We start from the raw sequence: 138,748 nt of genomic DNA, 5'->3' as shown, positions 1-138,748 counted from the left end.
AATTTCAATAGCCTGAAACTGCAGCAGGAACTATTATTTCTCCCTGTAGATTTCCATTTACTGACAAACCAAACACTGAATTGTAGTAAGGAGGTTCTTTTTTGGTGAATAGAAACTGTTACTTGACAGTCTCATTGACTTGAGGTGTTTATAGGCAAAGCCCAGAAAAGTTTCTGCTATATTAAAATAGCAGTAATGATAAAACCCCGCATCCTTGTGATACCTATGGTGCATACTGATATAGCCTGAATTCCCGATAAGCATAGACTAAAAGGAGTTCTGAAATCATAATGAAAACCCCAGGTTACTGGGGTAAGTGTGGTGCTTGGGCCATCTGCATGTGTCTCCTTCAGGCCTTGATCCTTCAATGGGATCTGTGCTTTTCATGGCACACAGAGCCTTCCACTGAACTCCTAGGAACATGACAAAACCAGGGTTTACCTGGATCACTAAATCTCATCTCCTGTAGATGCATCAGCTGTGAAATGAGCATTTATTTCAGAAGGGCTCAAAGAAGAAAGAACATCCTCCAAGCCCTACAGAGGGTGCCTTCAGCACTCAATAACAAATGAATGGCCTGTCATAATATATATGCTCCCAGGTCTCAATTAACTTCCCCCAGGCAGTGGCCAACAGGAAAAACCTTAGAAGACCTGAAACAAAGGCCAACGATAGAAGATCAAGTGGAAACAAAGGAATTCTGGAAGACTCAGAGCTACCACACCTCCAAAACACATGCACTCAGGTAACTGTTTGGCACTGTGCTGGAAATACCTGACCCTATACAGCTCTGCACACGGACTTGCTCCTCTATTCTTGCTTTAACAGGAGTTTCAGGCCTGTCTTTATAATTGTTTTGTAGTTAAATGTCCTGTGTTTGGTTGGGATAGAGTTAATTTTCTTCTTAGTAGCTAGTGCAGTGCTGTGTTTTGGATCTGGTCTGAAAGCAATGTTGATAGCACACTGATGTTTTTAGTTGTTGCTGGGTAGTATTTATACCAACTCAAGGACTTTTTAGTTTCTTAGGCCCAGACAGCAAGAAGGCTGGAGGGGCACAAGAAATTGGGAGGGGATATGTGGGAGAGGAGGATGGGGAATGTCTGATCATTACTGACAGGAGATAAGAGAGATCTATGAGAGGAGGATAGAGAATGTCTGAAGAGAGATGTACGAGAGGAAGATGGAGAATGTCTGATCTGACAGAAAATAAGAGAACTGGGTCTTATGAAGGAAAGTAAGAGAGATAAATGTGGTTATGTAGCCAAAAGGTGTTTGCATGCTTGAATGATGTATAGCTATGTAACTGCATGAATGGTATCTGCCCTGAGCCTGGTGGTACATACAGCTGGAATTTGTATCTGGGCTCAGAGATATAAATATGGCCTTCTCTGCACAATAAAGTGTCTCTGATTGCACCACAACCGGAGTCCGTGCCTTCATAGCCACAGGGATATAGCTCCAGACCTGACCTGAACGAGCCAAAGATGGGACATCGTGCTCGGTATATACACTGCGGGGGTGGGGGTGGTGTCCGTCAGGGCCTGCTGATCATTGCCGTGGGACCAGCTGGGCACTGGTCAGCAGGTGGTGAGGAACTGAATTGTGCATCCCTTGTTTTCTTTTTTCCCCTTCTGTTTGGATTGTATTCCTTGTCCCTTCTCCCTACTTTTTATTATAACTGTTACTATGATTATTGGGGCTTTTTTTGTTTTATTTCAACTATTAAACTGTAATTATCTCAACCCTCGAGTTTTACATTCCTTTCTGATTCTCCTCCCCATCCCTCTGGATGAAGGGGGAGTGAGCAAGCAGAATGATGGAGGCTGTGGGTGTCTGGGAGCTCCTCCTGTCAGGTGGATGACAAATGATGGTGCTGCAGATGGTGGGATGACATGCTCCTCAAAGCTGTTGTCTGCTTGCACTGAGTGCAAGATGGATCTGACCCTCCTTCTGCAGATGTGGCACTCATGCTTGCTCTCAGCCCACTGCACAATGCACAGGTAGCAGAATTGGTGGAGACATGGCAGTATGTAGCTGGCCTCCTTCCAGCTGTCCAGGCATATTGGACAGTGGTTCTCGAGCTCTATGGCCACGCTTTCTACATGGTGTGGTGGGCTGGGATGAGCTGGGGATGTCAAGCTGCTGCCACTAACTGGCACTGCAGCAGCGGGTGTCATGCTAGAAGAGAGGCTACAGTCACTCACTGGTCCAGGGAGTGGTGGAAGAGATGTCCAGGTCCCTCAAGAAGGAAACCCTCCCAGCGCCCCATGGTGAAGTTTCCCTACACAGCTCACCTCTGCTGCCGTGAGTGCACCTCCTGGGTGCCCCAGCTGCCTGAACCAGGCAGGGCCAGGGAAAATCCTACAATGGTTCTGCGTCTGGGCACTGATAATTGCAGTGAAGAACCCTTGAGCTCAATCTCAGCACCAGCACCAGCCTTGCTCAACACTCCAACCATACTTGCTCAGATGGGTGCAGGCATGAGCGGGCTGGGTAAGGCTCAGCATCTGGATATAAGCAGTGAGGGATGCATGGTCACATAGTCCATCGCTTGGAAATGTCACAGTCCATCTCTCGGTGACACCAGAATTCATTGCTTGGGGCTGCCACCATCCACTCTTTCGGAACATCACAACAAGCCGTCCTCCTGTGCAGCACTCACACATGTGCCTGGTGTTACTGTGACACCACTGTCCATCCCCCATCCACTGTCTTGTGTTCAGCGTTGGTGTTTATGCCAGTCATTGAGGCCTCGGGCATGTCTTCCCCAGGCCTCATCAGTTTGCCCTGGTGTGGCTGAAGTCTCCAGACATATGCTGCAGGAGGGTTCACTCAGTAACACCTCGTGCCTCCCTTGGAGGTTGCATGACAAAGTCCCACAGGCTGTCCCCACATTCAGCACTGCTGGCCAGCCCTCTGGGCTGCCCTGCTTCCTGCCACAGCAGGTCACAGGCAGCACATCTTGCCCTTGGGGATCTCATTCTACCTGGAGGGGAATCAAAGTGTAAGGCTGCCTCCAGCGCAAGCCCTGGCTGTTCATCTGTCGAAGCTGGCAGCCCCACACGCACTTCAGAGAGACACCAGAGGACGCAGTCCCTTTTCCAGAATGGTTTTTGTCTTCAGTTCCCAATGCACCCTGGTCCGAGGTGGGGCTGGATGGGGGCAGCCTCCCCTGGTCAGAGTCTGCAGGGTGATGGGGGAACGCAGCGCCAAAGAGCCCCAACGTCTCTGCCTGCTGTGAGCCATCAGAGCAAGCTTTGGGTAGAAGGAAGGTGGAGCCTTTTCCCTGTCAAACCTCAACTTGGTCTGGGGGCTTAAGGGTGGGAACCACTGTTTTGGGACAGGAGAGAAGATGGTCACCTTGCTCAGTTCCTCAGGTGGGGGCCGTGCAGCCCCCAGGCCAGCCAGCAGCAGGCAGCCATGCTGCACAGCCCCCTGCCCTACGTGGCCACTGTGCCCAGCCCCGGCCAAGCATTTCCTGGGGTCTCCTGGGGCTGGCGCATGCCCCAAGGTGGCAGCCGCTGTGCAGCATGGCCCCAAGGCGGTCTGCCTGCCTGGGACTGCCAGCTGCACCCAGACTCTTCATGTCTCTGCAGCCCGTGCCATGCCTGGCCAGGACCCTGCCAGGGCAGTGCCGTGAGAGGGACTCGCCTGTTCCCCGCAAGGCCCATGCCCTGCTCTCTCCTGAGCCCAGCGTGGCCATGTGGGATGTGGTAGGGAAGGTGCTGTGCCATCCTCCTGAGCTTCTCTGGTGTGCTTTGGGAGAGCACTCGATGAAATTCAGGGGCTTGGTGTCCCAACAGCCTGTGCCAGGTGCCACTTGAGCCACAGGAAGCCACAGCCCTGCAACACCAGACAGCATCGGCAGGCCCTCAGCTCTCATCTCTTTTTAATTGTGAGCCCTTCTTTCTGCTCTCTGGTGCTTGGCCCAGAGCCGATCTGTGATGGAGGTCTTTTCCTGGGAGTGTAAGGGAAAGTGGGAAGCCCACACATGGCCTGGCTCTGTCATCTCTGTCCTCTGCCATACAGCAGTAACCAAGAGCCACTGGCTGCTGCTTGCCCAAAGAGAAAGCCACGTCCTTCTGCCTCTCTTTGAGTGCTCTCTGCCCCAGGTGCCTTCAGGTCTGGAGGTTACCCATGGGAAGAGGCATCCATGGGCAGGACCCAAACTGCCTAGGGCACCAGTGAGTGCACGTGGAGAGACATTAAGGTGGTGAAGACTGAGCTCTGCAGACTCTTGGAGGCCAGCAACCAACCTGGCAATGCTCTTTGCTTCCAGGCCCTGCTCCCTAGTGCTCTGCCCACAGATGGAGATCTTTTCATTCTGGGAGGATGGGGGAAGGCAGACAGCCTTGGAGGATGGTGCCTGTTGTTCTGGGGAAAAAAAAAACAACAAACCAAGGCCAAAGTCCTGAGCAAGGAGGAAGTTAAGTGACTGGAAGAGCTTCTGGGGGTGTGCAGTGTCCCCACAGCCTGCTCTCCTCTCCCCAAAGGTGCAATCAGCACTTTTCAGGCAAAGGAGGGGTTGATAGGCATCAGCCAGCACTGGGGCTCTTCTCCTGGAGCTGTGTGTGAGGTGGGCTGGAGAAGGGGATGCCATGGTGCCTGGAGATGATGCACTGCAGGCCCTGAGGAGCTTCTGTCAAGGTGTTCTGCAGGGAGAAGATGACAGAAGGCATCCTGTTAGCATTCCTCTTCAAGCAGTACCCATGCAGTCAGCCATAGAGCTGATACACAGTGAAAGTCACTAATTCACGTACGATTGGGAGAAGTCAGGGAAATCTCTGGACCAATCTGGTGCTCTGAAGAGTACCTAGTGGGTAATATGAGCATGTGCAAATGAGAAGCTTTGCAATTCAAAAGGGAATTTGTGATTTTGCACATTTCTGTGCAAGAAAGAAAATAGACTTTTAATGTTTAGAATGAAGTGTCTTACATAGTAACTCCAGTAAAAGATGACTAAGAGCTGCTGTGATTAATGGCCCCAGGGAAAAATGCTATCAGCTTTCCCACCTTGCCATGAATCTGCTGGAGATGCACTGGCCGCCAATTGCTTAATTAACAAATGAACCCTGCCCTTCCTTCAATATCACTGAAGAAATATTGCCAGACTCCATTTAGAATAGAATAAAATGGAATAGAGTAGACTATTTCAGTTGAAGGGGGTGTACAGTGAGCATCTTGTCCAGCTTGTTGACCAATTTGGAGCTTACAAGCATTAAAGCATGTTAGTAAGGGCATTGTCCAAATGCCCCTTAAACACTGATAGGCTTAGGGCATTGACCACCTTTCTAGGAAGCCTGCTTCAGCATTTAACCACCCTCTCAGTGAAGAAGTGCTTCCTAATGTCCAGTCTGAACCTCTCCTGGTACAGCTTTGAACCATTCCCACATGTCACTGGATACCCAAGATAAGGGATCAGCACCTTGCTCTCTGCTTCTCCACCCCAGGAAGCTGTAAGAGAACAATGAGATCAGCCGTCAGGCTCCTTTTCTCCAAACCAGACAAACCCAGTGTCCTCAGCTGCTGCTCATAGGACTTCCCTTCCAATCCTTTCACCAGTTTTGCTGCCCTTCTCTGGATGCATTTGAGGACCTTCACACCCTTCTTAAGTTGTGGGACCCAGAACTGCACACAGCACTCAAGGTGAGGCTGCACCAGCACTGAATACGGCAGGATAGTCCCCTCTTTTGGCTGGCTGGTTATGCCATATTCGATGCCTCCCAGGATGTGCTTTGTCTCTTGGCTGCCTGGGCACACTCCTGACTCATGTTCAACCTGCTGTCAACCAGCACCCCCAGATCCCTTTCTGCAGGACTGGTGCCCCACCACTCCTTTCCCAATTTATACTTGTGCCAGCGTTACTCTGCCCAAGGTGCAGAATTTGGCATTTGGACTTCTTAAATTTCATCCCATAATGATTGTTCAGTGCTCCAACCTATCTAGAGCCCTCTGCAAAGCCTCCTGTCCCTAAAGACAGTCAACAGCATCTCCCAGTTGGATATCATCAGCAAACTTACTAACACTGCACTCAGATTCTGCATCCAGAACATTAATAAATATATTGAACAGAACTGGCCCTCAAATTGAACCCTAAAGAAGAAGTTTGTTTGTTTGTTTGTTTGTGGCAATGTTATTCTTTACTTTTTCCTTCAGTTGGCCAAGGAGTCTATTTTGAAGATGAGGTTATCAAATTAACCATTTCACATACACAGCCACTAACAGTGAATGTCTTATGCCCAAATGAGAAAGAAGTCATGTTTCTAAACGTTTGTTTTATACAAAGCATAAACATACATTTGCTTGGTAATGTTGAATATTTTTAGCAAAATGTCTCATTTCATCTTTTACTGATGGCTATTGATGACATTTTAATTTTGAAATGTCATCTGTTACAGATGGATAATAGCAGTAGGCATTTTAGCAAAGCCTTTTAACAATTACTTCAATCTTGTTAATTAATATGTAACTTAATTTTGAACCTGGTCAAGAGATGAGTTTTAGTACTTGCAGTAACATGACAGTAGGCCCTAATGTCCACCATGTTTCTTGTGGTTCTCAATCATGTAGTCCAAGAAAAAGGATACCTGCTGCAGGAACTAATCTGCGTTATGCTAACTGAAGAACAGAGAAATAAGTGATCATGTGTCACACACACATGTGCACCATCTTGTTACAGAAAAGTGGGGCAACTAGCACAACCGAGCTGGAATTGGACAGTGTTTTTGTAATGCCTCTATCTTGCTGTATTTTGTGGACTGTCTTGTATCGTGAGAAGCTGTGAAGAACATGGGACCCCTGCTATCATGTCAAGGCAGCACTGAAGGCACTGCAAGTTCTCATTTACTGAGGTACTTTAAAGACAGTCTTCACAAGGTGTTCTGTTACATATTTTTAAGTCCCTGCATTGCTATTTGTGTACTGATTTTTGTGGCACTGGTATTAAATATCTGGCAAAGATTATCAGTCATTAGTTCAATGAATGAATGAATGGATGAATGAATTCACTAAATGGTCACTGTAGCTGGCAGAATGAATATTAAGTCTTCTGTATGAACATCTTTGTATTCTCTGCAGAAGACTTCAGCAGTAAAGTCAGGTATAAAACTATAAACGTTGAAAAAATTCTACATCTCAGTGGGATAAAATGATTTGTTGGCATAGTTATGTTGCTCAATAGGATCAGGAAGCTCTACGTAGAGAGATCTTGATATGCCGCCCTGCATGGACATCTGCATCACTTCTGCATCACAGCTAGAGCATGTTGACATAGAAGCTGCCTCATAGATGCACCACCTGGCAGAGGGTATCATGAAGTATGAAGACTCCAACTCTGCTGTAAAAGCAGAGAAATACAGCTGTAGGCTAAGCGCGGTGGTTAGAGGCTGCTGGTGGGCTCAGGGCATCAATTAATGCAATGCACTTGCTAAAAGTAATTCATTATAACAAATGATATAGTAATTTTGTTCCTTGGGCTGAAAATGTTGTTCTCTGCTTCACAGGACAGTAGAACTATCACATTTCACAAGGAAGGTTTTGTTTCGTGATTAACATTCACACATATGCATCTAAAGTAAGACATCCACCCTTCTGAAGGGTTCAACTAGATTAAGATGCAAACTGGTAGCGATTTAACAGCCTGAAAGGTGTAGAGATCCTAGTCCAGTGCAGAGAAGCAGTTTCACATCACCTTTGTTTAAAAAGAGATTTGTTTCCAACATCTGCTTGGACCACAGCAATGGTTCCTGAGGGAAGCAGTATTTCAGGGAAACTGGACTTACATATGTATTGCCAGTAGGCTGCACTTGAGCTATGCTGACACATCAGACCTTCCTGAGGGACCAGGGCTTAGCTGAGCATTAGAAAGTAGACTTCTTGTCCTGCTAGGGCACATTTCTTGTTCTTTGCCCCTCTTTAGGGCCTCTTTTACGACTGATCAAGTTGTGACACCTTGGCAGAACTCATTTCTAAGACCTGTGGACTTGAATATTTTCAAAACTGAAGCTATGAAAGAAGTTGGCATAACCATAAATGTTAGCAGGACTCAGACTTGCCTCCACCAATAGACTCAACAGCCCGTTCTTGCACACATTTCCCTTTAAATATTTATTACTCCTCCTTCAACCACTGCTGTTGTCCAGTTTAAATCCTAAACTCTGGATATGGATTCCCTGTGCTGCTTAGGGCTGGAGACAGCTTGCACAGGGCTCTGTCTTCACTGGAGCATCCAGGGACTTATTTCTATTTCCTCAGGGACATGTGTGGAGACTAAAGCAGAGATATCTCTGTGGGGATCCACTGCTGCCACAGCATGAACCCTGGTCATAGATCCAAAGCTTCTCCCAAGACAGGGCAGATTGCTCATACCTGGGCAAGGACAGGGAAGACACGACTGCTGATCTCAACAATCAGATTACAACACTGCAGAGTGGGAAGAATTAGAGAGGAGGTCTGATTTAACTAACAAAACTTCTTGCTTTTTCCTCTCCTCTGCACACGGTGGCAGATGTGACTCTCATTGTCTTCCAGGGGCCATAGAACAGTCAGAAGCTGTAGCTTGAAAACAGCTCTTCTAACAAGAGTGCTTATATAGGGCAGGGACTCAGAACAGGAAAAAGAGGACATTGTGAAGGTCCATTACTAAATTTATCATATTAATCCTATTGCTGCTGCTGACGTAATCAATTAAGTTAATTGATTATGCAGCTGGATTGCTTGTTTGCTTTTATTATTTCTTTTTCTTTTCATCTTTTCTTAATGACAGCATGGACTGGATTTCCAAACCCTCCCAGCACTGGCATAACTGCACTCTCTGACAGCTGCAATCAAACTCCTATTAGTCTAACTGCTAACACTGCTATCAGTGACATGCTGACTGACTGCAGCAGGACCAGCATTTGAGGTAGTCCAGGCTCCCCTAAAAATACCACTCTAAGTGATTACTGTAGGAAAACACCATGATTCTTGGTCTGAAAGAACCAAGTATCAACAGTTGAGGAACCTGAGGTAGGGAAGGAAACGGCTTTCTTGGTTATGTGGCAACTATAGGGGAGCAACCCAGACCTAATTTTTCTGAGCCCAAGCAGGTTAGTTGAATATAAGCCTCATTGTTTAAAGTTATGCCAAATGCCATTCTGCTGATGTCTTTGATTTCTCACAAGATATCTCATCCTGTTTCAAAGCCCTCAGCTATTTGAGAACTGTTCAAGGTAGGCTACAAGGACATCATCCCACTCCATATTGCTGCTTCTCAGAGAAGGCATCGGCAGAACTGTGGCTGCTTGTTATTGCTGTGACAAAGCTAGGACCATTTTCTTTGATTCTTTTTCTTTCTTGAAAGAGGCGCTGCTTGGCTTTACTGACAGCAAAGTAATTTTAAGCTCCTAAGCATCCAATTGAAAACTAGGTAAGTTTCCAAAATACTATTTAAGGACATACCATTTTCATGAATATAAAGCTTGTCTCCCTATATGTGGCAGAACAGTGAGGAGAGAGCATGCCACAGAAAAGCCCTTCTGTCTAGCATGGTGACAGAGTGTCCTCCCAAAAAAACGGAGACTGCAATTACTGCTTTTCCCTTGTGATATGCCTAGACTACAGGAGCTGGCACAGGTGAGACATGCATACTATTAGGAGTGGTGAGCTCATAAAACAGCTGGCGAACTTTCTGTGCTGACTGCTGACAAGCTGACTTGTTTTCTGTGAAACATTTAGGACTTGATGTTCCCAGGTGTGTGGCACCTCTCTCCATATCAGACAGCCGAATATGCAAACTTGCTTCTTCCTGTTTTGTTTCCTTATTGCCTGAGAAGTGGAGCTGGTAGTACTTTTTGTCTTGTGACTACTCAAGAGATGATGTGATAAGCTGTAACAATTTGTGAATATGCTCTGCCTTCTCTCTACCTAAGCCTTCAGCATTGGCTCAACTCCTTTTCTCTTGATGGTGATTACAGTGGCCTCCTGGTGAGCTCAGAGTACATGTCTTCAGTTCTCTGGCAGCACATGAACTGGAAAATACAAACCTGACATTTGGCTGGGAGACAAGGGAGGATAAGAGAGTAAGAAGAGCAAAGCTATGTGGTTCTGCTTTTCAAGCAGACACACACCTGGCTTAGTGTACTGTGGAAATCCTTCAGACCTTTGGCTTCCAAGCAAAATGAAATTCAGTTTTCACTGTATTTTATTGTCTCCAACAGTATCTCCTTCCTTTTTGCATTGGTGAGTTGAAACATTTTGTTATTAGAACAAAAAAGTAGCATAATAAATCATTCACAGTTTGTAGTCTGCAGCATTGCGAAGCTACAGAATTGTGTAGATATTGCAAGAACGTCTGTTTTTCAGTGGCAGTTTTTATGCTTCAGTTCACCCTAAGAATCTTGGAGTTTGCAATGCAGAAAGATATAAATGCTTTTTCAGATGAGTTTTGTGTAAAATGTATTACAATAAAAAGAAATTTTGCCTCTTGTTGTCCTCTTCTTATTTTTTTAATTTGGTTGTTTGGTTTTGTTGGTTTTGAGTGTTGTGGAGTTTTTTTAGGATGGTAAGACAGTTAGACCAGGAGTAGCCATGACAGATCTTGCTGCTGGATTGTATACACACGGAGCAATTATGGCTGGTTTACCTTAGAGGTGTAAGATGGGGAAATGACTGCCACATTGATGGGAATCTCTTGTCATCTCAGGTAGCAGTTTTTTAAAAAATTGCTTTTAGTTGTGTAGATGTTTGAACCTAAGAATACCATTTTGACATAAACTAATGCAAATTAGTTAGTACAACTAATAACAATAATAATAATAACAATAATGGTATAGTGACAGTTTCCTTATTCTGCCATTGTGGCAGTGACCATTTCATATGATATGGTTATACTTACTACAGCATTACATTTGATTTTCACTATTTACAAAGGACCTCCATGTTCTTTAAAAACATGGGTTAATCAAGGTGAATAACATCCCTGAGACTGTAAGTAACAGTTGTAGATTATTTGAGATTGACAAGCATAAGTGGTGAAACCATTGTTGGAAAAGGGGCCTTGGCACTGGGTAAGGATACTAGCAGATTCTTGATTGAATGGCTTGTGCAAAATCACCCACAGTAAACAAGCATCATCGAAGTGCCACAGTAATCTAATCCAGGAGGTCTGCCTTTTGGCTCTGGGAATTAGAGAATAAAGTAAGCCTGAAGATGCAGCATTTTCTCTAGGTGCCTTCAAGAGAAATCTCATCAAAACTGTAAAGACAAAGATGTTTTGATCATGAAAGGTATACCACATACCATGAATGATGAGAACTTTAAATTGCCATTGAAGAGTTAAGCACTATTGATGCTATGATTTATACTTCAAAAGGAGAAAGTGTTGTTAGTATGAGCTGCACATGATCAGGTGATACATTGCCTGATCTGGCAGTAGATACCTACTGGTAGCAACAGGGTATATGGTAAGGAGGATTTTTTGTGTACATTTTAAAATGTACATCAAAACTGCATGCAGTACTAATCAAAGCTACTACAGAGCTCAGTTATTTTCATCTTTATTCAATGGTATGTTCACATTATACCTGTCAGTACAGTTGTGATATGGTACAATGCCCATTGTGCAACAAGTCAGCCCTGGTGTGAGCAGGAGGTTGGACTAGATGACCTCCAAAAGTTCCTTCCCACCTATATTGTTGTATGATAATAATGATTCAGACTAATGATTGAGGTTACTCTTGCTTTAATACCTACCGAAATCAGATCTGGAAAGGAGGGGAAACCTTTGCTTAAATCAGCAAAGAATTTTTCATTTGTTTCAGAAATATTTGTAAGGACTGGACTCTTCATCATACTGATATATATTTGTACATATTTTGCCTATATTTTAAAAATGTAATAAGCAGTAGAAAGATATTTTAAATGTATGTTAAGCTCTTATTAAGTATTTTATTTATATATGGAAGTATTTTTTTTTGCTTGTGGTATCTTACAATGTTTTACAGTATGGTAGCTTCTGCTTGATTTTTTTTATTTCTAATTTTATTAAAAGGACTTCCAGTAATTTCTAGTAATTTCCAGAGTAATTCTTGTTCCACTGTTTTTTGGCTGTTTTTAATGGAGCCTTCTTGATGATTATTTGATAGTTTACCAAATGCCAAAAGGAAGAAGATTTAAAGTTACAGGCTGGCTATGAATAGGAAGGGCTTTGGAGGCCATGGCTGGAGGAGATGGTCTGTCAAGCACCAGGAGGGACTTTTGTTTTTTAATAGATTTTGCTGATTTTTCTATGTATGCTTTGAAAAATGAAGGTGGCCTTATATTTGGTGCAGCACAGTAGCTCTAGCTCAATCCATGAGCATGGTCACAGGCTGTAAGAATAAACCACAATGAGGTGGAGAAGAAAGCACTCAGAATTTGTTTTGGCAGAAATTGGTTAATTAAGTCTGTTCCATTGTTAAAGGAGAAATTTACACAGATGTGGTACTGGTTTGTTTTAATCACAACTCAGAGTTGGGTCACCACTCCAGTGAGTGGCAGAGAACAAAGGGATACAATATATAGTTTATATATACTTATCAAATCATTAGTCAATGGCTGAAGTTTTTAGAAGTTTCCTTTGGACTTGTCAGTTCTGCAAATCCATCACTTGACTCTGTCCCAGTTGATTCATCTATTCAGTTCCAGTTTTTGCCTGGCTTCCAGGATCCTCCTTGGATCATGATCTTCTTTCTGCCTGCTTTAACTCACACAATCCTTCAAGCACACTTAGTCTTAGAACAAGCAATGCCTATTCACATGTGTTGCAGAATGGCTGTGTGATCACGGCCATGACTCCCTTAAAGATCTTTGTGAAACAAAGTTAGCGTAAGTTAGCTGAAGCAGGCCTTGCAGCTGTGCTGAGGCACGCTGATAAGGAAGCTGAGAAAAACACTGACCTTGTGCCTAATGTTGTAAATAACTTTGAGGAATTCGCGTAGACAAGAGAGAAAAAAATATATGTAGCTAGCTATCCGCAGAAACCGCAAGTAGGAGGACGTATGAAAATGTAACCCTTTAGAGCTTAGCCAATTAGCAGATGATTTGTAGGCACAAAATTAACTGGAACTGTATATAAGACATAATCGCGCCGTAATAAATTGAAGCTTGCTTTATCACTCACATTGGAGTCGGCTGCTTGCTTCCCCTCGCTAGTCGCACACATGTACTATTTTTTTTCTAGAAACACCTGCGTTTCTGAGAGCACCTGTGTACACAAATTGATCATCTATTGTTTCTCTATTCTCCCACTTGATTAACTTCACCAAGTTTTAAACCAGCCTTGGATTGGGGCTATAGAAGGGACGAGGCCTGGTTCTGCAATGTAGCAGCTTCAGCACTTTAAATTTCTTAATTCAAAATATATTTCCTTTAACATCCACATTACACAAACCTTAGCTTGGCCAACTTACTATCTTTGTTAAATATGTGGCTTCCCAGGAGTAAATCTGGATGGAATCTCTTAGTATTAACTCATTTTTTCACTGGGAAAACACAAAATTTGCACAATTGCATATATTGGATGAAAGAAATGCATATGTTTGCAGTATTCCATGAAACTCACTTTTCCAGAAAGAAGAAAATGTATGAATTGAGCTGTTTGGTTTAGGTGCCATATTGAGGGAAACAGCAGTATTTTCTTTATGTTATGCACCATCACTCCCGAAACTGGAACACAGATTCAAACAGCAAAAGGTGAGTGTGATATATTAATGACAGCGTTTTAAGAATATTGATATATCAAGAACAACAAGTCAAGACCCTCTTCAGTGTCTCAGATGACTTGGGACAAGCACCCCCCATATTCTTCCTAGCTTAAGCAGCTGTTGCTAGAACTAGGTTAGGTAATATCTCTTCAGGTATTAGTCAGATGATTGAAATAAATTTATTAAGGTTCATGGCAGCACTTTCTGACTGTAGAAAAATCTTCCCTGGTAGAAGAGTGTGATTCTGGGAAGCCAAATGGGCTAAAATTTTATATGGAAGACCTCAGAGATACAGAAGAGTGAGCCTGGAGACATGCTAATTTTCTTCTCACCAGCATGTGAGAACTAATATTCTTCTCACCAGCCCACCTTTAGCACACAGTAGACTTGAGTAGGTTCAAGACCTATTCTTCTTCCCAAATATATGGATAAATTGATGAAAATATAGAAATAATTTATGTTTAAAGGAAATCAATGGTGCAAGGGGAAAACAGCAATGTTCTGCCTCAAAATATGATTCTAGAGATTAGTTACAAAAATCACTAAGTTAACTGTGAGCTCATTTTTTGTTTTAAAATTCTGTCTGATAAAACACGCTCAGCTCGGTGTGAATAAAGAAACAAATGTGGTTTTAAAGTAGTTATGGGCTTTTCAAGGTAAAGACTGTGACGAACAGGTTACCTGAAAGTAAGTAATCTTAAAAGACTAAGGGAGTAATTCCTCTGATCTGTCTTCTTCCTTTAGCTAAGCCAAGATGCCCAAGAGCTGTCCTTTTTGTCAGCCACAGATTTTTGTAGTATAAAGGAAACTCCTGGGTTGTAAATTTTTCAGTTTCCAGGTCTGTGGCAGTCATGTGTTTTCTCTCTCTGCACCTTTAATCTACTGGACATCTTTGGGCTGAGCACAGGATGTGAATAAACACATTACATTGCTCTAAGTTGCACCAAAACCAAACCCAAAAGCTGGGGAAAAAAAAGCTCAGTCTTTGAAAATTATTCTTATAAACAAAAGATAAGGAAGTAAGTGGTGTTGCTGATTAGCATTAAAAAGCTTCTATCATTACGTTTTACAGCGAGTAGAAGTTCAAGTAGCTTCATATGTCTTATACATATACATCAGTATCAATCTGCTGTTTTCTTATTTTAAGGCTGACCAAAGTCTTGGCCTAGGTTATCACAGACTCACAGGAGGTTGGGGTTGGAAGGGACCTCTGGAGATCATCTACTCCTGCTTTAGCCTCTGTAAAGCAGGTTCACCTACAGCAGGTTGCACAGAGTTACATTCAGGTGGGTTTTGAATGTCTCCAGGGAAGAAGACTGATCATGCTTGATTTGACTTAGTTTGGGAGACTTCACTTATTCTGAGTTTTATGGTTTGGGTTTTTTAAAAAAATCAGCTTAATACTTAAGCATTGCAAACAACTTTGAGTAAAACTAAATGTAGTGATATAAATACATATACAAATGAACAAATATTCTAGTAATACGCTTGGCTGCAAATATAAAGGTAATGAATGTCTGCTATAGTCTATTTCCCATCTGGTTTTAATAGTCTGCAAAGTGTTTCCAAAAGGTTAAGATCATGCTTTTTGCAACACATCATCGATTTTTCTTTTCCTGATGTTAGATTATTATCCAACTCCACCCTGAAATGTGATGGCCTGACAATAAATATTTTCTCCTAAAATCTCAGATCATAAATTAAGCTAGTTTGTATATTCTGATTTGTGTGTGTGTGTGTGTTTCCTACACTTAAAAAATGTTTATGAATGAAAATAAAAAAGTTATTCCTACAGGTTTTGTACTTAAAGATTATTTTTCTAAATTCTAGCTGTGACAATGTAAATAAATTACATTTGGATTCCAAGGAAAGAAATTAAGCATTTAACACTGTAGTGAAAGCACTGAAGTAATTTGTAATTTGTCAGGAATTCATTCCTCTTGACTGATGTGCTAAATGGAAGCATGTAGGACATTAAAAGGATCTTTTATAAATATTGGTATTATTTGCTACTGCTTATGGAATATGTACATGTTCTGCTATTGATTTGCTTGCAGCCACATAGTTAAACTGTAAGATTTCTGGCTGGTAAAATCCCTGTGCACGTATAATGGTCTTTCTGTGCTTTGCTCGAGGAGAATGGTGCCAGCTTTTGCCTCAGTATTTCTGGCTCATTCCACACAACATAATTTTGTTAGTGTCTAATTGCCAAAAAGTATCAGCTCTGCTAGTTAAAGCAGTTAGAAAGTTTTCTTAATAAAATTTGTACACAATCTTATATTTATATACTTTTAAAAATATTAGTTCAGGGTGTCCTTTGTAGCCCATTCATTTTCTTTAGAAAACATTCTGGTTACAGGTTGGCTTCTCTAAGATGTCACTCAAACTCATGATATGTTTGCCATAGTGTGGTAGTGCTATGGCATTCATCATGGCAGTCACTCCGACTACCAAAGGTAATGAAATTTGGGTTTCACATTTTCTCTTGAGGAACTCTATAGGTTTTGCTTCAGATCAAAAACATGGACCTCCACCTGTTGTCTTAGTATAAACACACGATTCCTCAAAGCATCTGCTAATACCTCATTGAAGCAAACAAGACAACCAATCGTTTGATATGCAGTAAAGAGAATGGGTGTCCCTTGGATATTTCTCAGACTGATTTAGGTATTTTAATAGGAAAACCTCAGTCAAACATTTAAATAATATTAAAGGCAACAGGCCAAACTATTTCTTGTCATTCTCTTTTAGTTGGTGACCAATCTGGCCCCATTTGAGTCAAGCAGTACAACAGTGAAGTACTCTGTTCTAGTACTTCTCAAAGGAGTAGCTGTCAGATATTTAGCTACTTCTTTATCGTGGTTTAACCCTGGCTGGCAACTGAGCTTCACGCTCGCTTACTCCCCCCACAGTGGGATGGGGGAGATAATCAGAAGGGTAGTAGTGAAAACTTGTGGGTTGAGATAAAAAAATACTTTAAGAGGTAAAGAAAAAGCCACACATGCAAGCAAAGCAAAACGGGAATTCATTCACCACTTCCCATCGGCAGGCTGGTGTTCAGCCATCTCCAGGGAAGCAGGGCTGCATCACGTGTAATGGTGACTTGGGAAGACAAATGCCATCACTCTGAATGTCCCCCCCTTACTTCTTCCCCCAGCTTATACACTGAGTGTGACAACCTATGGTTTGGAATTTCCCTTTGGCCAGTTTGGGTCAGCTGCCCTGGCTGTGTCCCCTCCCAGTTTCTTGTGCACCCCCAGCCCTCTCGCTGGCAGGGACTGAGAAACTGAAAACTGTAAACATCACCCAACAACAAACAAAACTATCAGTGTGCTATCAACATTGTTCTCACACCAAATCCAAAACAGAGCACTGCAGCAGCAACCAAGAAGAAAATTAACTATCCCAGCTGAAACCAGGACATTCTTAAAAGTACAAATTCCTTGTTGTTAACAGCTGTTTATTGGTTGCCATCACAAGTGCAACTTTATTTGGGATTTCTGAAATAGGGGGAGCAATGTGTATCATTCAGTTAAAGCAGTGGGAAAATACAGTTTAAATATGCATACAAGAATATAGGAAAACAATCAGAAACATAATTGCTAAAAATTGAAAAAGAAAAATTATTTGAAGTCATAAACAAAAACAATTTTAAGTCACAGTATCAAGTAGAAAAAAATCTGTTCTTTCCAACTTTCTTTTTTTTTGGTAGAAGTTTGTTTAGATATTCTTTAGATATAATTTTGCACTTGATTTGGGATATAGCAAAATATGGTAGCTTCTTATAGTGATAAGGACAGCTTTTATTTCAAACTTTTTGCTTTCCATTACTGTATGACAGTCTGCAGGTATCTACACCTCTGTCTTCCATAGTGAGCAAACTAATAAAACCAATCTAAAACTGTATGTGCAATGTCAGCATATTATGAAGTTCACCATCTGAATCCACAGTAACAAATCAGCAAGACATGCATGGGACAGCATGCATAGCAAGCGGCACTCTGTGTGTTGTTACATTCTCACATTGCCATAATTAGCACTTGACCTTCAAGGTATGAAATAGCATGTCTGTGCAGATCATATACTATTCAGAAAATGATTCACTGAGTTTTGATATACATTCATAATACTACTTGCACAAATGACCCTGTGCACTGCTTTTCCTACAATGCTATCTATTGCCCTTTCCACAAAGCCCACAGACAGGACCTTACACAAAATTTAGCTGTTAAGACGCTTCAGGTAAATGTCAAAATTCTTAAGACCTTAGACACAGCCTCTAACTTCGAGCCTGTACCACTTGCTAAGTACTTTTATAGAGACACTTCAACTTCACCCTTCTGTACTGGACTTAACTCGGTCAGTATACAATAGCCTGGAGGAAAGCAAGAGCAATCACTGACCAGGTGGTGGGGCTGGATCTCACCCAAGTATTAGATCACCTTGTTTTGTAAATACAAGGAGGATGAAGAAAAAGAAGGGAGGGGGAAGGGGAAGCAAAACTCAAACCTGCATTCCCACCTGGCTGCAATAATGAACTTTCCCAAAAGATCAATAACTAAAGAAAAAAAATGTTAGTGGTCTCAGCTTGTGTGTTGTTTTTACTAACAATAAGCACTAACATGGGATAAAGCCCAAGCAGCTTTTTACATGACTTGTCACATTTGTTACAGACTAGGGCCTATAAAGGTCCGACCTCTCTTTAGAATTTGAGATGTAATTGATCACTGGTGTCCTGTCATCTCCTCAGGTACACTTACAGAAACTGTTTTCAGCTATTTTATTGAATAGGAGCATTCTTACTATGTATTCCCCATATATCTTAGAAATACTGGTACGCTGTTTCAGGCTTTTGGCTGACTAAAGTAACTGCAGATGGTCCCAGCTATCACTTGGCTCAAGCACACTCTAATGCACAGTGTTAAACACTTGGAACTGAACTTTTGTTTTTATTTACATGTCTGATTTTGTATTTCTGTGACTTCTGCCAACTTCAGTCTCTCTTTTGTGGTTTCTTCTATGACGCCACTGAAGGCTTCTCGGGTGTAAATCTACTAACTGACCTTCTACAGAAAACATTTTAAATAAAACAATGTCTGGCTTTAATGCTGAATGTTTTTCTGCTTCAGGATATGGGAGGCAGACTGTTGGTGGATAGAATATGCCACCAAGTAAACAGGTGCTGAGTTGACATTAGTCAATGTCAAATACCTTTTAATTTTAGCATTTTTTAAAGCTAAGGCCTCATTTTATTTTAGAACTGAAATTCAAGTAATTTAAAAGCCATGCTTGTGGAAGCTAATAGCTGTGAACTTGTTCTGGTTTTCCTCCATGCCACTTCCATTTAAGCAGACATGGATACAGACAATGCCTGATGCTTGCTCCTCTCCCCTCCGTGCTCTTTTTGCACATGTGCGGAGGCTCTGTTAGGAACTGAATCCATCAGCAGAAGACAGGAAGCTCTGCTACAGAGAAATTGCCAGATTTCTGTATTGTCTATTCTCCTACTCTGATTAGAAGAACAAAAAGAAATTGCAGAACAACATGGTTTGCAAGCCTACTGATGCTGAGCATGAACTGTGATTCAAATCAGACTTTGTGTGGGAATAATTCTCTTTAGATGATGACCAGAAAGAGCATAATTAACATGCCTGAGTTTGGAAGTCAGGACTGGCACCTTTACACATTAACTCACGCTTACTGAGGAACACTAGTGCCAGCTTTTCCTGCATTATGTACTATCTTTTCACATTAATTTCTTAATATTAAGGCTGAAAGCCTTCACATTTTCCACCCAAAGATGATCCTCACAAAAATGTTTGAAATTAAAATTCTATATTACTCAAAGTATGTATAGTTTTAGTTTTACTTTCCTTGTTTTGACTATCTTACCATTTAAAATGTTATTTTACTTCATGTCATGCAAATTTTAACAGGGTAATTGTAAGTAGTCTCTACATTGCTTAGCAGCCTGTGATTTGGCACTGGCTGATCAAATTACTTGGGTTTATAATTTTTATTTTTTTTTAAAACGTTTCTTTATATTTTCTAGGAAATCTTGCAGTATTTTTCTTCCACAGTAATGAGCAGATGGGGGTTTTAATTTTTTACCCCATTAGGGTAGAGGGATATTTTAAAATATAAGGATCTTTCCATGGACCAGAGTTTCTGTTTTCCAGCTTCATGTTAATGACTGTAACACAAGTAACAACAAATGTTCTCTGAATCAGATTTAGGACCATTACTAGAAAAAATCAAATTTCTATGCACATTTAAAAATCTTTATATTGTTTCTGAAATACATTTATCTATTTGCAAACACATTCAGGGGCTGTGCTTAAAGTAGGCAACTGAAAGCATTTTAGTTGATATTCACTTAGTCTGGAGAATGGGGGAAAGGAGGTGAAGGGATGGGAATCGCCTGTAACCTTCCTCTTCAGTCGATGACCTCTCCATGCAAAAATACCCATCCAATTGTCACTCTTTCTGTAGGTTCATCTGTTTCTTTAAAGGCAGGATTGGAAAATGATTAAAAAATAATGTAGTTATAGTCAATAATAAAAATTATGGTCTATGGTATGCAGAAAATACACAGTGCAGGACTTAAAGGAAGGCTACTGGCCTAAATGCAATATTAATGAATGACTTGGCACAACAAACCAGAAGACAGGTTATCTGGTCAAGATGGCAGGAGTATTCCCATAACAGGGTCTGGATTTGGACCAGAGAAGAGGAAGGGAGAAGGGGGAGAAAAACTAACAGATTTAATTTTCAAGGTTGATTGGGAATAGAGACTTGAGAGGTCTATTTTTTGAGGGTGGCTGTTTTCTGTCATAGTGTCATCTCTAAAACGTGAACCCATTCCTGCTGTGCAACAAGCCAGTCTTACACACTGAGAAGAGATACTGTTTTATTACAGAGCTGGGCAAGTCTGGATGCTGGCCAGCATACTGCATACTGCAGTACGAAGTTTACAGAGTTACAAACATTGTATGCAAAACGTTACTGGACTTTCGCTGCCCAGAGGGCAGGTCCATGCAGATGATTTGGCACACATCTGCATATCCATTACCTATAGCATGCTCTCTGAGGAAGGGTCTGAGTGGGCCTGGGACCTTCCCTTAGGGGTGTGATTTTTTGTATTACAATGAGGATAGTTCCTTCCAGGGCCAGGCTGAAGGCCGTCGGTGCTGACTCATGAGTTTAACGTGACCAAGATAGTCTTAAGTGTGCATGGCCTCCATCACAGAGACAGCATGCTCTTTGTTCTGTCTTTCCCTAGGCTGACCCCCTTCATTAGAAGCCCCTTCATTCGTCATTCTTGACAGCTCTAGAGGGTCAGCTTGACCTAAACTCTTGTGTGCCTATTTGCCTAACATAACAGTTAAACACTGAACCTGAGTTCAGCACTAAAGCAGAGTTCAAGAATTTGGGAGTTTACACAACAACAGGATCCCTAGTGTTCATTTTTTAGTAGAATTGACCTTCTTGGCAGCTTACTCTTTCAAATTACTGTAACGAAGGACTGGACTGGACTGGCGTTTGCTTATGTTGGAGCCAAGGAGGGAGGCCAAAACACAGCTACACCCAGCTTGCTTCATCCTGAAACCGTGACAGACCTTTCTTCAGTGGTGTGCATGGGTGGTCTGGAAACACAATATGCTCCCTATGCACACGGGGTTTGCTGGCCATCAGCCGCCACAGCATCGCCGTCAGAGCCAAGGGTATCAGCAAGCAACCGTGTCTCGCACGGCCCGCGGCAGCGGGGCACACAAGCCACCGCACAGCCGGTGTCGCAGGCCTGCCCGCCCGGGCGCTGCAGGCCCTCCGCCCACGCAGGCCGCGGCCGTACGGCCACCTCACCGGCACGGCGCGGTCCCTGTCAGCAGTGCGTGCCTGTTCCCCACATCTCCGCACGCTGGTGCCAGGAGGGGGGAGCGCCACAGCCCCATCTGCCCACGGGTACAGGCCCCGCGACGGCGCCGGTGCCAGCCTCGGTGGCCGGGCGTCCTCGCCCCACACCCGCCGGCTGTGCCGCCCCCGGCACCGGCGGGCCCGGGCGGGAACCGAGGAGGGAGCCTCGCACCCGAGCGCCCCACGCCCCAGTCCCTGAAACACAGGTAAAGCCCCTCAGCTCCTCGGGCGGGTGTTAAAACAGGGACAACCCCCCCGGCCCCTCCCTCCGCTGCGCAGCCTTTGGGGGCCGTTCCCCCCCCGCGCAGTCCCGCCTCGCCGCCAGGAACCGCACCTCCCCGTGCGCCGCTGGGCCGAGCCGGCCCCCCCGCGCACCGCAATGGTTTAACCGCGGGGGGGCGGGAAGGTATTTAAGTGCCGGGTTCGCTTCCGGGTTTCGGTGCGGGCGAGCGCTGTGTGGTTGCTCCTCCCCTGCCGGCGCTGCGGCGCGGCCCGGGCAGGCACTATGCGCAGACTCGGTCCTTGGCGCAAGATGGCGGCGGCGGATAAACAGAAGCACGAGCACGGGCGGGTGAAGATCGGCCACTACATCCTAGGCGACACGCTGGGCGTCGGCACCTTCGGCAAAGTCAAAGGTGAGCGGCGGGGAGCGGCTCCGCCGCCCGCCCCGCGGAGCAGAGCGGCACGTCCCGAGCGGGGCGGGGGGGCTGCGGCGGGCGGCGCGCCGGGCTGGGCGGTGGGGTTCCCCTCACTGGGGCCGGGCGGCCGCCGAGGTCCGGCCAGGAGGGCGTGCGGGGCCCCGGGGCGCGGGCCGTGCGTGTCCGGGGTCCCGCTGCCCCGGCGGGGGCCCGGCGCCGCTCCGCCTCCCGCCCGGAGTGCTGCGGCGGGACGAACTGCGCGGGGGCGGCGCCGCTCCCGCCGGGCCGGGTGAGTCACCGGGCTGCGGCGGCGCTGGCGGTGCGGGGCGGCGTGGGCGGGGGGCCGGGGAGGGCTGCAGGCCGGGCGGGGCGGCCGCCCGGAGGCGCTTCTTGGGGCAGTTAGCGGAAGCCCGGAGCCGCCGGGCCGGCGTGCGGGGGCCCGGCGGCGCTGCTTGGGGCAGTTAGCGGGGGCCCGGCGGCGCTGCTTGGGGCAGTTAGCGGGGGCCCGGCGGCGCTGCTTGGGGCAGTTAGCGGGGGCCCGGCGGCGCTGCTTGGGGCAGTTAGCGGGGGCCCGGCGGCGCTGCTTGGGGCAGTTAGCGGGGGCCCGGCGGCGCTGCTTGGGGCAGTTAGCGGGGGCCCGGCGGCGCTGCTTGGGGCAGTTAGCGGGGGCCCGGCGGCGCTGCTTGGGGCAGTTAGCGGGGGCCCGGCGGCGCTGCTTGGGGCAGTTAGCGGGGGCCCGGCGGCGCTGCTTGGGGCAGTTAGCGGGGGCCCGGCGGCGCTGCTTGGGGCAGTTAGCGGGGGCCCGGCGGCGCTGCTTGGGGCAGTTAGCGGGGGCCCGGCGGCGCTGCTTGGGGCAGTTAGCGGGGGCCCGGCGGCGCTGCTTGGGGCAGTTAGCGGGGGCCCGGCGGCGCTGCTTGGGGCAGTTAGCGGGGGCCCGGCGGCGCTGCTTGGGGCAGTTAGCGGGGGCCCGGCGGCGCTGCTTGGGGCAGTTAGCGGGGGCCCGGCGGCGCTGCTTGGGGCAGTTAGCGGGGGCCCGGCGGCGCTGCTTGGGGCAGTTAGCGGGGGCCCGGCGGCGCTGCTTGGGGCAGTTAGCGGGGGCCCGGCGGCGCTGCTTGGGGCAGTTAGCGGGGGCCCGGCGGCGCTGCTTGGGGCAGTTAGCGGGGGCCCGGCGGCGCTGCTTGGGGCAGTTAGCGGGGGCCCGGCGGCGCTGCTTGGGGCAGTTAGCGGGGGCCCGGCGGCGCTGCTTGGGGCAGTTAGCGGGGGCCCGGCGGCGCTGCTTGGGGCAGTTAGCGGGGGCCCGGCGGCGCTGCTTGGGGCAGTTAGCGGGGGCCCGGCGGCGCTGCTTGGGGCAGTTAGCGGGGGCCCGGCGGCGCTGCTTGGGGCAGTTAGCGGGGGCCCGGCGGCGCTGCTTGGGGCAGTTAGCGGGGGCCCGGCGGCGCTGCTTGGGGCAGTTAGCGGGGGCCCGGCGGCGCTGCTTGGGGCAGTTAGCGGGGGCCCGGCGGCGCTGCTTGGGGCAGTTAGCGGGGGCCCGGCGGCGCTGCTTGGGGCAGTTAGCGGGGGCCCGGCGGCGCTGCTTGGGGCAGTTAGCGGGGGCCCGGCGGCGCTGCTTGGGGCAGTTAGCGGGGGCCCGGCGGCGCTGCTTGGGGCAGTTAGCGGGGGCCCGGCGGCGCTGCTTGGGGCAGTTAGCGGGGGCCCGGCGGCGCTGCTTGGGGCAGTTAGCGGGGGCCCGGCGGCGCTGCTTGGGGCAGTTAGCGGGGGCCCGGCGGCGCTGCTTGGGGCAGTTAGCGGGGGCCCGGCGGCGCTGCTTGGGGCAGTTAGCGGGGGCCCGGCGGCGCTGCTTGGGGCAGTTAGCGGGGGCCCGGCGGCGCTGCTTGGGGCAGTTAGCGGGGGCCCGGCGGCGCTGCTTGGGGCAGTTAGCGGGGGCCCGGCGGCGCTGCTTGGGGCAGTTAGCGGGGGCCCGGCGGCGCTGCTTGGGGCAGTTAGCGGGGGCCCGGCGGCGCTGCTTGGGGCAGTTAGCGGGGGCCCGGCGGCGCTGCTTGGGGCAGTTAGCGGGGGCCCGGCGGCGCTGCTTGGGGCAGTTAGCGGGGGCCCGGCGGCGCTGCTTGGGGCAGTTAGCGGGGGCCCGGCGGCGCTGCTTGGGGCAGTTAGCGGGGGCCCGGCGGCGCTGCTTGGGGCAGTTAGCGGGGGCCCGGCGGCGCTGCTTGGGGCAGTTAGCGGGGGCCCGGCGGCGCTGCTTGGGGCAGTTAGCGGGGGCCCGGCGGCGCTGCTTGGGGCAGTTAGCGGGGGCCCGGCGGCGCTGCTTGGGGCAGTTAGCGGGGGCCCGGCGGCGCTGCTTGGGGCAGTTAGCGGGGGCCCGGCGGCGCTGCTTGGGGCAGTTAGCGGGGGCCCGGCGGCGCTGCTTGGGGCAGTTAGCGGGGGCCCGGCGGCGCTGCTTGGGGCAGTTAGCGGCTGTCTCCTCTGTGTTTACGGAAATAATCAGTGGAAACTAATGATGCTGCATTTATTGAAAGTAGCGCCCAGTACATGAGGGAAGGGGGGAGTCCTGAGCCACCCGTACGTTGAGTTTTGTCGCACAAGTACTGGCACTTTATACCCTGGTAAAGAAGGCAAGATTTCTCCCTCTATAATGAGAGAAATAAGCATAAAAATATGAGCCTGGAATTGTTGGATTAACTGGCAACACAGCTGATGCACAGACATGCAAAGACTTTATGTGAAATGTAGTTGATCCAGTGGTTATCAACTGTTTTTTTTCAGCTGAGGCTTTAAAAATATTTCCTAGTAGGAGTGCAGGCACTATGCTGCAAACTTGAAGCCTAGTAGAAATGAAATAGAAATTAAACTTTCCCTTGATGCCTGCCACCTGTGGGAAAACTGCATTAGCTAAACTGCTCCTGCTGTGGTGTTGGTGAGAATTGTTCAAATATTGGGGAATGCAAATTGAAAACATTCTTTCACAAATAAGTTCGTCTAGATTCAGGTTGTATTATCCATAAGGTTTTTTATGGTTAACTTAATGAATTGCTTATGGTTATAACCAGTAAAAAAACCCGGCTAATCCTGTTGTGTCTAACGTGCTGGTTGGCTTTTAACATGATTCTTTTTTTTTTTCAGCATAGATGTTCCTATTGTATGTTTTCTACCCAAGCTCTTTCAACTATTGGTATGTCCTGAAGAAATTACTGATGTATAGAAAATCGGAGTATATTAATCTCTAACAGCATTTGGAAAAGTAGTGGAAAATATTTTGCGAGTAAAGCCCTTTGAGTCTCCCTTTTTCAAGGCAGGCTTATAAATTGCCATCCCCAGCCACAGTGGGGAGCAGTGAACCTCACTGGCAGCTGCCATACCAGTCTTTTCCTTGGGAATTTAGCACCTCTGTAAACAGAGAGATGAGATAGGGCAGAAAAACGGCATTAGATTCTCTTTCCTCGGGGAGGGACTACATGGTTGAGGGGAGGAGTCAAAGGCATGCTGCCGGTTTTTTTTGCCTGCCAGTGCACTGCACAAAACTAAGGTTGGCATACCTGTTAATGTTCCAGTGTGCTCTTAAATTTCAAAGCGCTGTTGTACTACTACTGCTGTTCTTATCTGTATTGGCAAAAATGTGTCTGAAGATTAAACCTTGGAAAGATGATCAATTTGTGGAGCTACTGTTGTAATTTTAGTATATTATTGGACTTTGCTACTATTAATATTTCATGAAATACACTTAGCTTGAAACACTTAACTGAAAAAAGGTTGCCATTTTTATTATTGCTCTATTTCCTTAATACCCCTCTGTCTTCCTTATTTGATTGATGTTAGATGTTCTTTTAGGCTGCTTTGCAACTACTGACTATGTGAAGAGTACACATGTGCATATCTGAACATATTTTTTCTTAAGGATGAGGGAGAAATCACCTGGTGGTGAAATGCAGCATCATTCTGCATACAGAATACCTTAAGTGGCTTGAGAATATATTTAGGATTCAGAAGCAAGTGTTAGTGGTCATGGACTAATACTTGGTTTCCTTATACATAGTGGTTTAAGGTTTGGTTTTTTTCTCTTGCCCCTCCATGATGCACTTTGTCTTGCTTTAGCTGTACTTAATAAAGTATTCTATCTATATTGCACTGGTTTTCTTCCTGAGCATGTATTTCCTTTATTTACTACCAGACAATCTGTGACTGTTTTCTGGTAATCATCATTATTTTCCTTCTCTGTTGACTGATAAGATTTTGTCAGTTGAGTCAGTTGGTCAAGACAATGATGAAAGACCCAGAAATGGACAGAGAAGATCAGTTTGCTATCTGATGTTGTGCAGCAATATGCCATTGCACAACATTAACTCCTGGGGTCTTTTTGTTGGTGAAAACATTTCTTTAGCTCGTACTTTTTAATTAAAGACTGCTTTCATCTGAGCCTGGGGTTGGCTGTTTGATGTATTACTGAAATGTTTCATTCAGCACAATGTATGCTTGTTAAGCTTTTTTTTTCTACAAACTTAATTACAGGTACTTATATTTCATAGGAGTGTTGTGTTTACTCGGGATGGCCTCATAGTCAGTTTTCTTTGCAACTGAAGGCATGCTGAACAGAAACAGTTGAGAAGTCACTGCTGCTTTGAGATTCTTGTCACTGTCTTGGAAATCTTGATGTTATGCATAGTCATTGTGAAGCTTGAAGACAATTGGTATTAGCAGAGATTAAAGAAGTATAGGGAAATACTAGGTCTGTAAAGTAAACTTTCTGCAGTGATGCTCTTGAAGGACTGAGACCTGGTTGAGGATTAGGGTGACTAACATAAATATATTTTGATTAGTTGCAATTTCTGAGACTTTCCTTTTACAGGTAAAACTTCTGTCAAGGGATGATACAAAGTAGCTTTCTGAAAGATAACAATGGCTGCTTACTTCTCTACATGCTGTTATTGTATGAGGTCTTGCTTTCAGTTCTGTCTTCATGCTAAATTCAAAAGTAGTCAGCAGTCTTACCAGTTCATGTCTGCTGTTTTACTGGTAACATATACCTTGAACCGTTTCCAAGAAGACTATTTTATTTCCTGAAGTAGGCGGCTACTGGAAACTCATATCTTTAAAAGCTAGGTTTGTTACAATTTAAATTGAATTTAAAAAGGAAGGCAAAAATTGCTGAAGAAAATGGTGATTTAATTTGAAATGTTTTAAGCTAAGTGAACAGGCTTTTTAGGACCTGCACAAAACTACAGTGTGTTTTCATTACAAGAGTTTATTCAAAGTTGGCAAACACAGTTGAAGCAAAAAATGTTGTTTTCTTCCAGTCAATGAATAAAATCAAGGCTTAGGCACAGTCTTGAAGGTTGTGACAGCTAGAATTGGTATCAGTCAGCTGCAAGTTTTGTTAAATTGTTAGGTGAAAAATGCATTTTCAGGAACCTCTTATGTGCCTTGTATATTGAACATAAATTGTTATAGCAAATAAATTGCTTTCTAATGTTTTTCTGAGTTCTAATGAAAGTCCAGTTTTCATCTAGACTGACAAATCAGAAATGAAGCAAATTGGCTGATAAATGAGACTTCATAACACAGTGCATGTCAGAACTAAATATTTATACCCTAAGCTGTAGAATTGCTGAAATATATATGCTACTTACTAAATTAAACGCCTTCTTAAATCTACTTTGTAGAGCAAAGGAAGATGTGAATTCATGTATTCATGAAGATGCAAATTCAGTTCCATCTCAGTGAGGAAAGAATGAGGAAAAACTTCCTTACTTTGAGGGTGACAGTGCTGGAACAGGCTGCCCAGAGAGATTGTGGAGTCTCCTTCTCTGGAGACATTCAAAACCCACCTGCATGCAACTGCAGCCTGCTCTAGGTGAACCTGCGTTAGTGGGAGGATGGCTACATGATTTCCAGAGGTCCCTTCCAACCCCAACCATTCTGTCTGATTTTTTTTTGGGTAGCTTCTAAGCTACTTTTTTTGCTTACTAACAAAAATTAATGTTAAATTTTAACTTACTGATTAAGATTTTGTCAAATACTTCTGGCTTACTTCACGTTATTGATTGGCAAAGACTGCAATTCAAATGGAAAAGCTGGTTTTCTAGTGCTTTGTGTTAATGATTCATTGCTCCTTAGGGTTTGAACATAAGTAGTATAATTTGTTGGGTACCTTTAAAAGTTCAATCACATTTGAACGGGGGAAAACAAGGGGAATGTGATTGCTTTAATTGTAGATCTGGTTGAAAGAAAGTAATTCTTATAGGTGACGTTGTTACCGAAATCTCAGAATGAAGAACTTATCGACACCAATGTGATGTAGATAAGCAGACACTTCTTTATTAACGGCCGGGTGCGTGAGCGAGTCCTCTCACGATAAACGCACGCCAGGTCCCAAAATCAGATTCCATATATAAAACTTATTCATACATATTCATTAAATATTCATACATAATATTTCCTGTAAATCATTAACATACTCTCCTCCTATATCCAATTTTGTGCAGTAAAGCTTAGAAAAGTCTAGAAATGAGTCTAGGGTACGATTTGGGTAGGTGGTATATGAGTCGGTGGTTGCAATCTCCCCCTGCCGGAATTACCTTTTACTAAAGTTCACCATTTCTTGGCAGGTAACTACAAGCTGTTCCAGTCAACTCTCCCCAGTTTCCATTAATCTCATATTCTGACATTTCAATACACCTCTACATACAGAAGACTGGTCAAATACAAAAAAACCTTTCAAACACTAAAGTTATTACCTAAGTTTTAACAATGGTTCTAGCCCCTTCTTCTAGCCTTGGTACAGGATGTACAGAACTCATAACAGCTTTTACTGTGCAGCTATAAGTTTCATTTAAAATTTTTCTTATCCTTCTATATTTTAATTTTATTAAATGATTGTATAAAATCAAAGTCAATCAATCTTAACTTATTAACAAATCAATAACAATGTGATTGTACAGTTCTAGGTAATCACCTACCAATGCTTTGTGGTCTGTCTAGAACTTGTGATGGATGTGTGCTTTGTCAGGCATTCATTGGCAGTGCAAATGTGCCTATCCAGTGTTTTGGTTATTGTGGCCATTTTTAGGTAATGGCCCTTCTGAGTAAGGGGATGTGTTTTTTGACTGTGCAGTTGGAGCCTTTCTGTATTCTCAGGTACAAAAGGCATTTCAATGCCACATTGTGATCCTTCAGTCTTGGGTAATCCACTGTTTAGTTTGCTCCCTACAGGAACTTGGATCAGCTGCTTTATTTTACACAGTGGCTATATTTTTTTGTTTTAAGAATAATCATCTTGTTATCTCTGTCTGCTTAGAATTTCTTCTCACTTGCATTGGTTTTTAGCTCAATACAGAGGCAAAAGGCAGCAGTAAAGTCTTGTGTTGGGAATGAGATTTAAAGATTGGTAGGTGATCGCTAATTCTATCCAAATTATCTATTGGATGTAGAAGGATTTTTGTGCATCACTGGTTTTTATCACAGCTTTCCATGGATATGTTTAAATAAAGCTTGAAGCAGGTCTTAAATTCTCAAGTGTGGGGAGGCACCCAGGTGAGTATTGTGTTTGGTACATATCTGTCTGGTCTCCATTCAAGTGGGCAAGGATGAACCATTTGGGTGTCCCTGGAGTCTGGTTTATCTTCAAAAAGTAAGAATTAGTGTGGCAAATGAAAGTAATGTAAGTTATGGTTTGCTATGCAATGGAAACCAATGCAGATACCGAAACCTTCTAGTGGAAAAGATACTTATCTTCTGTGGTTTATCTGTGATCCAGTGTTGGGTTTAAGAAGAATATCCTTAGCAACTTTGCAGCTATTTCCAAGAGCATCTGCAAAGTTAAAGACTTTAAAAAGTGTAACTGTCTAAGAAGTATTTTATACTTTTGTGTTCTACTGAAAGAAATTGAAACTCCTGAAAGTAGGAAAGAAGCTGACAAATGTACGAGTTTGTGTGTTTGCATTACTTCTTGTGGTTATGATTGGATTTTATTTTGTGCATTTCCTATAGCTTTTGCCACTTGTTTTGTTTAATAAAACTCTGATGTTTACTGCACAAACTGTGGAGCTTGCATAGGGTCACACTGCTCCAAGGACAGACAAATAATGTTCAAGTAAACTGATAAGATACTTTTAGTGGTGAGTCAGTGTAATTGCTGAAACAGGCATCTTGAGGGAAGGATAGCATGATTTCTTGAAGAGTGATCCTTGCCCTTGCACATAAAGTAGAAGAGCTGCAAGGTAAACATGTCTGAGTGGGTTACCAAGTGAGCCAAAACCACAGGGAGAGAAAATGGTTTCCCTAATTAGCAAGTTATTTAGCTTTGAGTTATTTATTGTTTGTTTGCAATAGTGCAAAAAAGTATTCATCCTACAAAACTTCTGAGGGCCAAGTTTAAGGTTTTTCTTAAAATACCCCATTCATCTTGCAGTGATAGACTTGTGGGAGAAATTGGAGTAGGGCAGGAGAAATGACATGCCATCTGATTTTTTTCAACCTCCCCACAGATAAATGGGGATATGTGGAATGCTAACAACTTGGTTTTCTTTGCTAAAGTTGAAGTGGGGAAATTAATGTCTTTACAGAGCAATTGAAAACCCTGGCTAAATACTTTTTTCCTTGCAGTTGGCAAACATGAGTTAACTGGGCATAAAGTTGCGGTGAAGATCCTGAATCGACAGAAGATTCGCAGCCTTGATGTTGTAGGAAAAATCCGCAGGGAGATTCAGAACCTCAAACTCTTCAGGCATCCTCATATCATTAAACTGTAAGTTTTGCTTTCTATAATCAAACATAATTAAGCAATAATCTTTTTGCTCTTGCTGATGTGAAACATGTTTAAAGGGCAATACTACTAGCAGTGTCTTGTCAGGAAAGTAACCAGCTTCCAAGTATGCAGTCAGTATCCTATGTGTTTTCACAAAACTGATCTTCCCTACAGGCCAGAGAGCTACAGATAATATAAAAGGTAATGACATGATAGATACTTTTAGTAGCATCCCTTTTAGGTTTTAGCTGCTATGTCAGTTTTCTTTTTCTGGTTTTATTTGATCCTTTTTCCGCTTTGAAAATGAGTTATTAAGAACAAGGTTGTAAAGTGCATTTCTATAGTCAGTTTATTATGTTTTCTTGAAAAACGTTTTTCTGACTGTATAGAAGCATGGATTTAACTTTTGGATTGAAAGGGTTAAAATACTATTTCTCTAGTAGTTTTAGCTGTGATATTTAAGTACATGAGGTACTTTCAACCAAGGTATTAGAGAGAAAATTGGTAAAGGTAAAGCATCTTGGACTATAAGATTTTAGGTAAAACTAACTTTGAAGATGTCACGTAAATAACTGCCTCAGGGTATGGAGGTTATTGAAGTGTTACACTGTAATACTAAGCTGCTAAAATAGTTGCACACATAATCATTTGTGTGTGAACACATTTTGAGTCTGAACTCATTGCTGTCAGTGTAGTTCAAGAATAACTACTTCAGTAAGCTGAAGCATGTCTTATCTTCCCCTTTCTGTGGGAATCGGTGTTTTGAAGAACATTGCGGTTCTGTAGTGTATGTGTGATTTCAGTTGTTTATTACAGTTTGGATATTTGCAGGCATAAGTGTACTGTCTTGAAACATTCTTTCTTTGCTACTTCCTGTCTTCTCAATATAATATCTGAATTTTGTCTGAAGTGTTACCAGTGTTCATTTTCTTGTTCCATTAAAAATAGATTACTTCTGGCTGCTGTAAGCTGTTTTTATTTTTTCCCCTTTTAGGTAAGGAGGATATGTAGGACAAAATCAGAATCTCTTAAATGGGGAGTTTGGCAATAAACTAGTTATACCAAACCTTTGAAGTTTTGAAATAATTCTAACTCTACTTGAGGTAGAATGATAAAAATATAATAACTAAAGTATCAGTACTTAGACCTAAATTTTTCATTAGTATTTTTCTCTGAAATATGTTCATGATTATTAAGAGTATTTTTTTTCTGGTCTTGAAATACACTTTATGGCAAGTCAGGTTTTTGCATGTTAAGGTTGCAAAGTGTATTTTTGAGACACTGGCAAAGTTCTTCTGAACTCTTTTGTCACTGCACCAAGCTGTCTGTGCAGCAGCACTGCAGATAGTTTTATAGAAATCATTTGGACTAAGTTTAGTTCTTTGAAAGTACAGTGACTAATATTTCTGGCATGGAAAACAAATTTCCTGCTAGCCTTGGCAATGATAACATCACATAGTCAAAGGAGAGGAGATAGCTTCTGAAAAGTATTGTCATTTCAGTAGCTGTAAATTGGCTGAAAAAAACTTTAAAGAATACTTTTATCTGACTCTTCTGCACAACTTTAGTTTTAACTCAATGTAACTAGCATCTTTTACTGTGTAGTCTAACAGGTATCTTCTTTTATCAGGTACCAGGTCATCAGTACACCAACTGATATTTTCATGGTGATGGAATATGTTTCAGGAGGAGAACTGTTTGATTATATCTGTAAAAATGGAAGGGTAAGGAAGCAGTCCAACTCTACAAATAAGTGACTTGTGTTCTGTTACTGCTTTTGCAGCATTCCTGTGTCACCTGACACTGAGGGGACAGACAGGTTTTTCTTTTGGAGCCTTGGGCAGGATGGTATAATTAAAGCTTTACTTAACATGGTATTATTAGTGTAGACAGAATTTATGATTAGTGGCACAGGATTTCTACAAGCAGAATCAATGTAGTACAATTTGTAAGTCACGTCATACAGAGTTTATAGTACAACCTGTCATTTCTAATCACCTAGACACTCTGCATATGTGGTTTGCAGTATCAATATAACAATCACAGTCTAGACCTGAAAAATCATATGAAAGAATGAGCTGCCCACTCAGCCCCTGGAGGAAGCAACAGATGGTGGTGTTGTCCCTGGCCACCACATGTCGTGGGTCTCACTGCTTAGCAGCAGTTGTGGTCCAGGTTTCCCACTTTGGACTTGTAACAGTGTGATTTGTATGGACAGTGCTCTGGGTGCAGTTACACTTCTCTGTTCTGTGATGGGGTTGGGGCTGGCTGGATGCCTGGGACCTTCAAGGCTGGTAAGGAAGGGCTTAATCAAGCCTGGTGCTCACGAGTCTTGAGGCCGGTAGGGATGATAAGAAATCCCTTTGGTTTGTCTGCTTGGTTCACAAGACCTTCAGGGCCTGATAATGAGGGAAGGGGCATGAATATGTGACTTGCTTAGTCACAGAATCACTACTTGCCTTATAAAATGGCACTAGTTATGCTAACCACACGAGCAGGGGGTACCAGTCACACTCTGTTAAATGTTTGTTTTTATGTATTCAGCATTCATTTTCCTGTTAGCAATTAAAATATACTTTGACTACCTCTTCTGAAAGTAAAAATTGTAATATGTTAACATATTTCAGATCCTTATGTATGACTTGGTCATGGCATTTTTCCTCTAGTGATTACTGGTATGTTAATTTACAGTAACTGGGTATAGACTGGATGGATATGTATCCAGCTGAAGTGGCTGTAAACTATTTCCTCATTATAACCCATTACTGCAAAGCTACCATTGTGGCCTTATTACCCTCTTCTACTAGTGGAATAGCTTCTGTGAAAGCTCTTGAAGTCACTTCTGACAAACCATCTAGATAGCCAGGGTGCTTTTAATTAGTTGTTAAAACAAACTGTAATTTTTGGGTTAGGCACAGGTTGGTAGGAAATGCCCAGTTAAGCCTGCTGTTTGGGACTAGCTGCTACTGGCATAAATAGCATCTAAAATGTATCACTTCTGTGCTGCATGTTTGCAGCTTGTCTACTTAAGTCTTACACTGTGCTTAGATGCGGAAGTTTGTTGATACTACGGTAAGACAAAGTTAATACTTGGGTGCTAGTGTTTCTAGTTACTTAGTATGTAACATCTGTCTAACCAATTTCAAAAGCATTACAAAATTTCAGTGGCTTTGAGTCTGTGGGTGTGTTGTAGTCATTTTAGAGCTATAGTACTAACAAAATGGTGTAAGCTATGAAGCTTTCTGTTACAAGTTCTGATAATCTGCTGTAAAAAGTATAAAAATGATAAATGATAACTTCAGGTCATGGGAGAATTTTCTTTAATATGAATGAAAACAAAGTTATCTTCCACTGTTTCGTAATTGTTTAAAACCTTTGTCTGTCTTAGCTTGATGAGAAGGAAAGTAGACGTCTGTTCCAGCAAATCCTTTCTGGTGTGGATTACTGCCACAGGCATATGGTGGTGCATAGAGATCTGAAGCCTGAAAATGTGCTGCTTGATGCACACATGAATGCCAAGATAGCTGACTTCGGTAAGCATTGCTGTGTTATATCTGATTGCATTTCTGGTGTTTAGATCCTGTTAATTACTATGGAAAATATTTAATTAAAAGTATACACTTGAATAACCTGTTGGTGGGACACAATACAAAAACCTGAAGAGAATGAATGTAAAGCAAAATTATGTTTTTGCACATGTGTAGAACTTGTTTTCCTCTCAAACTTTTTTTAGGTATTTTTTTGGTAACTGGGTGAAATTGTAAACGGATTTGTTTGGTTTTGTGTAACAGTTTTCTCTGAAATGCTAAATAGGTTTAGCTCCTGACCTTTCTACTTCAAAATTTACTCCTATTGCCTGTTTCACCATCTGGAAAATGTAGATGCATAGCTCTCTTGGAAGTACAGTGCAAGGGCAATTGATCATATTTAAGAACTACATTGCTATAGTAGAATACGCTAGTCCTATTAAACTACTCTATATTCACTTCAAAAACTCTAAATATGTGATTGAGAAATTGGGAATAAAGTGTAAAAAATAAAGTAAGAGCAGTTAATCTTGCAAGTCATGCTTTTTTTGCTATATAGCTGCCTAATTAGAAAGCTTAATTGTTTATACTAGCTGTGAACAGCTGCTAAGAAGACTGGGAGCTAGTTCTTGGAACTATGTGAATCAGGAAAACCATATAAGCATAGTAAGGTATCCATACTGCTACATCATCATGATATATCTCTTATAGTGGATAATACCTGCCCTTGTAAATCACTTCGAGGTCTTTGAGGAAAGGTGTTAAGGTAATGCTGAGTATTTTCAGTATATTTTGTAAGTATGGTGTTGCAGTATGTGAGCACTGGGAATCGTATTGATTTCTTGTGCATACAGAATACTTAGGCTGAAACTGCTTATGTGGTAAAGAAATAAAGTACAGTAACTTATAGAAATGTATTCCTGTAACTTAAGTTTATCAGCAAAGCTGTAATGGTCAGTTAGTTGTGACTAGTGTATTAATATATAAGAGCTTAATAAAAGCTTTCGTGTATTAGAATATGAAAGCTAACCAAGCTGTACTCTTTCATCTCCCACTCCCTTCCCTTTCTCCCATAAAAGGGCATAATTCCATCTCTGAGACGGAGTTCTCTGGCTTACGGTAGTCTTGATCATGCAGCACTGAGGAAGCTAGAACATATTATCCACAGCTATTCTTTAAGTGGTAGTTCTTTACTAATATTAGTCTGTACTGAGGGCTGGTGAATGAAGATGGCTTAGTTCTAAAGTACACTTCAGTAATTGCTAATGGAATATCTAAAACCAAACTACTGAAATGCAGTGATTCAGGAACCAGCTGAGCAGTGTGGATGTCTAAATTGTGGTGAAGTCATGTGTACTCCTCAGTCTCCTTAATCTGTATAACCTCTTAAAGATTTTTAGGCAATTCTCTGGTATCATCTTCCACTTTTGCATTTCGAAGTAAATGTGGTTTTTAAGATTTTCTTGTTAATGACCAAAATTGTATCTGGCTGTGCTGCTCCATCTCCCTTAGAGCAACTGTGTTCTGTCATGCCTGTGTCATCCAGATCAGACTGTTTTTTTTGTCTTGGAATGAATGTGTTCTCAAATTTTTCTAGGTCATGTGCAATAATGGATTGGTGTTACTCATCTGGTAAACTAAATGAAAGATTATGTAGCACACTTATATAAAAAAATCAGTAATTCCAAACAATGTTATTTCTTTACTGAGATAAATATGTTAATTTTCCGATTTGAATTACTAGTTGTTTGCTCTAAGTGGAATATGCAGTGTGAAATATTTTTGCTGTCTGAATTTTTAGTAGTTACTTTTATATACTTTCAGGTCTATCAAATATGATGTCAGATGGAGAATTTTTAAGAACAAGCTGTGGTTCCCCTAACTATGCTGCACCAGAAGTAATTTCAGGAAGGTAGTTTCTTTAATATCGGATGCATGTGTGCATGTATTTCATCCATTTTGCTGCTTGATTCTAAAGGCTGTAAAGCTACTTCAGTTGACAAGCTTGATGCTGAGAAACTGTGGGCTGAACTTTTAATTGTCTTGATAATTTTTCATGAGTACTTAAGGCTTCTGTGACCTACTTTTGCAATACCTCCTGTAAGGTGGAGGTCATTTCTAATGCCCCAAATCCAGTATGTACAGTGGGCCTGAATTGGTTTAAAATCTCACTTACAGCTGGGATCTTGGAAGTAGAGGTATGGCTAGAATTACAGGCAAAAGTCTGGTGTGAAGTTGAGTAGCAGGGAAATAACTGCTGCAGGGTAGATGCTTAATCATAAGGTAACTTTGCCTTTTTTGGAATCTTATGATTGTCAAATCTGCTGCTTTGTTACCCACCCTAATGCTGCCTCTCCTGACTGGAAGCCAAATGTCTTTTTTATTCATGTGACAAGTTCTTCTATATGGACTAGTCAAACTTTTCAGCCTCCCGGATTTGGAGGATAGATGATGTTGCACAGGTTCCATTATAACAGTGGTAACAATGTATGACATGAGCTTTCTTAGTAGTTGCGAATTTATTTCAGTTTGCCATTGCCTTAAATTGCATTTGTAGATTATCGTTATACAGTAGAGGAGAAAACTACTACATGCTTGTATCTTATATATTTAAAGAAGGAGGATGCACGGCATACAAATGAAATGGTATAGTACTTGCAGATTAGTTGTCCTAAGTGTATACGCTTTTAATTATTGTGATAGAATGTAAGAAAGTAGAGGAAATAAATATAAACTTAAATGTATTAAATGCAAATTTCTAATGGCTAACTCTTTCCCAGATTATATGCAGGTCCAGAAGTAGATATTTGGAGCAGTGGGGTTATTCTCTATGCTTTGTTATGTGGAACGCTTCCATTTGATGATGATCACGTGCCAACCCTTTTTAAGAAGATATGTGATGGTATCTTTTATACCCCTCAGTACCTGAATCCATCTGTAATTAGTCTTTTGAAGCACATGCTGCAAGTCGATCCAATGAAGAGAGCAACAATCAGAGACATTAGGTAAAACACTAACTGGTGTCTGATCACAAGATGCTGGAATGATAATCTCAGTGCAGATACACAGAACTATTGTTCATATAGCTTGTCCATGTTTTATAGACTGAGATGATTTCCAGTGGCCAATGAAGTTTCTATTGGAGGTCACAGTAGAACAAATGATATACATGACATATAGCAATTCTGAGAAACTGTTGGTTTAAGACTGTTACAGCAAAGCTGTTTAACGGTAGAACAGTTTGCAAAAAATACAATGTATTGACTTCTCTGGGCAAAAAATTCATTGCTGTTAAACCCCACTATTCTGTACCGTGAATGTCTGAAAGGAAGTTATGGCTCCTTAATCTAACTACTGCTTTTATTTGTAATTCTTCGAACTCTGAAGAATCATCTGTTAAGACTGAATATTCCATGTGCAAAATAAGACTTTCTAGCTTCAAAACCTTAGCATGAATTTATGTATAAGCAATAGTTACTGCATTGAATACTGGTAAGTTAAAGTTTATAGGTACAGATAGCCATTGTAGGCTCCAGATTCAAAGAGGAGAGAGATTCTGGAGAAGGTGACTGCTTTGACAAGTGTGCAGTGGGTTGAATTAAAAAAAAATAAAAAATTGGTAGCTGATAGACATTACATTACATAGCAGCTTAGTTATGTTTTCCTGCTTCCTTTATAAGAAGCTCTAAGGAGAGAGCTCTGATACACTTCCTAACTTAAAACCATAAAAGAAGCATTTTTACTAAGGTAGTAGGTCTGCAGTGTTCATGTTCTTTCAGTAGGACAAAGCCAGTGGTACACTCATCTCTTGCTACTTTACTACCATGGAAAGTACTTCCTTGCAGAAATAGGAGCACTGTGAGAACTAAGCATTGTAAACCATCATGGATAGGAACTTAGTCAATCGAGTACGTCTGGAAGAGAAGTGGTGTGAAAAAGATGTTGAAAAAGGTTGGTTACAGAGCATGGTTGGTTTTTGAATCCTAAACAGTTCTGTTCTATTAGCCATAAGACATGTCACCTTATAGTTTGAAGGACAAACTGAGCTGGATTAAATACCCTAATTCTTCTAGGGAGGTGCATGTGTACATGCAAGGGGAGAGGCCCAGTGCCATGAATGGTAACAAAATATTCCTCTGGGTTCGGTCATCCAGCTAGGTATGTGCTTTCTAGTGGTACAGGAGAAGCTTTTTCTGCTTTCTGAATTAATTGGTTGCTTCTGATGAAAGTCTGTTTTACTCAACTCATTTGTGCTGAGACATGTTCTTAGGCTCACACGGACTAGAGCTTGGTCCATCGTACTGATTTTGCCTGGGATAGCATTTGTTTTCTTCATAGTAGCTTGTATAGGGCTGTGTTCTGGATTTGCGCTGGGAACAGTGTTGATAACACGTGGATGCTTGTTACTTCTGAGAATTGCTTACACAGTGTCAAGGCCTTTTCTGTTCCTCACGCCACCCCACCAACAAGTAGGCTGGGGTTGCACAAGAAGTTGGGATGGGATATGGCTGGGACAGCTGACCCCAACTGACCAAAGGGATTCCATGCCATATGGCATTACGCTCACTCAGCAATAAAACTGGGAGGGAGGTTGGTGAGGTAGGCTGCTGCTCATGGTCATGCTGATGGCAGGGCATCAGTCAATTGGTGAGCAATTGCTGTAGTTTGCACCACTTGTCTGTCTTGGGTTTTATTTTCCCTCTGTTTTTTTTCTTCTCCTTACAAACTTTTTTTAAAAAAATGCTTTCTAATTTTCAAACTTATCTCAACCCACGTTTTTCTCACTTTTACTCTTCCTATTCTGCCCCTTATTCCACTGGGGAGGAGTGAGTGAGTGGCTGTGTGGTGCTTAATTGCTGGCTGGTGTTAAATGTTAACAGGCCTTTTTGGTGCCCAATGTGAGGCTCGAAGGGTTTGATAACAGACTTGACCACAGCATATTAGATGGAATTTAGAATTACTACCTGTTAACAGTTGCTGCTCACAATATTGATTTATCTGTTCTCAATACTAGTATTATCTGATCTGTGCCATGTTCCCTTTTTTTGCTGTATGTGTTAAAGACTGGTTTTTGGTTTTTGCAGTTTCCTGCGCTCTGTAGTGCTTTAGTAATGTTTTGCTTGGGAGAGTTGTTACTAAAATGGAGTGCTTTAGCTTAATCTGGTAGTCGGGGTCTGTACTGAAGCTGTTACTGTACCTTGGGTACCATCTCATAGGGACAATTAACTACACTCCTTTGTTCAAGACAGTTTGTTTTTGTGGAGGAAATACAGAATGGCATCTTCACCACCTTCTGTAATGTTTTATCCCTTGATAGAGTAGCTCTTCAGTGTCTTGAACATCCTTTGGTAATCAAAATACTTCTACTGGTATTTCTTAAGAATATTGATTGAGCTTTTTCTGAGGTTAACAAGCTATTTAGGAATATCATGAGGCCTGACAGCAGTGTGGTTAAGGATGGCAAGGCATTTGGGAGAATGTGGGCAGATACCTAGAAAGTTTGTCACCTCCAATAGTCTGGGACTTCACACACAAACAAGTGGGGTCCTGATGAAGTGATACAATATTTGAAAAAGATGCCCTGGCTATTCCAAAGAGTCACTGCACTGTGCTGGAGCCTGGCCTGTGCCTACTGAACACTATTAAGCACTCTCGAGGAAAAGAGAGGGCCTTTGGATCTGAAAATACACCAACAGGCTGTGACTAGGCCAGAGACACAGCCTTCAACTGTGTAAGTTGCTCCTATAATTAAAAAGAAACACTCAAAGTGGAAGTCAACTCATTTTATAAGGGATGAAAAAGCTTCTCCTAAGAGGAGCAGGAGAGAGAATCAGAAGAGGCAGCCTGTTCTGCAGCAGAGCAGACAGAAAACACTCGATCCCTTATGCCTGAGTGAGCTGCAAGTTAAGGAAAAAATTTCGGACCTCAACTAGGAAAGCAAATTCTCAGCTAGTTACTCTGATGCTGAGATACTGGGACCAGTAGTCAAGAATTAGCAGGTAAGGAAGCCCAGCAGCTGGAATTCCTCGCTAGAGATAAGGCCATTGATAAAGGGATTGTAAAAGGGGAGTCCTCAATCTTAGGAGGTGACTCCTGTAGAGGGTCAAGGACCGCTATCTCTTCAAGGAAGATCTTTCGTATTCTCTAAGCAAAGGGACCACGACTGATGGAAGTATCCAGTGTCTGAGGGAATTAGTAATCATGGGGGTGATCTTTAGTGACCTGAATGACAGCCAGGTATCTCAAGACGTGGATGAAATCTGGTGCACATGGTCCATGTTGCTATAGTTTGTACAAAGGGCACTGATGTCATATGCCAACACCCTGGTGATAAGCTGGACAGACATAGAGGCAGCAATTGTGGATGGGCTGGCCAGCAAACTGAGAATTCAAAGAGAATCTTGCTTCCTTCATACAGGCCTGTGTCTTGGCTATGGAAAAACCCACAAGTTTCTTTCTCACTTCTGATTTTCCTCAACATCCTACTGGGGTGAATTGAGTGAGCAGTTGTGTGGTATGTAGTTGCTGTCTGGGGTTAAACCATGACATCCATATAACTGCTCTTAAACCTGTAGCCATCTTTATCCTACAACCTAGAACGCTTTCAAGATTAGCATCATGCTGTATCCTTTGGCTAGTTAAGCAGCTTAGTTTAGGCACACAAAACAATCATTTTTCCTGGTTGGTATTTGCTTCTTTTGACGTGCGGAATTAGACTCTGTAACTCGAAAGTTATAAAGTAGGTATGTTTATTGCACGCAGATGCACGGGGGATCGCTCCTCCACAAGCGTGCATACCCGAAGTGACGAACCATCCCACATTTATACAATGAAACAAATGAATATTCAATTAACGCCTATATATATTTGTTACCTAAACCCCGCTTCGTATGTTAATTAGCTTATCAGTCCGTTTCCTGGAATGTGGTGGTCTTGCAGGTTTGTAGGTGATTCATGTTCTTGTGACCATCCAATCTTCTCCAGCAAGGAGACTTAGCACTCCCTCCCTCTAGATAGCATTGGAATATCTCTCATCCTTTTCTCATTCTTTTTTAAATAGCCCCTTTGTTAGAGGAAGAAGGGCAGGCGTCTCCCCGTCTCCCCTTTGTTAGAGGAAGAAGGACAGGCGTCCCCTCAAAACTGTAGTTGTCTCCTCAGAGCTGTGTGCCTATGTGACCAGACACCGCACCCATGACCAGTCACCATACCCACATTCCTTGAGCAGACATATACAATCACAATCGATGTCCATTGTCCCCATTTCACACTATTTCTCCATATCAATCCCCCCTTTTCTATCAAACCAAGTAAATTCTTTTACTTAAGCAGTCTTCCTGAATGATATAAAGCATCATACATAAGTGTTACCCTTTTAAACATTCTCCAAACCCACAAATATAACATAATGGTTAGTATTAAGGAAATTCCTAAACTGATCAATAAGATCACAATGGGGTGTACCATAGTGTTAAGAATTCCTGTTGCAGAAGGTGACCAGCCAAAGAGAGTATCCCACCAATTATGGTTTCCATCCTGTTCTACCTTTTTTAAAACTTTCTTGATCCCCTCTACATCATGATGGATCATAAGAAGAGTTTCGTGTCCCTTTTCTTTGGTTTCTTCCAGTATACGTTGTAAATCTGCATGTTTTAATAGTTCTTTTATACTGCTTATATTTAGTCCTATGGGGGTAGGAATTATCATCTGTGATAGGGTAAAGTTAGATGTAAAATTACAGATACAGTAATTTGAATATTGTGCAGTCTCCTTTACCTCCCCATCTACAGTTATTGTGTTACACTTAGTTCTCAAACACGCACATTCCTTCCCTGCATATATAATTACTGTTTTCAAATTTGCATTTGGTCGGGCCTCGAAATGACATATTTTCTGATCTGTATCTAAACAAGTATCCTGAGCCATTATAGTATTGCTTTCACAGAGGAAGCCCTGCTGTTCTCGCATAATACAAGATTCTAAATCTACTGTTTGCCACTTGTCGCCTATCTTTCTGGCCCATGTTCTATGTTCAAAAGGATATTTTCCTAGGCATATTATAAAGATGGGCTCGGTTAAGGTAAAATTGTGCCAACATTCCCGTGAATTAAAGCACATGGTTGTATTTAGAAGGGTAAATTCCTTATCTACCTTTCTGACATTAATCAGGGTGTCTCCTGAAATCTTGGTGTTATCTTTTTCATTATATGTTTGACACCCTACTTTTATCCTATCTCCTAATTTTCCCCATAATCGGTCGACTTTGTGTACATCCTCCCGATACCATTGATTCCTTTGGTACACCTCATTTTCAGAAAAAAACACCATAGCTAGTTTCGTCTCTGAGTCCACCTTTCCCATTATTCCAGTGTGTTTTTTCTGGGCATGATTCCAAGGCCAGTTATCAGGCTCTTGGTTGTAGGCAAGAGAGAGGGTACAAAAAACCACAAATGGTTTAAACCCACTATTGATCATTTTAAGAATCTAAACGTTCCTCATATATACATATAAAATCTGTTTTGATCAAAAATATCTTTGTTTGAGTTGGGGCTTACTGATAACAAATTGGGCAAGACTGGCCACTGGCTCAGTCCCAGACTCTTTTGTTCTATATTGTTTGTTGTGGTGCCCTTCCCATATGGTGGATCCACAACCGCTCAGGTTCACTTACTTGCCACCCACATTGTTCCCATTTGTCCGAGTAAATTTAAGTTTCAGTTCTCTTTTATTTGGGGTTACTTTGCACGAAGTTGCAGGGGCTTTCTTGATCGGGGTATGGTGAATCCAAGAATTCTGTCCCTCAACCTTGATTGCAGTGTAGGTGGTGAGTAGGACTTGAAAAGGTCCGGTCCACTGTGGTTCCAGGGTTTTATCTGTAAAACACTTAACGTATACATAGTCCCCTGGTTGTATATCGTGAACAGGTCCATCCAGACCCCTACTGCGTGTTCCCATCACATGCTTCTCAATTCTTATTAATTGTTTGTTTAGTGCCACCATATAGGAAATCATTGTTTCTTCACCAATCTGTGAAGACGTCCCCTTTTGTACCCCATAGGGTCGTCCATATAAAATTTCAAATGGGCTAAGCCCCTCTTTTGCTCTTGGTCTAGTTCAAATTTGTGTAAGAGCTAATGGCAAAGACTGGGGCCAAGTTAGATTTGTTTCTTGACCCAACTTGACAATCTGTTGTTTGATTAGATGATTCATCTTTTCCACCTGGCCACTGGATTGTGGTCGGTATGGGGTATGTAATTGCCAATCTATTCCTAGATGGTGGCTGATCTGTTGCACTATTCTGGACACAAAATGTGGTCCTCTATTCGAGAACATTACCGCTGGAACTCCAAACCTAGGTATTATCTCTTGGAGCAGTATTTTGGTCACTTCCCGGGCTTTAGCAGTTCTGCATAGGAAGGTTTCTGGCCAACCTGAAAAGGTATCTGTTAGTACCAATAAATATCGATACCCCCCTTTTCAAGGAAGTTCCGAGAAATCGATCTGCCAATGTTGCCCTGGAACATTTCCTCTACTAATGTTCCCTAGTTTTATTTTATTTGCTTTATTGGGATTATTGCATAAACACATTTCACATTGCTGAGTCACCTGTTTTATTACAGTATACAAGTTTTGCCCTATCAATTTCTGATTTAGACTTTTATATAAAGCATCAGCTCCCCAATGCGTCTTATTAATAATAGGGCTGTGGTCCATATTAAATTAGATGGTACCACTGTATGACCATCCCTTAAATAAGTCCACTTACTTAATTTTATTTTATCATTCATGTCCTGAATTCTCTTTAAGTTTTCTTTAGAATAGTTTGGCTCCTGATCTGTACTTACAGTTTGGATTTTATCGTCTGGTATTAAGGATAATTCTTCCTTTCCTACCTCCTCTGTTACTTGTCTGGCCTCATGGTCGGCCAGGCGGGTTCCAATTTCTAAATCCGTGCCTCAGAGTGGGCCATTCCTCACATCAAGGTCTGGCATGGCATATGTTCCCACCGCTCAACGCCTACTGGGTTGCAGCCAACAGCGGAGCTCAAGATTCTTCTTGGTGGCAAACACAGAGGCACACCCAGTCTTGCCCTTGACTATGGTAGGAGGCACCTGACCAACCTTATTCCTTGTACTTCGTTGTCAATGCAGTTTCATCTGCACATCCCATAATAAGTCACTGTCACGGCAAAACACACAGATTTACATTAGTAGAACTACTACAGAGTGTATTTTATCTCAGTTTTTATGCCAATACCCCCCACAGCCCTGCTGACCAAGGGATACTGTTTTACCTGAACTAGGCAGGCCTCCCCCTTATCATTTTTACTGTAACAGGCAAAGCATTTTTTTTGCCTTACCTGGAATTTATTTCCAGATTTACCTGGTTAAAGATTTCTTTTACTTCAGGGAGGTCCTCTTTTCCACTTTTCTGTTGAATTAAAGATAAGCTCAAGATTTCAATCACTTGATCATTTTAAACTTTTGGCTTCATTTCTCCTTTTTTAAATGTCTAGATATTCTAATAAATCTCATCCCAACAAAGATTTTGGTGAATTTGGCATTCTTGTTTGTTTTCTTAGTTTGTACTTTAAAGGTTTCAGGATGTTTTCCTGGTGGCCAGCAGCTCCCACAACTGTAACAATTTTTTTTTATTATTATTTTCTTTTTACTGAAGTTTAACAAATAAGTTGGTTTTGTATTCACTAAAATTCCACCTCATACCCATTCCCTGCCCTAGAGGGGCCGTTACCGGTCCTGTTGTACTGCAAATGCTGCAGCAATTGGGGTGACATTGTCAGGTCCTTCTGCTCAATTGTCAGCAACAGCAACCCCCTCCTCCTCACCATCAGAAGGGTTCGGGGCAGGAGATGCTCTTCCTGCTCTGCAGGTTACACAAGCCTGCCTCTGCAACAGCACTTCTGTTTTAACTCTTTCTTACCCTGAATGCAAATCAGCTCCTTGTTGCTTTAAGTCTGTGTTCTTATTTATCGTGCCTTTGCAGGCAAACAGAAAACATCCTGCCATGCATCCCAGCATGATTCAGCCGCACCTTCGAGGGGGTACGGGGGTTTGTACAAACTCACCCCAATACTTTAACACTTTCACAAGGTCTTTGATTCTACACACACACACATACACACACCTGCCTCAGGTTTTACATACATCAGTACAAGTTTTTATCTTACAATGTGTTTCATTCTGGTTGCTCCACAGAAGGAACCGCAACCTGAGCTTTTTAACACAAAAATTTCAACAAGAACATCTTTCCAGTTTAGGTCTCAGTTTTTTTCCTATCCTTTTCTAGAGCCATAATCAAAGATCAGGTGATGTTAATCTCGCACTCTTTCTAGTGCTGGTACCATAGGATCCCGAGGGGGTACTAATCCACAGTCCTTTTGCCACTCGGGTTTGTCCTGGAGGACGAAGAACATGTCTGTATACGATACTTCGTCCCATTTTCCCTCTCTTCTCAGAAACAACATTAATCGCAGGAGAGTGTTATAATCTAACGTTCCTCCCTCCTGTGGCCATTTCGCATCACTCCAATTTATACAAAGGCCACCACTGATTACAATATTTAATCAATTTCCTTCTATTTTCGGTGCCACCCTGTCCTACGATATCACTCCAATGTTTTAATATACAACCCAAGGGCGATTTTTCACAGGGCTTACTCCTTCCATTTCCCATTTTGCAATTTTAATTACTTTGTTTTTCTCCGGCCGCCTTAGCCACCCAAGGTCAGAAACGCGGATAGAGCTTCTTACTCATATTGCACTCAAACGCCTGTCTCAAGCACTCTTGCACTCAGTCAAAATAATTAAGCTATACACGGAAAATCAAAATGCGCATCTCAATCACACCATTCACACTCTCCGGGCAGCCCTCAGTCACACAAGCAGTATGTTATACGGTACCGTGCACTTACGTACAACTTTTAGGAACACAAGCAGTTCACAAAGTATGCATTTCAATGAACAATCGCCAAAAAACAAACAACAAACAAAAAACCAATTTTTCCTGGTCTTAAGCAGAGTTTTAAGTTTTCCGCTATTTGCCACGAATTACCAGAATACTATTATTTTTCAACATACATTTCATAACTCCAAGTTTTGAACATGTAACAAGACAACACATAGAACAAACAAGACACAGAGCGCTATTTCAGTTGTTACATTCTAGGAATTCCCCAATTCTTAAGACAACCTCAAGGAAGTTTTTAGCTTCCCCCTTTTTCTTTTTTTTTTTCTCCCTTTTTTTTTTCCTACGAAAAAGTTTCCCTTTTACTTTTGCTGTGAGGTCCCTCTTGTTCCTGTGAGATTCCGCCTTATTCCGTCGCGCCCCCTGCTTTCCGTCACGAGGCCTCCGGGCTTTTAGGAATGGCAGTAACCTCGGGTTTGCTCGATCTGCCCTCAGGATCGCTAGCGGCCACCCCTTGGTCAGCAAACCCCCTCCCAAGGTACCTTTCCTCCTGGGGACTACGCTGCGCGCTGGACGTCTCCGTGCGTCTCACCAGCCGCCTCGTTTCTAAACATACCGTTTTATCCGCGGATCCAGGGGTTTCTCTTCTGCTCCCGGGTGAACAGCTGAGAAGAGGAGGCTCCTCCGAGGAAATCTCCCGGGGCGCGCCTAGGAGCGTCCGCTCCGCAGCTGGTCCCTCGGCCGAGCAGAAATCCTCCTGCCTGGCTCGCCAAAACTGACGTGCGGAATTAGACTCTATAACTCGAAAGTTATAAAGTAGGTATGTTTATTGCGCGCAGATGCACGGGGGATCGCTCCTCCACAAGCGTGCATACCCGAAGTGACGAACCATCCCACATTTATACAATGAAACAAATGAATATTCAATTAACGCCTATATATATTTGTTACCTAAACCCCGCTTCGTATGTTAATTAGCTTATCAGTCCGTTTCCTGGAATGTGGTGGTCTTGCAGGTTTGTAGGTGATTCATGTCCTTGTGACCATCCGATCTTCTCCAGCAAGGAGACTTAGCACTCCCTCCCTCTAGATAGCATTGGAATATCTCTCATCCTTTTCTCATTCTTTTTTAAATAGCCCCTTTGTTAGAGGAAGAAGGGCAGGCGTCTCCCCGTCTCCCCTTTGTTAGAGGAAGAAGGACAGGCGTCCCCTCAAAACTGTAGTTGTCTCCTCAGAGCTGTGTGCCTATGTGACCAGACACCGCACCCATGACCAGTCACCATACCCACATTCCTTGAGCAGACACATACAATCACAATCGATGTCCATTGTCCCCATTTCACACTATTTCTCCATATCACTTTCTGTATCCTTCCTTTTCTCTCTTACAAATATCAGCTGTTGGGTACCATAGTGAAGAGGTCCAGGCTGACCCCTCTATAGCTTCCCTCAACCCTTTTAAGTCTTGAACAACAGCTAGGGGTGTTTTGAATGAAAAGATAAGCAGCTTGTTGGGGATGGGGAGCATGTGACTTCAGTGTTCAAAAATCTGTGTCCAGACATCTACCAAAAAATTGTTCACCTCAACATTTCTTAATTGTATTATGTATGTACTTGAGGATGGACAGCTAAAATGGGTAGTATAAGAATTTCAGTTGAAAGGATCTCAGAACTAACATAGTGGAAGTAAAAAGTATACCATTTATATAAAAAGCTGAGTTACACAGATTTCTGGAGTGCAGGTAGCTGAAAAAGTTACAGAAAGATTTTTTTTGTCACCTGCAAAACATCTAGCAAAACCTTGTGAAGGTAATGGTTACTTTTTTTATGTACTGTTTTGTCTGCTGCACAGAAGGGACTTGGACTGACAACTGTGATTGTTGTACAGATTAAAAAAAAATGAAACATTTAATATTGAAGAGGTTTGGTTTACATATGTAACACTGACTCTATTTTTAAATCTAGGGAACATGAATGGTTTAAGCAGGACCTTCCAAAATACTTGTTTCCTGAAGACCCCTCATATAGTTCTACCATGATTGATGATGAAGCCTTAAAAGAAGTGTGTGAGAAATTTGAATGCACTGAAGAGGAAGTGTTAAGTTGTCTGTACAGCCGAAATCACCAGGACCCTTTAGCAGTTGCTTACCACCTCATTATAGATAATAGAAGAATAATGAATGAGGCCAAAGACTTCTACTTGGCTACCAGCCCACCAGATTCTTTTCTTGATGATCACCATCTGTCTCGCCCTCATCCTGAGAGAGTGCCGTTTTTAGTAGCTGAAGCACCCCGTCCCCGCCATACTCTTGATGAGCTGAATCCACAGAAATCGAAACACCAAGGTGTAAGAAGAGCAAAGTGGCATTTGGGAATAAGGAGTCAGAGTCGACCAAATGATATCATGGCTGAAGTTTGTCGAGCAATTAAACAACTGGATTATGAATGGAAGGTAAAAAATAAAGGATCTCTACAGCAGACCAACAGCAGATTTGTTTGAGCTGTGTAGTTACACAGCCTGGAAGTCTCAAACCATGTTCTGTGCTGGAAAATGTCATGTACCGGTGCAGACTGTTTGTGGTTGCCATGCAAAAAGGGTTTGGGGGGAAGCTAGTCATGCTGATAGGAAAAAAAGTTTTGCTACCATGTCTAACTTTTCTAATGGGGCTATAGGAATGTTTTTCTGTTGGCTAAAAACCCCCACAACTCTTAACAGGTAAGCCTGAAATCACTCGATAATACCAGTGAGTTGAATTGGCAGAAAAAATATGCAGTGCTTTTCAAGCAGTTCTGGTAACTAACTCAGATCTTTTGTACTAGGTTGTAAATCCATACTATCTACGTGTTCGAAGGAAGAATCCAGTAACAAGTGCATATTCCAAAATGAGTCTACAGTTGTATCAGGTGGATAGCAGGACGTACTTACTGGATTTTCGTAGCATTGATGGTATGTGAAGACATTAACATAAGTTAATGGAGTTGTACATCAAATCATTCTAAATGCAAATGTCTTAATTTTCTTGTTTAGAAGTGAATTGTTGCCCTTAAGTTTAAGCTGATCAAGATCTGTATTAGTGTTTCTTTATTCCTTCCTGGTCAAGTTTCCTGTGATCAGATGGTAACTGTTTCATTCTTTAAATAACAGATTTTTAGCTCTATCAACTCCTGAGCTGCTCCATTTTCTGTCTGCACGAGCACTAACACCACTAAGTGCAAAAGGGGACAGGTTTGTGAGAGCTGAGATTTGGATCATCCTAAGCTGCCCTTGGAGCCTCACTCCCAAATTTAAACATTGATTTAGATCTTAAGTAAGCATGTAAAAAACACTTCCTAGTGAAGATAAAACTTGGCATCTAGGCATTTAAATTTGACTTGGACTGTTCACTGCTGTACTGAGTCTGGCTGAGATGGAGTTAATTTTCTTCACAGCAGCCCATATGGTGCTGCGTGTTGGATCTGTGACTAAAATTGTTGATTACACCAGTGTTCTGGCTGTTGCTGAGCCGTTCTTGCATAGTATCTGGTCTTTTTTTCCCCAGTCTGTTACACCCAATGAGTGGGCCAGGGATGAGCAGGAAGTTTGGAGGGAATGCAGCCTGGACAGCTGAGCCAAATTGGCTAAAGGGGTATTCTAGCCATATAATGTTTAGCAAAGAAACTGAGGGGATGGGCCTTTGGGGAGGGTAGACTTGAGACTGGCTGGGCATTGGTCTGCTGTGGAGAGGTGGTGGGTGGTTGCCTTTGCATCCATTTCACACACACACCCCCTTTTCTTTCTTCCTCCTATTAAACTACCTTTATTTCTGTCCATGAGTTTCCTCACTTTTGCCTTTCCAGTTTCCTTCCCTGCTGTGCTGAGGTATTAGCTGCCAGGCAGTCAACCCACCAATGATAGTAGTAGACAAAATTTGAGATAGGAGTTGTATGCTTGCAGTAGCTGAAGTCTTGAAAGCAGTTGGTCTACCCTGTAGAAGGATGGATTTTATAGTGACAGTAGCACAGCATACATATCCCAGTTGGGTACCTTTCTGAAAATGGAGGAGCTAATACAGACTGGCCATGGTGCTTGTTGATGGGCATAGTAGATTAAAGCAGAATTGCCCACAGCCAGTGGTGTAGATGACATGCCTAGGAAAAAATGTGACATGGAAAAAGGATTTACTGGAGTGGCTGGATTGCAGTGTAGGGTGGCTAAAGCAGTGCAGTTCTTTCCTCATTCCTTCCAGCAATACAGGTGCTTGCTTGGATCCAGGGGTATGTGATACAGGGGACTAACAGTCACTTTCCTGTACTGACCTGTTACCTAAATCTTGGAATAAAGAATTTATCAGCACCAATGTGATGTAGATAAGCAGACACTTCTTTATCGACGGCCGGGTGCGTGAGCGAGTCCTCTCACGATAACGCACACCAAATTTCAAAATAATGTACCTTATATAGAACTCATTCATAGATATTCATTAAGTATTCATGCATAAACATAGTATTTCCCAAAAATCATTAACATACTGCTCTCCCATATCCGATTCTGCGCGGTAAAGGTTAGAAAGGTCTGAAAATGAGGTGGTACATGAGTCGGTGGTTTTGATCTCCCCCTGCCGGAATTACTTTTTACTTAAGGTAACTGTTTCTTGGCAGGTAACTATGAGTTGCTTCACTCGACTGTCCCCAGTTCCCATTAATTCTACATTTTGACGTTTTAGTACATTCTCCTAGGTTACATATAAACAATCATCTTTAATCTTAAGTCTGTTATCTAAGTTCTAAACATTCTTACTAGGTGATTCTGACCAATCCCTTCGGCCTTGGTACGGGGCTGTACAGAGGATTTCATAGTAGCTGTTGGTTGCTATGCAAACATGAATTCCACTAAAACTATATTCCTATTAAAATAACTCCATAAAATCAAATGTGTTTCTATAAAATGTGTTTAATTCTAACTTATAACAAATCTGTAACAGACATACTGCGGTATAGGATAAATGTCATCCCTGTTGGAGGGGAGATGACAGTTTAGAGCCATGCAGCTGGGGGGGAGGGCAGCCTACTGCAGTCCTGGCTTCAACTCTTGAGGGCAGGATTTGTCCCCAGGGCATGGATTTGCCATTTGTCTTCCAACAGTGGGGCTGATTTGACTTGACTTTCTCTCCACCACAGCTAACTGTTCTCTGTTCCCTCTTACCAAGCTGTAATTTAAAGTAGCTTTGATGTGAACACAAGAGAGACTGCCTTTTCACTAATTTCTCCTGGAAATAATTTTTCTGGTGCCATGTGGGCGTCAAACTCATGTTCAGGACTTAAAGTAAGAACAGAGATACTTCAGCAAAACATTACTTCTAAGATAAAAATGTTTCCTCCTCATACTGATGGTAAACTGCAGCTGCTGCAGCCAAAATGTGCAACATACTATGGGGAAAAACTTCCAGAAGTGAAGGATAAATTAATATAGATGCTAACAATTAATGTATCAAGTAATTATAATAAAAATGCAAAAGACAACGAAGTATAAATAACCAAATATAAAGAAAACAAACAGAATAAAAATAAAGTAGATGCTAGCAAAAAGCATCTACAAAATATTTGAACTGTTACTGGACTCTAACCTTATGATGCTATCCTATTTTTGGTTTACGTAACCTAACTGGAACTATTATCTGCTGAAGTTAGTTCATGAAAAATATGGCAAGTGCTGGTCTAAACTAGATGTAAATGGTTCTGTAGCACAGTTCAGAGCACAGAAATAATCTGCTTAAGGACACTTGCTTCTGTATTAATAGATTTATAAGCTTTTTATATAAATATAAACAGCTTTTTCAATCTCTATGTATGTAGTAGTCAAGATTTTTAAAAAACCAAATTGAGAAGTGTGAGAAGGTAAAGATGTTTGCTGTTCATGTAACTGATTTGATATTGGTACCTAACTTTCTTCCTCACTCCCCTTGCCCCCTCAGATGAAATTACTGAAGCGAAGTCTGGGACTGCAACTCCACAGAGATCAGGTTCTGTGAGCAACTATAGATCCTGTCAAAAAGACTCAGATGCTGATGTGCAAGGAAAATCTGCAGATGCATCCCTTACCTCGTCAGTGAGCTCTTTGCTTGACTCTTCTACAGCTGACTTAACTCCAAGACCAGGAAGTCATACAATAGAATTTTTTGAGATGTGTGCAAACCTTATTAAAATACTTGCACAATAATTTTGAAGATGGGCTTATTTCTTTTATAGCAATAAGCATGCCTAAATCATAGTCAGATGCTTCCAATTATAATCAAGTTAAATTAACTATGGCGCTGAAAAACTAGCCGCAGAATGCAATTTGCACAGGGATTGAGATGATTATTGTCAGTTAATGTATATTATTTTGAAGCTGGAGTGAATTCTGATTATCCATTGTCAAATAGCATAATACAGGTACAGGAAATCACATGCCCTTGGGGCAGAGTTCATAACATTTTACACTGAGTGCACATTAGGCTGCATATAACTTCTAAGTTAGACAGAGCTTCTTGGTTTTTTCACTGGTAATGCATACATCTGATGCACTGTAAATGTACATTTACTATTTCAGTGACCTAAGTATGACTTGTTGGTCCACCATCTACAGTTGTGACTCAGAACTATCAAAATCTTCCAACAGTAATGTGTTAAAACTGCTGTGTTTCTTCCCCCTTATTTGACAGTAAATGATAGAGAATCACATGTTACAATGTACTACTTCTAACAGCTGAAAAATTTATTAAATGCATGCAGATCTAACCAGTCAGAAAAGCATGTAGGTGCTCTGTAATGCACCAAGGGTGAAATCCAGTGGGCTGTGAGTACAAGTGAGTCCACAACAACTGTTAGAAACTTAATGCTGAGAAGACTTGGCACCCCATGAACTGAACAAAATGTTGCTCTGTGAAGGAGAACTGTCAGCAAGCTCCTGATGGTGTAGCAGCATAGCAGGTCCTTGCTGCTATGGCAAGCTGAGAATCCTGTTCCTTAGAAAGACATGGATGTAATTAAAAGCATGGCCTAAGGGCTGTTGTGTGCTATTTCAGAATCTGAAATTGTCAGTTCTTAAAAAATGATGTTGACACTTTGAAACAGCTGTTTAGAACTTGTTAGCATATACTATATAGAATTCATTTGCAGTTGAAACTACATATATAGGTTAGTTTTTCCCTGTGCCACCCTTTATAGCAAACTTTGTTTGAATTAATTGTGAAATTAAATAGTCTTAACTTCTCAGTTGAACATTGAAAACTGATCATGACAACTTGAGTAGTAATATTCAAAAAGCTTTCAACAGTAAATTGCAATTACCAGTAATGTAAATCCTTCTGCATTTAATGATTTTTGCAATGTTTCAGGGAGAAAAATGAACCTTATGTTAAAACCACAGCTAGTACTTGCACAAAAACATTGTCTCTTGCAAACTCTTAGGTAATTAGCTACAGTTCCATTTTCATCTAGCACTAAAACATAAATGATATGTCATAAAATGTTTAGTTTTGCACTCAAGAATTAAGGTTCTCTTCAAAATAAACTTCATTACCTACTCTGAAAGGTTGCTCTCCCAGGGAGAGACTGGAAATCATGGCATTACTATGAACAGTGAAACCTGGACTCTTAAAATATATGGGGATTCTTGCCAATGACTGATACTTCAGCCATGGAAAACTGCTAGCTACAGATGTAAAGTTTAATCCAGGCCAACTGGCTTCAGTCCAGAAGTTCATGTTATGAACATGCATGGAAGCTGAAGAAACATAAAGCTGCTTTAAGCCCCAGAACAGCTATAACTGTGTTCTGAACTGGGCAATTGTGTGGTCTGTCTAGTACGTAGGTACAAGTTACAACTTCAGTTCCTTATCCTCACACACGGTCCCTGTAATGCGAGGTTGTATTACTGCATCTCAAAGTGAAAGATTTTCCTTGCATTAAGCTTTGGGTTTAAACTCCAGAGATTGAGAAGTCACATGAGGGACCAGCTGCAAATCCTAGTTTTAAGTCCCGTTTTTAGTCTTGTAAGAATTGGTTCTGATGTGCTGAATAAATTGGTGTGTTCATTTTTGTTACCCTTTTAGTTTGAAATTGTTAAATATTGCACTTGCACAAATGTAACAAACGCACAGGTTCTTTAAATCTAGTAATTCCTCATCTGGAACTGCTTTGGGGTCATTCTTGCATATATTAATCTAAGTATTTTTAAATGGTATCTGCTCCTTGTAATGCTGACCACAAAGGCAAAGTGGTAAGCTGCAAATAGCTTTTAATTTTTATATACTTTTTTGGCCCTCTTGTGCATTAAGACAACCATGATTTTTCCTTTGTCTTGGTATTTGGAGGTTAAAGTAAGTTTCTGGCAGACTTGTACTGTATATGTAGTTTTAAATAAAGTAAACTTTATTGGTATGATCAACAGTTTTGATGGCCAAAAGTTTTATGATTGAACTGAGTTTTTTATAGGGTATGGGGGAGGGAGAAAGGGGGACTGACAGCCTAGTTGAACTAAGAACAGTTGTCTGTTGTGTGACTTTCCTATGCTTTGTAGATCTTGCTGTTGAAATTGCTTTCTTCACATGTTCGTACTGATCTTGCACACCTTTTTTAGCATTGTGCTACTATCTGCCAATAGGCTGTGAAACAGAACCTCACTAAGAAAGCTGCCAGGGTTGTAAGGAGGCATTTTATGCAAATAACACATCGGTCAAGTATGTTACTCTGTTTTCCCAAGCTTCCTCCTGTTGGAGTACATCAAATTATCTTGCCTTTGTATTGTAATTTTTTCAAAAACATGGATGAACCAAATTGTCCATGTGCAATATAACTCACAAGGTAATAGATAACAAAATTCATCTTGGTGGTGGAACATTTAAAAAAAATCATATTTGTCTTGATCTAAGTGTTTAATACAAACTTGGAAATAAATTTTATTTTACTGGTTGGTTACCATTGTAAGATATGAAGTCCTGTTAACTAAGATGTGCCTACTTCCTATGTTAGTTTCTTCTGACAATGCTGAATGGCAGAAATGCTTGTTTATAACTGTGTAACTTTTTAAACTTTGAAAAATTAAAACTAAGCAAACGTGGACTACTGAACCATCTTGTTTGAAACTGTGCGTGCTGTCTCCTAGTGTTATGTATGTTAAAAATAACAGACAGGGACTGCTATACTTGTTTTAAAAACAACTGCAATTGCAATTTTAGAGTAAGTAGCAATATGACAACGACAAATTACTGCAGAATTCCCAGCTAGGCAGGCTGGGCCCTGTTTCCCTGTAGATCCCATAAACCCCTTTGCTGCAGAAGGGAGCGCAGTCCCGGGTACAGAAGTCCCCGTTTGCCAGCGGTGACTCCGCTTGCCCCGCACCTTCCACGCACGGTGAGGCGGTTTTTTCTCGGTGCCTGCCTCTCGAACTTGCGAGTAGCTTTGGACCCTGTCGCCTGTCCTACATTTTGCTTCCTTTAGGGAACGCCCCTCCCTTTCCGCCTGTGCGCGGTCGCTTGCGGCCCTGCCCGCCCGGAGCCGCCCTGCCCGCGGGGGCTGTACTCACGACGAGCCGCCGGTGCCGCCGAGCCGTGAGTGACGGGCGGGTGCCGGCCCCGCTCTCCCGTCACCTCGCGGTGCTGCAGCGGCAGCAGCAGGCGGCGACCACGGGCTGGCGGCTGTCACCGGGCCGCGCTGCCGGGAGCGCTTCGCGCCGGGCTTACCCAGAGCCTCACGGCCGCACCCCTCGCCGAGCAGCGGGGCACAGCGCAGCCGGCCTCAACCCCGCGGCACCCGTTTACCGAGCTGGGCCCGCCTGCGGTGCCCTGGTGCCGGCCGGCCGGTTCGTGCAGGCCGGGCTCCCCGGCACTGCCACCGCCGCAGCGCTCTCCCGCGTGCCCGAGCCGGGAGCTGCTCCCGGGGGAACCACCGCTCCCGGCATGCCCCGCGGCGCCCCGGGCTACCCGGCATGCCCCGCGGCGCCCCGGGCTACCCGGCATGCCCCGCGGCGCCCCGGGCTACCCGGCATGCCCCGCGGCGCCCCGGGCTACCCGGCATGCCCCGCGGCGCCCCGGGCTACCCGGCATGCCCCGCGCGGCGCCCTGCCGCTGCCCTTCCTTTCCCCGGCGGCTGCCGCCCCGCCCTTCCGCTTCCTGCTGGCTGCTGGGTCAAGGGTCGCGCGGGCCTGCCAGCCGGAAGAGAAGCGCCCGGCGGTGTGCGGCAGGTAACAGCCTCCTGCGCGCTGCCTGCTGCCCGGGCTGCGGCGGGGTGTGGGTGGGGGTCGGGGCCAGGGCCTCTCCCGCGGGGAGCCTCGGACGGAGCCGGCGCTGGATGCGGCCTCCCTCAGCTCTGCTGGCGGCTCGGCTCCTGCTGCTTCCCCGCCGGGTGTGCCGGGCGTCGCTGCCGGCCGGGTGAGCGCCGAGCCGTAGGTCCCGGGGGTGCCTCGCCCGGGAAGCTGCCCCGCAGGCGGCTGGGCCGAGGCGGGGTAGGGCTGTGCAGCGGGAGGCCGGTGTGGCTGGCGCAGCTCGCAGCGGGCCCGGGTAGTGGACATGTCTGTGGTGTGTCTCTCACCTTGGACCGAATCGTTTTAATTCTGCTTTTGTCTGGTTTCTGCTGTGTTAGCGTCAACGTTTTAAGGCTTTCTGGTGTGTCAGAACTGTGGCGCTTTTTTTCTCTCTCTTTTTTTTTTTTTTTCTTTTTTCGTTTTCTTGCTGTAGAACATGTTCCAGCTGAGCTTAAACTTATCGTTGCCTGATTAACACCTCTGACGAAGCTGATGGACAGAGTTTATGTGGGGGAGTGGAAGTCTATTACATAGTACTGTTTTAGAATCGAGATGAGTGAGATTGTATTTTTCTTCTATGTACCTAAAAGCTATGTTACCTAGCCATTGAAAACATGTTTTTCTCTAGTTCTCGAAATGGCTTCTTTTGGGTGGAAGAGAAAGATCGGTGAGAAAGTTTCAAAAGCTACTTCTCAGCAATTTGAAGCAGAAGCTGCGGATGACAAGGATCTGGCTGATGATGATGATGCTAACTGGCTGCATGCAACTAAGAGAAGAAAGGAAAGTCTCTTAGAAGACTGTGTAAGGAGAAGTAAGGAGCTGAAGGATGAGGGTGCAAGTTTGGCTGAAAATAGGAGGTACTAATGTTGTCTTATTTTTTCATTGACTGAATAAGTGCAAAATGGTATTTTAATCCTTTCTGTAAATGCTAGGTAGTTTGCTAGTAGCTGCATTCACATTTTTCATACTCGAAAAAGTGATCACACTCATTCTGCCTTTACTGTCTCATACTAAATAAGCTGTTTGCTTTGGTGGTGTTGGCAGTTTTGAAGTGAAATATGTATTCTACCTCATTTTACTATGTTCATGTAACAAAAAAATGATAGAAGGGCGAGTGGAGAAACTAATTGGATATGAAAATTGAAAGGATTAGTAAGATACAGTGAGGTAAGCCACACTCTCAGTAATGCTTTGGCTACTCTGGTAGGTTTCTCCTCTCTTGTAAATGTGTCTTTTCTCTTATTAAGAGTAAACTTTTGCATGTGTACAGTGTCAAGGTAAATACTTCAAAGCAGCTAATGCACTGTTAATTTGTCTAATGCGTTTGGAAAGTGAGGTTCAGGTAGCTGCTCTGAACATCTGATAGCAGTATTGAATCTTGATAGTCTGGCGATTTTGGAAGGATATTGCAAAGATGGTTCCATTAGCCTGTTATGCTTCAAGCAGAAAGTACCTTTGAAGCAGGGGAGGGCTAGAAGAGGGAAAGAGAGACTATACATTTGACTAGATCTTTTCTGGAGGGGGAAAAACCAGTCCCCTTAAAATCTTCAGAATACTTGACATTAAATCTGTGTCCTGATTTTACTTGTGTGAGGATTTCTGCTTTATTCATTGGCCCGGATCAGACATAATGTTATTTTCCCAATAGAAACAATTCTGTAATAAATCAGTATGCGCTCTTGTGCTGTTAAACTTATTTGTGTTAAAAATTTTCATCCTAAAAAAGAGTTCCCTGGCCAATATGGAGGAATCAACAATTTAGAAGTTTAAAGCAGGCAAGTTTATATATGATAGTAAACACACTCTGTGTGTGGTCTGGTCTGATTTAAAAAATAATAAATGCAAAATATCTTTGAGAAAAAGCTCATTTTCAAATGTTTAAATACAGTTTCCCCTTTTTGAATGGTGACACTGTTGAGGGGGACAGTGATTCACTTCTGTGCATCCTTTTGTGCTCCTGAGTTCTCTAATTCTTGAATAAAATTTTGAAACCTTTTAAAGTTGACTCTAAATTTAAACCAGGTTAAGTTAAACTAGTTTTAAGCCTGCTGCCATCCTATTAATCTATACCTTTAAAACAGTAGTTGCATAAGTTGTTGCAGTAATATTAATAGCTTCATTATTAAAATGAAGAGTGTACCAACTTCTTGGTTTTTAACACTGGAAATAAATTATACAGTGGCCTGCAGAAAGTTAGATCTGTTCTGTGCTTTTCAAGATACAGAAATTGTGTTTTTAAGCTTGAGAAAACATAATTTATTTCCAAATGTTTTCATTCTGTATCTGGTAATCAGTAATACTTACTATACTTAGATACATTAAACAGATATTGATTTTTATTTCTGTCTTATCTTCCGTTTTACCTTTGCCTTGTGTTTTGTTTTGGATTTTGGATGTTGTATATCTTTGTGGATTTTGGTGTTCTTTTTTGATTATTTGTTTTTATTTATTATATAAAGTGCAATAAATCTCTTGAACAGCAGCACATAATCTGTTGTATATGTGATTTAGGGCAGGGAGATAAACTGCTGCGTATTTATTTTGAGTAGCAGGTAATTTTTGGTGCTTTTAGTATCTCTGCTTGGTCTTAAGAGATTGAGTTTCCTTTAGCTGTCAGTTAGAAAACCACACAAAAGCTTAACCCATCCATTAGTAGCAACAAAAGGTTGTTCTGTGCATTTGGTGGGGGCTATATCTCATCAGAAGTGCTTATGAGAGCTGCTGAGAAATAAGTTACAAGAAATTAAAATGCAGCTTTTGAGAGGCTTATCACACTCTTGTGTTAATGCTTACATCTGAGGCGTAATGGAAGTTCTAACTTGAAATTGTGGTTTCCCTCAGTTACTCTAGCACACTGTACAGTTTAATCAATTATGGTAGTATGGTGCTGTCAGGGTATTATTTTTCTTTTAAGCAAAAGATCTGGCTGAAAAAGATTTCATGTAGACACTAAACTTGCAATGGGAGGCTTTTGTAACTTGAACAGGTAGAATAGTTGACATGCCATTAGAGGGAACTCGATGCAGACTGAAAGGAATGTATATTCTCTATGGTGGAAAGTGATTCCTGTAATTGTTTTTCAGACTTGGTCTGTTTCTTGAGTACAATGTAAGCAAACTCAAGTCAATAATTAAATACTTAAAGTAGATAGTTTTCTGAAATACCAAATCATAGTAACAGTAAGAAGGATTTGAATTGGACGGTGTAGCATTTGGACAAAAGGATGGTATCACTTGCACTGAAGAGACTCAGAAGAAAGGCAGAGCACTGGAAAGTAACTAAGATGGCATCTTAATTAGTGTTGCTTGTGGAGTGAAGAGAATCCTGAAAGAAAACAGGCTTGGGAAGAAGGAAGAGGCTAAAAAGGAAAGAATTGAAAGTAATAAATTCAACTTCACTTCTTAAGGAAAATAGATTCTGAGGTAATACGCATGTCAAAATTAACATGATGAAAGGTGAATTTCATAAGCAGATCTGCTGTTCCTTAGCTGGAATACTGATTACCACCTTTAGGCTTCATTAGTCTGTTGCTTGTTTTTGGTGGTAAGGGAAAGCAGTGATGGTGTTACACCCCCACCATGGTTTTGTTAGTCTCTGTGTGTGCAGTAAGTGTTTCTGTGGATGAGTGAGATGTGATTGACTTGTAAAGTGACTGTCAGTGCTTCCTGGGGGGAAGCCTCATGATCACAGGTCCTGGTCCTTATGGGGGACCATATGGGACATGGTTCTCATATCCTCCCTGGTACCTGCTGGAAAGTTGAAACAGCTAGGCTCATCCAGTCCAGGAGGTTCCTGCAGAGCATTGATGATAACTTTTTGATGCAGATGGTGGAGGAGCCAGTAAAGCGAGATGTGCTCTTAGGTGTTGTCTTCACAAACAAAGAAGGACTGGGTGGGGATATGAAGGCTGGGGGAAGCCTTGGCTTTAGTCACCATGAGATGGTGGAGTTCAGGATCTGGCATGGAGGAAACAGGTCAGTAAGTAGGATCTCAGCCCTGGACTTCAGGGGAGCTAACTTTGGCCTCTTCAAGGATTTACTTGGAGGAATCCCATGGTTTAGGACTCTAGAAGGGGATCCAAGAGAGCTGGCTGATACTCAAGTATCATGTCCTCCAAGCTCAAGATAGGTGCATCCCTGTGAGTGGGAAATTAAGCAAAGGGGGCAGAAGGCTGGATGAGCAAGGATGAGCAAGGAGTTTCTGGCAAATGTGTAACAGGAGAAGGAAGTTTATGAAGTATGGGAAAAGGGACAAGCCGTTTGGGAGGAATATAGGGATGTGGTCAGAACATGCAGGGAGGTGACAAGGAAGGCTAAGGTCTGTTTGGAGTTCAGTCTGGTGAGGGAGGTCAAGGACAACAAGAAGGTCATCTTCAAGTAGTTCAGCAGCAAAATGATGATTAAGGGAAATGTGGGCCCACTGCTGAAAGAGGTGGATGCCCTGGTGACAAAGGATACAGAAGGCATTCAGTAACTCTGCCTTCTCTTTGTTTCAGTTTTTACTGCCAAGGTTGGCTCTGCAGTTTCCCAGACCCTGGAAGCAAGCGAGGAGGTCTGGAGAAAGAAAGAGTATTCTTTTGTCGAGGAGGATTCTGTTAGAGATCACTTAAGCAAACCTGACACTCACAACTCCATGGACCCTGTTGGGGTGTTATTGCCAAGCCACCCTCCACCATCTTTGGAAGGTCATGGAGAACAGGCGAGGTGCCTGAGGACTGGAGGAAAGCCTCCACTCCAGTCTTCAAAATGGGCCAGACGCAGGAGCCAGGAAACTACAGGCTTGTCAACCCCACCTCCATCCCCGGAAAGGTGATGGAACAGTTTATCCTGGAGGTTATCTGTAAGCATGTGGAGGAAAAGAAGGTTACCAGGAGTAGTCAACAGGGATTCATCAAGGGGAAACCATGCCAACCTGATAACTTTCTGTGATGGAATGACTGGCTGGGTAGATGGGGGGAGAGCAGTGGATGTTGTCTCCCTTGACCTCAGCAAGGCTTTTGACACTGTCTCCCATAACATTGTCACAGGTAAGCTCAGGTGCCATGGCTGGATGAGTCGACACTGATGGTGATTGAGAACTAGCTGAAAGGCAGAGCTCAGAGGGTTGTGATCAGCAGCACAGTCCAGCTGGAGGCCTGTAGCTCACGGTGTTCCCAGGGGTCAGCGCTGGGTCCAGTCCTGTTCATTTTATTCATCAGTCACCTGGATGAAGGGACAGTGTGCACCCTCAGTAAGTTTACTGATGATACAGAGCCAGGAGGAGTGGCTGACACACCCGAAGGCTGCGCTGCCGTTCAGCGAGACCTGGGCAGGCTGGAGAGTTGGGTGGAGAGGAACCTGATGGAGTTCAACAGGGGCAAGTGTAAAGGACCTAGGGAGTAGGGTAGGGTAGGGGCTGACCTGCTGGAAGGCAGCTCTGCAGAGTGTAAGGAACAGATATATTGATAATTGCCTCAAACACTGCCTAGTGCACAAATTCAAGTGGACCTGCTGCAGATCTGTTCTGCTCAGATTGGAGAGGAACTGAAACAAGCTGTAGCTGCAGAGCGAGCTGCTGTTGCCTACCTTGGTAACCACAGCGTGGTACAGGATTGCTGCGATGAGAGATGGGATGCTGTTTGATGCAAACAAATGTCAATTTATTGTACAGAAGCATGAGTTTATATATATTTTCAGAAGTTGCACGTTTTAAACAGATTGCTTCTTTAAGCTAAGCATTGCATATTAGGCAATCCCTGATTGGTGGTTAATTACCATCAATTAACAGCAAGGTGTTACCTCTCCTTGGTGCCATCCATCCCCCACTCCCCTGTCCTCTCTCGGCATGGCTCACCATGTTAATTGTTGTGTCTATTCACACTCCTTGTCCTCCCAGGGTTCGTGACCTACAAGCTCAAGCACATTCCCCTCAGCTAACTGATTGCCACGCATGGTCCTAATTTCCAGTCCACTCCTGTACAGGATGGAATGGCTTTAGGTCTCATGAGGACAAGATCTAACTGGCACTTCCTGGAAGAAACTTCTGTGGTAACATAAGGCAACTGCTGATGTGCACAGCAGGGGTTGCCTGAACCCCTCATGACCACTGATGAGGACCCCCACAACCACTGCTCACATGTTGAGCTTGCACAGACACAGACCACACCCACCCGTGCTTTGTATGTAAATGAGGGGGCATCCTCACGAGCGTAAAACCTGAATTGAAGAAAGCTTCAGTGGGACCCCCACCAGCGAGACACCCAGGGTGAAAAGAACCAGTGGGACACTGCTGGATCCACAGGTGGTGATATCTTCCCCCCCTGCACCTTCTCCTCTCCTATCTTTCTTTTCATTGAGTAGTGACTAGATCTATGTAACAACGTGTGGCATGGGACTTGCTTAGCCAGTTAAAGTAATTGCCATTGAGCTATCATATCTAGCCACATCTTGTATTTTGTTTTAATAAATCATAAAACTGGTTGGTTGGTGGTGTTTCACCCTAATTCAGTCCAAGGGTATCACGAACTTAGTCATTGGTCCCAAGGGGAGGGAGGTTGCCTTACTTAAATGACTCATTTCAAGTCACAACACGGAGAAGGACCTGGGAGTGCTGGTAGGCAGCAAGTTGCCTATGAGCCAGCAGTGTGCCCTGGTGGCCAAGAAGGCCAACGAGATCCTGGGGTGCATTAGGAAGAGGGTGGCCAGCAGGTCAAGGGAGGTGATACTCCCCCTCTCTTCTGCCCTGGTGAGGCTGTATCTGTAGTACTGTGCCCAGTTCAAGAGAGACGGGGAACTACTGGAGAGGGTCCAGTGGAAGGCTATAAGGATGATGAGGGGCCTGGAGCATATCCCTTCTGAGGAAAGGCTGGGAGAGCTGGGCCTGTGTAGCCTGGAGAAGAGAAGACTGAGAGGGGATCTGATCAATGCATGCAACTATCTTAAGGGCGAGTGTCAAGAGGAGGGGACCAGGCTCTTTGCAGAGGTGCCTGTGACAGGACAAGGGACAATGGGCACAAACTGCAGCACAGGAAGTTCTGTCTGAATCTGAGGAGGAACTTCTTTGAGGGCAATGGAGAGGTTGTGGAGTCTCCTCTGGAGACCTTCAGAACCCTCCTGGATGTGATTCTGTGCAGCCTGCTCTCAGTGAAGCTGCTTTAGCAGGGGCTTGGACTAGATCTGCAGAAGTCCCTTCCAACCCCAACTATTCTGTGAATAATGGATGGACTTCTTGGGGGTCAGAATTTATACAGCCTGCTTCCCTTGCCATTGGCAAGCTCAGGAGTGCCATGGGTGAATTGTTTTGCAGGTGGCAGCCCTCTGGGTTTTCAGTTTTTGTGGGAGATACTTGAGGAGTGTTTGTACCTGCTGTAATGTGTGTGCATGAACCTGTTAGGGTGGGGCTGAGACAATTGCAGAAGAAAAATGGTAATGAAGAGAACAGTTTCTAATCTAGATTTTAGTCATTTTGTGGGATGGGAAGAAAGATGGGGAGACTGTCGGAAACAGGTGTTGAATTAGGTTGATTATCCCTGTGGGTCTGTTAATGTGGAAGATATGGTTTAGGAAATTCTGACCTCAAAACTTGATCAATATGCAGTTTTGAACATGACTTATGAATGGGTGATCTTGCTGTCAGGACTGAAAGAAGACAGGTGTGTGGAAGAAGTGTCACACTTGTGTGCTTTTTCTGATGTGTGGGAAGGAGCAATTAAACAAACATATACAAACTTATGCACAGTCTTTTGGGAAGCAGAATATTGACTGTTGGTGGAAAGAATGGAGAATATTCCAGAGGAGAAACTGGTTTGGCTTATATTATACTTACAATGCTGGTGGGTTATCCAGCTTGAGACACTGGTATAGATGTACTCCCATATACTGGAATTAAAAAAAACCCAAACCACACACCCCCCAGAAAAACCCAAACCCAATCACAAACAGAACCTCCAAAATTAAAAAAAGCCAACAACCATAATTCAGATTAGTGGTTGGTTGTTGTTTGGGTTTTTTTTGTGTTGATAGTCCTACACTGTTTAAATCTGTCATAATTCAAAAGGATAAAAGCTCACGTGTTCAGCCTCAGTATTTTGGAGACGGCAGTCTGCAATTACAGTGTATTTTGGCTGGTAGGTAGGTAGTCTTTGGCTGTGGACACAAGCTTAAGGACAGGTTTAGACGAGCTTAAACTTTGCAGTATAATGTCCTCAGACATGTGACATGTAGAGAGCTAATGGCAAGGAGAAGAAAAGCATCTGTCGGACTACTGTCTTCAACATAACCGAGTTGCAGAATCATGTCAATTGCTTTGCAATCCCCTCGTGCCGTTTTTGAACTGTAGGCGCTGTTGTAGCTGGTCCTGAGGGTGGCGATAGAGTTCTTCTCAGTGTACCCTGCAGAGATGCAAGCATGCCCAGCTAACTACTTTCATTCTCTTTTGGAAATAGACACTATTGCATTTAAATTCTTACTGATTTGCATTTAATTTTTCAATTTTGTTAAATAAAGTTAATACTCCTTTCACTTCGGATTTTATTTCTTTATTATTCCATATTGCATTAAAAAAAGTATCTTCATCTCTAAAGCTGGTGCTGGTTTGGGAAGATCGTGTTTTCAGCCGGAACGCTCTTATGTTTTGGCCAAGCTTACAGAGATTTGCCCGTGTTAAAATAATTAGTAATGTCACTTGGTGAGTAAATCAGACTGTTTAATAAGGTTTTAGTCTTTCTTTAGCTTTCACAGCAGCAAATTAAGTAAAGACATCTCAAAGTGCTATGAGCAGACCAGGTAACAGATCCATTTTCATGGAACTTTTTACTTTTCTAGAGGAATTAATCTTTGGGAATGACTTATTTTCTAATGTGTTAAAAAAAAAATCACTTCTATGAAGTGCTACTTAGTGCATATTTTGGCAGTTGAGACCTCCCCCCCCCCCCCCCCCAATGCTAATATGCCAGCATCACTTCAGCATGTGTAGTATGTGATTCCTTAGCTATCTAAGCTAGATGTTGTGAGGTGTCAGTGTCAGATGATGAGGCACACTCCTTTAAAAAGTGTGTTTAATGTACTGGTAAGTTAAGTGTTATAAAAAGAATATTTAGCAGATGGATCAGAAATCTAATACCTATTTAAATGAAGTTGAAAAGCCTTTCTGACATGTTCTTGCAATGTTTCTATTTGTTCAATTTACCCATGTCTTTCAGGTTTAGATTATGATAAATATTTGATTACTAATGAGTTACAAAAGTGCTAAAGTAATATAATTGCTTTCAGATCATCTTGATAATTCATTTTGATGAGCTAACATGACAAAAGGTAAAGATCATCGTGTCAAAAGTGCATTTCAATTTTCAGTCAATAAAACTGATGTTACTTACATAATAGAATGTTAATGAAGAGGTTTAGTGGAAGATCCAACACCTGTATTTGGCAGAAACATTTCATCAGTTTAATAGGCTGAGTTATATTATGGAATAGCCTAGGAGAAGTAATGTACGTTAGAGGGAAGAGGGGTCCCAGAGAGCTGGTTGCATTTTTTTTCAAGTTACCTCCTCCAAACTCAAGAATGGCTCATGCTGATGAGGAAATCAAGGAAAGGTGGTAGTAGTTCTGCGTAGATGTACAGAGAGCTTCTGACAAAATTCAAACATAAAATGGAAATGTAGAAGAGGTGGGAGCAGGGTCATGTGACCCAGGAAGACTGTAGAGACCTGTCTGAGTATGCGAGGTGGGATTAGGAAAGCCAAAACCCACCTGGAATTGAATCTGACAAGGGATGAGAGGGACTGCAAGAAGAGCTTCTACAGGTGTATTGGCAGCAAAAAGAAGACTGGGAAAAATGTGTGTCTTCTGCTGAATGGGATAGAGAATCTAGTGACAAAGGATGCAGAACAGGCCCAGGTACCCAATGTCTTCTTCGTCTCAGTCCTTAGAGATAAGACTTGCCTTCAGGAACCTCAGGCCCATGAGAACAGAAGGAGAGTCTGGAGCAAGGAAGACTTACCCTTGGTGGTTGAGGATTGGACTGAAATGTTTGTACAAACCTGGCATAGAGAAGTTAATGGAACCTGATGATGTGCATCCATGAGTGCTGAGGGAACTGGTGGGTGATGAACAAAGACTCTTCAACTGCATTTGAAAGGTCATGATGTCTTGGGGGTGGTTCCTGAGGGCTGCTAGAAAGCAAGTGTCACTTCTTATCTTCATGAAGGGTAAGGAGGAGGATTCAGGGACTTACAGGCCCATCAACTTCAGATCTGTCCCTGGGAAGGTGATGAAGCAAATAATCCTGAAAACCGTTTTGAAACATGGGAAGCACAAGAAGATTATTGGGAGTGTCTGGCGTTGATTAGCAAGGGGGAAATCATGCTTGGCCAACCTGATCGATGGCAGATGACCAGAGAATGGTGTGGACTTTCCATCCTTGTTGATATTCAGAACCTGGACTATACTCTGAACTGGACAATAATGTGAGCAACCTGCTTTAGCTGACCCTGCATTGAGCAGTGTGTTTGGACTAGGTGATCTCTAGGGGTTCATTCCAGTCTTGGCCATTCTGTAATTGCATACCATTAAAACTACAGACACAGTTGGAATATAGAAGGTAGATGCTCAGACTTGGATTTGACCGTACAGTTCATTGGTGTGGAACCTTTCTCGATGGATGGGAAACTTCTTTATTTTTCATTTTGTTTCACTAGTCCATATATCTTTGGTGGAATGCTTTGGGTACAGAGATGGAAAAAAAACGGGCAGTCTTTGCCTTCTTACCATCTTGGCCTGATATCTGACCTTATTTAAAGCAAATATTTATCTCAACAGTTAGAAAATTAGAAGGATTGATTCAGTAGATAATTTGGGAGTATATGAATTCAGCTTTTGTTTCTGGCTCCTACAAAAAAGTCTAAAATTCTGTTAGACTACTAGTATATTGCATTGGGAATGTTGACTCTTCCATAGCAGTGATCTGAACGCCTTACACAGTTGGATTTTGGAATTAAGTATAGGCGAAATCACTAGAAAATGTTTATGATGAAACTAGGAGTATGTAGTGAGTACTTAATCCTACTGTTCCTTGCAGGCTGAAAATAACTATTTGGTACCAGTCTTGGGTATAATTTGCATGCCAGGTATAAGTAGCAATTCCATATAGTGCTTACTCTTTCAAAGTCAATGACCAATACCAGTGTTCTCCAAATAAAATGATTTTTTTTTATCTCAGTAATTGCTAGCTTTGATTAGGTTGAGTGTTTTCAGTCATGCAAAAATGCAGAGAAAATAGGAAGGCTTACCACTGTAAGTGAAATTCTGTAGTACATATAGGGTAATGATTTCTAGTCAAAATGTCTAATCACTTTTACATGTTTTTCAGTGTTTAGCATTCCTGTCTATTGTGTGCGTATATATAACTTCCTTGCTGTTAGCTTATTGAGAAGCCTTGCACATGATATGCTCACTAAAATTAGTCTTAAGGGTGTATGAACTGTTACTCAAGTGTTAGGACACATGAGCTGAAACAGAAGAGACTTTGAACAAGTATGGACTTCTTACCTCCATTTTTTGGGAAAAGCACATGTTGCAGCTTCTCTCTTATTTGTCAGAACACATGGTTTGTTTTGCAGGCCTCATAACATTTCTGCAGGAATAGTAATAAAAAAAAAAAGGTGCAGAGAGTGTTTTACAGTGTTTAACCATCCTCCCATAAACTGCTGTTTGAAGTAACATGCTAATTTTAATCTTTAATTTAATTTTTGTTGCTAGCTTTATTTATTACTGTTTTTCCTTACTTACTGGTAGAGTTGTTGCTTCCTGGTAATGCGTCTAGTTGTCCTCTCGCATTGAGGAGGAAGTGCTTTGAAGAATGTTTTAAGTAGTTGCTTTTGTTTAAATTGCAATTTATCTTTAATTTAGCTATTTCCCTTTGGTTCTGGCAAACATTATTTTCCAACAACTGGTTATTATTTGGCAAAGCGGGAGATCAGTTTTGAAATTGTTACTAATTTAGTGCAGATTTTTCTTAGAGTGTGTGCAAGAGGGATTGTGTTTAAACTGTACATAGAGTTTAATAATTTTGAGAGTCTTTTTGTTTGAATTATTGTTACTTGAGGATATTGAATTGTAACAATGTAGTGTCCATCTGTGTTTGAATGTGTGCATATTTATGTAGGTATATATTTATAAATAAAAAATGGAGTATTCATGGAACAACTGTAGAGTATAGAAGCATCTATATGTGTATTTGTATTTTCCTTAAGTAGAAAACATGGTTTAAGTGATGCCTATATATGATCCTGTGTGACTTTAGGCACTTAATGGAGTTAGCCAAGATATGAATCTGTACTTATTCAAGGTCTTTTCACAATGTAAGGAGAAAGGTATCAACTTAATTCAGCTCACTTAAGAGCTTAAATTGCAACTTGGAGGTTGCTGTTGCTAGCTGGTGATGCTATAGATACATTATATATGTATCTGAACTGTTTTGTGGCGCTTTTGCCTTCCTGAACAGGGTGGCTGTGGACAAACTGGGAGAGTGCTGCCTGCCCCCAGCTATGCCAAGGACCACCCTGTAAGACACAGAGTAATGCTGCTCAGGTGCCGGTGTCTGGAACATTCCCTGGCACTGTGAGTGTGCCAGTGCAGGAGCAGCCTGCAAGGCTACAGGGTGACTGAGGTCTTCCTCTAAGTGCTTGAGGTTAGGTACCTAAACTTAGGTGGGATCAATTGGACCTAACTGATGAGACCTGATTGGAGATGAGGGATAATTTATGTGTTATCTGTCTTTGGATTTCAGTTTAGAGGGTCTATTCCTTCTATGCATGAAATAGAACTTAAGAGAACTTGTGAAGTGAAAGGCTGTTGTATTCACTGGATGTATGCTATGTAGTGCTTTTTTTTTTTAATTAACTCTCCAAAAATGTGTCTTGTTTACTTAAAAAAACCCCTTATTTAAATATGTAGAGGAACTAGAGAAGCATGGGTAAAATACTGATTCTTAAGTAGAAGTTCAGTCAGTGTATATTAATTTATATGTATTTTTTAATATCCTGATGTAGAGGAGTCGTGCCTGACAAGTACTTTCTTCTATCCTTCTAAAGGTGATAGATAGTGATAGATGAAGTGAAGTTTCTGGAAAATGATGAGTACTTTACATTTAGTTTAGAAAAAATTTGGATTTTCTTCTTAGTAATCAGTAGGGCAGGAATTGATAGTTTCTAAATTTTTATATTGCCAGCTGCTTCTGTTGCTTCTGTTTAATTCCTAGCACTTTTATGACCAAATAGAATATTTGCATCTAATCCCAGAATAACTCTGTAGTACTATTTGAAGACCTATAAGGAACTATAAACCATATGAACTATAAATAAATACTATAAATATATAAATACTGATATTTTATTATTTTGATTTTTGTCACTTATGACAATATTTTACATTTAAATTTTGTCACTCGTTATAGCTGTGCTTGAAAAGTTAATTTAAAAAAATAAGTGAAAGCACATGTTCTGGCATATTTCTAGCCTTGTGAATTATACACAGGTAATTAACTCTTTTTTTTTTTTTTTTATTTCATTCTTTTGACAGTCTGTGATTTCCTTTGGATCTGATGTCTGTATGCCATGCAGCCTTTGAGAGATCTTTCCTCAACAATACTTTCAACCTTTTGCTGCATATGAGGGATAATAAGGGATAATAAGCAAAATGCCCAGGTGCATTTTCATTTCTCCTGGGTGTTGTGTTGAGATGAAATGCTCCACTGTGATTTTCTCTCACACTTGGCTTGTTTAGTTTTAGCATTCATCTCTGAAACTGTCTTCATTCCCTTTCTCTTGCTGCAAATTACTGTTATAAACTGGCTGGGACAGGAACCATCTTCTAAAATAGTAGACATGGCGGCAGCAAACCAGCACTTTTGCCATCCTGCAGAAACCTGGTTTCTGCTAGCAGGTCTGTTCTGGTAGATAGCAGCTAGAGATTTGTGTAAATACTTCAATGCAACTCTATCTAGCAAATTACAAGAACATGTTTCTGATGTGATCTAGGAGATTTTCCCCATAACTTCACTAATTCTAATAATGCAGCTTGTAAATATAAAAATTCTGTTATTTATATACATAGTATAGTACTAGCAATATCTAGTAATTTACATAGATAATCTAAGCAGTTTTTACAAATAAAACCTGGGGCCTTTTCCACTGTCACAGTGCCCAGGATTCCCTTTATTAAATGACATTATATATTGTGATGTGGATAGTGTAAAATATGATTGTATTAAATTTTTTTAAAGTTACAGTTTTGATGTTTTGTTTATCATCCAGTTCTACTGTTAAATATACCTAGTTGCTTTTACTTAAATAATAAAACCTTTGTATTTAGAAATTATTTTTTCATAATAATATTTCTCTTTATAGAGAAAGCTGCAGGGAACAAAGCCTGCAGTTTCCTGATTTAATACCTTTGTCCATTTGCTTTTAAACAAAGCCTAGCTATTGTTGCAGACGAACCCAATATTTGCCTCCATCCCCTTTGTTTCAAGTATGTTTATGGTTCAGGGAATTTAATTTTGAAACAGTAATTCAGTATCCCTTGCATTAGCCTCATTGAACATGTTGATGCCTGTATCTTCCAAAATTTAAATGTGCTGATTTTAAGGGATCATAATTGCCTGTCAGATTTTGCTTCAGGAGTTTTGTAAAGAATTGAGATACAACAATGTGTTTTTTTACAAATATCTTGGTTTCTGTATGTATGTCAACATGTTTTCTAGTTCCCTGAGTGGTGTCCTCCAAATCTTATGGCATATCATGAAAGTATCCTTAAACTGAAAAGGATGCTTGACAGTAAAGGCTGAGAATAAAAACCCTTTAAGAACAACTTCTTGTTCAGTTAGGTCTTTGGAAGGACTAGTTCAAATAGCAGGTGGGGAAAATAAAGAGTTGTACATTCTCTTTTTTTTTTTTTTTGTTTTTTTACTTATGTTATAGGACTGCTAATTATTTAAGAGTTGTCTTCAGAACATAATGTACTACCTCAAGAAAAATTACTTGTAAGGATCCTGTACACTAATGTGTGGTCGTTAAATTAATAAAAAAATAATTTCTGATGGATGGACTTTACTTCTTTTTGTCCTGTTCATTTATTTACATATGAATTAGCTATTTAGTAATTTTATAGATAATTTTTAGTTATATCAGGGCTGAGTTAATTGAAAGAAAGGGCTGCTATACATGCTACCTAGCTTTGGTTGTTGGCAAATCAAATAACTGGTCAAAAGATTGCAGTTCCATCACTGGTTAAGCTGATTTCAGTCAAGGTCAGTGTGACCCAGCTCTCCTGCCCTCTCATTTCCACGCCTTTGCAATGGCCCCATGTTTTACCCTGCAGGGAGCCAACTCAGAGTACCAGTTTGTCACTGGACTGCTGAGGAAGCCTGGCTGGAAAATAGCCTCTTTTGGGTTGCTGGCTCTGATACGGTTTACAAATGTTTTTGCCAGAATAGGCAGGAAAATGTATATTGGAGTGAGTGGCAAGACAGCAAGGGGAATGGAGGCAGGTTCCTTCATTTATGTGCTATTACTGTCTAGTTATTGCCTGTGTGTTATTGTTACTGTATTGCACTTATAATTTGAAATGGATGTCTGTGAATGTATTTTCACTTGCATATGTTTTAGTTTTTACACTTTTAAAATGTTAATCTCCTTCAGAATGAGTCTTAATTCTCTCCATTGCTGGACCTTGAACAAATTACTCTTAGTTCATAAGGGGCTGTGCTAATGTGTTATATGCAGAGCGGTTATTTTCTCTAATTTTAGGAGTACACTTTTTTTGTAAATGAAGTACACTTTTTTTATGAGGGCTGGGTGCAGAGAGAGTCATAACATGACACAGTTGTTAACATATATTGCCAAGTACCTTTGGTAAACCATGTGACACATAGGAAATAGGTGCTAAACATTGTACATTTTTCTTATTACAGTCACGTAGGTGACCAGTACATACATCCCAATCTCAAGAGAAGAATCACAGCATTTATAATATGCTCAGTTTTCTAAGACAGTGTTTAAATGCCATAAGTCAAAGGTTGTAGACAAAGAACCATGCCTTTATACCTCTGGATGGTGCTTGGTACACTCGTACCATATAGTGCATTCCTCCCCTCTTTCTTACTCTGTGAAAAGCAATCATGGGAATTTTGTTTCCATGAAGAAGTTTTGCTATTTTTAAGTCACTTTAAACTGGTTGCTTTTACAGGCTGCCATTGGACAGGTTAGTGGTTGAACTTGACTCGGTGATAGACTTGGTCTTTTCCAACCTAAGTGATTCTATGATTCTATGTTTTCCTGCTAGTCTGAAGTTTTACTGGCTCTAGCAACTAAGTAGGAAACCTTTGTAGTAGGAAAACATTGCTTGTGTTTTCTTTGGCCTGTTAGCTGGTAATAGAAATCTAATGTAGTAGACCATGGCTTAAGCATTTTGTCTTCTGCAAAAACTGAGAAATGACAGTTAAGACAAAATACAGTTCATATTTTTAGGTTTTATTTTTTTTTTAACTAGGCCCTTTGGATAAGAGATGTTGGTGACGCGTAATGGTTTATATTCAGCTGGCTCCACAATCCTATTTTGCTGTATAAAATGGAAGACACCTGTTAAATAACATAAATGTACTGAAAGGAGTTCTGCAGCCTAGACTTTTCTGTAGGAAGCTGTAGGCTTGTTTAATACAAGCTTTCCTGTCAATTGGCTCTTGCGGTGATGGTAAATTCACGCGCAGTAATTTGGCTGTTGATGTAGGTGGTTTTAGTTGTATTTAATATAGTTTGTCATTGAAACTTTTCTATTTGTCAGAAGGTTAACCTTTCCTGGTATTTCTCACACATAACTTATGTTCCTAGTCATATTACTTGAAGTATTGCACGTTCTAAAATAGAACTGTATTCCAGTGAAGTATTTCAACTTTCAATCTTCAAAGAGCATTTCTGATCTGAATTTGATTAATATTTATTGAGACTTCAAAAAGGATTTAAATAGGGGCTTAATAAAGAAGAGTTTTCTACAAAGCAGTCTGGGGGGTGGGATCACATGTTGAGATTGAAATAAAAATGTTCCAATATAGAAAAAAAAATTTGTTTTAGTCAGCCTTTGCTTATACCATCTTTTTCTCTGCCAAACTGAAAAATCTGTAGCGCTCTCGGTGTGAGGGTCGTAAGAAGTACTTGCTAAAGATGCCATTTTTGAAGCAATGAATTCAGTTTCATGACTAACGCGTTTGTCTTACTTAGTAAAGATTGTGAACTGTTCCAACGTCCAAACACACACTTGAGTTTAACCATCATGTGAAACCATTATAATATAGCAGTGTCATTTCTGCCTAAATAAAGCTTTCCTTTGTGTTCATGCAGCCAGATGGAGAATTACACTAGGGAGCTCCATGGTGTTTTAAAACAAACTAATGTTTGGACAGGTCATAACCTGGATTAGACTGTTGACTTGGTTTAAGAAGCAAATGCTTTTATACTGGTGCAGAGCAGGGGCAAGAGAGTAGACTGAGGTGAGGAGAGTGAAGAATGACTTTTGAGGATTCTCTTAGAATGGCTCTACAACTTGATATTAAGACATTTTTTATTGCCTTTCAAAAATGTGGCAGAAATCCAGTACTTCTGTCTTGTGGGTGGAATTGAATGAACGAGGTTTCAGAAGTCATTTTTTAAGTAGTTGATTTCTTTTGTGGAATTCAAAATGAGAAAGAAATTCCAGGCAATACTGCAAAAAAATTTACAAGTCTTGTTGACATACAGAATGAAAGAAATGAATATGAAAATTAGAATAATAAATATTTAAATGTGCTAATTATTTTACACAGTAGATTGCTGTCATAAAACCCAAGGAAGTTTTATGTAAATTAGATAAGTATGGGAGAAATCTTTAACGTGGCTTTTTTTTTCTGGGTAATTTATAGGTTTTGAATATATTTTACCTGATTGTGAGGGTGCCCAAGTTTTACTTAGTTTTGATCGTCTTAATTTATTATCAAATATGATGGAGAGAGTGAAGTTTTAAATATTGAGCAAAACTGGGAAAAAACCCAACATGAATATTTTTCTCAGTCTAAAGAAAATTCATTGGTGGTGTTAGTTTGTGGATGGTAGCAAGAATGGATCCTTTTCCCAGATGCAACACTGAAGCTATCAAGCTTTGATTACTTCCTTTTTTTTTTTTTTTTTTTTTTTTTATTTCGTCTCTGGAGGAAGGAATCTTCTAGATTACAGCTGTGTGCATTATTGCAACAAACTAGTTTCTGTTGTCCTGTTTAATTCTCTGAAAGTGTATTGTAAATCTATGGGTAGTATAATGGATAGGGTGTCCTTCCAGAACTCAAAATATTCTTTGTGGACGTTCCCTGCTAGGTAGAGTGTAGGATTTGAGTCATAAAATAAAAGGAAGAATTAATTTTAGAAACTGGGATTCAGAAGGATAGGATACTGCAGACTAAATGCCTCAAGTATTCCTATCCAGAAATTAATGTAGATAAAAACATCTGAAATATTAATCGTCTGTTGAATCTTAAATATTTTATTTTGCATCTCATGCTGTGCTACGGGAAAAGTTGAAGGGTATAGTTCAAACAGTTTTGGTGTTACCCTCTTTCAATAGGCACTGTTACGTGTATGCAAAGTGACACTGTCAGCACAGATGATTGATCTGAATCTGCTGTTTCTTTTAGGGCTGCTTATCAGTAGAAACAACAGCATTATAAGTGACTGACTAGCTCTGTCATGGAAACTGGAGCACAAACTTGCCTTGTCTGCCCGTTTATAGAGTATTTTTGCCTAGTGACACTGAAGCTTATGACTCCTTGGCTCTGCAGTGCCGATAGTAAGAGTTCCCACTCTTCGTGCCACTTTTATGTCTATGATTTGCATGCTAGTCATCTTGGGATTTGGAAGTGCATGATACATTCCTTTAGTTCTGGATGGTGACAGCCAGTGTCTACACAATCTGTACATGTCTATATTACATCCTTGTAATTAGATCATAGTGTTTGTTACACATCTCTACGTCACTTATTTCAGGAGACTTGATGTTTTTTGCTGACTAGTACCTTGCTCTAGTACCTTATAGTTGTTTTACATCAATACTTCCTAATCATTTCTGCTATGTGGGGAGGTTTATAGGGTACCTGCCTACTTAATGTATTTCATGAAAAATAAATGAAATTGCCCTTTAAGTCTCAAAATGCCATAGAGAATGACATGTTTCCTCTGTCTTTATCTCTCTTTGTTTGTATTTGTAATTTGTCATTATTACTCTGTGATGCTGACATCAGCAGACATTGAAAAGAGGCCAGAAGTAATAGAGGGAAAGAAAACGAAGGGGAATTAAATTATTTAATACAGACAGCAAGGGTATGTCAACTAGATCAAATGAACTACTCAGAATGTGAACAGACTGTTGCTTTTTGTGTCATCTCCCAAAAATGTTTTGCCCTGTTAATACCCTACTCTTGAGCATCATTTTTTGGCAGTAAGTCATTTTGAGAAAGATAGAGGACTACTGGTATCTAAATCACAGAAACTTTTTTCCATGCTTTTTTTTTTTTTTGCGCTGTTGACAGCTTTTGACTTCTTGCCCTAGTTTCTATGGCTGATTTCTGAGAACCAGTAGGATCCCCGGTAAGAGAGACAGAGCTGTCAGCCATCTGTGGTTAAATACTTAAAAGGTTAAAAGGATTAAATGTATACTCTACTAAGAAGAAAATAGATGGTACCTAGCATTCTAGCTTTACTACAGTGTTTCTAAAGGCTATCTGAACAAATAACCCTCAAGGCCAGAATATGACCTGAAATTTGATTCAAATGCGGCATAACCGTTTTTCTTCTATGTTTTTCTTGATGCTGTTTTCTGAGAAACTACTGTTGAAAGTATTTTTAGAAACTAAAGTGTTGTATTTAAAACTTCATTTCAGCATAAAATACTTTACTTCTCTGTGAATACTTAAAATATTCCTATTGCGATATCTGATACTTTATTTATATTAATATGCAGATTCTGTTTAGGATATTAAAATAGTGAATTGATTTTACTGAAACTATACAATTACTACTCTTTTGAAGCCTGTAAGATTATGAAGGTCTCTTCTTACTGCTTAATAATGAAATGTCAGGCTCAGGAGTAATAAAACTTTTATTCCTTTTTTGATTTGAATTTCTGTGTGTAAACCTCAGGCCTGCTTCTGTTTCTCACTGTTTATTTTGGCTTCCTATAGAGTTCTCGTCTGTAAAATGACAATTAATACCCAATTTTAATTATGTTAAATTACAAGTCTGGGATTTAGCAAAGTACTCTATGTGTTTATAGATGGTTGCAAAGCAGTTTCTAGAGGGTTCCTTTTCTTTTTTACCAGTTGTCTTACCTGACACTAATGTTGAACATGAAAGCATTCATATTTGTTCTTTTTAGTGCTCTTAAATGAACTTAGTAGTTGTATGACATACTAAATGTTCTCTTGTGTGAGAATATTCCTTAGTGGTGTGGAAGGTCTTGACAATTTCAGTTCTTAAGCTCGCTAATATCACTTAAAGCATATGTGAATATAACCATTATCTCCTCCATATCAACAACTCTGTTGTTAGCACTGCCTTTTTAAATAGAAAAATTATTGTTCTGTTCTGTGTTTAAGACAAAGAGGTATGTTGTGTAAGTTGCAACTATAGATATTGGAGAAATACAGGTAAAAGGTTTGCCTGTCTGTGAAGAAGTTCTCGAATATTGCACACTGATGAATTAAGATCTCTCATTTTACACACCTCTTTATATTCTGTTTTGTAATTTCTTGACAGTTTTTGTGTTAATAGGATACAGGTAGAAATAGCTTATTTCTTTTGACGACTCCTTACAGTCAAACATTTATCCATACTGTAGTTTTTAACTTTTGGATGGTTAAAATCTATGTATTTCTCACTGTAGTCTATGTGTTAATAATTCTAAAGTTAATCAGGTATGCATTCAGAGACAGTCAGACAATTCAGAGACAGAGTCTTCTGGTTTTCATGACAAAATGAAACCAGCAAAACCACCACTTAATTGAAGGAAGCATAATAAATTCTTCCATTTCTGTTCCTCTGCTGGATAATATCCTCGTTGTCTAAGTTAAGAACTAGTGCTATTAACCGTTTTCACTTAAAAATTACCCTGAAAAGTTCTCAATCTATGACAAATAATTAAAATTAACCTTTTGACCCTTTTGAGCATTTTTGTGAGATCAGTTGCAAAGATAAGTCTTTGTGATTAATAGTGTATTTATTTGAACTTCTGACAGTCTTCATGTTGTAATCTTATTGCAGGTAAGTAAATTCCTCTGTGTAATATCATACAGTTTTATATCAAACCATATTTTCAAGGAAAAGTATGAAGTGCGAGGTCCGGGGAGATTCTGCAACAAGGCCAGAAACAAAACTCTAGACCACTCAGTTTCTAGAGTTTTGCATGATTGGCATGTTTTGTTTAGTGGTATGAAACTTGTTTGAGTTTTTCCTGAATAGAAATGTTTTTCTAAAAGATAAAATGTGTGCTTTGGTCTTGCTTCAACCAGTGCTTGCCCATCACTGTGTGATTCTGTGTTAGTTGGAGCTGAAGTAAGTATTTCATGCTTGAAGAACAAACACTGAAATCACCCATGCTGATAGCACCAGTGTACGAAAGTGGTCTTCAGTTAGCAGCAAGAGAATTGATTAGCAGGCAGAGATATTGCATTTGTTTTGCAAATTTTCTTGTCTTCTTACAGATAACTGTGCTATCTGGGTGGGGTGGACCATGAATCAGTCATCCACCAGACTGTAAAGTCTTACCACTTTATAAGTCAAAGGCAGCAGGGCCCTCAGCTTAAATTCAATATAAAATGTATTTGTGAAAGACATCTTATGGCAGACTGTCAAGTGTAGGCACTGTTCTCTCCCATCGTTATCTAGTACTCAGTTGCATTAGCTCCCCTGTCACTTGTCATTAAAATGATTTACTGCAGTATATTCCATTCTTGGCTCTCAGTAAAGTAACTGAAGTAGTAGTGAGTGATTTCTTATGAGATTACTTTTTCATGTTGTATGTGAGGAAATTAAATGTTATTTCCACGTTAGGGAGGATGTCTGTCAGGGACCAGTATCAGAATCCTGATTTTGAGGCTTTAGTCTCTGGGTATTGGTTGCAATATCATCTTTCTCCAGTATTGGATTTCATACCTTTTCTTTGACAAAGGCAGCTTCAAAACTGTATTTACCTGATAGATGCAATGATAAAAATTGCCCATATTTACATGTGTGGCTGAAATAAAACCTAAGAAAATGGTGAGTGGAACTTATGTTAAAACCTTGATGTTGTAGTTTAACATGATAATAGGTGGTAATTGCTTTTGGTATGTGGTGAAACACTATCTCCCATCTGTTATTCTGTGGCAGTTAAGTTTCTTTGGAATATTTGTTATTTAATTTTAATTAAAATTAAATTTAAATAAATTTAAATAAATTTGCTATTTTATTTTGTGGTATATTCAGCTGATTTATTTGCAACAGAACTTTGCATTTGTTGCATAGGAGAAGATTCAGCTGTAAAAATTAGATTTTTTTTCACTATATGCACTATTAGTGTCCAGGTGCCAATGACCTGATATTGAGGGGTCTAACACATACAAGAACAGTAACTCTGATGAATACTTACGCTTTGAAATTATGTGCATTAGCTATATGCACGCTGGTTTTTACCCCAAGGCCAATTCAATATAGGTTATCTACCTGAAAGGCAGTTACAGCAAGTTTGTGTTTTTCTTTACTGTGGGGCAAGGTTGTGTATATGGTCAGGTGCCACTGAAGAATTGCTGTGCACTACTTTACCTGTGGTGATTAGCGTGGCCATACCTGAATCAACCTGTTAAAATAAAATTGTTGGAAGTTTTAGTAGAAAGTAAAGAGTTGGTTTTAACTTTATCCCTGCACAATTGGATGACATAAATGTATGATCCTTTATTTACCATAAAATAGCTGCACTTGTGAGCTGCAGTAATGATGATGCATCAATAGTGTCACAATTGTCTGCAATAAAAAAAATAAAATAAATTGTAGAGCTGCTAAGACTTAGAAAAAAACATTTACTGTTGCACTTCACGTGTTTAAAGACCTAATGATCTTGTGAAGGCTACCAGTGAGATTACGTGTGCTTTATGGCACTATGGACAAGAATCTTCTGTGCGTACTTAAGGAAACAATTTCCTTTCTCCTGTTCTTGCACACTGTTCTTTTCTAGATGCTTTTATAAAGTGCCATATGCCTCCCTCCCCACCCCACCTGAGGAAGTATTTTGCTGTAAAAACCTAGATGGGTTAGAGGACTCCTAAGCTGTTATACACAAATAAGCCTTGTTACCGTCATTCTCCTTTGTTCCTTTGAGCTTCCTCCTTGACCTGTTCTTTGAATCTTTTCTCCCACAGTCCAGCCTTGCATCATTTCCCGGCTTAAAAAGGGAAGTCTGTTCCTTTAATCAATTTCTGCTTTGCTTTTCATTTGACCCTACAGTAGATTAAAATTGTTCTAGCTGGTGTTTCTGGTGGCCACAGACCAGTCATGATACAAGTATTTGGCAATTAGTCATAATTTTTTTGAAATGTTGTTTTCCACTTCCCTTCCTTAGCTCCGTCTGTGTTTTTCCTCATCCTCCTGTAACACCTGATTGTAGAGGTGTCCCTCCAAGTCTCTTAAAAATTCCCAGGAGTTAGGTTGCCTCATTCGTTCTCCTGACACTGTACTACTCTGTGCTCTGCCTCCCTCCTGCAGGCCTGTCTCATTCTGTCTGAATTTGATACTGTCCTATCTCTTCAGTGTTATCTTCAGATATTTTCAGTTTCACTCTGAGCATGCCCTGTCTCAATCTGTTCCTGAAACATCAACTGTGGCAAACCTGTTGGAATAAAGCTACAGGATACCAAATCCTGTGTGATCTGCAGTGGTGGTTTTTAGCATTTTTTATTTTTAGATACATATATTTATGAATGATTCAAAAAACTGATGTCTATGTGACTTGAACAGGGTTTAGTGTTTGTTGTTGTTTGGGTTTTTTTTTTTTTTTTTTTTTTATTCAGAAGCCACCAATTAAGTATGTTGAATGGAAATACGTGTTTGTTTTAATTATTTTGTTTAAGAGTTCAAGAGATCCTGTTTTCCCAGAAGTGGTGTTGAAAAAAGTGTAAGCATGAGATGTTTGTTTCAAGAGTTTAGCAAGCTGTAGTAAAACTTGCCAAGTCTGTATAGCTCCCAGATGGTCAGTAGCACGTCTGAAGAGAGCAGTTTTAGTACTTTAGGGGAGCTATGGGACTTCATATGCTGTCAAATAAGAATTGCCAAGATCCATCAAGTCTTTTACACTGAAGCCATCCCAGATGTATCCAGTTCTCAATAATTTAATAATTTTTTATGGCATTGCAATAATGAAGGGAAAATTACAGTTAAGTTATGGTTATAATTGTATAATTTTTTTGTAGTGAGGTGTACTATTTTACTGAAATCATGGTGGGGAGATAAAATTAGGTATACTGTATCTATACTCACAAATAGTAATTCAATACGTTAAAATATGACAGTCTTTTTTAAAAAATGCTCTTTATTACTGGAGTTTAGATGCTTATTTGCAATGTAGGTACAGATCAGGGTTTTACTTTTGCTGGAGATATTTATCTGATATTCTATAAAATCAAGATATGCCCATTATTAATATTCTGACTTTTTTATGGTTACATTAGATAAGTTTTTATAGTAATCCCAGACATCTGAACATTAATGGGTCTGTTTGTTGTAAGATTCAATTTTGCTTAAAATTTGTTTTCATTTAGCCAAGAGACAATCATACCTTAAATCATGTATTACTGACACTGCTGATGTCTTAGTATCACCTAATCCTAAGGAACCCTAGGAGAGTTTCTACTCCCAGCTCTTTTTCAAAGTACGGTCAACTAGAACTAGTTGCTCAGGAGGTTATCCAGGTAGCTTTTGAGTATCTCCTACAATGGAGATATGTTTAAACAGAATTCCTTGTGCTTCAGTTTGTGCCTGTTGCTTCTTGTCCTGTTACTGGGCGTGACTGAGAAGAATCTGGCTGCATCTCCTTTACTCCTTGCTCTCCCCTCCAAATCGGGTATTTTTACACTTCGATAAGATCTCCCGTCAGCCTTCCCTTCTCCAGGCTGCATAGTCCCACCTTTCTCAGCCTCTCCTTATGTGACAGATGCTCCAAGCCCTAATCATCTTTGTGGCATGTTGCTGGACTCACCTGGATATGTCCATGTGTCAGTCTTACTTGGCAACCTAGAACTGGACTTACCACTCCAGACATGGTCTCACCAGAGGTAGGTCACCTCTTTGTGTGCTGGTGATGCTAAGGCAGCCCAGGGTGCTGTGGACCTTCTCTGCCGCAATGATGCATTGCTGGATCATACTTAACTACTCGTCCCCTGGGACTCCCAGGTCTTTTATCTGCAAAGATGCTGTCCAGTCAGTAGGCCCCCAGCCAACTGGTGCTTGGGATTAATCTCCACTGTGGTAAATTTCAGAGGTTTCTGAAGAAGGTCGATAGCATCACCCGTGGATGGATCTGTGATTTTTGAGTCTTGTCCTTGCTTCTGAGATGTTATTTTTGATGTAAGTTATTTTAATTTTTGAAGTCCTAGATTTCATATCCTTTTTCTGAAGGGACATAAGATTCAAATGCATGTTACTGTGCATCACCTGTAACCACAGCATGTGTTCTGAGCATGTGTGCTGTCTTTCCATATCAGGCATATGTTCCACATAGACCTCGGTGGAACAGCATTAAGATAAAATTCATTACTTGACTTTTGCCAGCCAAGACGTGGCAGTTTTTGCAGCTCTACTGATGCATACAGACTTGTTAGCTGCTAGTCACTCAACTGTATGTGAGTTTATTTACTTGCTAAGGAAATAAGTGGGTATAGCAAACAGAATGCTCATTAAATTTGTGTTAATTATATTGAAGTTTTCCTTTTGAAAACTAGTTCTTCCTTACATATTCCTTACATATAAGACCTGATAAAGGTCTTGTATGGTTCAGGCCAAAACAGATACTGAGAGACAGTAAAATTATCTTTTTTAAATAACTATTTATTTTACCACACTGGCTCTGTGTTACCTCACTTCTTATGTCAGCCAAGGTCTATGGTTTTCATAAGACAATTATGGGAACATTGACTTCACAACTCTGTCTTATATCTCCAGGCAACTTTTTCGGTGAGGTGTTTGATATTTAATACAGCATATAATCTTTTCCTTTAAAAGAATGAGGTAGAAAATTCTTTGATCAGTGGACTGTCTTTACAGAAAGGAATTTTTTCCAAATTTGCATTACTAGAGCAAACAACATGGCTCAGTTTCTTTTAAAAAGAACAGTCTCCTTAGTTTTTCCTGAAACAACAATGGAAACATCTTTTCTCCTGAGTATTTAAAAGAATAGAACAGTCGTGTTTTATCAGATTTTCTTTTTAAGGAAATATTCTTGTTAAGGAAATACATGCACTGAAAATATAAATATTTCACAACCATGTGGTTATCTCCACACTATAAACTGGTAGTCAGCTGACAGTCTTTTTGAGCAGGTGGTTCAGCATGTACCTGCAGACAAATCTTCCTTCTCCATCCCTCTTCTGTTCTATTCTCAGTCCTGGGAAGCGATTCCAGCATTCCGTCATTACTTGTCTTGGATCATGCTTTCTGAGGCTCACAGGCAGAGTTGAGCAACTTACTACTCATACACAGAGCACACGTAGCATGACCTTTCTCTGAATGGATGACCTCTTTTCCCTGGCCCATCTTTATTCTTCTGGCAGAGTTGACAAATTGGCAGCAAAACCCAACAAGATTTGGGGGTATATTTTCTTAGATTTGGCACTCCCTTCCGAGGTGGCATCTTCTTCCTATGAGTTTTTATCCCATTCAGATTGACGCTGAGCAATGATGTCCCCTCCATGTAAGTAAAAATGAAGATTTCTGGAATGCAACTTCTATCTTACATCTTTCTGTTTGCAGAAAGCCAGTGTTCGTTCCTTTCTGGTTACTGATGTTACTGCATTTGCTCTGTTTTCCAAAGTAGTCTTTTTCTAAATCGTTTTGCTACAGTCACAATATTACATCTTGCTGTGTGGCCAGGACATCTAATTGAGCTGACGACTTACCTTATTCATAAAGATTTTATTGTGCTATGTCTTCACCAAGTCTTAAACAAAACTATAATTTACTCAAAAAGTATTTCTTGCTGACTACATGCCAGCTTAAGGCTTCTACTGACATCTGTAGAAAATGTGGTGATTTTTCCTTTAGTGTGCACATCTGCCTATGAGGAATGAACTGAGATGACAAATAAGCAGCTGGTGGGTAAATTCTAAGGAAATGTGAAAATTTATTGAAACATCCTTTGCTCGGCACTCAAACATGGTGCTTATTGGTGTCATTGACAAGCTGCTAATACCTGAATTGTGAGACACTGATTTCAGTTGCATTGCTTTTCAGATCTATTCTTCTATTCCCAGTGAGTTCAGAACTTCCTGAAGTCTTCATGTGCCCGCTCTAAAAAACTTGGAGACATAATACAAGCCAGAGGACTGAAAAATAGGGAAGGGAAAGGGAAGGAAGAATGGGGAGTAGGGGAAGATAACTGTTTCCATATGAAGTGCATGTGCAAATTAGTTTACTTTTATATATACTGTATTAAAATTGCAGTGTGTGTATCTATCCAGGGTAACTGGTTTTGTACCTTTGCAGTGAAATCAATATAAATACAGGAGTTCCTAAACAGTTCTATAACAAAAGTGGATTTTGAAATAGATTCGGGGAACGTGTGGCACCCCACAGACTCATCAATGTTATCTGAGGCCACCTTTAAGTCTGAAAAGACTGCACCCCTCTAACTGCGTCTTATTATGCTGTTACAGTTCTTCAGCATGGTTCAGAACCTTAGTATGCATTCGTCCAAGTTTTACCTTTTTGTTAAGACAAAGACCTACTTCTTACTGGTTTTGGTCAGCTCTTCTGTTCTGTTTTTTAGGGAAGGGCAAGATATTATGAAGATACCGTATGTTTTCTCCGAGTTGGATGATTTCAGTATAGCTGTTTACTTTCAACTTCCTTCTTATATTTAGATACCAAAGTTACTCAGATGTCTTTACAATTTTACAGTACAGAAATGCAGGAGGGCAACTCCTATATGTCAGCCTTTTTAGACTGAAAAGAAATTTTAAATTACAGCTGCAGCAAGGCATGTTGGGTTCAGATTGTATTTCTTTATGCCTGATTAAGGATGTTTTTGACAGTGGAGGGTAACCGGACTCAGTTCAAGATCTCTAGTTTTTAAGTCATTGCTTTGCTATAAGTTTCCTATGTTGACTTCTAAATTCATTTGAGGCCAGTTGTACAGCAGTCATTAGCATCCACTTGGTCAGAACAACAGACAGCAGTTCCCGGAAACAGTTTAGTATGTCTTAATAGGGAAGCGGTTAGAAGAGTCATTCATACTAATTAGATACCATGACACTTTAATTAGGACAATGTCAGGATATAAATAGAAATATCTGATGTCTCTAAATATAGTGAGACTGTAATATTGTTTTAACTACAGGTACCGGGAGGCTATTCACAAGTGGGATGAAGCACTTCAGTTAACTCCTGAGGATGCTACGCTTTATGAGATGAAATCACAGGTAAAGCATGACAATTCTTTATCAGTTTAGCAAATAAAACAGAAAACGTTGTGCTTGTGAACAGGTACTGTGCAACACTGTGTAGTTGTTCTCTGCATAAACTACAGCACAATTCAGGTTTTTAATTTTTCCCAACACAATGGGGTATCTTTAAACAGGAAATAATGCTGTTAACGCAGCCAATCACAATAAATAGCATCTTTGTTTAGGACATGAATTAGGATGCTACAATGTGAAAGAAGCAACTGAAATATTTAAAAATTGTTTTGGGAGGAGCAGGGAGAGCCTTATTGTGATGATTAGCAAATTTGACCCATTATAAATCTGCCTGCTCTTTCTGAAGAGTTGGCTTAATACTATCAACACCAAACAAGGATGCCATATACAAAATATATGTTGCGGTCTGTTTTCATATTAAGTGTTATATAGATAAATGAATCTTGGAAAAGACCATTAGACAGAGTATACATATGATGTTAATTCATCTAAGCCTTTATTTTAAAGCTGTTTTGAGGAAAAAGACTTGCCAGCCATCAATGCCTCACTTAAATTATGAGATCAGTTTGTAATTTCAGTGTGTGCTTCCATGGCTTAGATGCCAAAAGTCAAAAACGCCAAGATCCTTGATTTTGTTTGGATTGGGAAGCTTTTGTCTCTGTCTATATGCAAGGGGGCAAACCCACATTTTTATTTTTTTCTGTATAAAAAAAATGCTCTTCTGCAAAAACTATTTTAATTTGGATTGAGGATGAGAACAAGAAATGTATGGCTTCTTTCAACCAGCTGGACAGGTTAGAATGGGGAAAAATTATTTTTAGGCTGAAAAATACGTTGTTTAAAGCAGGAGAAAGGAAAAGAAGTAAAATCATGGTACTTCAGTGAATGTGTTATGTAATTTGTAGGAAGCTTGCAATATTGTTTAGTTTTGGTGTTACTGTAATTCTTATATTAAAAAAAACCACCATCCCCTCCCCACAAAAAATCCAACAAATGAACAACACACAACAAAAACCCAAACCAAAACCCCCACCACAACACACGGCCAAACCCAAAACCCCAGACCAGCAAAACCCCCCAACAAAACCCAAGAAGTAAATCTGGTTGCTTTCCAAGATGTGGTGACTGCTTTTTTTTTTTTCCTGGATGCTATCACATCTCCTCACAGTCATGAAGTGAAGAAGGTTTGATTCTGCAAAAGAATGAATTGAATAATCGTAAGCTCATTTCAATGAGCTTTCATTTTACATAGCTGTGAAAGGTTTAGGTCTTACTTGGTTTTGCATTTGGTTTGAGAAATACTTTATGGCTTTAAGGGTTTTTCTTCCTGAATTATTTTGGGAGTAGTGTATTGTTGGATTGCTTTGTCAATGTATCATATGTGTGTAAGGGATCCAGACAGACTGTGTTAGGAAAAAATCATGGAGAGGTGTGTATGAAGGGCTGATTTTTGACATGATTCATTAATTCAAATGGTGTTGGTGATAAGACGCAGTAATTGTTTTTACTTTGACGCTGAATTTTTCTAGTGCAATTAACTTATTCTGTTCCCACATAGTGCTGAAAAGCGGGCATTTGTTCTCCCCACTTTCTCACCAGGCTAGTTTTATAGTCAATTATTTCTTCTTAACTTTTAAAACAATGGCAGATGTCTTTTTAGGGAAAAAAATAATAATCTCATCATGTTGTTCAGATCTTTGTGGAAATGTTTCTTCTGCTGTGTTACATTCTCTTAACTTGGGCATGCTTAGGATCAGATCTCTGTGTTGTTTAGGTAGCATGTTAGTATTTACAGATCTCCTATATGATTTAGGTGCTTGCCTGCATACTTCTGGAGTTCTGTGGCAAAAACCATCTTAAACATGTAAACTTCCATTGAATATTTAATTACCTTTGGATGCCTTTACATTGATGCTAGCTTAAATGAAAGATCTGGCTAGCCTAGTATCCTGACAACTTCCAACAGTGGATAGCTGGGTATTCATACAAATGGTACAAGCATGTAGCAGTACTTCCCCCACGATGCTTTTCCCAGCCTCCAGCAAGCTTTGACCCTGGTACTTGTAAGTGTTTAGAAGTGTTTGAAAGGTTTTTATTAAAAAAAATTGTCTCATTGCTTTCTGCTGTCACGTAAACAATTGGCATCTGCAGACCTGTGTGCAAAGGATTTCAAATCTTAATTGTGCACCGTTGGAAGAGACAGAATAATATAATTTGGCTTTAATTATCAGCTTTCCAAGTTTCCATAAAGGTTGTTAACTTATCTAGCTGTTCATTTGTACATTTAATCTTTAAGTCCACTGGAAAATAAATTCTGTTATGTGAAAATGGTATCAGTCCTAAAATGTTGGGGTTTACTATCTTCTGAATAAAACAGACCATCTAGTAGGATTTTTTTCTAGGGTGGAAAATGTGCTTTGGTGCTGCCTCCTTAACACAGGGTGTTTTTGAAGTAGCCTCTATTTTGCAATTAGATTTTCTTTTTCTCTTTTTTTCTTAAAGTCAAAAAAATACTGTTGAAAAGGACAGCTATGCTCAGTGGGACAAATTAGTGAATAGCTGTCTTGTAACAGTTCTTTTATAAGGGTCTTCTGTGAATGCAAGAATTAAGCTAGCTCTCCAAAAGTATTCTAATTGGAATTGTACTAAAATTAAATATTTTCACAGTGAAAATAACAGGAGAACAGGAAATTAATGTTAGCTTACCAGCATCCGAACTATGTGACTTACCCAAATGGATGCTTACTACAGCATCCTTCAGTCAGTGTTCCAGCTACAATAACTAATACTGAGGGGTGGTTGCTGCTCAGCACCCCAGTCCCTGTATTTCAGCTGGATGTCAAAACTGAGTTGGAGGAATAAGGCCCACGGCTGTCCTGCCGGCCAGGAGGAGCTGAGAAACCAGCTCCGTGACTCTGATTTTTGAGAAGTTATCTTTGGCTGTCTAGTGAAGCCGCTGGAGTGTAATGAAACCTGAAGGAATGAAGGAACCCAGGCCTCTGCTTCCACCATGCCTTTGCTTCCTTTCCTGAAGAGGAGAGCAGCGCTGGGCAGTTGCACTGTTTCTCTTTGGTTTCACTCTCTGGTGTTGTGTAACACTTCTGTTACACTGTGAATGAGAACACTGTAAGAGTTTATGTACAAAATACACATTTACAAAATCATTGCTGGAATAATTTTAACTAAACCTCTAATCTTTAAATTGGTAACATCTTTAGTACATGTAAGTAATTATTACAGATGTCTTTTGGAGTATGACTTATTCTTACTGGAAGCTGATTGGTATAATGTGTAATTTAATACCTTCCTACTTTTAAAGGCACTAATGTGAGCTGTAAAAATCTATTTTTGCCAAAACAGAAATACATAATTCATTCCAAAATTATTCTGGTTAGTATTTAAATGATACTGTCTTAGGGCTGAGTATGTTATTCCAATCCATGATACCAGCACAAATACTGTTGCTATTATTGTGTAGCTAAATGAGAAAATTTTGAAGAACTGTACACCAACTTCAGCAAGGGTTTGACCAGCATTGGGCCTATGAAAATCTTGTCTGGGTATGTGAGTCACATACTAGGGGAGGTGATTCATGTTAAGAATGACTTTCTGTGATATGCAGAGTTTCTTTATGGTCTATACTGATTTTCTTTCAATAAGGAAAGGTCTCCTCATGAGGTGATTTCTTTTGAGAAATAACATTGGATAGAGTGTTTTGCATGGGCCTGAATATCTGTATACCATGTCACATTTGTTAAGATAATCTTATGTGGGGTTATCTAGCAGCTTCCCTGTTCATTAGTATTTCCTTTCTCAGCAGGGAGCTTAAATACCCTGTTGTTTAATATGCAGCTCAGATAGCTATGCTAACGACACAGTAGGAATCTGTAAATATTTATGGTAAGTTCTGTCAGATCTGTATTTTAACAGATGTGGGGACAAATGTCTTCCAGTGTTTCTGAAGAGTGAAAGTCATGTTTAAATTTCCCAGTTGTCAATGACACTTGCAGTAATTGTGTTTCCAGAAAAACATATGGGCATTATGGAATTGCTCAACTGCTTTAGAAACCCATAAAAGTTCTTGAGATTTTTTTCCATTGCTCTCAGCCCTCTGTTCCACTTAAAGATAGATTAATGTGGTGTGTGGAGAGGTTAGGGGTCACTTAAACTGTTCTTTGCATGCAACATCAGTGTATATACTTAATATTCCATTGTCAGCCTAAACTGCTCCCCCATGGCAAGTAAATGTTTGTGCAGGCAGTTAATTTCTGTATTTTTGTTGCACAACACCCCCCCCCCCAACCTTAAAACCCACAACAGCCTTGTATGATTATAGTATTAGATAAATAGTATCGTAAGTGTATTCAAAGAAGTGTATGAAGACTACGTATATTAATGCAGTGACTAAGACTTCTTGAAATTAATTGTGGACTAAGTTTCTTAAACATTGACTGAATTGTTTTGTTACTGCTTTGAATGACAAAGATGTAGGAACAGGCTTTGAGACATTCTTTGAATTTGGGTCTGAACGTTTGTATGCTGGACCCTGTGGGACTCTCCTGAGTGAAGAGAGTTACCAAAGGACTTGCTACATTGTGTAACACTGTTGGGAATCAGGTACTCTGCTATTCTACGCTACTCCTGAGAATTTGCCTAGTTTGTGTTGCTCATCCAGTAATACTTCTACCTCACATCTCAGAGGACATTGTTGAACACGCTGTGGAACTATGACAGCATTGCTGAAGTACACAATACAATTGTGTATAGATATTTATAGAAACAAGTAAATAAAAATGTAAACAAACAGGTTTATTTCCATTTAATAAGCTTTTTGGATGTTTGTCATAAAATGTCTGAGGATCTAGTTTCTGTACAACCCTCCATCTTGAATTCGCATTCACTGAACCAGACCAGAATTTCAGATGTATTTTTTTTTAATAGGCCAAACACATACTCATATACAAATCATTCCATTCCCCTTCTAAAGTGTGTGTTGTTTTTTTTTGTTTTGTGGGTTTTTTTTCTTAATGTTGAACTCAGTGAAGAAATAATACCAACTTCCAGCCATCCGTCTTCCTGCTTAAGAAATGATGAGGGTCCTAACATACGATCAGACTCACAATCCCAAGTTTCGGTTATGACAAATCATCTAATAATTGATGATTATTTTTAATTCTTTTATTTATTTTTTTTAACTGGGTGGTAGTGCGAAGGGTTTATCATCAAAACATTGTTGTAAACTCTGCAAGGCTGTGTAGCAAAAGGCATTGCTGTGTGATGCAGTGGCAGTTGCTTTACTGCATGGATAAAGGTAAACTGCTTGTGGGTGGGAAGAATTTTAAGCATCACTGTTTCGAAATGGGTTTGTGGATGGAAGAAGGAATTGGAGTTTCACTGGACTTTGAATGTATCTATATATAGTGATTCAGCTGCAAGCCAGTGAGCTCATTTTAAACCAGGACTTACTCAGATTCATAACACTTCCAAAATATTGTGTGTAGGACAGGATGGGTCATTCTGCTGCCTGGATTTTTAATACTTGGTCACTCTCCTGATGACAGTTGCTATGTTTAATTGTTTTTTTTTTTTTTGCCACTGAGTTCTTCTAATTATTTAATCTGTCTGATGTACATTTTTTTAAAAGCTAGGTTTATTAACCTAAATCATTGTAGTGACAAGGTTTTTCTTTGTTTTAATGCATGTAATAACATTAAGTCTGTTGGAATAAATTAAATTCTGAAAATCCACCTACTGAACATCTTTGTAAGGTATTTCCCTCTAGTCATTTTTAATATATATATGCATGAGAGTCTTGAGATTTTTTTCTGTGTTGTAAGATTTTTTCCCTAATTGTTTGTTTAGTTTTAAGAATATTTTCTCATGAAGTGTTGTCATTATAATTGGAAAATAAAGAGGCAATGAGATTACTTAATTGTGAAACTTGAGTGCCATCCTGCTGATTTGTTTGCAAGTGAAAATTGATCTGAGAAATAAATTTGAGAGCAACAGGAAAAGAATAGATTCTTAGCCTGTTAGCTCTTAGAGGTGTGTTTATAAGCAAGCACACACATCCTCATCTTTACCTTAGGTGATTCTGGCAAAATAGCCTTTTTCTGCCATAGCTTGTTTCAAAACAGATCAAGGACTTATTTTGCTGGTAGGATTGTCTCTTTTGTGAAGGTTTTCCCCAGCATAATTTTGATAAGTAAATGCTTAATATCTTCATACTGTCAAATGACATGGTTATATTTGTGCATTTTTCTGAATGCTTGGCCATCTGAAGACTCTTTAAGTTGAGATGCTAAAACATTGAGGCAGAGGGATTTAAATGGAATTTTCAGTGATCTGTAGTTCCTTTGTGAAGCATCATGCTATTTGTCTGGTCATTGAAAAATACCGTAATGCAAGGGAATTGGTTTCTCTAAAAAACAACGATCTGTTTAGAAAAGAAATGTTGTGCCTGAGTACTCCAATGGTTTGTGCTCTTTTTAGAATAATGCTCGCTTGTTCCTGTTTTTGCTAGAAATGTGGATGTTTTTGCAGGAAGTAACTATCAGAGGGTGACAATTATCTCTGCTGTCGAAAAAGCCCTATCAAACCCAGGTGAAATCGGTGTAAATGTAACTTGAATCAAAAGAGAGTGCATATAGTTACTGATGAAGTAATGTAACTATATGCAGGTCTGGGTTGATGCTGATGTTGGCTTGCAGTTTAGAGTCAATTGTGCTGAGGTAGTCCATAAAGGATTAAAAGAGGGTCAAGAGTTTGTTGCATTAAGTACAGTGGAGCTCCTAGCCAGAAACACGCTCCACACAGAGGAGTTCACTTCGCCCTTTTGAAACGAATTCAGCCAAATCAAAGAACATGCTTATTTTGGGAGGAGCCCGTGCGGGTGTGTTCTATCCAGAGTAACTGTTTCAAAACAGTTACTGAAGTTCATTGTCTTAAGTGTAAACACTTAAAGAAAATAAGAAACAGTGAAAATGAGGTAAAATTGAGCAAAGGTAAGAGTAAGCAAGCATTGGACAGAATTTCGGTGTGGGGTTTGCTACTGGCTTCCAAACTGATGTTTCAGTCACACATCTAAATGAAAAGATAATAGTTTTATGATCAGCTCAAGTATTTCAAGCATATGGGCTGAAATGAAAGACCTGGGGGCGTCTTTGTTAGAAGCAGCAAAATAGACCATTATGTTCATGCCATGTTAGAGCAAATAAGAGTAACTTACTCAAAAAGAGGTAAATAAAACAAATAATACAGATTTCTAAAGCAAGATGAGAAAATCAAGTTGTATATGGTAGAAAGTGAGAGCAAGACCTTGAAAAAGACATTAATTGAGTGTCAAATTTCAGGTTAAATAAATGCTTTTTGCACTTCAGCAGTAATCCTAATATGTTCTTATGATGAATAATATACTTGTGGGTCAGCTGGGGTGAAAGTGGTTGCCCACACATGAGTCTTACTCTTGTGGTTGACATTCTCATCATACCATAGGAATGCAGTTGTCATTTGTTTCTTACACTGGTATCTGTCACCATAGCATGTGGGTGTCTGAAATCATGATCTCAGAGTGATGCAGGTCTTCAGGTAATGTGCCAGTCTCATGGTGGTCTTGGAAAAATAAGGCAAGCTTTGAGGCATGTTATATATCATGAGTTTTGATTTATAGGCTTAGTTATGGAGATTCAATGCAAGGATTAGAATACTATGGTAACAGGCTGACACGAACCTGCACTGCTGAGTAAGAGATTTCCACGGTCGGCAACTTTTTTTTTTTTTTTTTTTTTAACTTAGGTGACTTCATGTCTTAAGTTAGGCTTTGCTATGGCAGAGTGCTTACTCTCCAAATACAACAGTCATTGTTAAGGGCTGTTTCCGTGTTGAATTACAGGGACTGGTTCTATAGTTACATCATGCACACTGCAATTGTATTTGGTAGATTCCAGTCTTCTATTAAAAAGAAGAAATGCAACTCAGGAGTTTTTCAGGAATACTTGCTTTTTTGTTGTGTTTAATTCTTGGTGTGTTTGTCCTTCAGCGTATTCTGTTACGCTTCTACAGTGTAGGATTTGTAGGGAGGAAGGGAGAGGGAGGGACAACTTCAGAAGCCATTAATCTACTTGTAATAGAGTTGCTTAAATAGTTCAGATGAATCATCCTCTAGCACTCCAGTTTCTCTGCATGGGCTATAAAATGATCTGGGTGGCTATCTGAGATTAGACAACTAACTTTTAAACTAATAAAAGCTAGGTAAGATGAACCTGCCCTTAGTTATTGAAACAATGGTGGTTGCCTGGGTAATCCCAGAAGACTTAAATCTGTTTTCAGTTGTGCTTATTCCTCTTATTTTTCTTTTTCTGTCATAGGTCCTGATGTCTTTACATGAAATGTTCCCAGCAGTGCATGCAGCAGAAATGGCTGTCCAGAGAAACCCACGTTCCTGGGATGCCTGGCAGACTTTGGGACGTGCCCAGCTTGGATTAGGAGAGATATCACTGGTAGGAAAATTAACAACATTAATATACTAAAATTGTAAACCGCATCCTCTGAATTGCGTGAGAGAATGAAAGTACAGAAATACAAAGGTATATGAGTATCCTTATGTAACCTGAAAGTAGGCACGGAAAAAGGTTGTTGATGTTTATCTCCAGTATTCCCTCAACTTCATTGTTTTTCACAAATGTTTCCGTGTGGCTTTGTTGATGGGTTTGCAGAAGATCTGCCTAGCTCAAAGCCTTTTGTGTTACATACTATATTAATGTGGTGGCTTTATGCAATAGAATAATTAGGTTGACTTAACTGCCTATACTACATTCTGGGTACTGTACTGCTGCAGCACAGCTCACCATAGTTTAAAGATAAAGTGCATTTCCAGCTGATACTCAGGCTCAGTTTTGTACATGCCTGCTAAAATTCTTGTTTTCCCTGTCTCCTACTCCCCTGTTTCAGGTGCAGCAAATCATATATGCTTATTCATGGTTTCCTCTGGCTCCTTGACCCCAAATGGTGGTTGAAATTGCTTCTTAATAAGAGAGCAAAAAGGCTGGGAGGCTCTGCAGTAGCTGAAATACATCTTTTATCTAGCTGCAGCTGTATGCCGTGGTCTTGTCCTGGCTACGTGATGTGATGCAAAGGGAGGCTTCCCCTATATTGTATCACCCTCTGCCTGTAGGCTATACACCTGTAAATAATGTAACATACATAATATAATAGTTTTCTGCTAGTTAGTATGGAAACATAGTGAGTGAATTTTTTAATTCAGACATGTGCACGGAAGTCCATTAGAAAAATAATTCATGGTGAGCTTTTAGATGAGGAAGGATACAGGTTTTATTTTATTTCTATTAGAAGTAACTGCGTGCTGGTTTGATTCAAGTAATTTTATCATTAATCTAGAGTGTTTTTGCAAAGTCACAATGTTTGGACAGAAAATTTTCAAGACTGAAAAAATATTTTTTTTTTTTTCGAAGGAGGCTAACAGATTATGCAAACCCAGTTTCTTTTTAAAGTGTAGTAAGGAGCACTATTTAAAGAAAACAAAACAAAACAAAAGCTGTTCTAGGGGAAGGTGTCCCTACACATGGCAGGGGAGTAGGAACTATATGATATTTAAGGTCCTTTCCAACCCAAACCATTCTGTGATTCTATGAAACCCAAATGATGAGAATGACATAAGACAAAAGATGTTGGTTGCAGATGTATAGTGTGCAACAACCTTATGTTGTTGCAATACCATAATATGAAATATTTAATATAAATTCATGCATATCTGCATTGCATAACTGGTGACATTACATTGGCTTCGGTGACATAAAAGGTAAGAGTAGGCAGATGGTCTGTCCTGTCTGGATCTACAATCTGTGAATGTTATCCTTCCTGACTGTCAGAAATTTTCGCTGTAAATTATGTGTCAGATTCTAAAATGCATTAGTCTCAGGGAAGTCAAGGTTTTATTTCCTGTAAGGATCCTAGGCAACTGATGCTGCTTATTCTATAAAAATATGCTGCAGTTACGTGAATTATAGATACTGATATTCTGATACTAGTTATACCACCAGGTCTGCTCACTGGATCCTGTAAGCTCTATCTACATTGGCAAGTCATATCACACCAATAGGAGTGGATATCTTGAGTCAGTAGTGCTGGGGATCCGGTGTTGACATTACGTTCATGTTGTTCTACTGCGGAGTAGCACTCCAGGTGTTCTTTTGTAGTGCGTTGTTGAGCTTAATCAGAAAGCCATCTAGTTTATGTAGTCTGAGACTATTCCATGATGCAAGCAAACTGAAACATTTTAAGTGGGAGCAACCAGAGATTTGCATCAAGGTACATTATTCATCTGAAACAAAACACTGCTGTAGGTGCTCCTGTAATGTTACACTGACCTTACTGTCTGTGAAGAGAGGGAGGAGGAGTTGTCACCGGGTAGTTTGCTCTCTTAATGTTTTTTTCCTCTGTCTCTGTTTGATCAGGGGGCCCAGGGGTGGGTAGCTCCTGTTGGTGTCTCTAGTTCTTTACTGCTGGCTGTTTCTGCGTTTTTGCCTTCCTGTCTTTAAGGCATGTTGAACTACCTTCTGATGACTATATTCTCACCTACAGAGAAGAACTCGGAGGGTTATTCTAAAATGCAGACAGTGATCACTATTTTATTTTGGAACAAGTGATTTTTTAAGGAACCTTAAAAGGTTATGACAGGAGGAGTATTAAAAGGTTAAGTGATTTAATAATTATTGAACCTGTGGAGGCTTCTTGACCAGGTGATCAAAGTCATAATTATCCTTTTCCATTAGTCTTTCATGACCATGATTTTCTAATTTTTCACTGCCTTACATTTTTTACAAAGAAAAGTTAATAAAGCATAATTATCAGGGCTTCTTAGTAATGTTTGAGATTTGGGAATTACTACCCCTCTCAAGGCAGCTTCTTCTGTTTCTTTGTTTCATTTCTCCCCGTCAGTGTCTGTCTTCACTACCCACATCCTGCCAAATGGTCTGTTGTAAATATTTTTATTACTTCACAATGAATGATGCGCTTTTTCTTGGGAAAAAAACAATTTACTGAATTTCAATTTCAAGTTTCCCAGGCCTAAAACACAGCTTCTAAACAAATCTAATTTTTATTATGATCTGTGTAATATATTCTTTCAAATGAAAAAATACTTGTTTTGATTTAGTTTTGTTAGACTTGCGACAAAGTGAGATAAATTAGCCCCTTTGTATTTACCATTTCCCAAAGCTGTTTGCTTTATTTTCTGAATTTACTGTGTGGGGTAATTGAACGGTAATACTTGAATATGAGCAAGCAGAACTTTATTTCTGTAAAGGCAGAAATTCCTTAGATTCTACAGATCCAGTTTGCAAGAGCATACCCTAGTAAACTTTGCAACATGAATGTAGAAACTGCAGAAATGTAGTCAGGCTTGCAATATTTTTCTCATTTAATTGTAAACGTTTATCAAATTATATTTACTGTACTGGTGTTGACAACTTAAGCAGTAACCATTTCACACTGATACCTTCATTAGAATAGTTATTCCCATGAGTGAGTGAGCCCCACACCATTAAACAAGCAAACAAAAAAAGAAAAGCAGCATTAAGAAAAAAGACCAACTGAAAGTGACTGAGTCTCCCGTCCTGGAGAAGTTCATAAGCCATCTGGACATGGTCATGGGCAGCCAGCTTCAGGTGGCCCTGCTTGACCAGGAGGTTGGCCCAGATGACCTCAGACCGTCCTGGCCACCCTCAGCCATTCTGTGATTTTGTGACTGAAGCTTACACCCTGTTGTGGGATGGGACCACTAGGTCAAATGTAGAGTGCTGAAGATTACAAAGGTTCGTGGGCAGATGTGTAAACATGGACCAGTTGTGTGTGCCTTTTATTTGGTGTTTTGAAGGATGTGGTTTGCTATATTGTTACTAAGTAGTTTAGCAGTCTTTTAAGTGTGACACTACATTTTGTAAAAAGAATCAAGCCTTGACAATATGAATGCTCAGATCAGCCCTTTTCTTTATCTTGAAAAAAAAAAAAAGGTTTAGACCTTTCACATAATGATGGGAGTTATGAACTAGCAAAGAGAAGCATTACTGCATTTTGTTGTAATCCAGCTAATTAACGTAACTATTAATTTGATGGAATGTTTCAAAATGTTACTATTGTAAGCATGTAGAAACATAAAGATTTTGATACTCAAAAGGAAACTGGTGGTTGGCTTTCCTTTGAAAAGCAATCAAGCCTGTGCTTCAGATTGTGTTCCTATCAACTTGAGGGGATAAATTAGTCAGATTTTATTTTTATAGATTTATATGAGATTGAAATATTTAATTACACTGTTGTGGTGATCTTCCTTCTAAGCACAACAAAATGTATGGATTTTTTTGTAGTGACGGCATAGTTATCATTATATGAATATAGTTGATACTTACTATGTACATAAATGGAAAGAGAAAGAAGCAATGCAATCTCAAAAATGGCAACCTGTTTTATAATTTGGACCTAGAATGTCTTGTTATTCCATTTACAGTTTGTGTGTCACACTTTAAAAGGTACTGCTGCTGCTCTCCTTATCAGGATTGCATTGGAACAGGCTGCCCAGGGAAGTGTTGAAGTCACCATCCATGGAGGGTATTTAAAAGGCATGTAGATGTGGCATTTGAGGACATGGTTTTGTGGTGGACTGTGGTTGAACTCGACCTTAATTGTCTTTTCCAACCTAAATGATTCTATGATTCTGTAACATTTCTTTAGAAAATAATGCATGTGACAGGGCATATTGCTGTCCTGCCAAGTCCATCTTGAGCTGCACTCTGTTCACATACACATTCTAGCATATAGTATTAGGGAAGTATTAAGTTGGAGAGAAAATAAAATGCTTTGTCAGTTAAAATGGAGTTCTGTTCAATTCTTTTCAACCGCTTTAAACACTCATACCCAGTTGTAGGTAATACCAGGTAATAGACAGTAATACTAGCTTCCTCAGAGGTCCTGTGTTAGTCCTGCAGCCTCCAGCAGCTATAGTGTAATAACTTATCTTTTTTAACCATTGTTGGAAGTCATAAATATATTTTGATAACCCACCTAATGATTTTTTTTTTTAATTGCATGAAAAGAAATTTTACTCGGAGGTGATTTGTAATTTGAGTCAAGAAAGCAGAAGGGCAAGCAACTCTGCAGAAGTTTGAATGCCCTTTCTGATACATTTCTGGCAGGGATACTCAGTTCTTGCCAGTGTTCTCTGCTGACTTAGCTGGCATCTCTTGTTCACTTCTCTTGTCAGATGCTGAGGACTTTTGAGGCTCTAGCCATGATGAAGTAGTACATCTCCACTTAGACCCTGTAATTAAAAGTATTAGCAAAACAGATGTAGAATATATGACACACTTCTATTGGGGAGAAAGTTGTTTTACCATTAGTTTAGAATTCTTTGTAATAATGGTATCCGTATAAGTTGGTAATGGAGAGATAAATGTTTTCTGTCCGCCTGATATACAAGTTAAGAGCACTTTGGGCTTTATTTTCTTGGGCTAAATTTGTCAATTTCTATAACGGGATGGATTTATTTTAATCTCTCTATCATCCTGGGTGTACTAGAGCATGGTATAGAGATCTCTATGACAGAGGCTGCCTGAAGCAGTGACTTCTGTAGAGCGTGCTGCAGTGTCTTGCAGGGATGCTCACTGAGGTGTAAAGGCAGACAGGCAGTAGATCTTGTGAGGAAAGGGTGCTGGGAAGAAGTGAGTTGGTACAAGAGGAGATCTGGGAAATGGGAATACATCACCAAAGCAAAAGAATAAACAAGAGGAGGATAGAAACGTCTTCAAAAAAACAGGAAGAAGGAAGCTGTGGAAGTCAGGAAGAGACACCTTGAAGAGAAACTTGGAAATGGACAACGTGGCTGATGGGAAATTTTCTGAAACTTTAGTCTTTACAGAGATGTGTGTCTGGGGCTAAAGAAGCTGAGGAGATCTCTATCAGTTGCCACAGGCCATTCATTATGCTCCTGTTCTCTTCTCATACATCCAGGCTCAGGCACGTGTTCTCTGGCCTGTCATGCCAGCTATCAGACACTGCACCCCAAGGAGGACGTGTGCTAAGTCAGCCCTGGGAGTGATGCATCTTCATCTATGCTGCATAAATTCTCTGCACTGGAGAACCTCCAGCATAGGAGAATTAAGCTAGCATAATCTCACAAACGTCTACAAAATAGGAACAAAGACTTTTATGGGTTTATAACTTGACCAAATTCCCGTAGATGAAAGACAATAATAGTCTCTCATACCTGGAAAATTGCTTACTATATTTCAAGTCTTTTCTCCAAAATATGAGAGCACAAGAACCTTTGAATAAAATGGTTTTATAAATGTAAGAACTGCAAAATATTAAGTGGTCATGCCATTTTTGAAGACAGAAGAATTATTTCTGCTGAAATGAAATTACCAGAGAGAAAATTTTTATTGAAAAGAAAAACTAATCTGAATGGAAGAGTTGCATAGAAAAGTTTTGACAGTTTAAAGTTAAAATAGATAACATATTTACCTTTCATATTATGTCATATAAACTATTAAACTAGAGTGAAAGTATGTGGAAGAATTGGATATTTTTTTTGTTTAAATAAGTACAATGGAGAGTCCTTAAATATGCTAAAATTTTGCAAATGTCTCTTTTCTAAAGGTTTCTGTGAAAATTATTTATGTTCACAGTGAATGGTATAAGAGGTAAGACTTAAATTCCAGTAAAATATTAATATAGAATCGTAGAATAGTTTGGGTCAGCAGTGACCTGTAAAGGCCAGCTAGTCCAGCCCCCTGCAATCAGCAGGGACGTCTTCAACCAGATCAGGTTGCTCAAAGCCCCCTACACCTGGCCTTGAATGGTTCCAGGGATGGGGCATCAACCATCTCTCTGGGCAACCTGTCCCACTGTTTCAGTACCCTCATCATAGAATTTTTTTTCCTTCTATCTACTCTGAATCTGTCTTCTTTTAGTTTAAAACCATTACCTCTTGTCCTATCACTACAAGCCCTGCTAAAATTTCAATCCCCATCTTTCTTATAAGCCCCCTTGAACTGTTGAAAGGCTGCAGTAAGGTCTCTCAGGAGCCTTTTCTTCTCCAGGCTGAGCAACCTCAACTCTCTCAGCCTGTCCTCATCAGAGAGGTGTTCCATCCCTTTGACCATTTTTCTGGCCCTCCTCTAGATCCGCTCCAACACGTCCATGTCTTTCTTATACGGGGGACTCCAGATCGGGATGCAGTACTGCAGGTGAGGTCTCACCAGAGTAAAGAAGCAGCATCACCTCCCTTGCCCTGCTGGCCACGCTGCTTTTGGTGCAGCCCAGGATTTGGTTGGCTTTCTGGGCTGCGTGTACACATTGCTGGTTCATGTCCAGTTTTTCATCCCACCAGCACCCCCAAGTATTATGTTGGATGCTGTAAAAAGAAATAAAAAAATCCATATTTAAGTATCATTAAACACAGAAAAGGATTACGTATAGATGTATACACATCTTCACTGATGGACGTCCTTCGAGATAGGTCAGATTGTGTCTGTCAGATGTAACATAAAGGCCTAATACAGACCTTGGGGCCAGATGTGAACTGCATAACCTCTTAAAATGCTCCCTTACATTTTTTTTAGGTTATAGAAATGTGCTAGAAAAAGTATAGTCTTGATCAGAACAGCCCTTTACATTTAAAGACTCTGCAAACCAGCAGAAGAGTTTCTGCTTATGGTACAAATTGTTTGCTACAGAACATCCTCTTGTGAAATGAAATCTAAAATATTTTGAAAATACAAATACATAGTCTCTTATATGCTGCTTTTCAAAATGAGGCTAGAAATTCCAAGTTTATCTTGTGCCACCATGTTTTCCTGTAATGCCAGACAGGCAGTTGGAAAAGGAGATTTACATCTCCATCAGGGGGGAAATTAGAAGTAGCACTGTTATTCTTTCTTCTGTCTTAATGGAAATTAACGGCTGTGGAAACACCCGCAGTGGCAACGTAAAATTTTGTGTGGATGACGGTTCTGTATTTTTCAGTGTTACATTGCTGCTTTAAAAGGAATCCCGTTGAACTTCTGCAGCACTTAAAAATTACTTTATTATTACCTATTTTTAACAATGTTATACACAGTCTTTTTTTCTATATTCTATGTTTTCATGCTGTATTATATCAGTCATTGAAGCAGCTTCTAAGCTTATCAAATGTTACCTTATATTTGACTACTGTGTTTGGGGTGGTTTATTGTGCATGAGCATCATTATATAGACAGGTTTTAATTAGGGGGCCTCTTTCATGGAAGGCTTAAAAGCAGATGGTGTTTGTTTATATTTTGTTTTCAACAGAAATACAAAAAAAAAAGAGCATTTAGTGTTTACTTGTAGCTCATGTGTCCCTGGAAATTAAAAGCTAGCAAAGCTGAATAAAATGACACTGTTTTGCAAGAATTGCACTGTACTCCTTCTGTTTAAAGTTCAGCGTGCTCCTACACTTCAGAGCTGGCTGTGGACCAATAGTAAAGATTTTTCCTGGAACTGAAAGGCTGCCTATTACAACAACAGTAATGCTGATAGCATAATCAGCATTTCTTAAATCTGATTTATATCTCTTTTCTGCAGAGTTCACATCATTCAGAGCTTATATATTAATCTGTACCAGCAGAAGGATGACTTGGCAGTTTCTGTCTATGTAGATGAAAAGTTGTGAATTTTCAAATTAATTTGGATGCTTTAGGTATTTCTAAATTACAACAGAATGTGGAATTCAATGGTTGTCCATATGTCTTTAAAGTCTTTATATGCAAGTTGCTATAAATTTTCCCAAATATAATCCAAATCCGTATCATCACTGTTTTCCCATCCTACAGGAAAGCTTCTTCTGTCATACAAGAGTTTGGTCACTCATGTAGCCATTTCCATAACTTACCATACAGTCATAAGTGTGAAAGACACACCTGCCTGTTTGTACATACACATAAGTCTGTGTAGGTAAGGTCAGTCTTGGCCTTTTCACTGTTAATATAACTATAAATACAATATTGTGTTGTGATTCTTGGTGTATCATTTTTTCAATATTGTAGCAATCTCTTATTGCCAAATATCACATCTACTGGATTAGATGGTCACATTTTTTTATGTATTTAACAACTTCTGTGTTGAGTATTTGTATTTGTGAGACTTTTCCCAATTGGGCTGAAATACAGGAGAAACAGTATTGACTGTACTTGCTTGTATTAATACTACATTGTTCATAAAATTATTGGAGCTCTTTCATAGAGCAATTCTCCAAGTTGGGAATCTATTTGCTAGTTTTGCCTGTTTCGGTGCTTTTGCAACCACAAACTTGTTACAGAAACTGCTTTTCATGGGGCTAGGATTACTCTAGTATTGTTACCGAAATCTCGGAATTATTTCCTGTAATAACCACTTCACCACTTCTTTTGCTTGTGTAGTGCGACAGGGAAGGGCTTCTGGCCATCCTGTAAAAGTATCAACCCCTACCAGAATGTACCGATACCCATTTTGTCTGGGTAATTCTGAAAAATCTACTTGCCAATAATCTCCAGGTTCTACACCAGATTTCAGTCTACCCATTTGAACCTTTTTCTTAATCATTGGATTATTTTTCAAACATACCTCACACTTTGCAGTTATCATTTTAGCTATTCCCAACATTTTAACTGATACCACTTGTTTTCGTAAAGATGTTACTAAAGCTTCTGCCCCCCAATGACATTCTTGGTGTTTTACTTGAATTATCTCTCTCATTAAAAGAGGGGGAATTACTACTTGTCCATTAGGAGTTATCCACCATCCAGCTAAGTTTTTCTTAGCATTTAATAACTGACCTAATTTGTCATCTTCCTCTGAATATTTCGGTTTTTCCCTAGGAAGGGTTACTGTTTTAGAAGGAATTATTGCCATTTGCGATATTTGTCTCTTTGCTACCTTCTTTGCTGTTTTATCAGCTAAATTATTTCCAATTATTATTTTTGTATTTCCAATCTGATGTGCTTTACAGTGCATGATTGCTACTTGATCTGGTTTTTGAACTGCTTGCAATAATTGTAAAATTTCTGTTTGATGCTTAATGTTTGATCCTTGAGAGGACAATAACCCCCTCTCTTTCCACAAGGCTCCATGGACATGCACTACCCCAAAGGCATATTTTGAGTCAGTCCAGATATTTACTTTCTTGTCTTTGCTAAGCTCTAAGGCCCGGATTAAAGCAATGAGTTCCGCTTTTTGTGCTGATGTGGTACTCGCCAATGTTCCTGCTTCTACAACTCTGGTGTCTGTTGTTACCGCATATCCGGCGTATCGGACTTCTTGTTCCATAAAGCTGCTTCCGTCAGTATACAATTCCCAGTCTGGTTGCTCCAATGGTACATCTTTCAAATCCTCACGACTGGAATAAACATACTCGATGGTAGCCAAACAATCATGTTCTAGTTGTCCTTCTTCCTGTATAGAACTTAAAAATACTGCAGGATTTACCAGGTTAGTCGTTTTTAGAATCACATCATCTTGTTCAGTCAATACCACCTGGTACTTCATCATTCGGCTGGGGGACAGCCAATGTCCCCCCTTCTGTTCTAAAACAGTTATCACCATGTGTGGGACATAGACTGTTATTGTTCTTCCCAAAGTCAATTTCTGAGCTTCTTGTATGAGCATCACTGTTGCGGCTACTGCTCGAAGGCAGTTTGGCCACCCTTTACTCACTGTGTCCAGTTGTTTAGAGAAGTATCTGACTGGTCGTTTCCAGCTTCCCATCTTCTGGGTTAATACTCCCAGTGCCAGGTGTTGCCTTTCATGAACAAACAACTGGAAATCTTTGGTTAGATCCGGCAGTCCCAAAGCAGGTGCAGACATTAAGGCACGTTTCAATCCTACAAAAGCCTTTTGTTGTTGTGGGCCCCATACAAAGGGAGAATTCTTTTGGGCCTCATACAGTGGTTTAGCTATTAGCCCACAGTTCATAATCCAAAGGCGACACCACCCAGTCATTCCTAGAAATGCTCTGAGTTCATGAATATTTCTCGGCTCAGGTATACCACAAATAGCTTCTTTGCGATCTTTTCCTAATTGCCGTTGTCCTTTTGAAATCTCAAAGCCTAGATATATCACAGTCTGGCAGGCTATCTGGGCTTTCTTCCTGGATAGTTTGTATCCATTTAGTCCCAGGAAATTCAAGAGATCAATAGTCACCTGTATACAGGTAAGTCTTTCTTCTGCAGCAATCAATATGTCATCCACATATTGTAATAGTAAATGCCCAGGTCTTGATTTATCCTGTTTCCAGATTTCAAGTTCTTTAGCTAATTGATTTCCAAAAATAGTTGGACTGTTTTTAAATCCTTGGGGTAATCTAGTCCATGTCAACTGCATCTTTCGCCCGGTTTGAGGATTTTCCCATTCAAAAACAGTTCTCTGGTTTCCTTTTCCAAAGGTTTACAAAAAAACCCCATCTTTTAAATCAAGCACTGTAAACCACTGATAAGTCTCCCTTAACGCTGTTAACAGTGTATAAGGGTTTGCTACTACAGGATAAATATCCTTAACTATTTAATATACTGCTCTCAAGTCTTGCACCAGCCTATATTCACCCGAGGGTTTTCTGGCTGGTAAAATAGGAGTATTATACTCAGATTCACATTCTTCCAAAATTTTATACTCCAAAAATTTATCAATCAATTTCTTCAATTCCTGTCTCACTTCCAGTTTGATTGGATATTGTTTAATTCTCACTGTTCCTGTGCCTTCCTTCAAATCTCTTTTAACCGGTTCTGCTAGTTTCGATTTGCCAGGAATATCTGTCTCCCATACAGTAGGGATCACTGCCAAATCCACCTCTGGTGGAATTTCTTGTTCCTTTACCTTTTCTTGTATCATCAAGATTTCTCCCGTTTTTGACTCAGGTATTTTCAAGAAAAGTTCTCCTTCGTCAAAAACAATCTGTGCATTTAATTTGGATAACAAATCTCTTCCTAAAAAGGGTATCAGACATTCTGGTACATACAGAAATTCATGTATAATTATTTTATTTCCAAATTTCAAATCCAGGGGTTGCAGGAATGGCCTGGTTTTGTTCCAGTTTTTCCTTTACAGGTATTTAATAAAAAAATGTCACTTCTATATCCACTCCCAACCTCACAATTTAAACAACATTTTTTTTTTCCACTTTCTTATTATCAAAGTTATAGCCATTACCAAATTATCTCTAATAGTTAGCTTACATTCATCCTGCCAATCCTTTCTTTGTCTTAAATAAAAAAAACAAATCCACATCTGGCATTTTATTCCATTTCCCTTCTCTTTTACAAAACAGCATTAACTGCAAAATAATATTATAATTCAGTGTTCCATTTATGGGCCACTTTTCCTGATCATCCAATATATACAAAGGCCACCAATTTTTACAATACTCAAATTATTACAATACTCAATCATCTGACTCTTTTACAGATCATCCTATAAATTTCCCCAATGTGCCAATAAACATCCCAACAAAGAATTTTTCGGGATTTTGTCATTTACAGCAAGATTACCCATGCTTTTACTTTTAAACAACCGAGTTAACTTAGTTGCCATGGTATAATTACTCACAGTACAATACACAATTATTCAACTCTGTCACTCCGATCCGCGGATCCACACTCCACACTCGCTTTCATTCTCAATTATACGTCTCACCCTTACAGCCACACTCACACTTTCCAACAGTTACTTTAAACAAACATATAACACAATATATATATATTTTCTTCTTAGTACACAAACTCACAAAACAACAAACACAAAAACTTCTTCTAACTTTTTGTTAGAGGCACTACCTTAGAGAACACTATAGCATATAGTTTCTCTTGTTTCCACTTTTGTCCAACCCTGCAATAGCTTTCGCTTATGTCTTACGGGCAGACGCCTAGGCTTCCACTTCCACAAGGATCCTTTTAGTCCAACCCTGCGCAGCTTTCGCCGCGTCTGACAGGCAGACTCCTAGTCCTACCCTGCGCAGGTCTTTCACTGCGTCTGACAGGTAGACTTACTCAGTGGGACTCCAACCCACTGGTGGGACTCTAACCCACTCCTTACCATACACTTATTATAGTGGGACTCCCCCCCACTTTCTCTAGTGCACTTACTTACTTACTTTAGTGGGACTCCCACCCACTTACTACAATTAAAAAAAGAAGTGTCTTACCAAATATCCAGGGAACGTCGCGAAGAGCCTTACGGATCGGGGATCGATGGGTATCCCCGAGAAATCCTCGGTGCCGGCTGGAACCGATCAGGTCCCCGACTCCTCCGGTCTCCTTCAGCGAGGTCCCATCTGGGTCGCCAAAACTGTTACCGAAATCTCGGAATGAAAAACTTATCGACACCAATGTGATGTAGATAAGCAGACACTTCTTTATTGACGGCCGGGTGCGTGAGCGAGTCCTCTCGCGATCAACGCACACCAGGTCCCAAAATCAGATTCCATATATAGAACTTATTCATACATATTCATTAATTTTTCATACATAATCATAACATTTCCCAGAAATCATTAACATATTCTCCTCCCATATCCGATTCTGCGCAATAAAGCTTAGAAAGGTCCAGAAATGGGTCTGGGGTATGATTTGGGTAGGTGGTATATGAGTCGGTGGTCGCGATCTCCCCCTGCCGGAATTACCTTTTACTAAAGTTCACGGTTTCTTGGCAGGTAACTACAAGCTGTTCCAGTCGACTCTCCCCAGTTCCCATTAATCCTACATTCTGACATCTCAATATACTTTCTTTATACAGAAGACTAGTTAGATACAAAGAAACCTTTCAAACCCTAAATTATTACTTAAGCTTCAACAATGATTCCAACCCATTCTTCTGGCCTTAGTACAAAATGTATAAAGGGTCTCACAACTCCTTTTACTAAATAATCATCTTCCTATATTTCTATTCTATAAAATAACTCTATAAAATCAGATAATCAAACCAATAAAATCAATTGATCTCAACTCTTTAACAAATCGACAACAGTATTAGGTCTGTATGTGAAATGGCTACATGCTATTTTAAAAGCTATTTTAAAATATTACTGCTACTTCAAATCCCAGTCATCCCTTTTCTGTATTTCTGTATCTGCTTTTGTCTTCATGTACCTCTGATGGTAGGAGAAAAGTGGGATAGAAAACCATCAAAACAAAAATTATTTTTCTTTTACCTTTTTATTTACAATATTATTTTTTACATGTGAAATTTTATTTGTGCTCGTGTTGCTAGATGCCCGATTTGTTCATGCGTTCTTGGTACTTTCAGGAACTTACATGCACAGTTCGCTGGGGGTAACACTCCTGTTGATCTTACAGCTGAGGGAGGATTGTTCTACTAAAGACAGACGGGAGTAAAAACATTTTTGTTGTTGCTTGAATGATGTATGTAATATTTTTTGGTTAATTTCTATGATGAAATGTGTACACTTTAAAGTGTTTCTTCCCCATTCTGTTTATAGGCAATCCGAAGTTTCCAGGTGTCCTTACACATCTTTCCAATGAACCCTGAAGTATGGAAAGAGGACCTTTCCTGGGCAAGAAAACTACATGAACAGCAGAAGGCAACAAAGACTGAGGCAATGCAAACACTGGCAAAAGAGAAAGATCTTGCACAAGAACCAATCCCAGACTATGACTTTGAAAGTGATGAAATTGTGGCAGTCTGTGCTGCCATTGCAGAGAAGGAGAAAGCTCTTTCAGCAGCTAAAACGGTAGTGATTGTGTCTGCTTCAGGTACAGTAGAGACTGTTACTGAGAAGGAGAATTGTCCTACAACTCCTGATGAAACTCTTTTCATCAGAGCCCGATAGAGCAGCCTTATGGGTTGCCATAAGAACGAGTGTTATTTATTGTATTGGGCTTGCTTTATTTTTGTTTTTTGAGCAGTGGGAGAGCCTATAAAAGCTAAAGAACTGGAAGTTGATTTTATTTTGTAGATTTATAAAGCAGTCACCTGAGTCGTTCCATCCATATCTCTGGAAAAGAAAGCGAAGAGTTGATTCTAAAATTCTTATGAACAAATGTAATACTAAAATGCTCAACTACATTTTAACAACTGTTTTCATCTTTATGTCTTTCATAATTTTGCAAATTAATGTCTACATTTTTGCAGTAATTCATAAGCTTTTATTTAAACTGTAAAAGAAAAAGGGATTTAAAAAAAATATCTGTTTCAATCCTTACTCATTAATTTTATTTTTCTTCCAGTTAAAGTGTGAACTGTTCTTTGTTATCAGAAGTCTTTATTTTCATTAAGATTACTTTTTCTATGAGGAAGTTCCCTATGAAGCAGAGGTGGATTATTATTTCACTTGTGTGTGTGTGATAGATTGGGCTTCTGATTTGTAGTCAAATCAAATCAGTAGAAACCTTTGTGTTGCTTTCATAGGTGGATGGGTTAAACACTTTCCGATTAGATGAAAGGAAATGCAAACAAGCATCTGAATGCTTAGTTATTACTAAATGTTTCAACAGATGAAAGAACATTCAGCTGAGACTGAAACTGGCCTTTATCTTGAGTGCTGTGTGACAGACATCACCAAAAGTAAAATGGTGGGAGCTGGAAATAGGTATGTCTGAAGCGTATTACATTTAGCCTTTTCTTTCCTAGTGAGGCTAATTTCATAAAGAGAGTCAGTTTGTTTGTCCTGATTCTCATGTCCTGCTATTTAAAGTATGTTCTTAATGAACCACTTTTTCAGTACAGCATTACCTGAGTCTCCCTTTTTATCTTTTTTTTTTTTTTTTTTTGGATGCTATGGTGTGTATTCACATTGTGATAAGAGGCATAACATAGGAGATTTGTTTGGTGTTAGTCTTTCTTTAGGGAAGGGGGCCACAGAAGTGAAGTCAGGCTGTTTCTTTGATGCGCTCTGTTCTGGACTGCTCTCTTTTCATTGTCTTGGAGACATGGTAGAGATGGTCACCTCCTAGCTGGACTTGAAAAAATGGTCAACTGAGGAATTCCTGGAGAATTCAGGCTTGGGAACACATCATTTCTACTTCATTTTTATGACATTTTGCATGATAAAAACATTTGAATAATAGTTCTGTAGGTGAGTGAAACCTTTTCAAATCAGTCGTCTTACCATTTTCCATATCTGATTTCTATTTTCAAAATAACACATTTTAAAAGAAAATAGTGTTGCTCGAGAGCATAGTGATTTTTGCAATAGAAGGTGCTTTGTAGAAAAATTACCTCAAATCACACTTTCAGTTGAATATCTTTATTTAAGAGAACGCTTACAGACTTTGCAGTAATTAATTATCCCTTTCAAAAACTTAATTGCCATGTTGTACTTACTAAATTTTCATTAATTTTTACAAGATTCTTCGGAATATATTTTTGTATTGGTGTGAAATTTTGGATCTGTACTTGCACATGCACACTTATACTTTTTAACATCTCCTCAGTATTCAAAGTAATAATAATTACAGCAACTAAAATATATTAAGAAATCTAAAAAATTACCAGGTCATATTTTCATTTGTTCTTTTAGTTCAAAAATACATCTTAAATGCTTACTGAATAGGCATTAGATTAAGATATGGTTTGATAGATGGTTTAAATTGTCCCAGTTGAAGAATTTTTTAGTCTCACTTTCCCTAAGAACTGAAATAATACAATCTACTCAGCCATAGGAAGAACTAGTGTGAGAAGGATTTGGACAGATTTCTTCAAAGAGGAGATGATTCCTAGAAAAGGAAATGTGTGAGAAGCTGTAAAGTTATGTTTTCATTTTGGAAGAGATCGGCTATAATCCAACACAAGTTTTCTTTCTTTGCACTTAATACTTGCATCAGTGTTACGTATTTACTCATACAGGAAGGACTGCCTCCCTTCTTTCAGAGCTCCATGTTATCACAGAATCTGTTTCCAATGAAATGATTCACAAATTCCTATTGACTTCAGCACCGCTGGGCCAAAGTAATGGAGGGGTTTGTATCTACACCATCGAGCAGAATGTCCATGCTGGGTTCAAGGGATGGTCGTTTCCATCCTCTGTACTAAATGTGTTTCCCTTCTGATTAGACTAGGTTATAAATTCTAGTTATTGTCAGGACCATAGTGTTTTATAGAACACTGTAGAGCGAGTAAGTCTTCGTGACACTGTTAAACTGGGAAAAAGTGCAAAAATTGATGATTTAAATATTGTTTTTTGTGCAGCATGCCGTGTTTTGCATGTATAGGAACTTTTGGGTCTGTTTGAATAAAATACTGACTGCTGCTCACTGATGCCTGTTTATTCTTTTGTTTATAATAGGAATAAAGGTTACCGTTGACCATTTTAGAATTTAATCAGTTGGCTTCTCCTGTCTCTGCTGACAGGAGCAGAGACACTTTTTACTGTTTACTGTTTACTTCTGTTTACTATAACACATTGTTAATGAGTTATAGTAAAAAAAAAAGACATATCAGGAAAAATGTTTAATAAAAGGTAGTGCTCAGTGCTTTTAAACCTCTCAGGGGTATCCAGATGAGAGGGACCCAAAGGAGAAAGCTTTTGTTATCAAAACCAGGATGTCTGTGAAGAACACTCCCACTTTGCCATCAGGAATTCATTTTTATTGTTCTTCATCATCACTAGTGGCAGTGGCTGCAGTGGCTGCAGTAGCTTCCGTGTGTTTGCCTCCCATATGAATCCTATATTAAAATGGTGGAGTGTTGCAACATTGTTAAAGTGGAAATCTCAACAACAGTTGGTTAGGTGGATTAATTTTGCTTAATTTAAAATCTACGGTTAAATATTCAAATACTTTTTTTCCACCTTTGAATCTCTTTATATCCAGTGGAAAAAGATACACAGCCTCAGAGGGCCATTCATGTGCCTTGTGTTACGTAAATGTCTTAAGATGAGCTGTATCAGCCTCCCAAGGTGCCTAATTTCCGTTGAGTACAAGGAAACTGAAGGTGACTGACTGGCAGTTAACTTCAAATGCTGAAAGAGGGCAGATAAATTCCACTCTTACAGACAGAGATAAAGTCTGTGGGCAGGACAGACTGCTGGAAATGAGGCAGCAGGGCTGCCAGTCACAGGACTAGCAGAATGGAGTTTGAGAGGTACAGTTTTGGTATGAGAAATTGTTGAATGGCAAATTTGTGCATTTTCTGTGAACACAGACGATGGGAGGGTGGATGCGGGTGTGGAAGACAGGCTGTTTCGGGGGTGTATGGGTCTCTCAGGGCTGGAAATGGAAGGGAGCTTTTATGTGTGAGAAGGGAAGCCCTTTTGAATGTATAGGAACTATTCATAATACATAGCAGGAAGATAAACTTTTATCTTCCGTGTGACAGATTAATCTCTACAAACTTGTAGCTTAATTTTATGAGATTTATTGTTCTCAGGGAAGCTGAGGAAGACAATGTGTTTATGGTCAGTGTGGATGAGGGTGCCAAAGCTGAGCGGGACTGTTGGACAGGTAAGGAGACATAACTGTCACCCTAAAAAAAGCCACACTTTGCCCAGTCCTTTTAGCCAGGCTACTTCTGAACACCCCATCTGTGTTTGCAACTAGGCAGTAGAGGTGCTCCCATTCTGCCTTTGTGCACTGCCACTGGGTTGTGGCTGGCAATTCCAGTATTGCTCAGCAGACTTGTAATCTGTGGGCTGGTTGGGAATCCTTGAGTTCATTACCGAGGGAGTTAGTGTTGATGATGTGTGCTGTCAGTCCAGTCCACTGTACACACCAGCAATGCAGCGGGCAGGAGGAACACCCGGGGCTTATCGTAGCAAAGCTACTTAAGAAGGTCTGTTCTTGCTTAAAGATCTTCCAGACCATACATATTTCTCGTCAGTAATGATGAATAATAATAAAATAGTATTAGTGAAATAATAAATCAAATGAGAAACCAATAAATAATAATAAGCCCTTGCTTATTTAAATACTTACTGTACACTGTTGATATTCTGCCATTGTGCACAGTACCGATAACATAGGTGTGCTGCTTTGGGCCAGCTGCAGAGGTGTGGTCCAGTGTTGGTACAGGTGGTGTGTCCGCAGGTGGCAGTCCCACCTTCCTGCTCTGCTGGGTATATTTCCTGCCTTGGGAAGTATGATGAGTGTATTCTATTTGTTGGTCACTGGTAAGCAACAGATCATGGTTAAGTGGTTTAATTGCAAAGAATTCAGGCAGACCTTCGTCTCTAGCTGCAGTAGGAACTTGACTAATACTCTTCTCCAGCTTAACTGGTGAAAAAGTGGCTTCTGCTGCAACTATTTGTGTAGAGATTTAGCTTCACTTTCTATATGTATCAAGGCAAATAATCTCAGCTCCTCCTGTTAAAGGAAAATGTATTTGATTTTTGTTTGTGTTATAGAATTGTATCATAGAATCTTTTAGGTTGGAAAAGACCTTTGAGATCGTAAAGTCCAACCGTTAACCCAGGACTGCCAAGTCCACCACTAAACCATGTCCCTAAGCACCACATCTACACGTTTTTTAAACACCTCCAGGGATGGTGATTCCACCACCATTTCCCTGGGCAGCCTGTTCCAACTCTTTACCACCCTCTCAGTGACAAAATTTTTCCTAATGTCCAGTCTAAACCTCCCCCAGTGTAACTTGAAGCCATTTCCTTATGTCCTGTCACTAGCTGTCTGGGAGAAGAAACTTACCCACACCTGCCTACAGCCTCATTTTAGGAAGTTGTAAGAGCCAGAAGGTCCCCCTGAATCTCCTCTTCGCCAGACTAAACAACCCCAGTTCCTTCAGCTGCTCCTTGTAAGACTTGTGCTCCGGACCCTTCACCAGCTGCACTGCCCTTCTCTGGACACGCTCCAGCACCTCAGTGCAGTGAGGGACCCAAAACCAAACACAGGAGTCGAGGGGCGGCCTCGCCAGTGCCCAGTGCAGGGGGACAGCACTGCCCTGGCCCTGCCGGCCACGCTGTTCCCGGCACCAGCCAGGATGCTGCTGGCCTCCTTGGCCACCTGGGCACACGGGGGGCTCATGCCCAGCCGGCTGCCGACCAGCCCCCCCAGGCCCTTTCCCCCCAGGCAGTTCCCAGCCCCCTGCCCCCAGCCCGCAGCGCTGCGGGGGCTGGTGTGACCCACGGGCAGGACCCGGCACTGAGCCTGGTTGAACCTCACACAACTGGCCTGGGCCCATCGCTCCAGCCTGCCCAGACCCCCTGCAGAGCCTCCTGCCCTCCCGCAGATCAACGCTCCCCCCAGCTGGGGGTCACCTGCAAACTCACTGAGGGGACACTCCATCCCCTCGTACAGGTTGTCGGTAAAGCTATTAAACAGAACCGGCCCCAGCACGGAGCCCCGTGGAACACCACTGGTGACCCCTCGCCAGCTGGGTGTAACTCCATCCCCCACCACGCTCTGGGCTCGGCCAGCCAGCCAGCTTTATACCCGGCGCAGAGGGCACCTGGCCAGGCCACGAGCAGCCAGTGTCTCCAGGAGAATGCTGTGGGAGATGGCGTCAGGGGCTCTGCTAAGGCCCAGGCAGGCAACATCCACAGCCTTTCCCTCATCCACTAGGCGGGTCATCTTGTCGTAGAAGGAGATCAGGTTCATCAAGCAGGACCTGCCTTTTACAAACCTGTGCTCTGGGCCTGATCCCCTGGCTGTCCTGCACGTGCCACGGGATGCCACCCAGGATGATCTGCTCCATAACCGTCCCTGGCACCGAGGTCAGGCTGGCAGGCCTGTAGCTGCCTGGATCCTCCTTCCTGCCCTTCTTGTAGACGGGCATGACGCTGCCTGACTTCCAGGATCTCCTTCTGGTTCTTATTGATAAGCACTGAACCCTACTGTCACCATCATTCACCTCACACAGCGCTATCCCTCTGCCTCTACTTGCCTATCCCTTCCGAACAGTCTGTAGCCCTCCATTGCAGCACTCAGTCATGCGAGCTACACCACCGTGTTTCTGTGTCTGCATAAACAGTTTTCATGGCTCTGTGTCAGTGCTTGTGGGGACACTTGATGATGGCTGCCTCTTGCTGATGGTGATCATGGTGTTTTGGAAACTCACAGGACAAAGTATGCTTTGACAGTAGCTGAACAAAAAGCATTCCAAGATGGGAGATTTACTATGGTGAGGAGCTGGCACCAAATGGCAGACTCAAAAACATCTGAGATCAAGCAGAACATTTCCATTTAATTGTGATCTCCAGAATTACTTTGGTCAGTACAACTGCTTAAACATATCAACATAAGGCTCAATTTTCATTACAATAAAGCATTCACATGAAAACACTTTAAGCAGCATAACAGTATTTGACAAAACATCCTCCAAATATCTGTATAGAATTATTTCGATAAACAGTGTTTCTGGAACAGGATCTAACCCTTACAACATAAAACACCAAACTCCTTTTCGTTAGTGGTTAACAGCTGGTTTTGGTCATGTGTGTGCCACTAAAACTCTAGGAACAAATGATTTTCAAGGGGTTTAAGGCCAGGATATGGTTCTGTATAACCTATACTTTTAAATGAAGATTCTGCTTCCGTGGTTTTGTACATTTATTTGATGGAGTATCAGACTACACAGTCGTAAAATTCTATTTACTATTTAAAGTAAAATGATAAATGTTATGCAAAAATACCTTTATTACACCAGTGATGCTTTAACTAAAGTGAATATTAAGACTATTAATCAGGGGTTGAAAGTTTTAGGCCCCGATACTGAAAGCACTTCTATACATCCTTAACTTTACATGTAAGGAGGCAGCAAAGGGACTACTCTGATGGGCGATGTTAAATGTGTGCCTAAGTGTGTGCAGACTGTGGGCCAAAGTACTCGGAGAGGCGCAGATGTGTTATACAGAGAAACATTCTCAGCGCATAAATAAAATCTGGCTTTTTTAATATGTACATATACTGAAAAGTAATATTCTGAACTGAAAGGATGTGTTTCTTTTTCTGTCTTAATAGCGCATATATTCCCATTTCACTCAGAAAGTGCTTATGTATGCTCGGCTAGAGAATTACCTCATCAGCTGTGACTCTAGCATGAACAAATCTGAACCAAGAACGTCTTATCAGCAGGCAATACTAGGGGAGGAGAAGGCTGGCAATTGTTTCTATATACCTTGTATTAATAAAAGACCTTCTCATAGAGAAGAATAGACTTTTAAATACTTTCAATCCTGATATATATACAACGGTAAAAATTCACATTTTCATGCTTTAGTGAGACACTTTAAAATCCTGCCCCAGGCAGCTCTCAGAGTAGCTATGTCCAGTTCCTAGCAGCTGCCTCACGTTCAGCTTTAGTACCAGAAGCTTAAACTCTTGATAGCTGAGCAACCATGGGAAGAGAAAACACAGTTCTACCAGATTTGGGAAGGGAAAGAAAGAAAAAAAGAAAGTGATGGGTCTTTCTATTTCCAGAGGCCAAGGAGCTCTCCTGTGTCCCAGAACAAGACAAAGCAATTCATGTTCCAAGCCCCACTAGACTTTCCTCATACCGTTTCTGATGGTAGGGCCCCAGTGCAGCGTCGGTTCCACACAGTCCTCAGTAGTCTTAAAAAAAACGTACCCATCACATGGCAAGAGAAAAATAGCCCTTTGGAGCACAGCTGAACCCCTCTCCCCTTGAATAGGCAGAACACCTATCTATTGCACCAGTTTTTCCAATGTACCAGGAAGTATCCCCAGGGTTGATGCCTTTCATGGCCATCTATATACACTTCTCTGACAAATTCAGTGTCTCTGTGGGAAAGGTGACCTGCAGAGGGCTGCCCTTGGATGCAGAGCTGGTCCCGCCACCAGACCTGATTTCATTCACCAGGAAGACGTTCTCAGAGTCCTGCCCCTGCGAAGAGTCTGAAGTCTCCGAGCTGCGCAGTGTCCTTACGGAGGTGGTGTCGGACTGAGCCAAGCTGGCACTGGGGCCTGGAAGCAGCACACGGCCCTTGATGCTGCTTTCGCTTAACTCGGGAGGATAGAGCAGTGTTTGAGAGGTGCTGCTGATCTCCCGCAGCTCACGGGAGATGAAGGAGGGTGACTGGCTTGACATGGCAGAGGAGGTCCTGCGGCCGTCCACGCAGTTGAAATTGCCCCCTGAGTGCTGCCTTCGAGCCCCTCCGATGCGGCAGAAGAGGCATTTGATCTTCTCGATGGCTTTGCTGAGCACAGTCTTGCGGAGGAGGATGTAGACCCATGGGTCCAAAATGGGATTCACGGAGGCAATGCGGATGGCTTGCAGGTCAGGGTTCTGCCCCACATCCTTCACCGATTCCGGCTGGTACAGCTGGTTCACAAAGACACGGACCTGCCCAAGGAGACGGGGGATAAGAAACACAATTACATCAGCAGATGTTTACATTTCAAACCAGAGATCTAGATTTGCTACTGCAAGCTATGACAAGAAAAGAGGCCGGCAAAGCCATGCATCTCAGATTGGCAGCCCTGAGTTTATTTTTGGAAACAGCAAAAAACCCAGAATCTGCTGTAAATTGGCCTTCTTTGTTACTGATAGGAAAGGAACGGCTCTTTCTTTCTCCTTCCCCTCATAATGAATCCTTGAACCTCCAACTTTTGGCTGATATTTTTAAAAATTCCTTTTTTCCTGATAGAACTCAGAAGCAAAGACGTAGACCTACATCCTGATACCCTAAGCCTTAGGCCACCCTGACTGAGAAGCCCTGGACAATCAGTTTCTCTAGTGAAGGTTAATAATTGTTTGTTTAGAAACAAACTGAAACACAGGTTATAATCCAAGTATACCAGGCTTTGGAAACAAGTCCAGAGCTGTCAATTCCCAAGTTTAGAAATGCATTTTCCTGGCACCTGTCCTTACTGGAATTGTTTGTATATCCTCAACTACTTGCTTGCTGCAGGATAGTTTGGAAAACCAGAAATATTATTTAAAAACAAACAAACAAACAAACAAAAAAACAAACCCCCAAAAAAGGAAAAGTCCCACAGCTAGGAGATTTTTAACAGGTCAGTGATGAGATTGCAGCACTGGACTGGAGTGCTTTGCTCTCCTACATGAGCCAGCATTTTGGTTATACTTACAAAAGCATAAAAATATTCATGAAGTGATCAAGAATTTAAGATGTTGAAGCTGCTCCATGAAGTAACTATTTAATTAGCAATTTTAGTTTATTATGCATAAAACGTAACACTAAAGGATCCTGTCTTCTACACAGAAATGTCTTCTCCAGCTTCTTCCTTTGAATCAAAAAAAAAAGCAGTAATCTAGGCCATCTCCTGGTTTAGAAGCACTTTTGTAAATACAGCTGTGAGTAAGGCATAGCCCAATTCTTTGATGTAATTTTTTTCCAGTGTCAGTAAGGAGGATGGCATCATATGTTTGTTAATCAGTCTCAAACAGCTGTTCCCTGTTTTAGCAAGACCTACATGGCATCCAATTATAGGAAGGCCTAGGAAAGCCACTGAACAGAATTGATAATGGAAGATGCTGTTTTCTTCAGATTCCTTAAGGTAACTGAAAATAAATCCCTTAATTAAGGGATCTTCTTATCTGATGCAGTAAAAATCTAGTAGCAAAATAATGAGGATTTTAAAATCTCGTCTGACTTCTGAAATGAATTGTCTCGCCATGCTAGGAGGTTACAGACAAGAAGGCAAATGAGCATCTAAATAGTTGAGCCAAACAGCCCTCTTAAGTCATTTTTATTAGAAGTTCCACACGTGAAGCTGTCCAAGTCTGGCGAAAAATTTTACAATTCTGTTTGTTTGGAGAAATTTTCCTGCAGCAGGGCAATGTGATGGCATTTGGCTTGCCAGAATCCAGAGGCTGAGTGTGCTCCAAAGCTATCAATGAACTACATTGAAATGATGCGGAGTCCCTCTCTGGAAGAACTATACATACAGCCTCTCTCTACCTGACTGTCAGAGATGACTGCCTATGTTTTCTTTCTCAGCACTTTTCTGTAGGTTTACAGGTAACAAAACCTGCCCACGGAATTCAAAACATGGGAAAGCCTTGAATTTATGCAGCAAGATAATGATCCAGGTTTTATTCTCGGTTGCTTTCCTGATGATTTCTAACATCGTGGATGAACACCGTGGATGCCTTTCTGACAACTAATTTACTGACCTTATTCTTCTGTTAAGCGAAATGTGCAAACCGAGTACTTCAAAGAGCATTCCTTTTCGTGCGGAACTTATTTTTATGGGTTTTTCTTTCATAAATCTTTACTTGCTTCAAGGATTTCCGTTACTTGCTTTGTATCAGCCTCCTGCCTGATGTCCCTCACTACGTGACTCCACGTGTCACTGCCTGCGTCAGTTCTTTAATTAGGCCCCTCCAGAGGCCAAAATTTTTAAACACCTCCAGCGCGGCGGGTACCCACTGATTGCACCCACCCGCCAAGGCGGCCCGGGGGGTCGCGGCGAGCCCCGCCCGCCCCGAGGCGCCATCCCGCAGCGCTCCGCCAGGTGGCGCAGGCGCCCCGCAGCCGCCGCCGCCCGCCGGGGCGGCCACTCGTGGGAGGGGTCGGGCGCCGCGGGTCCCTGTGCCCGCCCGCGCCAGGGAGGGTCGCTCCGCACCACCCCGGCGCTGAGCCCGAAACGCGCCGTCCAGCATCCCCGGACCTGGGAGGCTGAAAAATAAAGTTGGCGCGACCCGTCGCCTGGCGTCGGTGGACATCTGTTCGCCTGAGTGTTGGCGTGAGGTATCTTTCCCTTCCACAGTGAAAAAAGGTCACATGTACGAACATACAAAGGTCAAATATAGAAGCCGACAAAGGTCAGCTTTCCCCAGGGGATCATCCTGTGCCATGCCGACGTCTCTTCCCAAAGGCTCCTGTTCTCCCTCAGGGCCGAGGCTTCCCCACGCAGGGCAGCAGCGCAGGTGCCTGACCCGCACCGCCGCACAGGCAAGGTGCCCCGAGAGCCACGAGTTCAAAGGACAAGGTGGAGGGAGGGGTGGCCTTCTAGCAGCTCGTGCAACTACATACAGTCATTACCGGGAGGATTAGAGGTGTGACAGGGAGGGGTATTGGCTGATAAACTCATTCAGAGCGCAAAACCAGCAGGCACACTTTGAAAATAGCTGGAGTACACAGTCCAATTTTGGAGACATGACTTTTTTTTTCCTTTTAAACTTGGAGCTATTGTTACACCTCAGTGATTTAATAGCAGGATTGTTCTTTTGATAAGCAGCATATGAAATTGAGGTACCTATTTCACCTTTCTCTGTCTACCTGGCAAGCTTCATGGGAAGACAAAAGTGTCTAAGTGCTAACTCTGTGGCTGAAAAGGACAATCACTAATTGTACAGTGAAGCTTGCTTTATGTTATTTCTGTCCTCTTTATTTCCTTGTGACAGATAGGAGGCACATATAAGTTAAAGATTCACAAACCAGACATATTTAGTGAAAACTCTCAACTGTACGTAACTGTTTCTACTTCCCAGAAAGGTCCCATGTCTTTCATTAGAAGCTCCCCCCCCCCGAATGTCAAATGCCTTTATTAATTTGGACCTGTTGCTGGAATTTGACTACATCTTAATCACAGTGAAGTAAAACTTAATCTGTGTTGGAATGTCAGTTTTATAATTTCTTCACCTACTGGTGAAACAGCATTTCCTAATGCATCATCTACAAGAACGGCAAGAGATGTATCCTGTTTTGGCTATGAGTCTTCTGCTGCAGGAGTTACCATGATAAAGGGTATTGCCTTGCACCTTAAGTGCCAAGTAAGTGGCACCCGCCACAGAATTAGCTAATCTGATGCTTGGAATTGAGCAATTTAAGATCCTAAATTAAGAAAGAAGCAAACTAGAAAAATTTCAAATGTCAAAAGAATGTGTTTTGTATATTAGCTTTTTAGCTGTAGAATTCAGGCAAAGTACCTTCAAAGTACTAGCAGTTTGTTTGCAATTGTGTTAAGAAGCACATAGCTCCAAGGTATGTTGAGTCTATGCTCAAGTGATAGGTACCTGTAGGATCAGTCCCGCATGCTGCTTGCTGCTTTTCCTTTTTACTAACTACAGATGCAAATCATGATTTCTAATCCTATGAAGTACTATGAAGTGACTTGTACAGTTACAGTCTCGCTGGTAATTGTCTTCATAGCTTCTACCTGCCCTCAAAATCTCCCCACATACTGACAGGATAAATTTAAAAACTGTATGGTAGTAAGCAGGAACAGGTTTTTCAGCTCTACAAGCCAATAACCTTTGCCCTTCAAGGCCTTGGTGTCTGCTTGGTGTCCACTCCATTGCTCAAAAATCACGTCTGCTACATCACTGCTGGCTGCGGACAATGCCCGATATTTACAGAGAAAAGTCAAAACCAACCAAGCCAAAAGAAAATCCAAACTTCTAGCTCTATTAAATATTAAGTTGGAAACTCCTGATTATTTTGTGCAATCAACCAGATGTACACCCTGAAACACTGTATTTTATTTTCCACTTTACCGTAATTTAACAACAATGTGCAGTGGTCAGGATCAGAAAATGATCATGCACTTTAAAATCACAAGACTATCTGACAGGCTACTGGAGTGAATTACAGACTTTGAGTAGTGTGTGCCTACTTATGCTTGAAAGAGCTAGTTGTTGTGTTTCTTTTAAAAGGCTGGATAAAAATTCCTACTCTATTCTTGACAAAATGCCTCCTAATATAACTTATTCCCTAATTTTAACTCTATCCAATTCTATTTCCTAAAAACTCACAGTATTTTAAAAGATAAGATAACCGGTGTGGACTGCAGACAAGAGTCAGCATATAATTTAGGTATCTTACTTAACTTTTAAATTTTTGTCTGATTCTTCTTCATGTCCTTCACATCACTTTCCGCTTATTGAGAACACATCAGGGTATATCAAAAGTTTCCTTTCCCTGATGTTTTTCATCCAAGTTTTTTGATCAGCCTTCAGTTCTGTCATTCGGTATTCTGCACAATCCCCCATCATTTTGTTACAGCACTTGTCAGTGTAAAATTTTGCTGATTTTATGAATAAATCATTAAGACACTAAACAACCTTACTTGTAAACTGAGTGCTGAAGCACCTCGTTATTAAAAACTGCTGTTGTCTGTGACTCAGCTTGCTGTTCTTCAAACACTTTTTAAATCAAGACAAGCCTTTGGTTATTATTTCAGGGCCATTTAATATTTAAAGACATGAATATTTTTTTATCAAACCCTAATAAATGTAGGCTTCCAGACTGCCTCTGTCTGCTGTTTATGTTGTGAAAGTGTTCATTCTGAAATGTTAGAGGTTTAAGTCTCTCTTTCAGAATTTGCTTTGCTTTGACTGAAGTGATGGTTTATTCAGCTGAAATCATCAGTAGGTAGTCAGCTCGTCAGAAAACTTAAGTCACAAAGCACCCTCTGAGCCTGATTTGTGTATCTGAATCATGCCACCACCACCTTACCACTTGCATGTTCTTGATGACTGTCAGGCTGCCCTGTTACAGACAAGCTCGATGAGGGCCCCCTAGAACTCCTCAAAAGTCTGTGTTAGTGATTTATTTGTCTCTGCTACTGGCTCTTTCTAGGGATTTATAGCATAAAGATGTTGCTTCTCTGAGTTTCTCTCTCGGTTCTTAACCTCAGTCTATACAATCAGAGGTCTTAATACAGTGGCACGCACTGCAGTACATCATGGCACAAAGCAGCATGTACGGTCCCGCAGGGGGAGGCAAATGATTTATAAAGCTGTATAACAATGAAGAAATTCAACCACACTGATGATGAGTGTATTTGTTTGTTAGGGATTTTTTTAACAAAGCTTACTTTTTCTCTTAGTCATCCCTCTAAGTGAAGTGACAGTCTCTTACCTCATTTTAGATATGGAAAAATGTGCTGCCTTAGCAGGGAAAATCTAACTTTCATGAATGCTCCCGAGGTAACTTGTGCCCTTGTAAGTAGTGAAATCAAGGTCTGAGAGAGCTACATAACATCAGCACCTGCACTTTCACATACCTTCTGCTATATACAAGTTTTTCAATAGCTACTGTTTAAGTAATAAACCTTTCGCCGCACCCAGGTTCATTAGTTTTAATTGTCAACAATCCTCCAGTTCCCTTTCTGGTAACCCCTCCCTCTTGATTCTTGATTCCTCCCCCCCTCTCCCCGTTTGGTTTTTTTGGGGTTTTTTTGGTTGTGGTTTTTTGTTTTTTTTTTTTTTTTTTTTTTTTGTATATTCTGTAAAAGGCTGCCTAGGTCCAAATGTATATGAACAATTTCATTCTGCATTTTATATTCAGACTTCTCAGCCTTCTTCTAGAAGCTCCTTCACAGAATAAAGTTTGTCTTCTTTCTGAAACTGCTGAAGTCCACCACGTTATGTACATCCAACACTGTGCTCATTTCCTAGAAGGTACTCTCTGCACTTACTAGCATCTCTTGAAAAGGCAATGCTGTTCTTTTGTAAAGTAGCTGATTTAATACTAGATTAATCAAGTTATGTACTGATAACCCATGGTACTGTCAGGGTTTTGGCCACTGCATGACCTGATGCCTCCCAGGTCCCTGATTCGGCAAGCCAGCCTACCCCTGCAGCTCCCAGAGCTGGAGCGCAGGGCAGGTTGTGCACTCCATTGAACACATGTGCACCTCCCAGAGACGCCCTGCATGCAGCTGTGACAGCACCTCTCCTCTACCTTCAGATGTCAAGCAATGAACGCTCGGCATCGTGCTGGTCATGCCACGGCACAACACAAAATGACAGTGCTGAAGGACGGGAGAGGGCCTTCGGCGACAGCTGGGGCGCTGGTGCTCCAGCACAGCCACACTTCACTGGCTCCAGTTTATGTAAGTAATGCAGCAAAACTGGCCCAACCCTTGTGATTACAGCTCCTCTGAAGCAGGGGGACGGACTCGCTGACATCTCGAGTCCTGTTCACACGTACTTCTGCAAACTTCCTCACCATGGTACACACTATTTGTTTTGCATCCCCAGCTGGCCAGCTGTATTTTGCACATGTCGTAGCCCCTCTGCAACAGGGGTATCACCCTACGGAGCATAAACCCCCTTAAAACAATCCTCCTAAAACCACTTTCTGTCTGACAACCACTGCTTGGCTCCCTTCGCTGTGTTTTGGAAGGTGGTGAATAAGGCGAGCCAGCTATTTGTTTAACGTCTCCAAGCCAGAGGAGAGAAGTTTGCCAAGCCTTATTATGGTGGGCGGCAAGCAAGAACTGAGCCTCCAGCTCATGGGTTGGGTTTTTTTTGTCTTCCTTGGAGATAAGGTGGAGGAAGAGAAATAAGTGGATCCTGCACGTTCAATGTAATGACACTAATTGTATCAGCCATTTCAGAAAATTAGCAAATGCTTTGTGGTAATGTTGACATTTCGGTATGACCTCTAGGTTTACGAGGGCCAGGTTCCTCCAACTCCCATTTAACTGGGCATTACACCAACACATGGTTCCACGGAGTTTACTCCTCCCACAGCGGGAAGCTGCTGTGGGGATGTCTGTGAGATCTACCCCAGAGATGGTGGGTGGATCCCTCAGGAGGGGAAGCTCAGCTCAGGTCTGGCGTGTGAAGCACTCTGCGTGCTGCTCGTGCAAAGTGAACAGAGCTCTGTCCTCCTGTGCACCAAGGACCACTGTACCCTTCAGCAAAAGTGCGCGCACTTTTAAAACACAATAAACATGCAGAAATGCAGACCAGACCCAAACCTCACTCATCACAAATTAATTTTGGGAGTGAACTTTAAAGTGCCTTTAGCTCTCTGTAAGATTTTTTTGCTGTGTGGATTCCAGTCCAACAGTGGAAAAATTACTGAGAATTTTTGGCGCTGTATTTTAACCAACCAAAGGAGCCCAGGACGTGGGATACGCACGTTTCTTTACTTATGAATACAGATCCACACAACTTTGTCTCACCATGCATGTATGCTAACAGCCTCTGAGTTACTGTAACAGTTTGCAGCACCAGCTGAACAGGACTCTGTCTTACAAGCACAGACTAGGAGCAGAAAAGGCTCAGTGGTGCGGGTGATCAAAAAGAAGAAGGGTTGCACAGCGTTACTCACCACCAGAGGAATGGAGCAGATGACCACCACCAGGGAAGTGGCAATGAGAAGAATAACCATCTGGATCTCTGCTCCAGCCATTCGGCGGAAGCTCCGGCGTCTGCGAAAGTCAGATAAACGGCTGGAGGTGGTGTCTGTCCCCAAGGATGTGCGTCGCATGAACTGGCGGTGCATGCGAATGAGGGCCACACACACCAGGATGTTGCAGATCACGGTGACCATGATAAGGAAGGAGCTGAAGCCAGCATACATGTAGGAATATGCTGCATGGGTGGCCTCCTTCGCTCGCCAGTCTATGAAACACCAGGTGTAAGGGTACTGCAAGGTAGATTTGCCGAGCCCCATGCTGGGGAGGGCGCAGAACAGCACGTTGGAAGCATAGATGGCAAACAGCGTGAGCCCTGCCAGCTTCTTGTCTACATAATGGTTGTAGAAATAGGCATGGTTGATGGCCAGGTACCTTTCTATAGACATGGCACAGATAATGCTGAGGCCAGAGAGTCCAAAGAAGAGGAGGATGAAGGAGCTGTACTCACACAGCGCCGGTCCTCCCGGCCAGCGGTTCTGCAGGTAAGTGGCAATAGTGACCGGACTCACCAGGCAAGTCCCCAAGAGATCGGTGACCGCCAGCCCGCACACCAGCGTGTAGAAAGTGGTCTCCTTCTGCTCCTTCCTGGACTTGCAGAGCACCACGATAGCTATGAGGTTGCCCACCACGCCGAAGATGAACATAATGGTGGGGATGGTGGGGGGCTTCCCACCCTCCGCCCCACTGGCGGTGCCGTTGGCGGAGCTGTTCGCAGGTGGCATGATGGTGGGGTTGAAGGACATGATGCCCACGCTGCCGCTGCGGAGTCAAGCAAAGGCAAGAGCGGGTCCGCAGAGGAAACGCGGAGTAGGGAAGGGGGCGGGTAGCCTAGCGTGGAAATAAAAATTCAAATGAGGGGGAAGTTAAAAAAAAACAAAAAAAACACCGGTGCGTTTTAGTTAAAAAAAGAAGTCCTAAAAAGGACCCGAAGCGGGGTGCCGTCCGGCAGCGGGCGGGGAGCGGCGCTGCCTCTCCCTGGCGCTGCTCTCCCCGCGCAGAGCGCGGCGCTGCGTCCGGCCGGCAGCGGCAGCGGCAGCGGGAGCGGGGCGGCCCGAGCGCGGAGCCGAGCGCGGCGCAGCCGGTCACCGCCTGGCGCACGGGCGCCGGGGAGGGCTCAGCGCGGCGCTGGGGCGGCCCTGGGCGAGCGGGCGGCGGCGCCAGGTGCCCGCGGGGGCGGCGCGGGAAGGTGCCGGAGCGCGGTGCCCGCCGCTCATCCCCTCCGGCCGGCCGCGGGCGGTGCGGTGCGGGGCGCGGGCGCCGTCTAACTCCCCGCGGCGCTCCCGCCGAGTTTCGCCGCGGAGGGCGGGGGCGGCGCGTGCAGCCCCGCCGCTCCTCCCCGCCCCCTCGCCCCATTGGCCGCGCCGCGGAGGGCAGGTTGCGCGGGGCCGGGCGCGGGCACCTCCGCCCGGGGCTGCCGCCGGGGGGGGGGGGGAGGGGGGGCAGCGGGAGGGGCGGGGGCATGCGGGGACCGGGGGCACCTGCCCACTCGCTGGCCACTCGGTAACGACAGACGGCAGCGGGAGCCAGGCTCGCCTTCCCCGCACGGGCAGCGCGGCGGGCGGGCGCCCTGCGGGAGCCGCGTTTGCCGGGCGGCCCCGCCGCGGTCGAGCGCGCAGCGCCGGGGGGGCCGGGCCCCGCGCACGGCGGCGCTCACGGGGGCTGGCGGCTGGCGCGGCGGCGGCGGCCGGGCCGTGCGTGGCGGAGGCGGGCGCAGGTGCAGCAGGGCGGTGCGCGGCCGCTCGGCGTCCGGCGGTGCCCCCGCGGCTGCGGCCTCCCAGCGCGGGGCGGCGTGCGTCGCCACGTGCCGAGGGCCCGTGCTGTCGCGACTGTGCGACAGCCGTGCGTGAATCGGAAGGGACTTCCCGGCAAAGTCTCACCGCGACGGCTGGGTCTGCGGCGGGGCTGGCGGGCGCTTTTTCCCGGGCGGTAGCTGTCACCCGGGCGGCGGTGGCGGCGGTGGGGTCCCTCGTCCATAAATACGTGCAAACCCTGCCGCCGCCACAGGTACACGCGTGGGAGTTTGTGCTGGGGGGTCAGGGGTGAAGCATCACGCCGCCGTGACGGGTCGGACAGCGGGTCCCACCGCCCTGACGCCCTGTGCCGTGCGTTAGGTGACGGCAGCTGCTACAAAGGACGCAAAACCTGCGCCCTGAAGCATGGCATCGGTGTGCTTTAGAGGAACCTCTTCTCTGATGTCAAAGCAACATGTAGTATAGAAGCCCGATCTTCTATACCCTCACCGTCCTCCCCCCTCTCTCTTTTAAGCCTGTGGCAGCGATACCTGAGGCCTTACTAGCGGTTGTAAAGTCACAGCAATAGGATATACTGGCAGCAAAAGCACTGACAGAACAAAATGTATGAGAGAGCAAGCATGTACTCTGGAAAAGAGAATGACGAGTGAATTTTCAATGCTGTATGAACAGACGTGAAGAAAAAAGTGACTTTATTTGATCAGCTTTTCAGTGTATTCTTACTTTGAAAATTAAAATTCAGTTTTAGAAAAAATGGTTTTGAAATAGTGCACATATGGGCAAAGAAATGGCAGTAGTGGTGGCGGTGTGGTCTCAGAGAAAATTAACTTTTTTTTTTTTTTTTTTAATGGTTTGCTGGTATTGACAGTTCTTTATCTTTTACAAAATTGGGAAATCGTTCCGTCACCAGCACAAAGCTTCACGTGGGAATAGGGGTTGCTGAATTAGGTTTGCGTAATTGTCGGAAGCAAATTATAAGCACTTCAAAATACTTTCAAAAGAAGGCACAGCACAAAGGTGTTTTTTTCTTACCTTTAAACAGTTTTTCCAGCAGTTCCAGGAAACCTGACCCAGGTCCAGAGCCAGCCCTGAATTCAGCGGTGTGGTTGCACTTGCTTTCTCAACAGTCCTCCTTTCCTACACTGAGGCTTTGGTGCTCTGGTACTAGAGGCCCTAATGTGGGATTAAGTTAAGACAGGTGAAGCAGTCATTACTAGGATGGGAAAAGAATTACCTTGCTTCCCTGAAGTGATGCAAAGGTTTTTAATGTCTTAGGGCAGAGGAAGTTATTTGCTGCCTTTTTTTTTCTCATTTTTTTTCTTACCTGTAGATCCAGTCTTACCATTTTGGTCGTCTCGTAACAGACTGTGTGTCTTCAGAGGCCTCAGTCTATCCTTCGGGGTGCTCAAGTCCTTCTGTGGGTACATATACATGTCTGTGTATGTGAAAGAGTGAATGCTGTTTTTCATTCTGTAAGATGCAATGGATGCATCTAAAAAGCTAATTACAAATGCAGGGAGGCCAGGAAAATCAATGAAGAAGGAACAAAAGTACAGTTTTGAATGTAAGGATAGTAAGATGAGTTTTGTAAACCAGTGTTAGTTCTTTAATTAGAGAATATGACAGAAGTCAGTCTCAGAATTGTGGGACAGGTTGCATGTGAGCTTACTGTATCTACCCGTTGTGTAAAACTTTTAGGGTTATTAGTAACTTCTGGGAGTTTTCCTTTGAAAGCTTCTAGTCAAGATGAAAAGCATAATCACACAGAAGCCTTAGTCTTCAGAGCAAAAGAGAGACTTTAAAGTGGAACTGAAATACTGAAGAAATTCCACTTGCAACATGAATAGTCACGCTGTCATAGCGGAAATGTCACAGATCCTAGCATTGAGTAACTACCAAAGAACTTCTCTTTGTGTGAAAACTGCTTAGGTGAGAAGTCAAAATACAAAGAAAAAATGACAACTTTGGAGTGATAATCATGTATGGAAAAAAATAATCAGTTCATTTTAAAAATACTAGATTAGAAAACATGGACACTGAAAACAATTGAGATAAACTTCTTGCCTCAAAGTGAACGTTTTCTGATTTTAATGTTGTTAGAATATTAATTCTGAAATACATGAGTCAGCTACTATTTTGACAGCTTGATTAGTTGAGCTGTATAACTAACTGTGGTGAAAGATTTAAATTAAAATACTTGACTTTTTTTTTTTTTTTTTACTTTTTTTTTTTTCCTTCTGTGGTGTGGTAAGAGGCTTGTATTTATTCAGCATGTCTCAGCAGCCATGTGATATCCCTTGTAAAGCTCCTTTAGCCAGCTGCCGGTTCCGAAACTTTACCTGCATTGCTCAGAGCCAGCTGGAATATAGACAAATAAACTACACAGAGGTCTCCTTGCTGTATGTAACTGCAATTTTAATAGCAAAATGCCCATGTAGGCATATGAATTGATGGATGTTTTCTGGAGGTGCTTCTACAGGAGCTATGTGTTTGGTGGGCTGTAGAAGTGGATACAGAGCCAACTGGGGAAATTTTGGACTGCTGTTAATGTGCTGCACGTCTGAAAAAACTTACTACGTGTAAAACTCCCATTAAATATCTGAAGCTCAGTAACATTCTTGACTTACTCAACAGCTGGTCAGCCTGTCTGCTTTGATGGGAAATTTGGCTGTGGGAATACTTTCTTGATGCTTTTTTGTTGCTTCATTTTTGTTCAGCTGTCATGCTTTTGACACATACAAGTTTTTCAGGAAAAAAAACAACCATTAGATTAAAGTCTGTATGCCAGAATACAATCATTGTTAATAGAGAATGGAAACAGACTGAACTAGGTGTTACATAATAGTATTTCTTTAATTAACCATTAGAAAAGAAAAAAATACAACAGGAGTAGGTTGCAAAAATGTTTAAAAGGAAGTGGGGAATTCTGTAATGTAACTTGAATAGAAATAGCATTGTAAGTAGATAAAAACAATATATTTTAAACCACGTAATATTTTCCTGCCCACATATTTTCCTATAAAATCATCACAGATAGTAACAGTATTAAATTTATTTTAGGAGTTCTGATTATTACTAGTATGACTGGTAACATTACTAGGATTTCTGGCACATTTCTGTTGTGGCACCTGATAAAGATTGTTGCTGAATGGGGGATTTCCCTGGGTGGGGGGAATTCTCTGGGGAGTGAAAGCAGTGCTCAGGTCCCCTTGCCCTTCTTTTGCTGCATTACTTTCTAGGAGAGAGCTGCAAAACTGCCACTGCCAGGGGATCTCATGGTGTGCTGGCGTGCAAGGCACCTCTGCACTCCAGTAGGACACTACTGTGCCAAAAAACCACAGGTCTATAATTTACTCCACTGTCATGTGCTGCTGAAGTTTGGGGCTTTTTGCCTGTTTAAATGATGCTGATAATCTTTATAGTACACTGAATGACACTTTTTCTCTGTAATAACATTTGTCACTGTATAGCGATTTTAATGCAGTTATGAAGTCTGCATTAACAGTTAAAATACTTTTTTTGTTTTTCAATCCATTTCTTTGGAACAGTATAGATTAAGTTAGCTTCTTTCTCAGCTGTCACTTATACCATTTTTTCTGAATCTTTCTGTTTTTTTTTTAAGTTTGGCAGTTCATTCCTGCATTGCAGAGGCCAACAGCATAAAAGGGAAGTTCATGGAAGAGCACTAATAATTAGCTGTCCAACTATTTTCTTATTTTAGAGTCCTTAAAATAATTGTAGCTATTTCAGGTCGTACCTGTTGAATTACAAATAGGCAGCTAAGTCAGACCTTACATAGAAAAAAAATTAAACGACTTAAAATTTAATTAAAATGAAAACGAAAGTTTAATTAAATTGAAAATTAAAATTTAATTAAAATTAAATAAGAATGAATTAAATTCCTCTTGGGCACAAACTGTGTCATCTTTACTGAAGTAAACTAATATCTTTTTGGAACATGTGCTGGATTGGTTTTACAGGGAACTTCAGAATATACTTTGTAAATATTACTAATTGGAAATTTTTGTGTTGTTTTAGCTTTCTGCAGTCAGCTGTGTGTGGTGGGCCATTTTGTTGTGACAAGGTATGGCAAATGATGGCTGTGGTGGAAGCAGAAACAAGCCAGCATGCCCAGGAAGCAGTTCTCTGGCTGCTCTTACTCAAGCCTCGCTGTTCTATAGCTTTTCTGTGAAAGATCTGAAGACTGAAGGCTCTTCCCAAGGATCCTGACTGTAATTCTGTGATGGTATCTGTGTGCCAGAAATTTTAACAAAGTGGCAGGCTTTCTTCTGTTTCTTGTTTTTTATTGAGGCGTGATAAGGGGACCTGGGAGTGTGTTAAACAGCTGTACTCTGTATCTTTGAAGAAAGAACTGAAGCTGTGCATTTCTGTTTGAAAGCTGAAACTTTTATCAGGTGTTGAAAGCAGTGTACGAAAGGCACCTGTGATGAAATTGTTGGACCGGTGATTTTTGCAGCCAGATTAAGTCACGGAAGTCACTTAACTCATGATATGATTTTGTAGGATTCCTTTTTATATTGTTATACTTGGCTTTGTTGGTTGGTGGTTTGGTTGGTTTTTTTTTTTTTTTTTTTTTTCCCAACACCTCCTTGTAAAATAAACTGAAGTTTCTCTAGAAAATTTACTGCCTCTGTATAAATTATGTTACCTGTTTATATCTTGGTGAAGCACTGCAAGATTTTCAGTAATTTTGAAGTGAAATTTGTTTTCTTCAAGTTACCTGGACCATCTTTGGAAAGAGGGCAGAATCCTTTGTAGCACATGCTGGGGCTGTATGCTACCTCTGCAGCATGAAGGCTGGCTTGGGCATGTGATTTGAGGCTAGATATAAGTTATGATCAGCCGAAAGTTTAATAGAAGTTTCTTCTTGTACCGTCCTGCCCACTATGGGGCTGGGTTTGAAAGTGTTTCCAGCTGTCAGGGTGGATTAACAATTAGTAGTGCAGTGCAATGGGTCGTTTATTGGCTGGTGGAAGAAGTCTCTTAATAAATGCTGAGGCTGGGTTCTTTGGGAAAGATTTTTCCTTTTTATAAATGCTTGCTATGGCAAGTATTCAGAAAGTTTTTGTACACTATGTAACTACTGTATGTAATCAAATCTTGCATTTGGGGAACTATATCACTTTAAGTCTTGAATTCTGGGAGATTCCAGGAGCAAGAAAAAGAATACAAAGTAACAAGGATACTGGATACTATCTGTAAATCAGCAGCTTAGTTCTTAGGAAAATCTACTTAAGCTCGTTGAAAAAAGGCTAATTTTGTGGGAATGACTTGTGCATTAGGTGATGAGTCAGTTACCTTTCACTAAGAGGACTCTGGCTGCAAAATCGTTGGAATAAACGCCAGCTTTTAGGAAGCCTGCAGCAAATGACAAAACTGTATTTGCAGCTGAGTGCTTTTGGGAAGGTCTGCAAGAAGTTTTTAAGGAAAAGTTTTCCTGCCTGTAAATTCTCTGCTGTTCCAGCAGAGGGTAGTTTGTCCTCTAGGAAGCTAGGTGTATTGAAGGAATGATCAGGAAAGGTAATTTGATGATTCCCATTTCCTTTTATTTGAGATAGGGCAATAACAACAGGCTGACCTCATCAAATTAACAAATGCTGAAACATACTGTTAGGCTACGGTATGTTCTTAGGCTGGAACTGGAAAAGGCAGCCAAATTCAACAGTACTCCCATTTCTGTCCTGCTACCAAGTGCTTCATTTGCCCTTCAAGAATTAATGCAGTTTGCTTAGACTGAGGAGAGTTGCATTATCAGCCTGATGCTTGAGAGCTACTTGACTTCATTTGTCACCTAGTAAAGTAGATACAACATGAAACATTTTTTGTGGCAAATGCTTAGAATCACTCCAGTTGAAGAGTATACAGCTTGTTTATAGTTGCTTAAAAATTGTTTTGAGATCTCTACTAATGCAATTGTGCCTGGTTTTAGCTCTTCAGGGCAAGGCCGTCTTAGCTGTGGTAGTTGAGAATGCACACCACTTGAAGCCTGGTGGAAGGCTGGAAGTGGTGCTGCGAGTGCTGGTATCTATCACCCACCCTTCTGCCACTGTACCTGCTGCTACAGCAGCTGATGTTAAAGAGAATATAAGTTTGTGAATTGTCATGACAGAACCCGCCTGCATCTGCTCTCTGCTATACCGATAGTGTGTGGTGACTAGGGGGATGCTCTTTCTGAGTTCTCCTCCAGTACCTTGTTGTAAATCAGTCGTCAGGGAGCAGTACTGCCAGTCATGTGCCTGTGGCTGTCAGTCCTGAAGTGCAGAGACGCTCTTCTGATGTGAGAACATGTGGGAGTGCCATGACCACAGGACCTTTGGAAGGATGGCAGAAGGGATGTGCAGATCCACAGCTGTTCTGTTGCCATTGTTCAGTGAAGCTCTGTTACTCAGAACTTGTTTCCATTCAAAGCAGCATTTCAGCTCCTCATGGATATTAGGCTTTTTACCTCATTTCTAGAAAGAGTAGTTTGATCCAGTGATCATGGAAAGAAAGGGCATGGCGTGTGCTGAGAACCCCACGAGGGAAACTAGATAAGGGTCTATACTTCAGGCCCATTTGGACCTCTGTGGATCTTGCAGCTGGCATGTGAAACTTTCAACACAGCCACTGATAAAACCACCTAACTGAGTAGTAAATAACAGCAACTAATACATATAATTTTATTCATTTTAGTCAGAAGTCTTAATATAATCAGTACTACACTGCATATTTTAATTTTGAACATCCGTATTATTTGCTCTGGGGGGAGAAAAAAACCCCAGAAAACAGTACTCCTTTATGAAACCTGTGAATATGGTTAGTGTCAATCATGTCCATGGAAATGTTTCCATGGTTAGTTTGATCTTGGCATTACTATCACTCGGAGTTTTCTCTGTGGTGCATGGATCTTCTTTAATTTTTTTTTTCCCAATATATGTCTGAGCCAGGTAGTCCTGTAAGTCAAATCTAGCCATATCGCCCTGTGTTACAGCCTTTCTTCCCCTCTTCAAATTTTGAATTTACTTTCAGAAATGATACATTATTGCTTTCTATTTATTGGAAAAAAACCCCAGACTACATCAGGGATGAATAATGTATCTAAATTCTTTATTTTTGAGCAATACGTGTTTAAGCAATTACCTTGATGCCATTTTTAAACTCATATTCTACATGACCGAAGGAATACAGAAAAGCTTTTATATGGATCAGTAGAAGATTTATGTCACACTCTCCACTGATTATACGAGAAGCCTAGGCAATTAATCTTTTAAGGCAGGCACTTTGGTTAGGTGTCTCACTATATGTGGGATGATTCCAGGCCTGAGTACTATTGCTGTTGTCTAAACATGAGACGGACAAAGGAAGGTGGAGGAACCCAGGGCAGCTTTTCCAAAGTCACACAAAGGGTCACTGCAAGAATTGTTACTTGCCCATCCCCTGCATTGATCCTGTTGCCTTCCAAAGTGGAAGTAGCTTTATCTGGAGGAGACAGATCAATTTGCAGTGGATGTAATATATTTAGTATGAACTTTACACTGTTTCACTAGTAAGCAGTTTGCAAAGGGCTAATGTCTGATTGATTGAGACTGTAAGCTTGTCACAGATGTATGTGATGTATGTGTTAGATGTATGTGATGTAGAATGTATGTGTTAGCAATTAATATAATTTAATTAGGCATAACTAAACTTTGAACCACTGCATTCTGTAATAAACAGTTCACCATTTATTAAAGTTATGTATTAGCTTAGTATTATTTTTGACCAGTTTGTAAGTGAATCTTCATATGTACGTCTGGTACTTACATATCCTATCCATATTTTATAACATCTGGCTGTGGTAGAGTAGCAGATTGGAACAAAAATGAACTTACTCTTTAGAAATGTAGGTAGATAATAGTTTTAAATATCATACAAGCTGAATGCCTGATACTGTTGTCTTCACCAGCTGGCAAGCCTCCCACTGTCAAAAAGGCATTCAGTGTGTTTGACATTAAGGGTGGGGGAATGTTTGTGTAATTATAAATGTTAGACTTGCAAACACGCCTTTTGATTGCAACAGCCTGGACTTCCACATGTCAACAGGAATCGTAACTTTTCACAAGACAAACCTTGGTTTATGTACCTTGGCATTGTTGCTGGTCTTTTCTATATAATTTCAGTGTGTATTTTGCTAAATTGTAGCTGAATTTTACATGTGTGCACATTTCAGATGAGACATGTAGATAATGTAAGTAATCTTGACTAAACATTCAGTTGCTACAGCTACTGTATGCAGCTGTAACAGTTTTGGTATTGTGATGAAAGCTCAAATCACACTGAGTATGAGTAATTAACCTGTGATCATGCAGGCTTGTGATGTCTTGTGCAGTGCTGCTGAGCCTAATATTAATTTTAGAAAGGTTGTTGGTTGCTGAGGTCTGAACATTTTCAAGGAACTCTACAATGATTCTTTCCTAGTTCTGTAGCTTGAAAAAACTTAAAGTGCTCTACAGTGCTTCACAGGTGGTCAGTTGTTGTTCTGTGGTTTTATTTGGTTGCAGCTGGAAGAATTATTTAAGAACTTGAGGATGGATTTTGGAAGCAGAGTGGCTGCAGTCCTTGCCTAATCTGAGGAGGAAGAGAGAAAGAAGAGTGAAGCGGCCACTATGTCATGTGAAGGATTGTACTTTAGAAGTGTTTGTTTTAGTGCAGTTAGTGAAGTGTCTGTGTACTTCCCATCTTTTCTTAGATAAAATGACTTTCACATGCATGATGTGTTTTGTAATCCTGGAAATGATCGGGCAGTTCTCAGAGAAATGGTAGCTCAGCATGTATCAAGTTTTGTACCAAGTATTTCTGTGCTGCGGGAGACTCCTTGAGACATGCTGACAAGAAAGAAAAAGGAAAACAGCGCTAAGGAGCCGTGTTTCTTGTTGGACTATAATGGCCTATGGAAATCTCAAAGGTTTATGCCATCTTATTTATAATTTCTTCCTGCATGTGTATCTGTAATATGCTCATTGCAGTAATGCTTCAGCCACACCTACCCGAACAGGTGCAAGTATAGCAGTGCTGTGGGACACCCTCTCTGACATCTCAGATCTGGAAGGAATGTGTGTGATATATCACTCCATTCATGGACATGTATGCCATGTGGAAAGCATTCCTGCATAATGCCCCGATGCATATTAATTAGACAAGTGAAATACTCATGTGATGTAAATCAGATCGTTTCTTGGAAGTGTACTGATTCTTATCACACTGAGAATGTAACCCAGTATCCCTAATTAGGGGAAATTACAATCTGTGTTACAAATAATCTAAAATAATTTTATATATGTTCAGGGAGAGAGATACACATAGAATGTTTTAATGATTAATGGTTAATCATGTTAATTTTATTAGTGTGATGAGAGAAGGGATATTATCTGTATAGCTGTGGAAAGATGGCAGCTTTCAAGAAGATAGCTGGTGTGGCATACAATTTGTGGGAGGTTTGGTGATAAGACTGGAAATTATGGAAGAGAGGAACACAACAGAGCATATGGAGAAGCAGAGTTGGAGAAGACTTGTTTTGTAGGTGCACTTCTTTTCCTCCGGACTTCGCTGTTTGTACGTCAAGTTTTCTTGACTCCATTTCCTTGTGACTTACTGTTGAATTACAGAAAGTGCTCTCGGCCTGGGCTTCTCACTCGTAAACTCTATTGCCTGGTGTCCACCCAGAATGGTGATTCCACCCAAGTCATCAATGTATTTTCCCCACTCTGGCAGCAGCACCTTGCATCTTGATCTCTTCCCTGACTTGCTGGACACCACACTCACAAAGAAAAGCACAAGCTGCTGCAGCCTGGAGCTCTGCAGCACCTGGGTGCTCGTGAATTGACATCGTTCAGACTAGCTGCTTAGGCATCCCCTATGAAAAGGAGAGTTGTATGGCAAATCCCAGCAAGCTGAATGGAGAGCTGCCTGGGAGAGATCTTGACAAGAACGTGCCTTAAGCGGTGTCATTGTCTGGGACTGGGATACCATAGTCTCCTTCAGCGCAGGATCCCTTTCCTGAAATTAGCCATATAGCCTTTTTTGTTCAAAACTCTTACTGTTCTGTTCCTTGCCTGCCACTCCCAATGCATATTATGCACTAGCTCAGCAGTTAAAAGGCAGCAGGCTTGTGCTTGGTTCCTTCCTCTGCCTGAGGGAGCTCTAATCAGTGTCTCCTATCTTCCAGGAAAGTATCCTGGCTATAAAATACTCTAGATGGGATGTTTGCAGTGTCTCCTTTGGAAGGTGTTTTGCTTTGCGTGGAATAATTAAATATTAATTGGGAGTGCAGAAGAAGATCTGTTTATGGATTAGCTCACACATCTGGGAGTAGAGAGGCAGAAGTTTAAGCCCTAGCTCCAGGGAATGCTTGTCATTAGTCCTGCTGTCTGTCTTCATCCTGCTTTTCTGAGGACGTCCTTGATTAGGGTGTCACAGCTGAGGGAAGCAGAGGAATGTGGAAATATCCATAGATATGAACAGAAGTGAAACTGATTAAAATTAAGATGGTACTAGAGATGTCAGCTATCTTGAGCAATAGTAGCTGAGTGTGCTGATGTTTGGGGTTAATCATCATCAGTGATGATGAGTATCTAATTTTGGACCTTAAGCACCAAATCAAGCATCTAAGTCCTGCCTGTAGTATACTTACCATCTAAGCATGCATATCAATGCTGAAAATGTAAGGTATTTTTAAAGTCCTGCATAATCTGTTGTGCTGCCATCACTGCTTTGATCCCTTTTGTGTTGTATCTGTTCCTCTTTGTGTCTCCTATTTTCATGGGTTCCCATTGTTGCCACTTATTCTTGAAAGAATGTCTCAGTTCCTTTTTGCTAAATTCCATGTCTAACGTTGCTTCTGCAAATGTTACATCATGTATCTGTTCAAAGCTGATTATCTTACCAGTAGTTCCTGTAGGTTGTTTTTGGCTGTCATCACTGCCTTATTGGGGTGCTTTCTGATACCATATAACCAAATTGACTAATATATGACGATGGTAGTATCAATGTTCTTTCTGCTCGCTTTTTGTTTCCTACAGGAATGAATTGATCTATTTTGTCTGAATTAATATCCTAGGATTTGCTGATTATTTTACTGAGTAGTCATTAGTAGTCACCTTTTGAGAGATTAATAGCTCATCCAGTATCTTATACAAATGTGTAAACATTTAAATGTATAAATGATCCACACCAGTCACATTTTGATCAGTGATCTGAACTCTTCCAATGGTTTGGAACTGTGAAGATTATAGGACTTTATTCTGTTTCTTTAATAATAATTATGAGCATCAAGAAAATAATATTTCTTTTTTCAGTTCTACTACTGGTTCAGAAGAAACTGTGATGATAATTGTATTTTCAAGCTGTAATCTGATACAATTTTAGTTGTAATGTACTCAGCATATAGTAGTGACTTCAGTCTTGAAAATTGAATGTGGAAGTTAGCGTTCTACTGCAAACCGCATTCTTTAGCAGAATCCAGAAATAGTCAAGAAGGCTAAACAGGTGATGGTGGTTGGCTCTCACTGTCACAAGGCTTTGCTAATAAACAGTGTGCTTGGTAAGACTCTCCCAGTAGTTAGGGAAACCCCAGTAAACCCAGAAATTTCTGTAAAAATATGTGTGACTGCTGTAAATGTCTAATATCTAGAAATTGTTACTAGAAAATCTCATGTTGTAGATACCAAATTTTGGAGTAGTTCCTATTCAGGAAACTGAATGTCAGAGACATCTGTAGTGAACAGTGTTTTGAGAAAGTCTGTCTGTTGCTGTAGGACCTTACTGGCAGTTGTAAGCATTGTGTTTTGTCTGGGAATAAGAAGAGAATGTGTTAGAGCAATACCTCATCTTTTATGAACTATAAAACCTGGTCTAGAGTCCATTATAAAAGTAACCAGAAACCTGTTTAGATGTCTGAAATACCACAGCATGGCAGATTAATGGGTATTTTAGTGATACCGAGAACTGTGGTATTTGTTTTAGTAGACTAGCATGAACTTTTCAAAACACTAGCTGATTTATCTGGAGTACACACAGATATTAAATATCATCCATTTTAAAGAAAATGGATCATCGTGCTATTTCAAGAATGCCAGCAGAGGTAGTTTTGACTGTATGTTTTCCCATTGATTTAAGAGCATGATGGATTTTCGTTCAGCCCCCAACATACATTATCTAGCCCTTTTATCTGTGCAGAGACAGAATAAGAAGCACTTATTGTAATACTTGTGTGAAATGTTTGCAGTGATATTTCATTTTTTTCTGTGTGCTGCATTAAGCCAATGATAGTAAGTATAATGTATGGTTTTCATTCAGACTGATGTACTCAGTCACTGTGCTCAAGCATTGCAGTGATTTTGGATATCATAATTCAAAACTGAATTAACTGCTTCCACATTTTTTTTTTACTCTGCAGCTCCCAGATTATTTAGTATTAATGAGAAAATCCGATTCCCTTTGTGAATTTACTGGTACAATGTAAAGTAGTTGTGGTACTGGTCTTAGGGGAAAAA

At 41.3% G+C, this 138,748-nt stretch overlaps 4 protein-coding genes and 1 long non-coding RNA gene across 6 annotated transcripts; 3 read left to right on the top strand and 2 right to left on the bottom strand.

The window, feature by feature from the left end:
* The first annotated feature begins 22,062 nt into the window (after positions 1-22,062).
* On the top strand, positions 22,063-55,533 carry PRKAA1 (protein kinase AMP-activated catalytic subunit alpha 1). The gene is made up of 9 exons (XM_080372171.1): positions 22,063-22,270; positions 30,863-31,004; positions 32,635-32,728; positions 34,393-34,537; positions 36,356-36,443; positions 37,312-37,536; positions 48,418-48,904; positions 49,273-49,399; positions 52,404-55,533. Exons 1-9 carry the CDS (start codon positions 22,141-22,143, stop codon positions 52,646-52,648), a joined length of 1,683 nt encoding a protein of 560 aa, XP_080228297.1. The 5' UTR covers positions 22,063-22,140; the 3' UTR covers positions 52,649-55,533.
* On the bottom strand, positions 37,543-48,411 carry LOC308056578. Its single transcript, XR_013924883.1, has 3 exons — positions 47,069-48,411; positions 41,716-43,401; positions 37,543-41,684 (listed from the first exon to the last, which is right to left on the bottom strand). It is a non-coding gene; the product is annotated as an uncharacterized lncRNA (long non-coding RNA).
* A 107-nt stretch (positions 55,534-55,640) lies between the features above and the next one.
* Positions 55,641-110,692, top strand: TTC33 (tetratricopeptide repeat domain 33). 2 transcript variants are annotated; one of them, XM_080372172.1, is made up of 5 exons: positions 55,641-56,653; positions 57,342-57,570; positions 85,345-85,426; positions 93,790-93,921; positions 107,916-110,692. In XM_080372172.1, exons 1-5 carry the CDS (start codon positions 56,428-56,430, stop codon positions 108,264-108,266), a joined length of 1,020 nt encoding a protein of 339 aa, XP_080228298.1. In that variant the 5' UTR covers positions 55,641-56,427; the 3' UTR covers positions 108,267-110,692. The 2 variants fall into 2 exon arrangements, with proteins under 2 accessions (XP_080228298.1, XP_080228299.1); XM_080372173.1 differs by lacking the exon at positions 55,641-56,653 and adding an exon at positions 56,679-56,840.
* Positions 110,693-114,548: 3,856 nt separating this feature from the next.
* On the bottom strand, positions 114,549-125,394 carry PTGER4 (prostaglandin E receptor 4). Its single transcript, XM_080372169.1, has 2 exons — positions 124,380-125,394; positions 114,549-116,686 (listed from the first exon to the last, which is right to left on the bottom strand). The coding sequence occupies exons 1-2, from the start codon at positions 125,208-125,210 to the stop codon at positions 116,093-116,095; spliced, it is 1,425 nt and encodes a 474-aa protein (XP_080228295.1). The 5' UTR covers positions 125,211-125,394; the 3' UTR covers positions 114,549-116,092.
* Positions 125,212-130,347, top strand: LOC308056789 (uncharacterized protein; the record flags this gene model as incomplete). The annotated part of the gene is made up of 3 exons (XM_080372625.1): positions 125,212-125,290; positions 125,390-126,471; positions 130,257-130,347. The coding sequence occupies 3 exons, from the start codon at positions 125,212-125,214 to the stop codon at positions 130,296-130,298; spliced, it is 1,203 nt and encodes a 400-aa protein (XP_080228751.1). The 3' UTR covers positions 130,299-130,347.
* Positions 130,348-138,748: the final 8,401 nt, after the last annotated feature.

Source organism: Falco punctatus, assembly GCF_963210335.1.
Source record: "Falco punctatus genome assembly, chromosome: Z".
In the NCBI taxonomy this organism is placed as follows: domain Eukaryota; kingdom Metazoa; phylum Chordata; class Aves; order Falconiformes; family Falconidae; genus Falco; species Falco punctatus.
Note: the sequence above shows the minus strand (reverse complement) of the source record. Positions and strands in the feature narration are given on the sequence as shown.

Coding starts and splice junctions, on each gene's coding strand:
- PRKAA1 (XM_080372171.1), top strand. CDS start 22,141: ATGCGCAGACTCGGTCCTTGGCGCAAGATGGCGGCGGCGGATAAACAG. Junction 31,005..32,634: donor CATCCTCATATCATTAAACT/GTAAGTTTTGCT, acceptor TTCTTTTATCAG/GTACCAGGTCATCAGTACAC. Junction 49,400..52,403: donor GGATTTTCGTAGCATTGATG/GTATGTGAAGAC, acceptor TTGCCCCCTCAG/ATGAAATTACTGAAGCGAAG.
- TTC33 (XM_080372172.1), top strand. CDS start 56,428: ATGCCCCGCGGCGCCCCGGGCTACCCGGCATGCCCCGCGGCGCCCCGG. Junction 56,654..57,341: donor CGCCCGGCGGTGTGCGGCAG/GTAACAGCCTCC, acceptor GTTTTTCTCTAG/TTCTCGAAATGGCTTCTTTT. Junction 85,427..93,789: donor TTTATGAGATGAAATCACAG/GTAAAGCATGAC, acceptor TTTCTGTCATAG/GTCCTGATGTCTTTACATGA.
- PTGER4 (XM_080372169.1), bottom strand. CDS start 125,210: ATGTCCTTCAACCCCACCATCATGCCACCTGCGAACAGCTCCGCCAAC. Junction 116,687..124,379: donor TCTGCTCCATTCCTCTGGTG/GTGAGTAACGCT, acceptor CTCCTTGGGCAG/GTCCGTGTCTTTGTGAACCA.